Source organism: Panthera leo, chromosome F3 (assembly GCF_018350215.1).
Source record: "Panthera leo isolate Ple1 chromosome F3, P.leo_Ple1_pat1.1, whole genome shotgun sequence".
In the NCBI taxonomy this organism is placed as follows: domain Eukaryota; kingdom Metazoa; phylum Chordata; class Mammalia; order Carnivora; family Felidae; genus Panthera; species Panthera leo.
This window is the reverse complement of record NC_056696.1, coordinates 44,107,332-44,229,700: the sequence shown is the minus strand read 5'-3', so window position 1 is coordinate 44,229,700 and position 122,369 is coordinate 44,107,332. Positions and strand designations below refer to the sequence as shown.

Genomic DNA, 122,369 nt, shown 5'->3' with positions numbered 1-122,369 from the left:
GCAGTCCTAAAAATATCTTTCATCACTTCCTCGGCTCTCCTCTTGGCCCATCTCCAAGCCCTTCCTCACATTTCCTCCTTGGACCTGAACCTGAGCATTCCTGGCTGGCTCTGCCGGGGAAGAGAGCTCTCCTGTGGAGAAGCTTGAGGTGGGGGTGGTGTGGGGGTGGGGACTGAGACGTGAGAGCAATTTTCCACTTCAAGGGCCTCCAGCCAGGAGACTGCCTTCCTGCCTGGGTTTCTGAAACTCTGCTCATTCAACCGGTCTTATCTTACCGCCACCAACCCAGACTCCTTCCTGGCATCCTGGGAGATTAGTCCCTCCCCGGCAGGGTACAGTGCGATGATCTCATGCCATAGCTTTTGGCTCCTGACCTTCATCATTTCTCAGAACTGCTTTAGGGAGGCCGTTAGAATGCAGATTCCCAGGCCCCATCCTCAAAAATCCCGGCTGGGGTAAAGCTCAACCAGCTTGTTCTTAACAAGAACACCAGGTGCTGATGGTCCAGAACCCTGTCCACGGGCCACCTCTGCAGGAGACCAGAGGGTGGAACGAGAGGTGGACGGCTCCTGCAAGGAAACAGAGACCTGATGTTGTTGCCCACGGCAGGCAGGAGGCAGATGGAGGGATGGGGCAGGATACCAGCCAGGACCTTGGAACTAGCCACCATGGGAAAATGAAACCCTCTCCCACCATTCCCCCAACTCAGGGCCCAGAGAAGCAAGAAGTCAGAGAGGGAGAGGCGGATAAGCCCGAGAGAAGAGAGAGATGACACGGCCTGGCCGGGCAGCTTCTGTAGTGACAAAGGTTTCACTGGGTGCCAGGGCACCCAACAGGCAGAGACCGGATGCCTGGTTGACAGGGACATCTGATGGCTGGATAAGGGGGCAAGGGCGGGCAATGGTCCGCTTCTACACTGGGTGAGTGGCCCCTCAGTGACCTGAGTAAGGTTGTGCAGCTGCCCCCCTAGTCTCTGCCTCTGTCTTTTAGGACTCATTCCAACAGCCCAGCTCAAGGCTTTTGAGCTTCCCCAGCCTAAACGCGAGCAAAGAACACTCCCCCGTTGCCCCTTCATCCCATCTCTTCACGGGACCCTTCCACAGTCCTGCAGTCCAACCCCTAGATTCAACCAGGCTCCGGGCGAACTTGCTGTGCCCTCCCCAGCCGCACATCAGGGAGCTCTAGGGGGTCCCAGGCAGCATGGGGTTCAGGAAGCCTGGCCCGGGAATTCTGGCTGTGCCAGTAACAAGCAGTGTGAGCTGGGGCAGGCTCCTGGCATTTCTGATCTCTGGTTTCTTCGTCTGTAAAGGGAGCCCAGAGTGTCTGTAAGGATCAAACCATGAGATACACTGTGAGGAGGAACCTAGTGTGAAACACTCGCTCCGAATGTTCTCCATGCTCCTGCCATGGTCATGTCTGGGGGAGAAAAATGAAAGGAGACGCCTATTCAGTTTCTCTGGTGCTCAAGGAGGTGAATTCCAAATAAAGATGTCCTCGCCATTACTCCTTCTGCGTGGTGGCTGGCACTCTCTGGAAAGGGAGAGCTTGACCAATCAAATAAATGCATGCTCTGTTGACTAGACAGCTGGCCTGGCCTCGTCACTGGCCTTCAGACAGCCTCCCTCCGTCAACCCCAATCCTAAGCAACTCCGAAGTCTGCAGACTCCAGCCCAGGCCAAGTTCTGCCATCAGTGCCCAAACCAGGTCACCTGTCAGCCCTCTCTCTCCGCATAGGCCCCCGCCCCCCCCCCAAGAGCAGACTCTAGGCCTTCCTGTTTAAGCCCAACCTCAAATGATCAAGTTCCAAAGAATTGAAATGCCGTGAAAGATACACCACTCAAACCATCCTGAAGCTCATCCTGCTCTGTGGCCTTAGAAGCTCCTAACGGTTGTACAACATCAAGTGAGGTCACGGTGGCCCAGCACGGAAACTCAGGGTCAGGGGGCGTTCTGGTTGATGGCCTGCTAGGGACAGTGTTCATTGCTCATATTCAGCAGCTTTGGTGAAGAAGAGACCCTCCCTGGCAGTGCTGGCCACTGGGAAAGACCTTTCTGCTCACAGCCCAGTGATAGTACAAGGAACTGGGGTGTTTTGCAATACTTTCTACTTTCCAGAGCACGCTGAATGTTAGAGCTGGAAGGAGCCTCGGGGACCGTTTCGTCCCACATCCCCTTCACATCTCCACTTTACAGATGAGGAAACAGGAAGTGACCTACCCAAAAGCACCTTGGGAGGGAGGGGCAGAGCTAGAATCCAGACTTACTGGCACCCTGCTCTTACTCTGAACCCCACTGGGAGGGGGACAGGACAAGGGGCTAGGAAATGTACGCAGTGCTCAGCAATCATCTTTCGTTTAATCTTCTCTAACCTGTGAGGTAGGTGTTCTTAGTAGCATTTTAGGTGTAATCTTGTGGGAGGGGGCTCAGAGGGGTTAGGGCGCTGGCCTAAAGTTTCACAGCTGGTGTATCTGGAGCTCTGTCCCTGGGAAGCCAATTAGTACAAACTCTATTAGAGACTTGAGTTCTTCCAGTTTATCTGGGCTTAAGGGAAAAGGGCCCCTTGCCTTCCAGGCAGGAATACAATAGTGGGCATCGTGGTGGGAGGTGGGAGGAAAACTCGCTTCCTAAATTCTTACCCTCACAACCTCCTGAGGGGACTGTTCCCAAGGTTATACAACTACTGGAAGTTAGTGGCAGTTCTTGAGACCAGGCCAACATGAAGATCTTCTGTTCTTAGGCAGTTGGCTTTCTCTGTAGCCCTCCACCTTCATGTAAAAGTCCCATGATGGGGACAGCTGCCGCGACCCAGAACTTAGTCATTTACTCACGCATTCATTCAACAAACTCCTACCGAGTGCCAGTCATGTGCCAGGCAGTGTGTTAGACGCTGAGAATGCCAAAGTGAATAGGACAGCCCAGCAGAGCCAGACGGGCTGGGTCCACCCTGGCCCTTGAAAGATGGGCCACCAGCCTATATTCGAATTGACCACTAGCCTATATTCGAATTGGAGAGACAAACACGTCAACAAGGAATTTGTTGTTCATCATGCTAGGTGCCATGATAAGGCTGTGCAGAGGCTCAAGGAGCCCAGAGAGGGGCACCTGGTTGTGCTGGTGGATGACAGAAGGAAAAAGCAGGCTGAGTTCAGAAGAATGTATAAATATAAGCCCAGCAAAGAGAAGAAAGGGCATTCCAAGAAGCAAGAGTAGATAGCATGAGCAAAGGTGTGGTGACACAAGTAGCCGGGCATGAATAAACTGTACCTGCTTAGAGAAAGATCTGGAAGGGTGTATGCTTAGCTGCTAAGGCTGGTTATCTCAAGAAAATTAGATTGTGGAGGCTTTTGCTTTCTTATTTGCACATTACTATTTTGTTTGAAATTTTCGCGATCAGCAAGAATTACTTTCATAAGCAGAAAAAAATAATACACAAGGAGATAATGTTGCGTGTGTGATGGAACTTTAAGAAGCATGGTGTTTGAGGAGCATGAAATCGGAGGGGGAAACACAGGGAGCTGTCGAAAGTCCCCAGGGCCTGGAGAAGCGGTGGGTCTGACTGTAGGCCCCAGGCAGTGGCTGGAGTGCTCTTCAACTTGGTGAGTCCTTTCCTGGGATGCCGTAGGGCAGCCCAGGGGGAATGTCCATCAACTTGAGCTGATGTATTCGCACCGATCCTGGGGTGCTGCTGCCCATCCCCCCCACCCCCAGCTAAAACTCCCACTTTCCGTTAGGCTGGGACCAGGCTGAGGTGAGCCGAGGGGTGGTTTCACTGGTAAGCATCAACGGGTCCCAGGCTCCTAACTGGGGTTTCTCTCTGCCCCTGTCTGTTTTACCGCCTCACTCTCCCAGCCTGAACTTGAGTTAACCTGGAGAAGGACAAAATGCCTGAAGCTCTTTGAAGGTCATTTACAAAAAAAAAATATTTTTGATCTTATTGACCTTTCAAAGGAGTTTTCTACAGAGATCACTTTTCTTTTAAACACCCTCAGTATTAGTAAGAGCTTCCTCTATTTGTCCTTTGCCAGAGAAGGAGGAAGTTATATATAACTTGCAAACTATAATTCAGGTGAATCAATCAAACACACACATATTTACAGTTTCTTCATTCAGTGGAGACTGTAGGAAATGGTTGCAATTTGAGGGACACCAACAATGTCCCCAGTCCAGAAAAACTTCTTCACTGCTGTTTGAAATTTTATTTAAGGGTTAGGCACTTCTCACCCTCTCCCTATAGAGGGTTTTTTTTTTTTTTTTTTTTTTTTTTCCTTCTTCTTCTTCTTTTCCCCTATGACAAATGCCCTGGAAAAGAAAGGTTGGGAGTTAGATCCCAATAACTTAACTCAAGTTTGTTGGTGCATATTTCCCTCTGTGGGGATCGCAGTCCAAGATGGTATTATCCACTGCTTACAGGGCTCAGAAAGGGGATGGAGCACCTGGGGACAGGGGGATGAGGGGAGGAGTCCAGCCCACTTAGCACTCCCTCCAACAACCAACTCCTGATGAAAGGACCAACTTGGATTTCCCTTCAGGTCCAGCAGGAGGGACTGAGAGCGATTTTCTAGGCCTCTTAGACTCCATGTACCATTTCCCATATCCTACCAATGCCTAAAATGCCTTTGCCAAAGTTTGTGCCTCTCTATCTAGGGGATTGGCAGGGCGGGGGGGCTCAGGGGAAATCAGAGAACCCCAAGCCAAGGGAAATCTTGGTACAATCCTAGAGCCTGCTTTTACTCAGAGATCTGGCAAGGTTTGGGCGGTGGGGTACTTTCATACTGTGAATGAACCTGAATGTAGAGCATAGTGGGATAGGTCACTCACATGCACTTTTGAGGAAATACACAATTCTTCGATGACTCTTCTGAAGCTGCTCCCATCTGGTCTGCTCTCTTCCCTAATTGCTGTTATTTGGGGTTTTCTGGCAGCTACCTTTAGGGCTTTCAAAAAACATACCATTCCGTCCCTCCTCCCTGTTCCTGCCAGCACAACATTATTGTATATCATCAAAGTTTTGAGCCTTCAGTGCTATATCTATGGGTTGAGTCTAATAATGACTAAAAATCTATGATGCCTTTTTCGAGAAACGTCGTGCCCACTGAGCACTGCCGAGTGAGGCCTTCGGGCCCCCGTGGGGACGCGGTCAGGGCTCCCTGTCCTTAGGGAGCCCCATGGGAGTCAGAGAGGCACAGGGCTGGGCAGCCTATCAGGGCCCCGTTGGGAGATAAAAGCGAGAACAAGTCAATACCCAGTGGAGGCCGCAGCTCTGCGAAGGCGGTCCAGTTACAGTGTAACTGGCTATCAGTTATCTAATGTAAATGGCTGGTTATCAGATCCTCTGGTTTGGGGTAGGGAGGTGGGGGAGGGTGTGAAGAGGGCAGAACCCTAAGTGCACAGAGTGGGAAGAAGCTATGAAATGGGGGCCGGGGGTGCCCGGAAGGGCAGTTTGCAGCAGAGAGGAGGCCCGGGGAGCTGAGAAACCTCGAGCACCTCACAGGTCTCGGTGGGCTCAGCCCTGTTTACCTTCAGCTGGTCAAGGACAAACAGAATGGGCGTGCTGAGGTGTTGATCATGCCCTTGTAAACACAGCTTCCCTGCATTTAATGAAGATTAGATTTGGGGATGTGGTTTTGGGTGGTTTAAGTAAAAAAGGTCTGAGGGGCACCCGGGTGGCTCAGTCAGTGAGACGTCTGACTCTTGATTTTGGCTCAGGTCATGATCTCACAGTTTGTGAGTTTGAGCCCCACATCCAACTCTGCGATGACAGGGCAGAGCCTGCTTGGGATTCTCTCTGTCTCCCCCTCTCTCTGTCCCTCCCCTGCTCCCTTGCTCTCTCTTAAAATAAATACATAAACTTTAAAAAAAGTAAAAGTCTGACTTTATAGAACATAGACTCTTTCCCAAAGAAGGTGGAGCCATTATGCTGAGGGAAAGAAAGCTTCCCAAGAGTACTTATTGTATGATTTCAATTATACAAATGAAGTTATAGAATGGGCAAAATGAATCTGTGGTAGAAAAACAGCAGGACAGTTGTTGGGTGGGGGTGGGGAGGGAATAATGGGGAGGGGGCACGAGGGAACTTTCTGGAGCCGTCACCAAGTCCCGTATCTTGATAGGTGTAGGCATTTGTCAGCACTCATACATGGTACACTTGAGATTCATGCATCATCACGTGTAAAACTCAAAAGACGTAACTGCAAAGGATATTGAATTCTTGTTAATGCTATGATGCTGAAGTATTGGCCAAATGGGTACTAATGTCTGCACCTTACTTTAAAATACATCCAAAACTACGAAGGGCGGATGGATGGATAGAGGGATGGAGAGCTGGACAGACGAGGGATAAAGCACAAGTGGCAAAATGTTCATGGTAGAATCTAGATGGTGGGTCTACGGTGCTCGCTGTAGAAATCTTTCACCTGTTCTGTAGGTTTACAATTTTCACGATCGAACATGGATATAAAGAGAACCCAATCATCGCGGCATCATCCTAGTTCCTCAGGACCCTCTCAGCCCTCTCCAAGCCCAGGGTCTTGCTTCATTCAACTTGGTGGCTTCTGACTGAGCAGAGAGGCAAGGCACCCCTCTTAGCACTTGTCACGCGGCTCCCCCCCCCCCCCGACTCTGTCACCTGAGTTCACTTCCCCGGGCAGACCCAGTGACCTGCTGACCACTCCGGATGTCGTGGGCCCGCAGGGCACAGGGAAATGCTGCATCTCACAGACTCCTCACCACTTCCCTGTTCTAAGGACCAAGGAATCTGCTTCCTTGGTAACTGTTTGGCCGGCAGGCAAGCAGCCCCTCTCTGCTGTATTCCAAGCCCAGAATCTCTCTCTCTCTCCCATTCCCAGGCACAGAAATCAGTAAGGGGTATAGCTCCTCTGCACCTCTTACTTCGCTCTTTTATTGCTTTTCTTTCCACCCGGGCTTGAAGATGTTCCCCAGTAGGGACTTATTTATCCAGCTGCCTCTAGGCGAGTCCAGTTTAAGGGTCTCCCCACCCCCACCTTCATCCCCACAACCAGAGAGCTAAGCCTTTCTTTCACGCTTGTGACGACTACCATACTTCTTTCAGAAGGTTCCACGCTGTTCAGTCTCTGATTTAAGATTCTCACCGCAAAAAGTTCTCCTTTGTGTCTAACTTAAATCTTGCATGCTGCTTTTCTGTAGAAGCCAGCGAATCCTGGGGCCTGGGTCTGTGGCTCTCGGCATGTGGGTGTTCTCATGTCGGGTGTGCAGGGTGTGTTTGTATAATTGGTGGGGCAGCAAAAACAGGGGCACTGGGGTTAAACCAACCTTTCTTCCCCACTGGCCCTTTATCCTGAGCTCCACCCAAGCACCTGGTATGGCTGACCCACTCGAGGTGAAAGAGCGAGTCCCCATCCCCCCCTGCTCCATCACCAGTCTCGCTGGGCTGAGGACTTCCCAGGGGCAGCCTGGCGAGGTCTGCCCCAGCTGGTTAAGCGGCCCACCCAAGTTTACACAATGCCCTCTTTTCAACGTTGCGCTCAGTGGCCAACGCTTCCTGAGCATAAGTCAAAACACGTCGTTTTTCAGCCTGGCAGGGTACAGAAGTGAGGACACAGGCTAGAAGGCAGGAACCTGGAGGTCTGGTGCAAGCCTGGGCATTTCCCAGCTGTGAGTAACGCATCCTCAGTTTCCACATACGTAAGACGGGGATGAGTAGCCTGTCCACATCACAGGACACGGCCAGCAATTAGATAACGCATGTGCACGCTCCCTATAAACCGTAAGTATTCAGGGGCGCCTGAGTGGCTCAGTCGGTTAGGCATCCGACTTTGACTCAGGTCATGATCTCACGGTTTGTGGGTTCGAGCCCCGCGTCGGGCTCTGGGCTGACAGCTCGGAGCCTGGAGCCCGCTTCGGATTCTGTGTCTCCCTCTGTCTGCCCCTCCGCTGCTTGCACTCTGTCTCTCGCATTGTCTCAAAAATAAACAAACATTAAAAAAAAAAAATTTAACCATAAGTATTCTGCAAATGCAAGGAGTCATTAAAGCATTATTTTTTCTCAACCTCCGTTAGTGGCACAACTACATATGTCACCTGCCTGCCATTCCCAGGGAGACTATCAAGGACAGCCTACAAGTTAGCAACCCACAGGGTGCTTTCCTGACCCTAAAGACTCCTAACTCTTCCCCCTGTCTTCTCAAGCAGGAGGGCTGAGCCCTCACCCCAGGAGGGCTCACCTTCACTGGGGACCTCCATCATGAAGATTCTGCTGTTAGAGATGTGGAGGGCTGGGCGTCCCAGCTGACCCCAAACTGGGATCCAGAGTCTGGGTGTGTCTGATGAGCCCATGAATCAGAGGCCCTCCAGACCTCTCTTCGCAGGAGAGAAAGAATCTCTGTGGTCAAGTCTTTGGGACAGAGAAGGAGAAGCCAGGAGATGGGCCTCCATTGGCCCTTTGCAAGCCGAGCCCTGGGAATCGGTCCAGCCCTTACAGTGCTGGGTGCGGGTCTACAAGCAGAAGCTGGAGGGGACTGCGTCCTCATCACACTCAGACCCGTGTGTGTGGTGAAAGCTAAACTCCAATACAGTGGAGAGAACCCTACTACCGCGGATTCCAGAACAGAGGAGTTTTTCTCCAACAGCCCTAAACAGTCTCAAGGTGAACAGTCCAGCCTGATGGAGCCCTCAGCCTCGTGAGGTCATTGGTGGGCTCAGGTCCTTTCCACGTGTTGCTCTCCCATTTGCCAGGCCACTGTCATCATGCACAGTGGAGGCTGGGTCGCCAGCATGGCATGGGAGGTGTGCCCAACACTTTGAGGCCAGACCCAGAAGCGGGCCCCCCCCCCCCTCATTCTCCACTCCACTGCTGAGGGCTTGTCATGTGGCCACACCTCACCGCAAGGAGAGCTGGGAAATGGAGTCCAGCTTGCCTCCATGTGTCCTGCTGTAATACTGTCCCCAATGGTAGACAGCTATAGTACCCCAGACCATAGCACCACCAGGGCTGGGCCAACGCAACGTGACACAGACTGGAGAAAAGCCACCACCCGCACTTCTGTGTGACACGTGACGAGGATGTCAGTTACATTGTGCACTGAGACCGTGGGCCCTGAAGGGGTGGAGCTCTAGGACACAGCCCGGAATTCTCAAGGAGGGCCCCTCTCTCCGTGACTGGTGGACAATAGGCAGCAAGAATGCATTTGGAACAGAAAACCCCAGAGACACCCAGAGCCTCCCAAGGCTGACCATGGGAACCTGTAGCCGAGGAAGGGACTCAGGCTCTGAGTCAGAGGCAGGGGACACAAGCCAGAAAATTGTGGGAAGATCACAATACCATGAACTCACCACCTGATAGGGTGTGGCTGTACCTAAAGCCCACTCTAGAACCCTTGGGCCCTCCCAGAGCATGGCTGAAACCACAAGAAAGAAATGATTCTTCTAACTGCCCTGGGACAGGACCCGGGATGAGGGCATTCAGTCAATGGTAAGCACTTGTGTTAGTATGCCAAGCACATTTTCGTCCGAAAAGGACACAATAGAAGCAGAACACCCAAATCCTATGCTGCAGGAAGGTAGATTTTTGTAAACCATTAGAGCCAAATCCCAAACAGCCCGTGGTCAGGCGTCTAGCTTCGGTTATCACCGGAGAGTAGTATAGGAGCATAGATGCAATCAGAGCAAACAGGGCAGGCTTCATGGAGGAGGTGTGGCTTGAGGTGAAGGACTGGGACAACTGAGAAGGGAAGGGAGAACATGTCAAGCCGAACGGGGAGGCGGCACGAAAGAAAGGACAGTGTTGGGGGGGTGGGTACTCGGGAGCTTCCCTGTGTGTTTCATGCGTTACCTTGTCTTATCTGCCCAGTGTCGCTCTGACGTGGGTGCTGTCATGATCCACATTTTGCAGAGGAGGAAACTGAGAGCTCAGAAAAGTTCAGGAACCTGCCCGTAGGCACACAGCTTGTTCCCGGGGAGCGTGAGCCGATCCCATGTTGCTCTGGTTGACGGGTCTGCTCTCAGCCTCCTTGCCAGGGCCAGCAGCGGCGTCAGAACCTCCCAGGCAAACTTGCCGTGGCCCTTGGCAAACAGCCCTAACGGTCACACCACAGGCTGATGAGCCCCTGCTGCTTCTGAGCTCCCCGCTCAGTGGAGAAGCCTGGGTTCTGCCCACAAGCCTGGCGCCCTGCCTGCCCCCTGAAGATGTCTTCAGTGGGAATCACAGCCAACAAATGTACCAGCAGGACGAGACAAGCTAAATGCTCAAGAGGCTCCCAGGGAACAATGCCGCTCTGTGAGTAGCCGGGGCTGGAGCGCGTCCCTGGAGCACTGACAGGAACTAGCCCCAGCCGACCGAGGCGTCCCCAGGACTCCTCAGGACCTACTCACGCTGGAGCCTGCTCTCTGCACTCTGGGGGTTAGGAAATGCCCTCCTGGAACCTTTGGACCCCAGAGCCACTCAGCCAGCTTCTGTCATACCCACCCCTGCCTGCTGAGACCCAGAAAAGCGGCCCAAGCTGAAATCCCAGAGCGCCATCCCCTAATTCCCTCATACTGGGACCACGTTCTTAGGAAATTCTGTGCACAGCGGGCTCAGGCCAGTCAGGCTGAGCAGCCTAAGGGACCCTGAGTATGTCCCCGGCTGCAGCGCAGGCTCGGTCCCAGTCCCAGTCCCCACCCCGCGTGGACAAGCCCCTTCTCCAGGGCTGAGAACCTAATCCCTGACCATGCTCTCACCCCTGCCTTAGCCCTTTATGAATAGCGTGGGGCAGGGGGTTTGCTGGAAGGAGGGAGAGGGAAGAATCATGGTGCTAAGCGCCCTGACCTTGGAAGGTTAAAAAACAAAACGAAACGAAATGGAAAAACAAACTGCAATAGGACGCTTATTTGGGAGAGGGGCGCTGACAGAGTCCTAGACTTGTCCCCCAAATAGCCCCTGGGAAAGAACTCAGGGTAGACACGACCTCCCTTGAACGGAGGGTAGCCGCACCTGTAAGGCTCTGTTCTTGCAAAGGCTCGTGCGAGTCTAGTGCGAGTCTGACACTAAAGAGTCCAGTTTATTCCTCAGGCAGGAGGGCTCAGGACCTGCGGGGTCAGTGGGCTCACCCCAACCCACCGGCTGGCCAGCTGCATCAGGAGCCGGTGAAGGACCACAGGCAGAGGGTCATCGGGGAGGATGCGGGCGAGGGAGGGTGTATACGTGCCCTGAGTCCCACTCCCTCTCGGAAGAGCATCCCTGCTGTTGTTCAGCACCCACACCACAGATGTTCACACTCCCAGTCACGCCCTCTCTCCTGGGCACGTCCCAGAGGCAAAAGGGGACAGTGGGGGCCGGGGCTCCAAAGCCCAGGTGCAGGTGATACGGTGATGGTCTTGCTTTACCACAGCAGCTCGGGAGAAGAGCCTTTCCCGAATCCCTTCTGCCAACTGGCTGCATCCCGGGAGGCTGTGAGGTCAAGACCTGTGGGAAGAGCTCACCACTCCTGGTCCCCTGGGCCAAGGGAGCAGGGGCACTCGTTGTGCAGGGGGAAGAAGGGTGTCCGCCGGGGTGAGGCTGAAGCAGTCGGGCATCGGAGAGCCGATGGAGAGAAACAGTCGTGGGGGAGGGGGGGCGTGTGTGTGTGCCCGAGGGAAAGGACCTTACCTTATGAAAGCACTTCAGTTTTGCCGTGTGTCCCCTTTCACAGATGAACAAACCGAGCCTCGGAGAGGTTAACGCTTTGCCCAAGGTCGCACGACTAGCAGACCCAGAGTCAGGGTTTCACCATGAAGACTCTGTTCTTCCCGGTATATCTTGATGCCTCCCGAGGGCAGGCGATACGGTCCCTGACAAAGAGCTGTCAGGGAGACGACACCTCGGGGACCTAGGACACCCCCACTCCTGCCAGCAGTGGGACTCAGAGAGCACAGCCATGGCCCTGGGAGAAGAGAGGCCTGTGTGATGGGGATGGTGGGTGAGGAAGAGTTGGAAACACTGGACCGGGTATTGGGGGGCAGGTACTTTCCATTCTTTCTCTTTCCTGGAGGACGAGAACTGGGAGAGGGGACATGGGAAGGCTCACTTCCTTATGACTCTCCCAAGGTCACAAAAACGACACCTTCTGACCCAATTCTCTTGCAGCCCAGGCTAGGCCCTGGAACCCACGCTTCCCAATTCCGTGTCTCTCCAGCTACCACACTGTTCCCCGAATTGTGGGTCTCGACCCTCCATACCTCACCCTTAGAGGCAGCCCCTGTACTCAGGTTAATGTATGCCTGGCTTAAGGCCCCAGAGCAGATTTACGGCCAGGAGGCCATCAGTCAACATTAATAGACTGGAACTCACCCCCTCCCCACCTTCAGCCTCATTCTCAGCATGTCCAGGGCGGTGTGAACTGCCTTGAACACCCTCACCCAGCCTGCCAATTTCTGGTTCTGAGCAGAATCTTTTCCTCTGTCTGGAAGCCGCAGGACTGGCCCACCCAGGAACCGCATCCCCTGGGCTCTCAAGCCCCAACACGCAGGCCTGCTTTCCCCAAAACCCCTCCCTTAATTTCTGCTTCTCCCAAACCCCTCCCTTAACGAAGTCAACTGGAACTCAGTGAACAGGACAGTGCCCCTCACGTGCCCACCTTGAAAGAGCATCATGTCTCTGGGTAACAACTGAGTGACACCCAGTTGAATGGGGACCGGGAGGGGGTCCCCAAGTAATCTCCTCTTCCCTTTGTGGAGGGAAAGCTTGGTTTGTGCTGGAGTCCTGGGGCGAGCACCGACCTCAGCCCTGCCACTGTATCCCTGCGTGACCTTGGGCAGGTCCCTCCCATCTCTAGGGCCTCGAGCTTCTCATCTGTGACACAGGGAGGTGACTCAGATGAACCCTAAGGCTCCTTCCTCTTCTCCCTGTTCAATAGGTCTGTGACACTCCCTTTCCTCTGACCTCAGATGCCTGGGGGTCTTGGCCAGCTCCAATCTGACTCTCTCCTGAGAGCCTTTACCCTCCACACTTCAGACCCTGTTCCTCGGTTCCTTCCAACTCCAGCCGTCATTGTGTGTACTCTGAGAAGCTCTCGACCTGCTCCTTTCAGAGTCTTGACCTCCAGGGACTGGCTCTAAGAGGTCTTGTGTCCCCAGAAGCTGGGACCGTACTGGGCACATGGCGGGAGCCCAGGTCCCCTGAACTGGAAGGCCAGACACAGGTTGCCTTCCCCCTACTCACCCTGCTTCCCATACGCTGACTGGTCTAAGATGCTCACAGTTGGGGCACTGAACCCCTGGCTTCCCTGGGGGAAAAGGTGAGAATTGACCTTGGTATCCCCGCAGCCCCGATCACTCCCATGCCCTCGTGAAACTGGCAGCCGCAGGGCCAAGTCAGACCTTGCCACCTCAGGGCAAGGTGGTGAGACTTTTCTGTCCCCAGCCTTGAGGTGTTTGCTTAAGTCACTGCCCAAAACATGATCCTGCCCACACCTTTGGCCCAGGCCCCGCACAGAGCACACGTGCAAGCAGCCAGCAGGTGTAGATAAGGTGACAGGCCCAAGGATGGACAGAGGTGGCAGAATTAGCCTCCTTCTTGGGGGGTTAGCCTCAGTTCGCTCATCTGAAAACTAGCTGTGCCCTAACGGAACCAGCTCAAAGGTCACGTGTGTCAGCAGGATAATCTGTGAATACTTCAGCCTTGTCGGCATAACTCAGTAAATCCCCAAAACTTATTCGGTGTAAGTGTGTGTGTGTGTGTGTGTGTGTGTGTGTGTGTGTTGTGTGTGTTCATACTTCCTCGTGAAAGTGGCCACCCTGGGGTTTAGAGCTCAGGCCTCTGGGCACAAGCCATAGCAGGCCCTCTGTGCTCCCACACCTCCCACACCAGGGGAAGTCTTCTCTGACCTCCTTTCTTCCCCATCAAGGGCTGAGACGGGTGCCTCCGCTCTGTTCTCCCGTAGCACTCCTTGTTCTAGAGGACAGTGTTCTCTTCATCCCCTGTCTTCCCCACCAGAGCGAGAGCTTTTCAGGGAAGAGATTGTGTCTTATTTATCTCAGTATCCCCAGAACAGGATCCAGGCACTCGATAAGGGGTGTTAAGTGAATGAATGAATGAATGAATGAATGAACACAGCTTTCAGTCCTGGAGGTGGGGTAAAGTAGCTTTGCTAGCAAAGGACAATCTATGCTGCTCCACTGAGAGGTACGGTGATGCTCACCTGTCTTCACTGTGAAAACAGTGATTGAACAAACCTCAAGACTGAGCTGCTTTGGAAGCAAAACAGTAGTGTTTTTTGCTTTTCTCTCTTTGTTTCCAAGTCTGTCTTTTTTTCTCCGTATTTCTTCTTTCTAATGTTCATTGATTTTTGAGAGAGAGAGACAGAGGGCAGGCTGGGAAGGGACAGAGAGAGAGGGAGACACAGAGTTCGAAGCAGGCTCCACGCTCCGAGCTGTCAGCACAGAGCCTGACTCGGGGCTCGAACTCACGGACCGCGAGATCATGACCTGAGCTGAAGTCGGAAGCTTAACCGGCTGAGCCACCCAGGCGCCCCCATTTTCTCTGTGCTCCTACTGCTATCATCTGTCTGTCCCTCCATGTCTTTGTGTTCTTCCCGCCAGCCCTAACTCTGTCTCGTGGTTTAACTCTACCCAAGATCCCCCTGACATGCCCTTTTGAGCCGTCAGAGCTTCTACCTTGCCTGTCCTCTGCTCATCCAACCTCTGGTCTGGCTTCCTCCTTCTCGGGTCTCCCACCCATGACCAGGGCCCAGATTCTGAGGCCTCCATCCATCTCCCTTGGTGACTTCACAGAAACCTCTGGGCTCATCTAATCCCTCCTCCCCTAATTATACAAGATCTACCGATCTCGAATTTTGCCAAAATGGCAGGAGAAGGGTTGGAGAGGAGAGCTAACAAGGTCTCAGGCCCAGAATCTGTTCTGGAGGCCCCAGCCATCTTCATCGAGGTTACTTTTGGAGATATACCTAACAGGGAGACTGAAAGTGTCTAAAAGGATCTCGTATAGGGCCTCATTCCTAGCTTTTCAGGTTCAAACGTGAAAGTGATATAGTGGACAAAACATAAGATTGGAAACTATAATATCCAGGTTTGATTCCGTCTCTTCCGTCCAGATCTTTCTGACCTAGTGGCGAGTTATTTCACTTGAGTCAACCTCAGCTTCTGCATCTGAAAAATGAGAGCAACATGCCTACATTACATGATTGTTATGAGAATTAAACCAGATCACCTGTGTCGAAGCCACATGTTACTACGGAAAGTCAATCACACTCAAGGGAGACTGACTCACATTAACAAAACTCACACTAGACCAATTGGCAGAGCCGAATGTCCATAGGTCATTTAAGAGACAAATGTACCTGCAGGCAGCCCCAGATGCTCCAGTCAGTTGGGCAATCCATTCTCTGTTCTGAAGGAACCAAATTCCGACCAGAAGTTTCCTCGTCAGGCATTGTACCCCAGGAAGGGGACTTAGTTGTTTGATCTTGATGGCCACTGTCACCCTGGCTATAGGGAGAACCAGATGACTCATCTGCTTTCTAGGAATTGCCTGCCCAAAATTCAGAATAGGTCAATGCCACTGGGCAATGCTGGAGAGGCCTAGACAAATCCCTGCCCTCTGGCTCTGCTTTGTTTAAAGACAGGCCTTCACTTATTCCATAAATCTATCCTAAGCTCCTTCTAAGTGCAGGAGCTAGGCGAGGTGGTAGGGATACCAAAGCAAACAAAACTGGCACTGCCCCACCCTTCTTATGGAGGACCAAGCCTTTGGAGAAACACTGACAATGGAAGGCATAACTACCATCAGTCGTGATCAGTGTATGGTTACCATGGCGAAGCGAAGGGAGTCATGGGAACCTAGCAGCTAAGCCAATGCAGGAGCCTGGAGAAGTGCTCCCAGAGGAAGTGGCCACGCACACATCCTTCCTTCAGCAGGTGGCAGGGCATGCCCCTTACCCGGTGGCAGGGTGGCTTGCCATTCTAGCCCTCTTTCATCATGTTCAGGCCCCTGGCTACACCCTGACAACTCTCAGTGACCTCTGGCATTTCTCTCGCCCCCACAGGCAATGCATCTGTAAACTCTCCCCTGGGTTGGGCTTACAGACAATTCCTTCTTTCATTCATTCAACACATATTTATTGAGCCCCTACTAGGTGCCGAAACCAGCTCATTTTGCCTTCCCGCTGGGACTTTCACCCTGGCTTCCAGGGAGGCCTTGCCGAAGCACCCCGTACTGGTTTCAGCCCACCTCCGAGCATCCGTTTTCTTCTGGAGAGATGGGAGGACGATTCAGAACCAGAGCAACATTGCTCCAGATGTCCCAAAGAAGGAGCTCTTGGCATCAGGTGGGGACTCTCTCTCCCGGGAGATATGTGGAGAAAGATCCCCCGACCCTCCTACCCACCCTCTTTGAGGTTCTCCCGCAGCACTCGGTGGACATGGGATGGGCAGGCGGCTCTAATCCAGAAGGCAGGTAGCAGCCTGAGCAGAGCCGTGACCAGGCAGACATTAATTCCTGGAAGTGACAGAGGCCTATGATTTAGAGACTTGCCAGCCTTCCTGTCACCTTACATATAGTTGCCATAAGTCCTGTTTCTTGAGCTCCTTTGCCTGATCCCAAACCCCGATGTTCCCCCTGCACCCACCTGGGAAGTTAGGAGGGCGAGGAATATTTCCCCTGTGGCACTGGTGGGTAGACCAAGGCGCGGAGCTTACGAGTGGCTTAAGGGCCGGGACAGAGCTGGGAACCGGGTCTCCACTGCAGCCCCAAACCTCCCAAGGGCGCTCAGGGCTTCCTCAGGGCTCATCCCCTTACTCAGGGGCGCTCAGAGGTCTACCGTCCCTCCAACGCACGCCCAGCTCTCCAACCTTCAAAGCAAGCAGCCCCGGGACCCCACCCCTCGGGTGGCCTCAATGGGTTCCATTGTCCAAGAGGCTCTTTGGCTTGACCCCAGCCCTACAAGCAGCAGGACAGCAGGCTCGGAGAGGGGTCTGCCTTGTCCCCTCCTCGGGCTCTGCTGGCTGCCTTGGGGGAGCCTGTGGGCCAGGGGCCCCGCTGAATGTGACCTATTGTCTTCGGGGTGGATTTAGGAAGTGCCAAGCTCCCATCAAGCAGCTCTGCTCCTCAGGTAAAACAAAAAAAGGGCTGTTCATTTGGGAACTTTTTCCCCTTATCTCCTTTTCCTATCTCCTCAGGCTTAGCTATGGTGTAGTGTTCAAAACCACTTCCCCTCGGAGCCAATCAGAAGCCGGGGCTCACCCCGTGGCCCTGAGGTAAAGTTATTTATAAACGCCTCCCTGGATTATTTGAGCAGAGCCCTTTCGCACACCTCGGAACACCTTTCGGCTCCCTGCTCCCCAGACACACCTGCAGCCCTGCCCAGCCGGCCCTGCTCACTCACCGGTAAGCCCCACCCAGCCCACCCCACGGGGCTGGGGGTCATCCCTTGAAGAGGGTGGGCACCGGGGGGCACCCAGAGGAGGAGCGACAGGAGACAGCCGGCCACGGGGGTGGGCTGTCTGCCAACCTGAGCACGAGTGGGAAAGACGCTGCGGCCCCTGAGTCTGAGAGCCGCCCCCAGCCCTTCACATCTGAGGAGCCCGCGGGGTCCTCACTCCCGTGTAAGGACCTCGGCTGCAGGGCAGGAGGCTGCGGGGAGCTTGCAGGATGGAATCTAGTGGAGGAGGCCTGCCAGACCCCAAAACAGAGTGAGGTGAAAGAAAGGGCTGGCTGTTTTGCAAGGGCTGCTTTCCTCTGCAAAGGAAAGAACAAACATCTTGGGCCTTCCTTGGGGGACCAGCCTTTGAAGCTGCTGGCTGCACGTCTCCCCTCTTTTCAAGTCTTGCAAGCAAAAAGCACATAATGCTGGGCTCCCCAGCCTGCTGTGTGGCTGTCTCCTTCTCCTTCTGCCCCTTAGATGCTCTCTTGCACTCCTGTATCTCTCCACCAGCTCGGGGCTCCCACATGGGCTGCATGGAGTCCCATTTATCCCCATTAATCCTGAGGGGCTGGAAGAGGCAGAAGGAAGGGAGACTGAGAGTTAGGAGAGACCGAGCGAGGGAGCAGTCCATCAGACCGGGGAAACAGGACCCAGGGGACGTGGCTCCCAGGTGAAAGCTTCCACACAAGAGGGTTTTGGTCAGGACGGTGGTTTGGACCAGCTCCCCCAGCTCCCAGCTTCCTAACCCCCCATCCTGAAGCTCTGAGGGGTCCCAAGTCACCCTCAGAAAATGCCCCCATTCCTCAAAATCAGACCGTGAGGTCTCCAGCCAATCTTTTCTCTTTCTAGCATGAACCCCCCCACTTATACTTGGCCCTGTTGAATCTGAGCCACCAGAAGGAAGACCCGAGTTAAGAGTGTGCCCCTAGGAGTGGCATGGTGCCCCAAGTAGGGCAGATGAAGAGAGGGCCATGCCCCTGGATGGCTTCACTCACAGAGACAACCCTCTCCCAGAGCCCCCACGGTCCTTCCCACTCCCTCTTCAAGCCCAGAGACCCACAGTCCCCCCACTTCCTTTTCACACCCAGAGCCCCATGTCCCCCCACACCCTCCCCGCGCCCAGAGCCCCACGGTCCTAGTGTTCAGAACCTGGCAACCCCCCACCCCCACCTTGGGCAGCATGGAGACTAACACACATGTCCCCTCCACCACCTTGGCCTTCCCAGCACTTCCCACACTCCAGCGACTGTTCTAAATACCCATTTGTAAAAAACCCTGGGGGCAGAGATGGACTCTTCTTTTACCTTTTAATGTCCAGAGTCTTCCTAGAGATTGACAAGTAGTGGGTGTTGAGTGAGTGTGTGTTGATCTGAACTGAATAACCACAGCCGGCTCCCTGAAGGAAGGAGATACCAGTTCGGTGCTGACCAAGCTCTGGAGTCCTTGAACCAGACCGAAGGGCCCTCACTGGTCTCCTTGTCCACTCGCCCGCTTCCAAGTAAGACTAAGCCTATTTTAAGTGTCTGTTTCAGGGATCCCGTGACCTTGGTCTGGGCTCACTGCGGGAAAGTGCTTTGCAAAGTCTGACCTCAATCCCTTTTGCTGGAGCCTATTCCCTCAGCCCAACTGCTGTCCCCAGTAGGGAAAGCAGAGAAGGAGGAGAGAGTGGGTGCACTGAGGGGGTTTGGGGGGTGATGGCCATGAATCTCTCCCCTGCAAAGGTACCAGTCCCTAGAACTGCCAGAGAGCGGGAACACAACTCAGGGATATCGCATCCTTCTCTCCATGTGACTGATGAGGAAACCAGACCAGGGGGAAAACGGAGTGAGAAATTTGCCCAAGAAACACGCGGGCAGTAGGAATAAAAGGAATATTGATAAAGCGCCAGGGAGACCTACAACCTCTACCCTCCCTCCACCTGCCAGGGACGCAGTTCCCAGCTGAGAGGGCAGCTCTCCTCTCCCGTCCCCACCTCCCATCCCCAGCCACAGCCACCAGCCGCTCAGAGATGGCTCTTGCCCTGTGGCTCCCACTTTGGATGAGGCGGGAAGGAACCAGCAGCTAGAGCAAAGAGGAAACCTCAAAGTGACCTTTCCTTTCCCCAGAACACAGCGACCGCCCCGGTAGGGACAAGTGATAAGAATGCCAGGGCGAGTCGACCGTGCTGGGGCTGCTCCCGTGCCTGGCACATGTGCCCATCAAAGAACCCCCCCACACACACCTTACACACAAACACACACACACACACACACACACACACACACACACACACACAGCAGGGCTGAGGAGGAAGTCAGCCTAGGCCACAATGACAGGATCACCTCCAGACCTAACCAAAACCCCACAGATGGCTCTTACCTGCTCCCGAGAGCGTCCGCCCTCGTCTAAAAAGATTCTCTGCTTCTCTTCTAACCAGTCCTGGGAAATTTCGGAGGGACAAGGGCATGAAGAGGGAGGGCGGACTGGATGAACGTATGCAGGCGGATAGGAAAAGAAAGGCCAAGAAAGGCAGAGTGACCTGACTGTGGTTGCAGAGCAAGGAAGAGAATCCTCCGGAGTAACCAAAGTAATGGTAATAATAACACGGTCAGAATCCGTGGCACGCTCACCGTGGCCAGGCACCGCTCCGAGCCTCTCTATGCATTAACTTGGGTGCCACGCTGGAGCCCATCTCTGTCCAAAGTATTCTGCTGATGGAGACAGACCTATGCAGAGATACGCCTGGGAAGAGATACCTGTGGGCTTTCTGTTGTACAAACTCACTGGGGCGGGAGGGGGGCATTAGGGTTCTATGAGGGGCCCTGAAGGAGCCTGGGAGGAAGTCTGCTCAGCCCATAACCCCTCCCCGCCCACACACAGAGTCTAGCTCCCCTTTGTCCTGCCCCCTCCCCGGCTCCTTAGCTCTGCAAGAACCCTGGATCCCCCTTGCCCCAAATGTGACCCCATTTCCCTGCCAAGCCTTGGAAACTGTCCACACACCCACATCTCCTACGCTGGGCATGCTCTTCCCTTCTGGCCCTCTACTTCCCTCAAGCCCCACTCCTGCCCTCCCCAACCCCCCCCCCCAACCAGGTCTCTCCAGTAAATCAGGACCTGCCCCTCCTTCCCTCCACAAAGCGGGAGGCGACAGGGGCACCCTTTTGTTCCTCAATATTGTCACATGGCACCTGCTGTTTATCCCTGCTCCCGTGGGGGATGGGAGGCGGAGAGGGGCTGACACTGTTTGATGAGAGGCAGGGCTGGTTGACACACACCTATGGCAATGGGGCACTCGACTTTTTTCAGCGATGCTGACATCACTCGGTAGGGCTGTGTTTGTTTAACTAGGGATCAAGTCTTCACGTCCTCTACACCTCTCTCCCTTTCTTGCTCCCTCTTTCATCTTCCCACCCCTGACCGGGCATTGCAGGAGCCCTGTCTGGGGGTCCCCGAGAGCCCCTTAACTCTCTGAGAACCCCAGAGCTGTCTAAAAGAGGCGGGGCCTCCCGCCACCTGGCCTCTCCCATCCCCCTTTCCTCCTCAGCCTACAGCACTGGCCAGGGATGAAGTAACCCCCCTCCTAAGCCCCACCCCACCTCAACCCTATTCTTGGAATTAGGAAGTGTGCCCAGGGCACCTCCTCACCAGCCGCTGGGGCAGCTCCTGTGGCTACAGATTTGCCACTCTGTCTGTCATTGTCCTGAGGCAGCCAAGGCCAGAAGGGAGGTCAGAACCACTGCAGAGACCTCAAGGGGAGAAGCAGCGCTCAGAAGTCTCGTCTCGCTCATCGGCTGGGGTAGAAGGTCGCCAGGGTGGTGCGAAAGGGGCACTCTGGACGCCACTCAGGGGACAGCCCCCAGGAGCAGGAGGACTGGGGCCCAAGAGGAGCACTTAAGTGCTCCCATACCACGTCTCTCTAAGACTCAGCTTCCATATCCACAAGACGAGAGGATTAGACCAGCCTGGCGCTCAAGTTCCCTTCTAGACAAAACTTCCTGAGTCGAGCCGGCTGCTGGGTTCACCTTCTTTTGTGTGGCACAAACTCAAGATTGGGAAAGCTCCCAGGGCCTTCTCCTCTTCGACACCCTATTTCTAGAATGAAATGGGCAGAGCATATGGGAAAGGACAGATTTGGCATTCCAGTAAAGCAAGGGAGCTTTTTTTCCTTCGTTAGCCTGGATAGGTGGGAATTCCCCCAGCATCTGGTCCCCATCCGTAGGAGGCCTGACACTGGGGCAGAAACAATCCTGAGTCACCCCCTCCCAGAAGGATTTCCACCAGTGTCGCCCCCTTGCCTCCCTCCCTTCCCTGGAAACGACAGCCAGAAGTGGCCAAAGCCAACATTGGTGCGCGGGCTGGAGAGGCCCAAATAAAGGAGATCTGAGGAGAAAAAGAGATCCCAGGCCAGGGTGGTCAGGAAAGGCTTCATAGAAGAGGTGAAGGAGGTAGGCGAGGGCAAGGCAAAGAGGAGAGGGAGGGGAGGGGAGGAGGAGGGCCCTAAGCAGGTCTTAAGGATGGGCAGGTCTAGGGAGGCAGAATGAGTCAGGGCATCACAGGTAAGGAGGATAGTGTGGACAGAGCCCAGGGGTAAACCTGAGCCCGGCCTGTCTGGCGTGCCGGATGGTGCCAGGAGACCCAGCCAACAGCTCTACCGAGTCCCCCAAAACAGGGCCAGGTGGCAGAAGAACAAACACACCCAAAAAAGGAGTTTGGGCTTGATCCTCCTGGAAATGAGGAGGCTGAGGGTTTCTGATTAGCGGGTATAGGCTGGAGACGGGAAAAATCAGTCAGAAGGCTAATGTAATAGTCCAGGTGTGAGATAAGAACTGAGGGGGTGGGGGACAGGAGGGACACTGGAAGAAAAGAGCAATGGGGCTTGATGAACAGCTGAATGTGGAGGCTGGCAAGGGGTAAAGAAAGGGCATATGTGGGGGTGGCCGGGGTGACAGGGAGGAAGATCCCCACTGGGAAAATGAGGAAGTGAGGGGGTGCTGGGTTAGCAGGGTTCTGTGGGATCAGACGTTGACCTCGTCCCCACAGACACGCTACTAGAACTGAGAGCCTTTGAAAAAGCAGACTGGGAAAGGGCTTCGAGGGCCACCCGCCACCTGCCAGGGGCACGAAGCGAGATCTCCCATCACCCTCTCTTCCCAGGGGCTCCCTCTTCTGGGTTCGGTTCTCCTTGAACATCTCGGCTATTCCTTCGTGGGCAGTCTGTTCGGTGGCCAGGGACAGACTCCTTCCTCCGAACCGCAAGTCTTTCTCTAAAGCCAAGTTGGACCTCTGGGTTCCTCTAGACAATCATGCTCCCTACTCATTGCTCCCAAAGGGCCTACCAGGGAAGCCACCTCGAAAGCCAGACCCTTGCAACCCTCGGAAACGGGGTGGGGGGGGGGGGGCGGCAGGGAGGAGAAGGAGAAGCAGAGGCACCTGCCTCACTGGAGGGTGAAGGACTGAAGGCCTCTGAATAGTGTCTCCTAAGAGGAAGGCAGCAGCCTCCTCCCTTAATAATCATCACCATTACCGCTTACCAGGTGCCTGGGAAGGCCGCCCCTTCATGCACACAGTCTCATTCCACATCCTCATGGCAACCACCCAGAACCGTTACTTTCCCCATTTATCGATGAAGAAACTGAGTCTTTGAACCCAGGCCATTCTGGCTCTAAAGCATGTGCTGTTTTCCTTATGCCACTCGGCCTCTCACTTCTCTCACTGAGATGTCTCACATGCCATCGCTTTTATTCATTTCTGCCCATGTCTCCTCCAAAACACCGTGTAGTGATTCATTCCACAAGCATTTGTTGAGTGTGTACTGGGCACAGGCACCATGAGGGGATTCCTTCCCCAACTCCCTCCCCGCCCGATATCACCCCAGTGATTTGGCGGGGGGTCCAGCCCTCTCTCGTAGGTTCTGACGGACCGCGGGGTCCTGCGACCAAATGAATTGAATTCCCCAGCCCAACCTGCATCACCTTGGGTACCATCTCATTGATAGTAACGACTCCCATTTGCCTCATTTCGGGTACATTTCACATACCCCTTTCTTGCCCATATCTCACCTCACGGTCATACCCACCCTGTGAGATGGATGTGTTTCTTCCATTTTACTGGCCAGGAATCTGAGGCTCAGAGAGGTGAGGTCTGCTCCACCCCACCATTGAAGCCTGGACTAAAACCCAGGTTTCTGGACCCTTCGTGAATGTACTTTCCATCTTTCTGCCACGTTCTCTTCCGCAAAAGGCATCAACCAACCCGCTCGCCTCCGATAACCCCTAGGCAGCCAGGCTCTCCCGCGGGAAGCCGAGGGACATCCCTAGCCCCCTGTGTGGTTTCTCACTTTCAACTCCAGCTCAGATCTTTTGCCAAACTGGCCACAGCCACCCCACACTGCCCACCTCCTTCCTCCAAACGTGCCCCACCTCTTTCTTCTTTCTTCTTCCTCAGAGGTTCTCCTAGGGAGTTCTCCCAGCTCCCAAGGGCAGGGTACAGGAAGAGGGACCGGTGCTTGTAGGAGGGAGGGGGAACGGCTCCCACGGGGAGCTCCTCTGGGCCTCAGGGGCCCTGGCACTCAGCTCTGCCCTGCGCAGCTCCTGGAACATCAGCCAGGTTGCGCAAAAAGCAAGGAGGAGAGAAACACCAGAACACAGGGTGGGGGAAAGGTCAGGCACAGGAAGCCGTGGGAGAGCCAGCCGGTACAGACCATCCTGATTTCCCCAGACGCACCATTATCCCCCTGGGAAAACCTGTTGGTAAAGTCCTAGTTGTCTCTTTCCAGAAGGGCCCTCCTGGGGTCACCTCAGTCATCCCCCTGCCTCCGGGCAGGCTGTTTTCTCTATTTCTTCCACGCTGACTGGCTGAACAGCATGAGCCTTTCTGCCAGGAAAACTGAGGTCCGGCGAGGGAGAGGGGCTTGTGGGGGCACCAGCAGCGGGGGTTGGGGCGGGGGATGGGACCAATGTGCTGACATCCAGTTGCGACTCCTGCCCTTGCACTCCCGCCTCCTTTTTGCCCGGTGCTCGGCGGGGGTGACGGTGATGTCACAGGTGTGGCGTGCCAGCCACGTGCCGGGCGCCAAGCAAAACAGCCAGGGCAAGTGTGTGCATCATCAGTACCTGGGAAGGAAGGCCACCAGAAGAAGTGAGTCTGGTGGAAAGACCTGAAAGAGGGAAGGGAGGCACCTTGCTGGATGGGGGCGGGGAAGAGACCAGAATAAAACCCTGCTGTGGCCAGAACTAGAGAGAGAAAGCCAGAGCTGGCACTGGAGAGAGATGCCCCCTCATCTTCCCCTCCTCTGCCTCTCCCAAAGCTTGTAAATGCCCCAGACATGAGCCAGCCCAGGCCCCGCTACGTGGTAGACAGAGCCGCGTACTCTCTCACCCTCTTTGATGATGAGTTTGAGAAGAAGGACCGGACATACCCACTGGGAGAGAAACTTCGCAATGCCTTCAGGTAACGTGGCCCAGAGCCCAGACACCTCTTTCTTCTGCTCCCCACCAAAATCCTTTCTGCACCAGAGCATGGCTCCTGTACCAGCATCCCTAAGACAGGGCTTGGGGAGGTCTCGGGGAGGGGAGGTTCGGAACCCTGACTTTAAGATCCTACAACCCCTCCTGTACTGACACCCACCCTGTGGAGGATGGGGAGTAGCCGCAAGGACCATCCACAGTCTCAGAAGAGTTGTAGGGCATCTCCAACCCGTGCATGAAGTCTTGCCATCTTCTCAGTCCACTCAAGTCTCTCTTCGTTTCTTAAGGGAGCTCTAGATGGGCCTGCTACCACATGGGGCAGAGGGAGCATCAGAGCCTTGCTGAAAGTCCTCTTCCCTCCTGATCACGAAAAATCTGAAGCCACCACCACTCCATGCCCTTTGTCCTCTTTCCCTCCTAGATGTTCCTTCCTTTTCCTGATCCAGAAAATGCCCAAAGGCACCCCCTAAATTCCCGGGCCCTCCTAAAGGATACCTACCAGGATGTGGTCCTGCCAGACCCCCGGGCTCTCTTCACTCTCAGATCTGTGAGACTGCGCTAGTGGGGAGTAAAACCTCACCTCCGAGGAGGGGGCTTCAGGAGGTGATCTATGCCCATACTCCAGGAACCTGCGGCTATGAGCTTCACCTTCCCCCTCCCTACACTTCTGGCAGACCTTGCTCAGTCCTGGCTGTGGGCTAACTTGCTCTTCCTCACTCCCCTGGGGGAAACAGCTGATTCAGGTACCTGGATTGAGGTCACTGGCAATGCTGAAGTGGAGGTGCAGGTGGAACAGGTTCGGACCAGGGGAATCACCCACTTGAGTCTTCACCAAAAGCCCTGGTCCAACCCTACTTCTCCCGGGAGGCTCCATTCCCGCTGGGTCACAGCCAAAGCCTTGGGTGTTCAGTGTCCAGACACCCTACCGACAGCTGGGCTCCCGGGACAGCTGGGCTCTGTCGACCTTAGTTGCCAGACAGTTTCAGTCTGGTTTGTTGCTGTGCTGGAGGGACGAGGGTATCTGCTGTTGTCCTAAAAGACTATAGATTAAAACTACAAAGTGATGTAGGGAACTAACAATTTCCACGAGGCTGGCATTGAGCCTTAAGCAGTGCCTGACACAGAAGGTGCTCCAATAAATATTTGTTTAATGAATGAATGAATGAATGAATGGCTAGAAAGCTAATCCCTCTGTCCACTTCCCTCTTGGCCTCTGAAGCCTCTGTATAGGCATCTGTTTCCAGCTATGCTATCAGGCCTCAGATTGCCTTGCCCAGCGTACGACAGGCCTGCAAATAAGGCTGGACGGATACCGCCCTCAAGGGGGTTGTTTGTCTTCCCCTACTCAGCTCTCTATATGTGAGTCCAGTTTTCCTTGCCACAAACAAGCCTGAGAGAGTTCCTGCAGCGCTGGTGCTCCCTTATGACAAAGCTGTAGAGATGCTCGGAGCTATTGACCAAGGATGGAAGAGGCACACCCACCCGCCCCAGAGGAGACCGGGGACTCAGATGTCGAGGGTGATGCCCTTCCACAGAGTATTGGTTGGGACAGAAAATCTGTCCAGACTCCACAGGGTACAAAGCATTGTCTGCGTTGCTTTTAGTCTTGGGTGACATCCAGGGAACCAAGTGTTGGGGAAATTATTGTTGAATAATAGCAAAGAGCAGGGATTGGTGCCGGGCGGGAAAGGAGGCCTAATCAGAGCAGGCTAGTGAGTCACCAAATGTGCCTTGAGTATTTGAGTTCCCTCGACTGGGAGAAGAAAAGCAAATGCCTCCCACTCCCTTCCAGTCATCAATCCATGAGCTGTCACCCCTGAGTTTTTTAGGCCCTTGTTCCTACCGCTCCTGAGTTTCTATGAAAAGACCTCAAGGTGTTCAACAAACAGGGAAGGAATCAACTTTCCCCACCCTGCGTTGGCCAACAAACAGCTCCCCCATTCCTTCCGCCCCCAGAGAATTAACAGTGGGAGGAACTCCAGCACTGGAGTCATGACACATGAAGGACGATCGGTCAGCAGAGGCACACCCTGCAGGGACAATGGAGCCTTCTTTGGGGGAAGTGTTAAGAAAGATGGCAACAGCCCCCACTCAGGCCGAGTTTCAACACCAGCCAGTCCTTTCACTAATTCACTCATTCATTCATTCAGCAAATATTTACTAAGCAGCCCAATGCAACGTGCAAGGTACAAAAGATGAACCAGAGAGATAGACTTTTGGTCATGGTGGGGTTTATTCTCCAGTGAGAACGACAGATGAAAAGCAAGCAGTTATAACCCAGTGTGCGCACGAAGCCGTAGGAGCCCGCACGAGGGTGCCGGGCCTGCGTTTGGTCAGACTGGAGAAAGGTCATCTGAGATGGGGGGCTGGACTCGTCAGCTCGGAAGGCTAAGTGACCGCAAAATCCATGCCTTTACGCCGAGTCTTCTGGATGTCCCAAATGAGCAGCTGTTTCCAGACACCCAGCTAGAACCGAGAGTGTGTGAATGGCTCTCCAAAGAAAGCCCCTGCCTTTTTTTTTTCTCAGTGTCCCCGGCCTACTGCATGGTGTGGGGGCTGAATGAGTGAATGAATTCTGAACGAGTGAATGAATGAATGAATGACGGATGACCAGGAACAGAATATGTAATATCCCTCCCCAACTCAAGAGTATCCAAACCGTGCAGTGCCGACTGGAAGCCTGCCCTCTTCCCCTCCAGATGTTCCACGGCCAAGATCAAAGCCGCGGTGTTTGGGCTGCTCCCCGTGCTCTCCTGGCTCCCCAAGTACAAGATCAAAGACTACATCGTCCCCGACCTGCTGGGCGGACTCAGCGGTGGATCCATCCAGGTCCCGCAAGGTGAGGGGGTCTGTCCCCCAGGTTGGCTTGGCCTGCTACTCTCCCCCTTCCTCTCCCCGTCCCCTGTGACCCCCATACCCCAACTGTGCCCCCGAGCCTTCAATCTCCTGTTCTCTGCAGGCATGGCATTTGCTCTGCTGGCCAACCTTCCTGCAGTCAACGGCCTCTACTCCTCCTTCTTCCCCCTCCTCACCTACTTCTTCCTGGGGGGTATACACCAGATGGTGCCAGGTAAGGCCTCTCCCCTCTCAGCAGGCCAGGTGACCTGGACCACAAGGACAGGGGATGTGGCGAAGGGGTTTTGGGTGTTTTCGATCTGCATTCTCCTAGAGCTGGTGCTGGTCCCTTCAGGACCGCCACTGTGAGCGTCAGTCCCAGGTCCGCTGTGACCTTGAAGAAACCACTTAGCTTCCATGAGCTTGGTTAGCACTACCTGTTCTGTCTCCCTCCCTGGCATGTGGGGAAGACTTGGTGGAACAAGGTATACCATGTGCATAAAGTGCCAAGGAGATGGGAGGGATTACTCTCAGGCTGGTCCCTGCAGGGATATTTGGAGCTCTCTGGTGCTAAGTGACATCGAGAAAAAGGGCCTGGTCACAAGGTCTGTTTCTGGGTCAGGTACCGCTTGTATTTCCAAGCTCATTTCCTCACGTGTCCAATGAAACAATTTTAACAGTTGAGGTGAAAGCATCTTGAAAAGCGTAGATCGTGGTGACATGTGAGTGTTGGTTTTCTTGCTGGAGAGGAGCCTTGGAGATGCGGGGGTCCATCTCCTCGGGGGTCGGGAAGCACTCCCTCCTGGGCCCCTTTCTGTTGTCCCCGGGTGTGGTGCAAACCTCTGACTCCTGCCGGCTGGGTGGGCACCACAGGTACCTTTGCCGTTATCAGCATCCTGGTGGGTAACATCTGTCTGCAGCTGGCCCCAGAGTCGAAATTCTGGGTCTTCAACAACGCCACCAACAAGAGCTACGTGGACACGGCAGCCATGGAGGCTGAGAGGCTGCACGTGTCAGCAACCCTGGCCTGCCTGACTGCCATCATCCAGGTGAGGGGACGGCCGTGGCCTTGTCAAGGGCGTGGCCTCAGGGGGGCATCTTTCCGTCCTTCCCCTGCCTCAAAGCCCCAGTTTGACATTAAAGCTGGCTCAGGGCCCTTCCTCCTCCCTCTCCCCCATCCCCAGGGCCACAAAAGACCTTGAGGAATCGGTGTATCTCCTCACCTGCCTCCAGCAGGTCTATGAGACCAGTCTCTGCTCCCAGTAAAACTGTCCCGAGTTAGACTGTCTGGAAGGCTCACGGGCTCTCTCTCCTCTCCAGCACAGCCCTCCTGTTTCTCTAACATCCCTTATCCCTCCTCCAGCCTCTTCTGCCCCAAGCCACAGCATCCCTCGCACAACATAAATTGCACAAATTGCAAAGGAATCTGCTAGGTTTTACGAGGGGAAACCCTGCGTGATGGAACACAAAAGCAGGAAGCAACCTCCGAAGACACCTTTCATTCATCCATCCATTCATTCTTTCTGTTAACGTTTTTGGTTGTGTCGCTGTGCCAGAAACTGGCCTAGGCCTTGAGGGGAAAGCTAAGTAAAGAAGAGGCCCAGTTCTCCAGGAGCGCACAACCCAGCAGAGGAAGTAACCACGTCAACAGATAAACTTGTAGGCAGGGAGATGAGCAGCATAATAGAGCTATGTTCCCATAGCGGTGGGAGCACCAAAGAGAGAGTCAGGGAAGCTCTCGCCTCAGAGAGGAGATGACATTTGACCTGAATATTAAAGGATGACTAGAGCTTGGCCAGTAACCAAATGAACGAGGCACGGGAGGACAGTCTGGGCAGAAGGATGCACCCCAGAGCATTGAGGCTTGAGTGTGAACTGACCAGGGAATGACAAGGCAAGACTGGACAGCAGGAGGCCTTTGGGGGATGGGCCCGAGAAGGGGCCAGAAAGGTAGGCAGAGGCTAGACAATGAAGTCTGAAGTCTGTCCCCCCCGCACTGGCCTTGGGTCTGACTGGCAGTTTATAAAGATCAGTCAGGCCACGGAAAAGAGAGGTGGGGAGGTGGATTACAGTCAAAGTTAGGAGACTATGCAGAAGCCCGGGCAAGGCCGCCGAACGCCTAGGCCAGAGAGGCGGCCGTGGGGAGGGCCACCGAGGTGGGGTGGACTTAAGGAACGTTTTGCCGGGAGCATTAAAAGGCTTGGTGAGAGCCCTGACATGGGGGTGAGGGAGGATGACTCCTAAGACCTGGGTTAGGCAACCGGGTGGAGACGAAGCAGGGGTTGAGGACCAGGGTTATTTTTCAGATGAGAAAACTAAAGCCAGAGAGATGATGTGACAAAGAGGCCTGTGCCCCAAACCAGACTAGAGGTCTGCTGGCACCGTAAAGGGCCGGACAAGGTCACAAAGGGCTCACTTGCCCAGGGAGGCCGCACGGAACTGCAGCCTGGGTTTGGGTCAGGCACGCGGGGGAGCTGCGGACCGTTCTTGGTCTTCCCCACCCCCACCCCCACCTCTCTCCCCGCAGATGGGCCTGGGCTTCGTGCAGTTCGGCTTTGTGGCCATCTACCTCTCCGAGTCCTTCGTCCGGGGCTTCATGACGGCAGCCGGTCTGCAGATCCTGATCTCGGTGCTCAAGTACATCTTTGGACTGACCATCCCGTCCTACACGGGCCCGGGGGCCATTGTCTTTGTGAGTCTAGGCACGCATCCCTGCAAATGGGGAGGGGCTCAGGCAGACACAGAAGCAGGGTTTACTGTTTTAAGAGGTCGTGAGCTCCTCCTTACAAGACGTCCTCAAGCAAGGGTCTGGCTAGCCCACTGTTCAGAGAGGATTCCCAGGGGGTTCCCACTTTGGGAGGGAGGGTCAAACACATGACCCTGCGGGCTCACTGAGGTTCTCTATGGAGAATTCCTGCGGAAAAGGAGATGTTTACTCTCCATCAGTTCCCTGACACAGTGCCTCAACCCCTCCCTGCCTGGGAGGTCCGTCCTTGTGTCTAAGCTCCATCCTTCCTCCTTGAGTTTGAATTCTTTCTAGAGAAAGAGAATCACCATTCCCCTCCTGGCATGAGATCCCAGCATGCCTTTTGGGAGAGGGAGGTGGAAGAGGGGATGCTATTCATGACCGAGGTCTGGATTCTGCTTCGGTGTGCCCCCATTCACATTGATGACATCCTTCTGCCGGGTTAGACCTCCAAGGGTGGGGATAGTAGGGGAAGAGGAAGTGGGAGCCCATGAGCATGATGCTCTCTCCCCCAGACCTTCATTGACATTTGCAAAAACCTCCCCCACACCAACATCGCCTCGCTCATCTTCGCCCTCATCAGTGGCGTCTTCCTGGTGCTGGTGAAGGAGCTCAATGCTCGCTACATGCACAAGATCCGTTTCCCCATCCCTACAGAGATGATTGTGGTAAGGACCCTGCACAGGGCTGGGGGGGCGGGGGGCCAGGCTAGAGAGGCCATGAGAAAAGGAATCCAGCCCCAGCCAAAGCCACGGGAACCCTTCCCCACCCTCCCCGCCTCCTCCGCCGGTGGCCAGCAGAACAGGAAGTTGGGTGAATCCATTCCATCCCCCCATCTATGGCTCCCGCTTTTCCTGCTCCTTGGGTTGCTCCCCTTTGAGGAGGCAGGGGAGTGGGAGTTGGAGTCCCCAGAGAAAAGGGAGGCTTGAGAGAGACCCCTGTTCTGCCAGTCCCCATTCTCCATTTTGGGCTTTGCAGGTGGTGGTGGCAACAGCTATCTCCGGGGGCTGTAAGATGCCCAAAAAGTATCACATGCAGATCGTGGGACAGATCCAACAAGGGTGAGTCCGGGTGGCCAGGAAGCCTGCTCCCCCCTACCAGCACCTGCCTGTGGAGGCCTGGGCTCTGAGGCCAGGATGAGACAATCTCTCATGAAGGAGCCTTGTCGACTCTGTGACACCCACCAAATGTGAATTATTTCTATTACTTATTACGGAAGACAGCCGTACAGCCAGCCAATGCCAGCCGTGTTACAAACAGTGAGTCTTAGCTGCCACACACACCCCCAAAAGTCTCACTCAGTGGACACTGCCAGAACAAAGACTCTCTGATCAGCCCTTTTCCGGCTCCTTGCCTCGCTCTGCCGTGTTGGTTCTTTTCATGGGGAAGAGAAGCTATTAGGATCAACAGTGAGCGTCCACTCCGTGCCTGGCACCACGCTGGGCCCGGTGGTGGGAAAGGGTGGGGCTTGTGCTGTAGGGTTGGAGGAGGAGGGTGGGAAGAGGGCAGGGGAGGGCGCCGGCTGTGGGTCTGTGGACTAGTGAGCACAGAGCCCAGAAACTGGGCGTGAGCAAACGAGGCCCCACCACTTACTGGCTCTGTGACCTTGGACAAGCCAAGTTGCTGCTTTGTCAATGGGAGTTATGGCTGCCACCATCACAGTGTTGTACTGAGGGCTCAGACGACAAGGTCATGTAGACCTTGGCACACACTGGGGCCCCGCTGGTCCCCGTGGGTTGAGGAAGGACTCGCCATGCCTCCCCTCATACCCTTGGGCCCTGCCTCCTTTCTGGCTCCTCGGCAGGTTCCCCACTCCCGTGTCACCTGTGGTTTCACAGTGGAAGGACATGATGGGCACGGCCTTCTCGCTGGCCATCGTGGGCTACGTCATCAACCTGGCCGTGGGCCGGACCCTGGCCAGCAAGCACGGCTATGACGTGGATTCTAACCAGGTAGGTCCATGCGGGCAGGGCCAAGCAGGAGGCGCTGGGTCCCACAGAGGCCTGGCCAGAGATACGGTGGGGCTCCTCGACCTGACGGGAGCGAGGTGCCGACCAGTGAGGAGGAGGGGCTCTGACCGCAGGAGGCCAGCTTCCGCTGGGCTAGGAGCTAGGATCCTGCTTTCTAGCAGCAGGATCATTCTCAAGTCCTAGGCCCAGGATCCAGCTTGTACGGACGACTAGGTTTGGACAACACCTGCTGCTCACCCCCCGCTGCCCGTGTTTCCAATCCTCCCCCTGTCCCCCATAGGAGATGATCGCCTTAGGCTGCAGCAACTTCTTTGGCTCCTTCTTTAAAATCCATGTCATTTGCTGTGCCCTCTCTGTCACTCTGGCGGTGGATGGAGCTGGAGGAAAATCCCAGGTGAGCACTGTACCAGGGGAGTGGGGAAAGAGGGGAGAGGGTAGCAAAACAGTTGCCCCAGAGAAGCCAAGGCACATGCAAAGCCAGGCCAGCTGCTTCCCCAACCTTCCTCTCCCCTCACCGGTCTCCACTCCACCAAAGAGAGCTGTTGGAAATCAATCAAGAGCGAGAATTCCACACTTACACCCTGTTCCCAACTCTTTCTCCGAATAGGTGGCAAGCCTGTGTGTGTCCCTGGTAGTGATGATCACCATGCTGGTCCTGGGGTCCTATCTATACCCTCTCCCCAAGGTAAGAGCGCAGCAGGAGAGCAGAGGTCAGCCGGAGACTCCAGTAAGAACAATCCCCAAGAGCTGCATAACCCTTTACAGTCTATAAAGTGCCGACACTGTCGCACTTTGTCCTCGTCACAACCTGTAGACACCGTGGTTTTACTCTCTTCGTTTTACAAGTGAGGGAAACTGAGGCTGAGAAAGTCTCAGTGATCTGTGGTGACGCAGCTCACGAGCGCAGGGCTGGTGGTAATCTCCAGCCTTCTGACCTCAGGATCGATTCCCCAGTTAGTGTTTACAAGTGCTTATGAGTGCCTGACTAGGAAGGCCCTGGGCATGGATGGTTTGGAGATGAGGGAGGAAGGGAGGGGCCCCATGGCCTAGCACCTACACTGCACTCTCCAGCCCCGAGACTGAGTGCAGAGATCCGGGGGGCTCTGCAGGCAGAGATGTTCTGGAACTGCAGCTCTGTCCTGCCAGGCTCCAGGGTCAGGTGTCTGTAGTCAGGGCAGGAAGGAGAGGCCACCACAGGTGAGAAAGAACAATGTTCTGTTTCCCCAGTCTGTGCTAGGAGCACTGATAGCTGTCAACCTCAAGAACTCCCTCAAGCAACTCGCTGACCCCTATTACCTGTGGAAGAAGAACAAGCTGGACTGTGTAGGTATTGGGTGGCCGCTGGGTACCCCTTCGTGCCCTGCCCCTTCCTCCAGCCCCACAGCCGCGTCAGCTCTTCTGTCGGTGACCCCTCCGTTCTGCTCCCTAATTAGCCTAGCCAGCTGTTAAGAGCCCAAGTGTTGGAGTGACACATCCTATGTTCACATCCTAACGCACCTGTTCACTGCCTCTGGGTGGGCCCTAGACTAGCAAGTCCCTAGAAGTCCCTTAACTTCTCTGAGTCTTGATTTTCTCATCTGGGAAATGGGTGTCTTATACTCTACCCCACCCCCCCGCCCCAGGGTTGTTCATGAGAAAGAAAGGAGATAATACAAGTAAGGGGCATGTTATCTAAATCGTATTCTGGGTTCACTAAAAAAAAAAAAATTAGCTATGATTATTTTTACGACTCGTAGTTCCAAAAAAAGCAAAAAGAAGTAGCTTTAAAAACCACCACCAACAACAAAAAACTAGAACAGAAAGCCAGCAGACCAGGATCTTGAGCAAGTTACCAGACCTCTCTGGAGTTCTATTTCCTCATCTCTAATGGGGGTGACAGTCATGACTTCATCATACACTGGTTCTCAGGATTACATGAGATCACATGGGTAAGTACCATGTAACTGTAAAACACTCAGCAAACATGACCTGTTGTTATGATTAGTCACCGGCCCCGTGCACCTAGCATCAGACAATAGTAATAAGGTTACCATATATTGACGACACTGACAAAAACCCTATTTAAGCTCCACCATAAGAGGATTTACTGACCTCCTTGCAAGATGATGAAACAAAGGGGTGTCTGGCTGGCTCAGTCAGAAGAGCGTGCCGACTCTGAATCTCAGGGTCATGGGTTCAAGCCCCATGCTGGGTGTCGATATTACTTAAATAAATAAAACTTTTCTAAAAAGATGATGAAACCAAGGCTCAGAGAGGTTAAGTAACTTGCCAAAGGCCACAGAGGTAGTAAGGGGTAGAGTCAGGATTGGAACCCAAATCTTAGACTGCAAACCTCTGGGTGGCTCTGTCTCCTGGGGAAGGAGGCTTACCCGCACGGGACACAAAGAAAATCCTTAAAGCCAGAGAAATGAGTGGCCCATCTGAGTCCCCGAGTGAGTGACGAGGATAGGGGAGTATACGATGTTCCAGTTCCCACCCCAAGGATCTGCTCTTACCACATCCCAGCAATCCCCCCACCCCCCGACCAAATATAGGCTCTGGTATTTACATTGTGCCTTGGGCTCGCACCTTATCTTCCCAGTTCTCTGGGGGAGTGTGAGCAGATTGGTTTTCTTTAGAGGAATTGGGAGGACTGTAAAGGACCATCAAGGGGTCAACTATCAAAACTGCATTCAATCCTGCCCCCCACCCACGCAGCCAGACCCCAGACCGTCAGGCCAGGAAGATCACTGAGCGTGTGTTGGAAACACACAGCCTCCCGTTGGGTGGAGAGAGGGAGCTCATGTTTGTTGAGTGACCACTAGGTGCCCATCGCTGGGCTGGGACCTTTAGCTGCCTTAGCTTTTCAATCCCTTCACGAAACAGGTAATATTATTGCCCTCTTGTGGATCAGGCAACTTGGCTCACATAACTGGAAGCGAGAGAATGAAACTTTGAAACCAGGCGTGTGTTCCCCTCATGCTCTCAGTGTGCGCCATGCCGCCTCCCTGCGTGGGCTGGGGTTGTCTATCAAAAACCAAGCACGATCGCTAGGCACACTCAATCCAGGCAAAACGTGCAGGTGTAACCAGAGCACCAAGACATAAGACGGCGCAAAGGTGCCATGACAAGGGGAGGGCCGGTCTGAGGTTGTGGAAACAGGGAACGGCCTTGGCTGTTCCAGGAGGACTCCCCAAAGAGGCAGCCTTCTCCCCAGGCCTGCTCTGACATCTCTCTCCTCACAGTGTGTCTGGATGGTGAGCTTCCTCTCCTCGTTCTTTCTGAGTCTTCCCTACGGTGTGGCCGTGGGTGTCGCCTTCTCCGCCCTGGTTGTGGTCTTCCAGACTCAGTTGTAAGTAACAGCCCCCACACGACACAGCAGTGGGGCCCCAGGCCCGGGCTGGGCTGTCTGACTGCCATATCCTGAAAGCCCCAGAAGGAAGCCCCCATGGGCTTGGAGGGCTGGGGGCCATACGAAGTAGGAGAAGAACAGGAAGGTAAGACCCCGAGCCCGTCCAAAGGCAATGCCGGTCCCCAGACCAGATGGGACCCTCCCCAGGGGAACACCAGGCCAGAGGACAGATGCCGTGTCCTTCCCATAGAAAGGCTAGGGAGTATAGGCCAAGGGCACCAGAGGAAGAGGCCAGGGCAGGAAGAAGATGCTCCATGTTAGAGAAGCCCTGTCTTCTCTTCTTGAGAACTCAGAACCAGGAAGCGGTGACTTCAGGGCCACCTAAGCTTGTCACTTGTGTACCACACCTTTTCTCCGTGCTGAGCCCCACGCTGGGAGCTATGTCAAGGGCTGGCCTGTCATCCCTCTAGTTACAGCCCAGCCATAGGCCAACAGGCATGTGTCTCTGGTGCGGAAAGACCAACACAACAGACACTAGGGATGAGGAAGGGCCCCCACCCCACCCTGCTTTTGCTTCAGCTCCCACCCCAGCGTCCTTCCAGGCCGATTTGCTGTTAGCACGCTCTTATGTGTTTTTGTTTTTTGCGTGTTCTTAAGTTTTTCTTCTCCTTTCTCATCTAGTCGAAATGGCTATGCTTTGGCCCAGGTCATGGACACTGACATTTATGTGAATCCCAAAACCTACAATAGGGTGAGTAATCCAAACTTATGACCTCCCTCTTTTGCCGTACCCCCCACCCCAAACAAAAGAAGGTTAAGGGGTGCCTGGGTGGCTCAATCAGTTAAGCATCTGACTGTCAATTTTGGCTCAGGTCATGATCTCCCACTCATGAGATCAAGTTCCACGTTGGGCTCTGTCCTGAGCGTAGAGCCTACTTAGGATTGTCTCTCTCCCTCTCTCTCTCTCTCTCTCTCTCTCTCTCTGCCCCTCCCCTGCTCATGCATGTGCACATGCTCTCTCTCTCTCTCTCTCTCTCTCTCTCTCAAAATAAATATTTTTTTTAAAAAAAGGTTAAAAAAAAAAAAGCCAATAACAGCATTTCTGCCACCTGAGCTCAGTCTCCCTGTTTACAGGTCCAGGAAATTGAGGGGGTTAAGATTGTCACTTACTGCTCCCCTCTCTACTTTGCCAATTCAGAGATCTTCAGGCAAAAGGTCATTGCCAAGGTAAGGTTCAGAACTCTGGCGACCAGAAGGGTTGAACAGTGAGTAACCAGAAGATGGGAGAAAGGGGACTGGGGGGGCAGGCCACTCCAAAGAGGGTGGACGTCCAAACTGCTGTTGGCTCTCTCCCTACAGACAGGTGTGGACCCCCAGAAAGTACTGCTGGCCAAGCAAAAATACCTCCGGAAGCAGGAGAAGGGGAGAACGATGCCCACACAGCAGAGGAAGTCTCTGTTTATGAAAACCAAGGTGAACTGAAGCTAGGAACAGCCTGCCCACTCTGATCTTGCCCCTTGGTGCCCCACCTCCCAGCACCCTTTGAGGCAAAGACATAACGTCTCTGTAGCCATTGCCTGGTGGCCACAGAATCTTCTTCTCCTTGGGTGGGGGGATGCCAGCTCCTGGGGGTAACTACTGAACTCCCACGGCCCCTCCCCATTTTCTGGCTAAGATATGATATGGCCCATAGACTTCTGAACAACCCCAAATGGGGGGCAGCAGTGAATTTCATGGGGTGTCCAGACCTTTTGACGTGGGTATGGAAGTTGTGGGGAGAAGCAGGCAGGCACAGACGAATATCAAAAGGAGCACAATTGTTTCCAGAAGCACTTTCTCCCAGAGCAGAGTGGGCCGAGGCTTCCGTGCCTCTCTTGGACGGGTTCTCCAGTTTCGTCTGGTCCGTGGGAGTCTAAGCGTGCAGGCCCTGCCTAAGGACAGGGCACTGGGAGATGCCTCCCCTGTGGGGTTCCGGGGGCTTATACTCACCACCACCTAATTCAGCCATTCACCTCCACACGCACGCTCCTTGCCCCTGCCTCAACTACAGCCAAGTCTGATTCAGTTTGCTGATCCCTGCCCCACCCCCACCCCCATCCCCGCCCCCCAGACTGTCTCCCTACAGGAGCTCCAGCAGGACTTTGAGAACACCACCCCAACTGACCCCAACAACAACCAGACTTCTGCTAATGGTGCCAGCGTGTCCTACATCACCTTCAGCCCCGACAGCTCCCCAGCTGCCCCTTGTGAGCCATCGGCCTCCGCCGAGACCCCCAGTGAGCCCAGTGACATGCTGGCCAGCGTCCCACCCTTTGTCACCTTCCACACCATCATCCTTGACATGAGCGGGGTCAGCTTTGTGGACTTGATGGGCATCAAAGCCCTGGGCAAGGTGAGGGCCCAGGCAGAGGGAGTGCCGGCCCGCCCTCCACCCCAACACCCTCACCCCTGCTCTCCCACACTCCCTTTCCTCGGGGCCCTCATTTGGACAAGCTGAAAGACGAAGTTCACCAAGGAGGCAAATGGCTCGTGAGGACCGCTTTTCCCCCAGACACGACCAGGACAGGCTGTTCTCCGCAAAGCAGGCCCAGATAGCCCAAGACGACAAGTGGCTGGAAAGGGATACTAGAGGGATATCTGCTGTCCCACCCTGCCTAGGCACCCCTCTCTAGCAGAGGTCATCTCAGGTTCCCTCTCAGGCCACCAGGAACCCACCCCTAGGTCTTTTGAGTAGAGTCCAGATTGGCCCCGGTTCGTGGTCTGCTGCTCCTTCCCACGCTCACCCAGACGCTCCAGCATCAGCCAATTCCAGTCCACTGAGAAGAGAAGGAGAAATAGTATCAGTGCCCCACATTCTCATGCCAAATTGGCAGTTCATGGGACACCCTGAATAAAGATATCCGTCCATCTGATAACCTTTCAGCAGCACCTCCGATGGCAGGGAGTCAGCAAACCTCAGAGTTGGCTCAGACAGAGGCAGTCCCGGGAAACCGAGGGGTCCAGAGAGTTCAGAGGCTGAGTACCATCCAGAGAGCATCGGCCAGGTGCCCAGAAGGCCGCACCCCCCAGCCGTGGGCTCAGCCTGCTTCCCTAGCCTGGGCCTGGAGCCCGGCGGGCCTCCGTCCTCCCCTGCAGATTCTGCCTGAAGCCGCAAAGTCGGGAAAGAGGCGGAATCTGGGCATCTAAGCTGCTGAGAGAGAAGACCTGACCCCATAAGAAGAGGCCGCGGTGGCTTTAAGTGCCCGCCTCGTTGGCAAAGCCCCATTTCTGTCCTGCTTTCCAGAAAAGCCGACAGCCAACACTCCAGGGAGAAGCGGCGTGCCTTGCTGCTATTTTTATCTTTGGCTGCCAGGGCTCTTGGGGTTGCTTATTTGTTTGGCTTCCCCTCTGAAGTGCGTTTTGTGAATCACTTTTGAGACCCACTCAGAACATTCCTTTCCTTTTATCTCCCGGTCCCAATACCCTTCCCCCGCCACTTCTAGCTGAGCTCCACCTACGGGAAGATCGGTGTGAAGGTCTTCTTGGTGAACATCCACGGTAAGAGGAGGAGGACATTTGGGGGACCAAAAGGAGGGGGGTGGGAACAGGTCGGTGGAATGCTGAATGGGGGACTGAAAATGAGAGCGCCCAAACATTCTCCCAAAGCATAAAGCATGCACGTGCCGTAGCCATCTGGGGAACACACAGACACACACAGTTTTACATACACACCATCTCCAAAAGGTGCATATACACGGCCCCAACAACATGTCCACAGGGCAGTGGGTTTTCACATCATTAGCGCATTGGCAGAGTGCAGGGATGTGGACACACGGCAAGCACACACAGACACACAGCACAAGGTGAAGGGATCCGTGCACCTTTCCTCCTGCAGAAAGTCAGAACCCTTCTGGAGGCCTCCCCAACTTCAGAATTGGCCTGAGCAGGTCCCGAGCCCTGTTGAACCTGCTCAGAGAGAGAATCTGCAATGGCAGTTAGAGTCAGTGGGCAATCCCCACCACCCTCACTGGACACTCCTCAGGAAGTCATCTCTAGGATTTGGCAAAAGTGAGGGCTCTGCCACACACTGGAGGTTCCAAGATAGGTCCGGAGAAACAAGAGGAAGAATGAACCATCCAGGCAGAGAAGTGGCAGCAGCCTCCTCCACGACACTTTAGCCTCTCCCTCTCAATTGCCACAAAGTACCGACTCCCTGATTCAAACTGCTTCCTTCTGCCTGCCCTGGGTTGAAGGTTCAGCATCCTCAAGCTCATGTTGCCCTCTGCTGTCCAGCACTGATATTGCAAGACCCATGCCTTGGCCTGGCCTTTGGATGACGCAAAGAACACAACCCACAGTCCTCTCTCTCCTTCCCTCCCCCTGCGCCTCACCATCCTTCCTTCATCCCCAGCTCCAAACCACAAGGCTGTTATCTTTCTGAAGGCCTTTTCCTCCTTCCAGCCCAGGTGTACAACGATATCAGCCATGGAGGTGTCTTTGAAGATGGGTGTCTAGAGCGCAACCACGTCTTTCCCAGTATACATGATGCTGTCCTCTTCGCCCAGGCAAATGCCAGAGAAGTGGCCCCAGGACGTGACTTCCAAGGGGTAAGGTCCCTTGGGAATCCTAGGCCCCAGGGCACTGAAATGGCAGGACTAGGGGCGTTAGAAAGAACACAGGAGAAGGTTTGAGTTCCAACACCGAGTCTGTCATCTAACTTTTCTGAAACTGCCATTTCAGAGTTCCTTTTCTGTAGAACAAGCACCCTAAATTAACATTAGCTACCTCACAGCGCTTTTCTTTTGCTTCTGTTTTAGCATTAACTGATAATTAGGCCTTTTCTGTCACTTGAAAGCACTTTATATACTGTAAACCCTTTTATTAATATTAATTTCCAAACACTCTAGGCATATTAGGTTATGCCCAGTCTGCTGGCACTGTTCACCCGCCCTCCTCCTTCGGTCTTTCTAGAAGAGGCTTTGGGCAAGGGAAGGGAGTAAGCCTGCCCGTTTTAATTTAGCAGAGCTTAGAGATTTCAGACTGGTGATGGATAAAGAGACTGGATCCAAGTTTTGTCTCAGTTTCTTGACATTTAATTTACTAGCTCACTAAGTGGTATGCAAATGAGCCACAAATAACACTGTTTAGGACTCCTGAAAGCTGTGGAAGCAGAAAAGCTCCACCCCGTGGGGGGGGGGGGGGGGCCTGCCTTGGCGTCTCCAGCCGCCCCCACCCCCGCTCCCAGAGCCTCTTTCGGTTCAGCCCCTGCCCTTGGCCTCCCAAGACTCTGTGCCCCAGCCTTCTTTATATATGAAACCTCCTCCCACCTTCAGGGGGTCATAAGAAAGGTTTTACTGGTCCTCGAGCGACCATTTGCCCTCTGCTCTAAGAGACCGATGAAGGTGAAGCCATCTGTTCTAAGTGCTGTAAGACTGCCCGCCCAGGAAAACACTGGGCCCTGGTGTCCGCCCTCCATGCTTAGGGAGAACAACTGTGTGGGAACAGGCTTTCTGGTTTCACAAGCCTTGTCCACAGAGCAAAAAGAGAGAGATTCTGGAAGAATCCTCGCCATTTGTTATTGCACAAATAACGTCCAGTTATTACGGTTATACATTTAAAACAACTTTTAGATACAGAAAATATTTATATTTGCATATCACAAAATATATTCATATATATAAATTACACACACACATACACACACACACACACACACACACACACCCCTTTTCTTTTTAAATTTTTAAATTTTTTTTTTTTCAACGTTTTTTATTTATTTTTGGGACAGAGAGAGACAGAGCATGAACGGGGGAGGGGCAGAGAGAGAGGGAGACACAGAATCGGAAACAGGCTCCACGCTCCGAGCCATCAGCCCAGAGCCTGACGCGGGGCTCGAACTCACGGGCCGCGAGATCGTGACCTGGCTGAAGTCGGACGCTTAACCGACTGCGCCACCCAGGCGCCCCACACACACCCCTTTTCAACAGCAAGGTGATATAGAAAGCCCACAAAGTGAGTTTAATTATCCTACTTTTACAGATGAGGAAACATTTCCAGAGAAGGGAAACGGATTCCCCAATGTCAGGCGGCTAGCCAATCTTCCTCGTAAGCTAGGCCAACCTCCCCTGCCTCTAAGATGCCCACAGGGAGGGCAGACCCTGACACATGCCTCTGCTGAAAGGGGGAAGGCCACCCCGTGCTACATTTTGTGAGGCAGATGGGGGAGGGGAAGGAAGAAGCAACAGGGCGACTCATGTGGCAGAAAACACGGCGCCTACCCGGAGGCTGCCATTTGCACCGCACCGTGTCACTCGGTCATGGGGCTCATTCTCCTCTCGTTTCCCCCCCTTCCAGGCTTCCGTGGACCCTGAGCTGTCCTTATGTGATTCAGAAGAGGACAGCCCCAGCTACTGGGACTTAGAGCAGGTGAGCTGAGGGGCAGGGGCAACCGGGAGGCCGGGACTGGGAAGGAGACCCTCACGAACCCAAGGCATTCACTGGGCTCTCTCATCTCCAAGCCAGAGCAGCCCCCTTGAAGGCAACATTTCTCTCACCTCTCTTATCACAGCAGATCCTAATGCTTCCCACTCCCTGAAAGGCATCACTGGGGGAGGGAGAGGCACTGGAGGAAAATCTCGAGAACGAACATCCATAACACACACGATCTTGGACAGGCCACATAACACACGGGGTCCCGGTTTTCTATCATTGCAAAGTAGGGGAAATATAGGTGGTACCCGCCCCCTCGACCTCACAGGATTGGCGGGGGATTCGTGTGTCCTTCATTAATCAGCAGATATGTAATGACCGCCGGCCTGACACAGTTCCAGGGTGGGCAGACAGCAGTGAACCAAACAAAGACCTTAGGAAACCTTAGGAAACGTAGATTGGGGTGGGGCCAGATGAATTCGAGGGGTACAAGTATTACTGCCCTTAAGCACTGAGGGCTGTGCAAATGTGAACTGTTACTGCCGCCCCAGGGCCCTGTCATCCTGACAAAGTAGCCCAACGCCCTGAATTAAAAGAAACCCAGATGTCTAGTTGAGAGAAGTCTGGCTTTGGGCCTACTAGAAATCACATCTCACTTTGTACCTCTTCACATCCCTTTGGGGCTTGAGTTCCACGTCCCCTGGACATGTCTCTGGGAGCACTGATGGCATGGGGGAGACATTAGGAAATAGAGACAGACTGATCTCTGTGCCCCTGTGGAATCTCCAGCACATTCCAAAAGCCTGGGATAGGCCCCCAAATAGCTTATCAGAGCAAAAAAGGACTTCAGAACAGTCTCATCTCCACCGTCATTTCACTTAACAATGAAAGCGAAGCCAAAAAGGACTGTGACACGTGGAGGTCACAGAGCACGCCAGAGGTGATTCAAAGTAGATTCCAAGTGGGGCGCCTGGGCGGCTCAGTCGGTTCAGCATCCAAATTCGGCTCAGGTCATGATCTCACGGTCCGTGAGTTCGCGCCCCGCATCGGGCTCCGTGCTGATGGCTCAGAGCCTGGAGCCTGCTTCCGATTCTGTGTCTCCTTCTCTCTCTACCCCTCCCCCATTCACGCTTTGTATGTCTCTGAAAAATGAATAAACCTTAAAAAAAAAGAAAAAAAAAGTAGATTCCAAGCATCTTCTCTTGTCACCTCTGTACCAGTTCACCTCTTGGGCTTCCCCCGCCCCTCCCCTGTTCACACACACACTCACACTCACACACACTTACTCATGAAGCTCTCTCTGGCCAGGGGCTCACAGGGTCACCTCGTGGTTGCAGCCATTGTGAACTCAACAGGTCTAATGCTCTCCCTTCCCCTCCCCTGTCCTTCCGTGCTCCCGCAGGAAATGTTCGGGAGTATGTTTCATGCAGAGACCCTGACTGCCCTGTGAGGGCCCAGCCAGCCCCCACACTGCCTCCAGAGTGTGTGGCATCTGGGACTCCAAAAAGGAAGAGCCTGGGGTCACAAAGAGTGACCGGTAGAGGGGAATACGTCCACCAGGACCTGAGCTCCTCCCTCCCCTCCCCCTCCTCCTCCTCTCTCCCTCCCCTGCCCCCCTCCTGGCATCTCTGGAGTCAGCCAATCTCAACAGGAAGGAGAGCCACCTCTTCACCCTCCTGCTGACTCTCAGGGCCCTGGCCGGAAGGAGAAAGTCTCCTGCTCACCTTACCGCACCCACACATGCCCTGCCCAAGGCAACTGACGGGGAACCCCCCACCCCGACTGCCGACTTCTAAGAGTGAGCCAAGAACAGAAGGGAAAGTACGACCCTGCTGACCTAGGGTGCAAAAGCCCTCGGGTCTGCACAGCTTGGTGTCAGATGGCATCGAGCTGTCACGCGACACGGAGCTGAACTTGCTTAGGACTCTGAGGCTTGTCCCCTCCAGCTGCCCCAGCTCTGTCCCTGGAGGTTCTGCACTCCTGGGACCACGTGCTCCCTACAGCCCGGAATCTCCATCTTCATCACTGCATCCCCTTCCTCCTCATCTCAAGGCTGCTGGGAGCTCCACTGCTATTCAGCACTTCAGACTCGAGGCTGGGGGTTGGCCCCCTCAGGGCCACCAGAGCTACCTCTCCAGGGGCACCCCACCAATGTAGCTGCCCCAGCCTCTGAAACATGATCACTTCCCGTGCCTTCAGGGCCGGTTCCCTTCCACTTGAGGCTGGGTAGGAATCTAAAAAGGACAGGGTGGGTAGCTACCAGAATCCTCTGGCAACCTAGTAACAGATGCCAGTTGTTCTGTATAAGTACTTTTTGGAAGCCTTCTTTGTACGGAGACTGGAGGGGGAGGGGTGCTAGTGCCAACCCAGGGCCAACTGGTGGGACCTGAGCCCCGACGGTCCCCCTGACTTCAGAAATGCCTCCCCCTGCTTAGGAAGTTTGCCTTGTGCTTTTTTCACTTGGCAAAGAGCCAAAGATTTTAACTCTCCCTTATCAGCTTGGGGCCTGAAGCCTGAAGCCAGGCAAGGGAGGAAGCTCCCCAAAGGCCAGCCACATCACCCCACTGGGTGCAGAATGTGGCAAAGGGCTGATCCAGATTGGGTCTTCCTCCACGGGGTTCCTTAATAAACTCAGGACCTGAGGTCATCCTCTTCTAGGGCAGATGAGAAGAGGTGTACATTTTCCATGTATGTGAGGAGGTCATAGAGGAACCTGACTGTTGACTTGAAAATAAATAGATTGCACGTGCAAGTGTCTGGGGAAATTTCCATGGAAGTGCACAGAAAACCTTTCGGCCTTCTCCCCACTTCTTCTCTCAAGCTCCTTCAACTCAATGACCCTGCCCAACAGGTTGGGCTGGCCCAGCCTGAAAAAAGCTTCCCAATTCCTAACTTCAGCCTGACCTGTGTGGTGTGTCTGTGTGTTGAGTGAGCCGGTCAGCTAGCGAGTCTTTTTAGAGTTAAAGGAGAAGGTGCTGGCAAAGAGCCAACAGATTCTTGGCCTTCAAGCACTGCTTCTCTGTGATTTCATTATGCCATCTGGCTGCCAATGGAACTCAAAATTTGGAAGGCAGAAGACAATGTTATCTGGGATTCACCGTGCCCAGCACCCGAAGTGCCAAATTCCAGGAGGACAAGAATTTTAGCCAATGACAACTCACCCTCCCTTACTCCACCTCCTTCAAAGTCCAACTGGGGCCCAGGAGGTGGGGGAAGGTCACAGAGCCTCCAGACACCCCAAGTAGAGGGGTCCTTTGAACCAAGTGTCTAGACGGTGGAGGTAAAATTGGAAACACATGGGGGGAGAGGGAGACATTGAAGAAAACTTCACCGTTGGAATACTTTGAAAAGAACACAAGCATTTTCAAACAGACCACTCTCTGGACATGAGTGAGGCAGAAAAGGAGGGCAAGGTGATGAAATAATCCAGAATTTCAATACTTTTGAATGTTCTTAGTGATACTGACTTGTGATGATGGGGTTCCCAGGGAAGACCGGGGACTCGAGATGTTTGTGTAATTTATTTAATTTAAACAGCATTCTCCTTTTGTTCATTTTGGTAATAAAGTGGTTTTGAAATGTGAATAAATGCATGTGTTTGGATGGCTTTACAGCAAGGCAAAGCAAATCACCTCCAGAGAAAGCGGACCTTGCTTTGAACTGTCCTAGAGGGAAACAAGGAGCTAAGACAAATCCACCAACACGATGGAAGATTTCAGTACATTTCTCTCACTGTTGATAAATCATATGGATTAAAAAAAAAAAAGCGTGGTATGAGAGAGTTAAACAGCAAAGTAAACAATCTTGATTTAATGGACATGTATTGAATGGTGCACACAATTAAAATGTATATTTCTTAAGTACACATGAAGTACTGACAAAAGTTGATCATAGTCTAGGCTTTAAAGCATTTTTCAGCAATTTCAAAGAATAAGTATCCTTCCACAGTCTCTAACCACAATGCATTGAAGTTAAAAATCAATTACAAAAGATAACTTGCACCAAAAAATACACATTTAGAATTTTAAAAAATACTTCTAAATAACTCAGAGTCAAAAAAGAGATAATATGGAAAATTAAAAACACTCAGACTTAAACAATAATGAAATGCTACATACCAAAACTATGCCAGGAGCATCTGGCTGGCTGGGTCGGTAGAGCATGCAACTCTTGATCTCCGAGTTGTGGGTTCAAGCCCCACGTTGGGCGTGGAGATTACTTAAAAATAATAAATCTTTAAAAAAAAAAACAAAACCTGCCGGGAATAGTGCTTTGAAGAAAATGTATAGTCTTTAATGTTTCCACTAGAAAACAAAAAAGATGGGGCACCTGGCTGGCTCCGTCGGTGGAGCGTGTGATTCTTGATCACTGGACTGTCGGTTGGAGCCACACTTTGGGTGCAGCGATTACTTAAAAATAAAACCTTAAAAATAAGGTTTTATTACTAGAAAAGAAAAGAAAAGAAAAAAGATGAAAATTAATGAACCAGATGTTCAACCATGGTAGTTAGAAAAAGAAAACCGATTCAAAGAAAGCAAAGGGGAAAAGATAGTAACAATGGTATAGCTAACATTTCTTGAGTGGTTACTATAAGCTATGCACTCCTCCAAGTACATACTAATTCTCCAAGCACATACTCATTCATGGACGAGGAAACTGAGAGTCAGAAAGGTTAAGTAAGTTTCCCACTCAACACAACTCCATGAACATGTAGGAGCTTAAGATTTCAACCCAAGCAATCGGTCTCCAGAGCTTAAATTCTTAACTACTACAACGTTGAAACCTTAGGGAAATGAATAAATCACTAATAAAATATGATGTACCAAAGTGGACTCAAAAAAACAAACAAACAAAAAAAGATTGGAGGAGGGTCACTCCTTTAATAGTTTAAATTTAGTAGAAATACACATCTCTCTCTCTCAGTACAAATAACCCCAAAGGTAGACAGGCAAGAGCTTGTCTAGTGGTTCCACGAGGCTCCCCAGGGATTAAGGCTACTTCCAGCTCAGCTCTCTGCCCTCCCTTGGTATAGAACTCACCATCATGGCCCAACATGGTTGCTAGAACCAGGGTCATCACATCTGAGCAGGGAGGGAGGGATTTATAAAGAGCATGTCCATAAAAACAATTCCTTGAATCACATGCAACACTTCTGCTTCTCTTCCATTCTCCAGACGCAGTCACATGGGGAAATCCAGCTGCAAGGGCCTGGGAAATGTGGTCTTTCAGCTGGATATCAATACACTGAGCTAAAACTCAGGATTCTTGTTAGAAAAAAAGGAGAATGGATGTTGGGGGCAGTTAGAAATCTCTACTATATTCTCTAATTAGATATCTCAGGCTACTATACCCTTGATATCAAACCCACAAAAGGACATTATAAAAAAGAAAAACTATAGCCCAATCCAATTCATAAACAGAATTGCAAGAATCCAGTAGGGATTTATCTGAGTAGGATTTATCCCAGGACATCCCAGGAATGTCAGAGTGGTTTACATTTTTAAAATTTATTAATGTGATTCACTATATTAACAGACTAAGGGAGAAACATGTTCTACCTGATATGGAGACATATTTTAAAGCGATAGTAATTAAGATAGTCATATTAGCATAGAAATAAACAAGCAACCAATACAAAAAAAAAAAATAGGAAGCCCAATTACAGGACCATTCATGTCTGAAAACATAGTAAATGACAGAGTCAGCACTACATATCTTTGAGGAAAGGATAGGCTATTTAATGATTGGTGCTGGGGAAATTGGTTATCTAGTTGGAAAAATAAAGTAAAATTAGACCCTGATGTTATACTATTTACAAAAAGTCAATTCCAGACAGATTAAGAACTTTACGCTAAACTGTAAAAGTTTAAACCTTTAAAAAGATAACATATTAAGACATGTTTATGACTTTGAAATACAGACTTATTATATAAGAGAACAAAAAGTACTACTGATTTAAAACACTAACAAATTCTGGGAATGCAAGCTGGTGCAGTCACTCTGGAAAACAGTGTGGAGGTTCCTCAAAAAGCTAAAAATAGAACTGCTCTACGACTCAGCAATTGCACTACTAGGTATTTATCCAAGCGATACAGGTGGGCTGTTTCGAAGGGACCCATGCATCCCCGTGTTTATAGCAGCACTATCGACAATAGCCAAAGTATGGAAAGAGCCCAAATGTCCATTGACAGATGAATGGATAAAGAAGATGTGGTATATATATACAATGGAATATTTTTTTCTATATACAATGGAATATTACTTGGAAATCAAAAAGAATGAAACCTTGCAGTTTGCAACTATGTGGATGGACCTAGAGGGTATTATGCTAAGTGAAATTAGTCAGAGAAAGACAAATATCATATGACTTCACTCATATGAGGTCTTTAAGAGACAAAACAGATGAACATAAGGGAAGGGAAACAAAAATCATATAAAAACGGGGGGGGGGGGGGGGGGGGGGAGGGGAGCGCCTGGGTGGCTCAGTCAGTTAAGCGTCCGACTTCAGCTCAGGTCACGATCTCACGTTCTGTGAGTTCGAGCCCCGCGTCGGGCTCTGGGCTGATGGCTCAGAGCCTGGAGCCTGCTTCCGGTTCTGTGTCTCCCTCTCTCTCTGCCCCTCCCCCGTTCATGCTCTGTCTCTCTCTGTCTCAAAATAAATAAACGTTTAAAAAAAATTAAATAAAAAAAATAATAATAAAAACAGGGAGGGGGACAAAACAGAAGAGACTCATAAATATGGAGAACAAAATGAGGGTCACTGGAGGGGTTGTGGGAGGGGGGATGGGCTAAACAGGTAAGGAACATTAAGGAATCTACTCCTGAAATCATTGTTTCACTATATGCTAACTAATTTGGATGTAAATTTGAAAAAATAAAAAATAAAAAATATTCTGCCAATGTTCACACTTATAAAAATTCATTTCAACTCAGGGTGTCTGGGTGGTTCAGTTGATTTAAGTATATGTCTCTTGATTTTGGCTCAGGTCATGATCTCCCAGTTTGTAGGATCAAGTCCCATGTTGGACTCCTTGCTGAGCACGGAGCCTGCTTGGGATTCTCTCTGTTTTTCCATCTGTCCCTCTCTCACATGCACTCTCTTGCTCTCAAAAAACTAAATGAATAAAATAACTCATTTCAACTCTACTTTTAATGTTCTAGATCTTAGGCTGGGTGGTGAATACAGAAATGTTCATTATATTATTTTTTTTTTAATTTTTTTAAATGCTTATTTATTTTTTAGAGAATGAGAGACAGAGCAGGAGCAGGGGAGGGGCAGAGAGAGAGGGAGACACAGAATCAGAAGCAGACTCCAGGCTCTGAGCTGTCAGCACAGAGCCCCATGCAGGGCTCGAACCCACGAACAATGAGATCATGACCTGAGCCGAAGTGGGGCTCTCAACTGACTGAGCGACCCAGGCGCCCTACATTATATTACTCTTTACACCTTTCTGTATGTGTGACATGTTTCATAATACTGGTTTGTTTTTTTAAAGTTTATTTATTTATTTTGAGAGAGACAGATTGCCAGCTGAGCCAGGAGGGGCAGAGAGAGAGGGAGGGAGGGAGAATCCCAAGAAGGTCCTCAGGTGTGAGCTCAGAGCCAGACATGGGGCTGGAACTCACTCAATTGTGAGATCATGACCTGAGCCAAATCAAGAGTCCAGCACTTAACCACTGAGCCACGCAGGCACTCCCATAATACTGTTTTTAGATTGTTACTGAAAAGTAAATACATGATTGTAGTTTTTCTGGGGAGGGCCATGTTTTGTTTTGTTTTGTTTAAATAGGATTACTGAAAGGGGCAAAGTACTCCCTCTCTGAGCTTTGGGAAACACCAGGAGTGTGAATTTGCAGCTTTGGTCATGAGTAACTATGCAGCCCTACTATTGATTTTTTTCCTAGAAAATTCTAAAATATGTGACTGGTGGCAGATCAAATTGTATCAAGGGATCTGAAAGGAATGGTTTCTTCTGGTTCCAATAAATCTAATTTTATTCTCTGTGTCTTTAAGTTTTTTTTTTTTTTTTCCAAAATGATCCTGTATCCTGAATAGCTATGAAATCTCATTTTATTAAATACACCAAAATTATTAATACATAATCTTTCTCAAAATCCTTCAGTCTTAATGTATTTGCCTAGAGTTGCAAAAATGCACTAACATTAATATCAAAAACACTTTCAGTGAATTGCTAAATAGGAGCAAGCCCTCTGAACTGATCATCCAAAGCAATGTCTATAGATGGAGTAATACTGTTTCAATCTCAGAGTAAAGAAAGCCAGGGGCCCCGCAGAGCTCCAACACAGAATCTGGGGGGATGGTAATCAAGTCCTGAATTTCAGAAGTGAGAAGCAGATTAAGGTCTGGTACGCTTTGTTCATTTTATTTTACCTTTTCGCCCTTCAGTTTGACTTCTCATAGAGTGACCAGGGATTTCTGAGTATCTCAAAGCAGATCAAGCGCAGATAAGCCCTGACGTTTAACCGGAGCCCTCACCTCTACCCTACTTTTGCCTGTCCCAGGCGAAGAAACCACAACTCCCAAAAGACCCTGCGGCTCTGGGCGGAGCCTTCCCGTGAATTGGTGTTCCGTAGCCCCAGGCAAGCGGCGATTGGTCAGATCTGGGAATAGGGTGGGGCTAAGGCAGCTGTGGTAATTGGAGCGGTGACTGGAAGACCTACGCGGACTAGTCGTTCAGGTCCAAACTCCAGCTGCAGCCTGGAGAGAGGCATGGCTCCGCTGCGTGTTTGCGTGCTGGCCCTGGCGGCTGTGCTGCTGCTGGGTATCTCCACAATGTCCAGATCGAAGGGCCTGGGGGGCCAGAAGCATCAGAGGGCGTCGCAAATCCCTTCTGAGTTCAGCCAAGGCGAGCGCGTTGCGATGAAGGAAGCGCTGAAAGGTGAGCCTGGGCCTCTTCGCCCACCTATGCTCAGATACAGGTCCCTCTCTCCTTGGGCCAAGGAGAAGAAGTGGGCTTACTCCCCACTTCTACGGCACTGGGTCCGCCATTGGAACTGGAGTTCCGCCACACGCCCCAAGCCAACCCTAGCCCGCGTCCCAGCACCTCGTCCCCAGACTTGCCGATGACACTCTTGCCCCAGACCTGGCTTCTGCGGACTCTGGTGTTCCCTGCCTAGCCTGGAACCTTTCTTAGCTCCACCCTCGTCCCTGTGGCCTTGACCTTCACCCTGGCCAATACTCTCTGTCTCAGTATTGAAATAGATTTTATTTGTACTTTTAACCTTCGAAAGTTTTCACTTCTGTTAAGTCTCTGCAATATCTTAAGATAAGACTAAAGTATCTTAATCTTATCTACAGAGGAGGGAAATTGAAGCTTAGGTCAATTAAATGAACTTCCCCAGGGACCCCACAGCAAGGAGTGAGCACTGGATGATAACACCTATGGCTTGTAGGATCCTCCCGGCTCCAGATGACTCCAAAAAGGGGTGTGGGGTGTTCCAAACTTCCTCTCCTGATTAAAAGACGTCTTTCCCCTACACCTCAAACCAAGGTTAAAAACTCATTTGCTTTCTCAGTCTGCATTTTCTGGGAGAAAAAAAAGGAAAGTGTCTGTTGAGTGCTAGATCCTATGGGATAATGACATCCTTCCTCACCACTGGGCTTAGCTCCAGTCTTTTCCCTTTCAATAAGTAGTGGATCAAAAGAAACTGCCTACATAAACATGTGCAGGCAGATTCAGGGACCAAAAGCTAACCCCTGTGGTTGAATGTATATTGTGCATGTGCTTGAGCGATTGGCCAGGAGTCAGAATAGAGCTTTCCCAAAGCACAGCACGAATAGTTAGTTCTCTGAAAGCCAGTGGACAGCTGCTCACCAGTCTCTTTACCCAGAAGAAAGCAAAAATCTTTCTTATTTAAAGAACCCAAAGTAGAGACCTTATAGCCACATGGCTATATGGCCTACGTATACTTATATGGCATACACACACACACACACACACACACACACACACACACACACACACGCACACACACACACAACTATATAGCCACATGCTTCCTGCTCCAACTCTGAGCACTTGAGTTCAGATTTTGAGTTTGCCTCATACAGGTTCATCTTTTTGAAACTTGACTTCTCCATCTATGTGTTGGGCTGTGATGTAGAGTTGATCCTTAGAAAAACTGATTCCAGAGGTGTGAGAAATAAGCCCACTGACCCAAAGGAGGGACACAGAGGCTTAGAGGGGAGTGAGGTGAGGCTTTAGTCAATATTCTTGCAAGAGCGGGTGTCTGATGGACAGACACACCGGGGCAGTTATGCAGGCAATTTTATCTCCTACTGCGCAACTCCCTCCACTGATTCCTCATTGGCTGAGTACTACAGAGGTTATAGCCTTACCCGGAAGTCACCTATGCCCACATAAGACAAAAAGTCTGATTGGAACAAATGTACATTCCTCGAGGTGACACAGACTTCAGTTCTTTGGTGCATGCTCATTGCCAAGCCGTGAAATGGAGGGGGGCGGGGGAAGAAGAACCAGGAAGTGAAGTGTCTAAGGGTTTGGGACTCGGTGAGGGGGGGCGGTTCATACATATTTCTAATAGGTTGTAAACCTATTGTTAATTCACAGCACAGTTTTTATTTCATATTCTGAAATATTTCATATTTCATATTTCAAATATTTCATATTTCATATTCTGAAAATGAGTCATCTCACTTCTCACAATCCCTCTTCTAAGTGGATTCCATTTTTATTTATAGGTTATTTTGGGCACAAGGCACACACGTTTGTTTCTTTTTTTTTTTTTTCTTCTTCTTTTTTTTAAAATTTGCATCCAAATTAGTTAGCATATAATGAAACAATGATTTCAGGAGTAGATTCCTTAGTGCCCCTTACCCATTTAGACCATCCCCCCTCCCACAACCCCTCCAGTAACCCTCTGTTTGTTCTCCATATTTATGAGTCTCTCCTGTTTTGTCCCCCTCCCTGTTTTTATATGATTTTTGTTTCCCTTTCCTTATGTTCATCTGTTTTGTCCCTTAAAGTCCTCATATGAGTGAAGTCATAATGATTTTTGTCTTTCTCTGACTAATTTCACTTAGCATAATACCCTCCAGGTCCATCCACGTAGTTGCAAATGGCAAGATTTCATTCTTTCTGATTGCCGAGTAATACTCCACTGCATATATATACCACATCTTCTTTATCCATTCATCTATCGATGGGCATTTGGGCTCTTTCCATACGTTAGCTATTGTCATAGTGCTGCTATAAACATGGGGGTGCATGGGTCCCTTCGAAACAGGACACCTGTATCCCTTGGATAAATACCTAGTACTGCAATTACTGGGTCGTAAGGTAGTTCTATTTTTAGTTTTTTTGAGGAAACTCCATACTGTTTTCCAGAGTGACTGCACCAGCTTGCATTCCCACAGATGTTTGTTTCTTAAGAGGAATCTTAAGATTACTCCCAGGATTGTTCCAAAATGTGTTTGTTTGTTTGTTTGTTTGTTTGTTTGTTTTCCACCCAGGGACCTCAAGTCCTAATCTTTTCCCTCTCTGCCTACTGAATCCTATCTTTTCTATCATATTCCGCTCCCCCCCCCCTTCGAAAATGTGACTCCTAACTGCCATTAGGGATTGGGACGACAACCAATCTTAACTGCTTCCTGCTGAAAGGGGGGGATGACAGGGGTATGGCAGTGAGGGCAGGTTCAGAAGTCCATCCAGAGGTCCAAAATAATGGAAAAGTATTTGGAATGTCTGGGCTAGCAAAATTTTCTTATTTTTCTGATACATGCAACAGCTTCTACAAATGACATACAAAAAGATTATTAGACTAACAAGCATTAATATTCCAAATGCAATGTCTCCTAGGGAGGAGGTCACACTATGGGAAGATGCATTGTAGCCATCCACAAAGTCCCTGACCTGTCTGGTCTTTTTGTTTTTTTTAATTTAAGTATAGCTTTTCTTCCCTCTTCCATATTTATTTGGATCTTGTGATGTTGTTACTTAGAATAGTTAAGCATTTGAACTAGTTTTTGGTTCTCAACCCTCAAATCTTCCTTTGGCCATCCAATTTCCAAGGAACAACTCCCTGAGGTGTATTTAATTTTACCTCAAGGAAAAATTGATCTTCTATATCCAGATTACTGTACGTTTAGACAACTGTTTATCTGTCCTGGAGCTAGTAACACTATAGTCCCTAATTCAGTCATGATTGTCTCTTTCTAGCAAGGGAGTGGAGCTCTCTGGCATTATCAAAAAAAACGTGAAAAAAAAAGTCTCCCCATATGCACCCCGGTGGCTGAGAGAAACATTTCATCAGAAGTTTTCTGGAGACACTGTAATATGCCGTGTTTGGACGGCTGTGGCCGGGAGTGGAAAGGAGGGACACAAAAGGTGATTCCAGTGTCAAGAAGGAAATCAACCGGTTTTCCTTCTGCTTCCACAGTTACCCAAGGCTCTGGATTTCCAACAGTTGGTTCAAAGGGAGCCACCGTGAAGAACCCCAGGTCCATCAGTCTCTTTCAGGGACACTGGTTATCTGAGCCCTTGCAGACTGAGGCCCCCAAGGGCATTCAGATTTTCCAGTGAATGTCTCCACACAAGGGGCATGGCTTATGGGGTTTCGACTTCTGTTGTCCCCTCTGACATTCTTGTTTCCAGTGCCGTGATCGGCCACATAAATGGCACTTGGTGCCAGAACCTCGGGATGTCTAATCTGACCTAGTGCATAAGGCCACGACTATGGCCTTAGATTTTTTTTAAGCCTCCTTTCTTGTTCCTTATTCTCCTCTCTATCTCAGTTGTAATATGCCCAATTGGAAGCTCGTAAGAGCTTCTCCAGGGTCCCTTCCGGGCCAACAGCCAATTTTTGCAGCTTCCTTCAAATACCTGGGGCCGATTGAGTGACAAATTTGTCCTTTAGAATCGTCTCAGCTTCGGGGGCTATCAGGGAGATAGCCGTATATTTAACTTTAACCTTTCCAGGAAGGCCACCAGGCTGTCATCCTGTGTCTGTAAAATGGTGGCTAACTTAGCATAATTTAAGGGTTTAACCTTAGATTTCCTTACCCACAAAGCTTGGAAGTGGCAGCAATACCCTTCTCCGATGGGACTATCATAGTCCCAGTTAGGGTCTTGGGGCAGAACTGCCTGAACCCCAGTAGGGAACTGGGAGTCCCTATAGGACCTCCAGTCCCATGAGAATTAAGGAGTTGCTCATCCCCATATCTCTCGGCTGCTGCCAAAACATCACGCTTTTCTGTCTCGTGAAGAGTCTAAATCAATAAAAGCATTGTATCTTTCCGAGTCAACTCAAAAACATACCTAATATTCTGAAAAGCCTCTATATACTTATCTGGATCATCAGAAAATTTACCTATTCTTTTACCTGTCTTAAGTCATGCAATGAAAAGGTTTCTTGTAAATCTTATCTTGGTGGTGCCTTCCCGTGTTTCTCCTTCCAGCACTCTAGCTTCTCGTAGTGGCAACGCACCTGCTACCTTACGGGGAGGGCCTGGGTAAGGTGGGCAGTAGGGAGCAGAAGTGCACGTTTTTAAGTCTGGATCGAGGTCCCGAGGAGAAGAAGGTTGGGGTAGAAGACTTCCCTTCCTCCTTTTCTAGGTCTGCTTTGGGTACGGGCAAGGGGACGTTAGTTCCCTCCCTCCATCATTGTGAACCCTCGGAAAGAGTTGCCCATAAGGCCAGGATCGACCTTACACATATCTCGATTTTCTCTTAAGGTCCCCAGAACACTGAACATAGGAGATTTCTCCCCGTTCCCCCTCACGTTTGCAAAACAGGTCAGACTGTAGCATAGCATTACAATTGGTATTTCCCTATGGCCGGCAGATTTCCTCCTCCAATTTGTATTGGGGCCAAGCCTTGGTGCAAAAGAAAATGAATCACTTTTTCTTTAGGGTTTGTGGATCAAAATCATCCCAGTTTTTCCGAATACATCCCAAAGGAACATTGGCCTTGGTTGGGGATTTGCCCATCTATAGGAAAAAGAAGGAAAAGGCATCCCTTATCTCAATTTCCTATAGCTAGCCGGGAGAAACCTCATCTTGACTCTGACTGCTGGCCAGCAGAAGCCTCATCCGTAGGCCCCATGTTTTGGCTGGCTATCCAACTGGAAGTCGAAAGTCCTGTCAGTCTTGCAAGGTGCTGGGAGTACTTGCTCTTACCCAGCCTTGACCCTACCACCGAGAGTTGACCCGTCTTCCCCGGTTTCTCCTACCCCTCCAGTTTCCTCCCTGTGGGACTTTGGGGGCATTGACTATGACCAAGCAAGATTCCCTTGGTTGTCGAGGGATGCATTAATTTTATTTTGGCCCAACAGAAATTTACATATCAATCATAATAAAGCTGTTCCTCTTTACAATATATTTTAAAAGGCTGGCAAAAACCTTTTCCTAAGGATAAAATCAGGCATTGAGGGGGGCTCAAAGGCCCAAAGCCAAGGTCTATTCCCTTGCCTTTTTTTTTTCCAGCAACGCCCACACAAATATGTTCCAGCCATGTGGGTGTCCATTTAAAGTCACTAGATTGGTACAAGTCGGCACACACTGGGCTAAGTGTAGCCAAATGACTCCCATGTATCCCGGTAAAAGCCCTTCATGTGTCATCCCTCACATGACACAGGCACCCATTCCTCCGCCCTGCAGAAACAACACACATGCGGAGCATTTGGAAGCCGCCAGTGAGGACACTGCTTCCATCTGCCCAGCCTTTGGATCAAAACAGGGGCAGTTTCAACCAAGGCTTGAGCAAAATAAGTCAAAAGAGAGAGCTGCCCTGCCCTTTTGGTGCAAATCATAGTTCTTTCCATCTTTTTGGGCAGACAAAGGAGAAAAAAAAAAAAAAACTTTACCCTTTTTTTTTTTTCCTAAAAGCATTTTAACCTTTGTCCATCCTGACCACACATAAGATTCCTTTCCAAAGATTTCCTTTCACAAACCTTCTACAACTTTCCTTTGCATTTAGATTTTGTCCCAAGCCATTCCTCTCCAAACGACCAGTCTCACTTAGGACAAAATTATTTTCTTTTACCTCCAACAAAAATGTATTTCCATTTTTTTTGGTAATTTTTTTTACATAGCTACTTTTACGTACAAAGTTGCTTTCCTTATTTCCATCAGTCTTAACTGCATCTAGCAGAATTTTAACTTTTAGAAACCTTAGTCACCAGTGAAAAATAAGTAGTTACCATTTGTGAACTGTGACTTATGGCAAATTTATGAATCTGTCAAGCACAAAGCATGTTTACCAACAGACCCAAATAGCCTCAGTTTCTCTACAATAAGAACTTAAAAGCACAAACCTATGTTTAGCAATCAGTGTTTTAGCATTTTATCTCATTAGGTATCCAATGGATTTAATCCCTTGTATTGTGCAAGCAAAACTTTAAAGTTTCAGGCTATCAAAGACTTTGAAAACTATCTTAACAATTACCCATGAAAACTTGAGATAGAATAAGCCATCTTTTTAAGTCATCTTATTGCTAACAAACTGCAACAGAGACAACAGGAACTCATTAACCTTAAGTAAACCTGGTTAATAAAACAAAAACATCAAGGCTGCCATGAGTTCCTTGAGGAAGGTCACTCTCTGAATATTTCAGGTGTCAGGGAGCTGCAGGGAGATTTATTTCAGCTACATTTCTCTTGCCTTTGTTTTCTTACTCATTTTCCACCCCGAGGGGGTCCTCTGTTTCTCCCTTTCCTTTCAATCATCTTCTCCACAGTAGTTACCATAATCTTTACTTTCTGGTTTTGTCTCTCCTCATCCCTCTTTACGAATCTTTTGTACCTCCCTGAGCAATTCTGTCCACCTCGCATTCCATCCATCCATCTTCTATAACTTTCTGGAAATATCAGGCCAACTTCTAGTGACAAAATTAACCTTCAGGAGACCTTGCCCCATTGGGTCCTCTGGATCTAGGCCTGAATATTTCCTCATTGGATCCCTAAGCCTCTGTAAGAAATCAGTTGGGGCTTCCTCCTCTTACTGTATCCCAAAAGCCTTACCAGCATTCTGCCATCTTGGAGCTGATTCCCTGATTCCTTTGATTATTAGCTCTCTTAAATCCTACATCCTAACCCTGTCCCAAGGTCATTACTGTCCTAATCAGGGTCTACATTGGGAAACTTTTGTTCAGCTGGCTGAACACCCTGGCCAGGAGAATAAGTTTCATATTTAATGCTAGTAACTCTAAACACGTGTCTATCTTAGTTAAACAACAAACTTGCAAATTAGTTTTTAAACATTGACTATGTTCTACCTGCATCCGCTTAAAAGTCAATCACTTGTTCCCCATTATCAGTTTTTACCTGGGACACCAGTGGGAGAAATCTGAAGTGGGCCACCCAAGTGGGTGCTCTTTGCTCCTTGACATGGAGGGTGGGAGGAGCCAATGGTGTGGGAGGCACCAAGGAGGGTTCGGAATCAGTTATGCAGGACGCACCCTTAGGTGGTGCCAGAACAGGAGGAGAGGGAGGGGAAGGCAGAAGAGGTGAGGTGCTAGCAGAAGGCAGAGAAAGAAGATTCCCAGTTCTAAACCTTGTCAGCTCAGAGGGAGGAGCAGACGTCCTGGGGTTTTTTGTTTGTTTGGTTTTTGTTTATTTGTTTTTCCAACTGAAGTGGAAATACGGAGTCTATGTCAGACCGGAGAAGACAGGGAATTTCCCCAAAACAAAAGGAAGGAGTTTCGGCAGCTGCTTGGGAGTACTGCTTAAAGACTCCCTCCTAGTGTAGACTAACCACAGACAACTGGCTCTAATTATCATAGTCATTAACCCAGGAAATGAATGAGAGAGACACCCCCACATACAGGTCCTCCAGCAACCTCGGTTTTTTTGGAGGCCTGTTTAGACAACCATCCAGTATATCAAGAGGGAGTTTACTAGCCAAACACATTGGGGCAAACACGTTCTGCAAAAGGCCCTCAGTTCTGGATCCTTATGTAGGGCCAGAAAGCCTGGACACGGGGTACCTCAGTCCATTTGCCCTGTTTCTTACAGAAGAGGTCTGTATTAAAATTAGTGTCCCGTTAATCTACTTCATCTCCTAAGGAGTGTTGACCGACCCCAGTATTACAAAAGATCAGTTTTGTGTTTTTTGTTTTGTTTTGTTTTGTTTTTTAGATCTTGCAATCTGAATTGATTCCAGTGGGTTAAAAGGCATCCCAAGGGAGAGTCCTTGGTGACTGAAGAACATCCCGTGTTTCCTCAGTTTCAGAGAGTATAATCCCTTTCCTCCAGTGTACTAGAACTTGTCATTCACATAAAGGGCCCTATAGATCAGTCTTCCTCTGAGCCAAAAAACAGATTGCCCTTTAATTGGGTCTTTAGTCCAAACGAAACAGCAGAATTTGATCATTTTATGTTTGTCCTTATTCCTTGTACAAGGAGTGTCCTCCCAGTACCATAACGTTCACCCCAGCAGACTAGCTGGGGGAATCCGAAGAGACCCGCCTCTTTCTGGGTGTCTCTTCCCTTACCCCTAAGCCTGGAGTTTTTGTTCCTCATCCTCCACCAGGCTAGTTCCTGCCCCTGAGTTTCCCTGGGATGCTCAATCCCCCTTAATGGAGGTTTCTTGCACTTTCCAGAACCGACTGCATCTGTCGCCAGCCGTTTCCATTGCGGGAGAATGGAACCATGGGTAGAGACTCCTCATTCCCTTCGTATCTGGGATATGTCTCAGTCACACGCACTCAGTCTCTGAGGATTTCCCAACCCCCAAAGCAGTACTTATTGATGGGGTTTCGGGGTGATGGTGGGTGGCCTGGATCCAATGACCAAGGAAGAATTCTTGAAGACGTCTTTGGTGCACAAAAGTAATTTTATTAAAGCACAGGGATAGGACCCATGGGCAGGAAGAGCTGCACTGGGGTTGTGACAGGTAACTGATTATATACTCTCAGGTTGGGAGGGGATTAGAGACAGTGTAATAAGTCTTTAAGGAATTTTGGAAGCAAGGTTTCCAGGACCTTGAGGGGCTAGCTGCTGTTAGAAAAATCACCATTTATTACCACTTAGTAAAACCTCAGTCATGAGACCCTTCAGGTGTCTATCAGGGGACCATAAGCTTGGAGTATGATTCCCAGCATATATCTTGGGGGGGAGTTGAGATAAAGGAAGTTTCCAAAGGAATTTTTATGTATTAGACTTACAGGACCCTGGGAGGTCAGGATAATGTTGGGCCAAGATTGTCTTTTGCTTCTAACAGAGTGTCATCATCAAGGCAGCTGAGCTCCTAGAAGGACGTCACTGCCTGTTTCAAGGACTTGTCAATGGACTGTAGGCAGTAAGGGAATTTAATTTTTCACTTGCCTTTGTTTCCCACGTCACCATGGCAAGCACTTATACCCCCTTACAGCTTGATGAGGGTGAAATTAGGGCTCCAGGAATCGGAGTCTATAGGTTTCTGGAGATTAGGCTATGGATCAGATAGCCTTTTTCTTGCAGTTTACTAAGTTATCTGTAAACTGAAGGAGACTCCTGTCTTGCATGACTGTGATCTCTATTAATCATTTGCTTCCTTTCCTTTCCCCTGTTCTTGGGCCACCAGGAGTGTCCAAGAGTATCACACATACTCCACGGGACGGTGGGGGCAGGCCGTGCTGTTAGCCTGTACTTTGCCCTCAGCTTGCCCCATGCTCCCTCATCACTTATATTCCAATTTTCCTACCTTGGTCCATGCACGGAGTCACCAGGTCACTACAATGTCTTTTACCCTTTTCCCAGCATCACTTCTTCTGCCTCCAAAGGTAAAAAATCTCGGGCTCCATGGATCCTGCCAGGGGTCAGGGCCCTCCCACAGAAAGGCCACCCAAACCGGGGTGGGGCACGTCTCCCCTGTCACAGGAGGACCTGGCCCCCGTGGGTCCAGGTGAATCCCAGACAGCCCCCAAATATGAGAAATGGGCCTACTCACTCAGTCAAAGGAGGGACACAGAGACTCAGAGCAGAATGAAGTGAGACTTTAATCAACGTTCGTGTAAGAGTGGGTGTCTGATGGGCCCGCACACTTGGGGCAGTTACAGCAGGCAATTTATCTCCTAGCGTGCAACTCCCTTCCCTGATTCCTCATTGGCTGAGTGCTACAGAAGTGATAGTCTTACCCGGAAGTCGCCCATGCCCACGTAAGGCGAAAAGGAGTCTGATTGGAACAGATGTACATTCCTCGAGGTGACGCAGAGACTTCAGTTCTTTTGGCACATGCTCATTGCAAAGCCCGTGAAATGGAGAAGGGAAGCAGAACCAGGAAGTGAAGTGTCTAAGGGTTTGGGACTCCATTGTTGGGGGGGGCGGGTCATTCAAGTTTCCAATAGGTTGTAAACCTATTGTTAACTGGACAGCACAGCTTTTATTTGGTACTTCTGAAAACGAATCACTTCACTTCTCACAAGAGATGAGTTTGTCTTTCATAGGCCTTCCCTTGACAAATACACTGCCTAGGTGCTTTTGCTCTTCCCACCGTGTGTTGGGATATCTAATAAAGCATTCTCATAATTTATTGTGTTTCCCCTCCCATTGGTGTTTACGTATAATAATGGAACTCTACAGTGTAAAGCCTTCATGGCTCAAAAGGATAAGCCTAATGACAATTAGGTAAATATTTGGATAACATGGATGAGACTACTCAGGACTAAGGAGTTTGTTTGGGAACTTCTAAATCTACCACTTCCCAGGCATCATGTGCCCAAAAAAGCTGGCCTTGGCTGAGCGATCAGTTAGACTCCAGATGAGCCAGTCCATGAGGAACAAGCTTCCTCATTCATGTAGGAAACCAGGATAGCGGGCTCCTCTGGTTCATCAAAGGGATGATGGTTTCAGAGGCAGAGTGAGACTTAGAAGCAATTTATAGCAGCTTCCTACTTAAGGTTAGGGTCCAAAATCTACTCCAGTCCATCTCCCCTACCCCTATCTTGAACTTTATTTTCTTTTAAGAATTTGGGGCGCCTAGGTGGCTCAGTCGGTTAAGCGGCCGACTTCGGCTCAGGTCATGATCTCGCGGTCCGTGAGTTCGAGCCCCACGTCGGGCTCCGTGCTGACAGCTCAGAGCCTGGAGCCTGTTTCGGATTCTGTGCCTCCCTCTCTCTGACCCTCCCCCGTTCATGCTCTGTCTCTCTCTGTCTCAAAAAATAAATGTTAAAAAAAAAAATTAAGAAGAATTGTATTAGCCTAACCAAACACAAACCACCTGGGTTGAAATCCCAGTTCTGCTGCTTGTCTCAGGACAGTCCTGAGCAGCTCACCTAATGCCTCTAAGCTTATTTTCTCACTTTAGAATTAGGGAAAATAGCAGTGCCCCCCTTATAGGATTCTTCTGCCCTCCATAATAAGTTTGTGAATGCAAAAGAACTTTCTATGCACAGAGGGATATGGGAAAACGAATGGTTGTTATCATCTGTAACCTTCCATCTCTTGACTCCCTGACCCTGACAGGTGCCATCCACATTCCAACAGTGTCTTTCGGCCCCAAGGAGATAAACACAACAGCCCTGGCCGAGTTTGGAGAATACATTCGTTCAGGTCAGCCACAAGCTGTGGAAGCCGGGCGGGGGGCGCGCGGGGAGGGGGCAGTAGCCCTGGAGACATGATTCTTTTACAAGGTGATAAAGAGCTTCTTTTGTTACTGACCAGAGGACAGCCAAATTCTGTGGGCCTATTTTGAGTTTATACACCATGGGGAGGAATAGAAGGTCTCCAGGAGTCAGAACAGTGGCAGAGTACAGACCGTAGATTTATTTGGCCTTTGAAGGGGTCCCTGGGTGGCTCAGTCGGTTAAGCGTCTGACTCTTGATTTAGGCTCAGGTCATGATCTCACAGTTCATGAGTTCAAGCCCGTGTTGGGCTCTGTGCTGGCAGCGTGGGGCCTGCTTGGGATTCCTTCTTTCTCTCCTTTTGCCTCTGCCCCTCGCTTGCTAGTGCTCTCTCTATTTCTCAAAATAAATAAATATTTTTTAAAAAACCTTATTAGGGCACCTGGGTGGCTCAGTCGGTTGAGAGTCCAACTTCAGCTCAGGTCATGATCTCACGGTTCATGAGTTTGAGCCCCGTGTGGGGCTCTGTGCTGACAGCTCAGAGCCTGGAGCCTGTTTCAGATTCTGTGTCTCCCTCTCTCTGACCCTCCCCTGTTCACGCTCTGTCTCTCCCCGTCTCAAAAATAAATAAAACGTTAAAAAAAAAAAATTAAAAAAACAACAAAAAAAAAAGGCACAGCATAAGAATAAGTAGGACCAGGAATTCCTTCTTCTATGCAAGTTTCCAGAACTATACCCCATGTGCCTCCCACCCCTACCTCCATATACACCTATGTACACACCCCACCCACCCAGGCCCTTTCTTGGATTCTTTACTGCCCCATTTCTGAACTTTGAGTCAGTCAGCAACTTTGTGAGCTGAAGAAAGGATGGGTCAAGAAGAAGAAGAAGGAGACTTGGAACTCCCCACATCCTGTGTGAAAAGCTCATGGAGAGTAGCGAGACCCTCTTCCTAAATCAAATAAAAAACCAGCTTCTCCAAAGTTGTTGGGGGTGGAAGAGGCTGGCTGTACCCAGTAGTCCCTTCTCTACCACTACCTGTGACCTGAGTAATTGACCTTGAGAACATCCACACCCTCAGGCAGAAGTATGGCTTTACGCCAGGCAGAACAATCTCTCCATATTTGCCGTGTACAGTAGGAATGTTATTTTTAAAAAAAGGTCTTTCTTCTTTTTTTTTTTTTTTGATATAAGGGTCGTGTTTGGTCCCAGGTAATTTGGATATCAGAGACTACTATATTTAAAATTTAACTGGGGCGCCTGGGTGGCTTAGTCGGTTAGGCATCCGTCCGACTTTGGATCAGGTCACGGTCTCATAGTTCATGAGTTCAAGCCCCACGTCGGGCTCTATGCTGACAGCTCAGAGCCTGGCACCTGCTTCGGATTCTGTGTCTCCCTCTCTCTCTGTCCTTTCCTTGCTTGCTCTCTGTCTCTCTCTCAAAAATAAATATTAAAAAAAAATAAATAAATAAATAAATTAATTAATTAATTAATTAAATAAAATAAAATTACACACCCCTAGCATCTGTATAACCCTGTAGCGTATACTTGACATAACATGTTAGAGATCAGACCAAGTCAGATCTTGATCTTTTAGCTGTCATAATGATGGAATCTTGATGTGCACATTATTACATAGTAGTGGCACATTAAAAGATGAGGAAGAGGAATTTTAGAGATTGTCTCGGCAAATCAGAAATCAGACTGACTTTGTTCCAGAAGGCTTCCTAAAGGACGCTTATGTTTTTTTAAAAAGGGAGGGGCACTTGGGTGGCTCAGTTGGTTAAATGTCCGAGTTCGGCTCAGGTCACGATCTCACAGTTCATGGGTTCAAGCCCCATGTCGGGCTCTGTGCTGACAGCTCAGAGCCTGGAGCCTACTTTGGATTCTCTGTCTCCCTCTCTCTCTGCTCCTCCCCTGCTCTCACTCTGTCACTGTGTCTCTCAAAAATAAGTAAACGTTTTAAAAAAGAATCTTTTTTAAAGGGACAGGGGTGCGCATTTTGTATCAAATGGTAGAAAAACCAAAGGCAATTGTTATATCTGGCTTTCTCTCTCGCTGCTTTTCATCCCTTTCCCTCTAGTCTTTCCTACAGTTTTCAAAACCAGCTTTGTCCAGCATGAAGTCATAGGAGAGTACAGTCACCTGTTCACCGTCCAAGGCTCAGATCCCAGCCTGCAGCCCTACATGCTTCTGGCTCACAGTGATGTGGTGCCTGCCCCTGACGAAGGATGGGAGGTGCCCCCCTTCTCTGGGTTGGAGCATGATGGCTTTATCCATGGCCGAGGCACACTGGACAACAAGAACTCTGTAATGGTGAAATACTTTGTTCCCTTCGCCTTGGGGCCCTAAGGATTCGCCCAGGATGGTGAAGCTCTCACCTGACCCCCGGGAGGCAGGAGGTTATGGTAGAAAAAACCTTAGCTCCAGGAGACTTGGGTTCTAGCCATCACTTCTCTCGGTCTTGATTTCTCAACTGGGAAATAAGGGCTAGAGTAGGTGATCTCCAGGGATCCTTGTAGCTCTGACAGCGACACATTTATCCTTTTCTCCAGGTGGTAAATGTTTTACGCAGAGCCACGCTTCCTCACATCGCATCCCCCAGGACCACTTGAGCTTGTTCTCTTTAAAGACAGTCTGTCTGATCGCACCAGTCCTGATGCAGGCAGCTGGCTGTCGCCAATGCCCTGATACTCCTTCTTCCATTGTGCTTCTATCCCCCAGGCAATCCTGCAGGCCCTGGAGCTCCTGCTGCTCAGAAACTACATCCCCCGAAGATCTTTCTTCATTGCTCTGGGCCACGATGAGGAGGTAGAGCCTCCTTACCCCATAAACTATCTCTAGGACCCCTGTTTGGAGTGGGAGGGGAGGGTGTTTAACTCTAGTCCAGCTTGCTTCCCAGCTGCAGGGCCTCCAGAATATGGTGTGGTGGACTGCCACCTTCTCTAGGTATCTGTGTGCCAAAACTGTCTAAATCCCTTGACCAAGATGCAGATTCCCAGGCCCTGTGACACAGATTTGAATTTGTTGTTACAAGACTTTATATTTTTTAGAGCAGTTTTAGGTTCACAGCAAAAATGAGAAGGTTGACAGATTTCCCTTATACCGCCTACCCACACACATGCACAGCCCCCGCCATAATCAACGTTCCCACCAGAGTGGTATTTGTGACAGTTGATGAACCTACATTGACAACTCGTAATTACCCAAAGGCCTAGTTTACACTGAGGTTCACTCTTGGTGTACATTCTGTTGGTTTGGACAATTGTATAATGACACGTATCCACCATTTATAGTCTCTTACAGAGTAGTTTCACTGCCCTAAAAATCCTCTGTGCTCCACCTCTCCATCCCTCTCTCCCTCCCCCAACCCATGGAAACCACTGATCTTTTTAGTGTCTCCATAGTTTTGCCTTTTCCAGAATGTCGTATAGTTGGACTCATACAGTATGTAGCCTTTTAAGGTTGCCTCCTTTCATTTAGTGATACTCCTAGATCTGAATTTCTAACAGACTCCCCGGTAATATCTGAGGCGGGCAGGTGTTCCATCAGTGACACCTGAGAAACACTGGTGTGCTAGAAAGAGAACCAACAGGGAGCAAGGAATCAATGTTTTATTTCCAGTGATGTCAGTTACTTTGACCTTGGGCCAGTCACCTCGTTCTGTGGGTCCCAGTCTCCTCGTTTGTGAAATGAGGGCAATTTGGCCCTTTCAGCTGTGACATTCCAAGATTCTGTGAAGCAGGGTTGTGTAAGGCCCTTGCCCTCCCTCTCCCCCACCCCAAGAAGGAGACTGGGAAGGGAGGTTCTGGAGTCCCTAGCAATGCTGAATGGGTCTTCATTAGCTGTTGGAGGTCTGGCTGAGGAGCACTGTGGGTGTGGGTTCGATGTCTACAGATCTCAGGCCACGATGGGGCTCAGAAGATTTCAGCCCTGCTACAGGCAAGGGGTGTCCAGCTGGCCTTCATTGTGGACGAGGGTAACTTCATCTTGGATGGTTTCATTCCCAACCTCAAGAAGCCCTTTGCCATGTGAGTAAAGTACCCCATCCCCCCTGCCCCCACCTTGGAAGGTGTCCTCATCCCATTTCAGATGACTCCAGCCTGGTGTCTGTGGGCCATACTAAGACAACTCTTTCTTTTACCCCTCTTGCCCTGATCTTCAACCAGTTCTGGGCTCCCCCTTCGCTTTCTCCTCTATTGTAGATTGTTTACAGCAGCATGAAGCCAACCTCCTAGCCCTCTAAACCACTGGTCCCATGGGATAATTCAAGGGGGGAGGAAGTCGGGAGGGCCCTCTCTGATCCTCTCCTACAGCATTGCAGTCACAGAGAAGGGTGCAATTAATCTCATGCTGCAAGTAAACACGACTCCAGGCCACTCTTCAGCTCCTCCAAAGGAGACGAGCATTGGGATCCTCGCAGCCGCCGTCAGCCGGTAAGCAACACCTGCCTCTGCCCCCTTGCCAGACTCCGGTTGGAAGACTTGGCGCTCTCCCACTTTGAGTTTGAAGGGGCTGAGCTGCCTGGCCTGAAGCTGGGCTGAGAAGCCACGACGGGGGCCACAGAGAGGACAGAGCCACCAGTACCCAGGCGGGGGCTAGAGATCAGAGGAGGGTTTATCCATATTGCAAGCGAGAGCTGGCCAATAAAAGCTAGGTCAGGACACGAGGGCTGCAGGCCTCAGGTGAGCATTTCAGGGTCTCACCTCTGGCTGGGTTTTCTTAGCAAAGTGGGAAGATCTGTATTAAGTCAGTGAAATATGTAACCGATTATCTAGCAGTGTTTAAGGCTTTGTGCCCAGTGATGGGCATACAATGGTGGAAAAAACAGACAGTCCCTTTCCAGAAGGAACTCACAGTTCGCAGCAGAGACTGATAATTGTGCTACAGTGTGGTAGGTGACATGACAGTGGGGGTGCCTCCCTGGACTCGGTAGACAGGGGCAGCTTCTTCCGATGGACTAGAGGTGGTTCCATCTGTGCTTGGAGATCTCCAAACGGGTGGGTCGGTGGAGGTGATAGGAAGGTGAACGAGAGACATCCTCACCAGGCCTGTTGAAAAATCCTGTCTCCCTCCTTCTCTTCAGACCCCTGACCTTTGACTGGGGGTGGGGAAGTCTTGAGAACCCCATTCTCTTCTAGACTGGAGCAGACACCAATGCCGAACATGTTTGGAAGCGGACTACTGAAAATGACATTGCAGGAACTGGCACATGAGGTGGGAGAAGGAGTCTCACACGCTCCTGGTCAGCTGTGGAAGGGGAAGAAAGGGTGGCAGAGGAGTAGCTTCTAGAGTAAGAGAAGGGCCCACTGCTGACCAGGGCTCTGCACATGCTCACCTGTTTTCAGCCAGAGGCTGAGCCAAGGCTTAAAGATCTGGCTTGGTCCCAGGGCTTTAGTGCTTCTCTGAGACCCTGAGACCTGACACAACCGGGCACCCTTTGGGAACTGGTTCCCACCCATCCTGGAGGCTACCACTGAGGGCCCTCAAGGCAGATATAAAGCAGGGAGAGACCCAGGCCTCAGGTACAGTGACCCTGGTAGGCTGACACCTCTGAGATCCCGCTGACCTGGTTCTTTCCCTTGCAGTTTCCCTTCCCTACCAATATAATCTTGAGCAACCTGTGGCTATTTGGGCCCCTTGTAAGCAGGTAAAGTTTTCTCTTTCCTTCTCGCTCATCCTCCCCTCCCACCAGACCTACCCAGTCCCCACTCCTTGGCTTAACTGGGCTTGACTAATCATCCCTTAGCCACCAGATGCTACATCTAGTTCATATACAGGATGTCCCTCTTAGTCTTAAAGATCTCCAAGATTCAGGAAACTGGGTGCTCTTCAACCTGTTTTTTCTTCACATTAGATGGTTTTCCTATTGTCTGATCTTTGTCCTTTTGCTTTAGGTTAATAGAGAGGAATTACATAACCAATGCACTGGTCAGGACCACCACGGCGCTCACCATGTTCAATGCAGGAGTCAAGGTAACATCTCCTGGATCCTCCCCTATACCTTTTCTTCACTGCCCACCCAGCCCTCTACCCTTTGGCTTTATCTCCTGTCTCCTTCTTCCTTCTCGGATTACAGTTTGAATAGTAGGAAGGCCCAATGCTGAATTGTACAATGATATCAGTTGGGTAAGCCACAAGAGCAGGTGTTCTAGCTGCGGTCCATAAACCCTCTGAAATTGCCAGGTTTTATATATGTGTATTTCGAGGGGTGTCCGTGGCCCCTCTCAGGTTCCTTGGGTCCGTACCCCTTCAAAAGCAACCATTACACTAGTATGAAGGAGGGTGGTTTGGGAGTTAATTTTTGTGAACTATACTCATTCAACGTGATATATATTTACCTAGCATGTTGGTCATGTAGACTAAATATTCTAACATGTATACCATCAAGGCTCTTTTGATTGTTCTTCATCATACTTTGGAAGATTTATCCACCTAACAAATTTAATGAATGACTAATGTCTTTTCCCCTAGTGTTACCCTGTGTTGAAAGAGAGAAACTCACCTGCCATTTATAAAATCTATGATAACATTCATGATATATACCACACATAATATGTATACATTGTCATTTCCCAAAATACACTAAATAATGGGTAACCTTAGCAAACATAAATTCTATAAAGTTTACTCTCACAGTAATAAGTTTTGAGTGATTGTTTTTTTCCAAGAACTACTTTTTGGCAAACTGGTCTACTTCCATTTAGATTAGCCACTAAGGGGCATCTCTGTTTAAAGGAAGAAGCCATGGAGTGCCTGGGTGGCTCAGTCAGTCGAGTGTCCAACTCTCGATCTCAGCTCAGGTCTTGATCTCAGGGTTGTGAGTTCAAGGTCCACATTGGGCTCTGTGCTGGGTATGAAGCCTGTGAAAGAAGGAAAGGGAGGGAGGGAGAGACAGAAGGAAGGAGGGACGAAGGAAGTCACAGCCACACTGGTTAGCCTGGGCCTAGGCCTTTCCGAGAACTTGAGAGAAGTGACACCCTTCCAGTTACTACCAGTACCACCAGCACAACGTTAAGGAGTGCCATTCACCTTGCACACAGTGTGGCCTTGCGGAGCTCTGGTAATCTGGGGCCCAGGCTGAGCCTGGCACCCCAGTGAATTCCTGGCATGACTGACTGAAGTGTCCAGTGCGTCGGCCAGACCTGAGCTGTCTTCAGCTGCCTTAAAGTGTTCACCGGAATAACAGTACTGTGTCCTTGCATTTGAATCCCACTTTATCTGTCCAGAATCCTTTCATATTTGTTACTCTATTTGATCCTTTTCACAGCTCTCCTAGTACTATTGTTCCAATCGCCATTTGGGAAACAGAGGCACCAACAGGTTATAATTATTCAAAATCACACAGGTGCTTTATAACAGCCCAGTTCTTCTGTCCCTAGTCTGGTGCTGTTTTGCACCAAACCACTGCAAAGAAAGATTCAGAGTCGAGGCATCTGTTCTCTCATGGCCCCTGAGGAAAAAATCCACTCTCTTCTCCAATTAGGCCTGTGTTCTTCCTGGTCAGGCAGAGAACGGAGTCAAATTTTGCAATTAGACATGGGAAACCACCCTCATCGTCCCCTTCGGGGAGCAAACACACCATGACTGGCCTGCAGAGGCTCTGGGTGCCCTGTCCGGAGTAAGCTGTAACCGCTGCGGGAATGTCCTGGGCGCCCTGGGAAAGACAGCGTATGCACGAGACTGCCAGTGTGGCGCTGCACGGGGCCAAAAGAGACATGTCCGGGTGGTCACAGAGAAAACAGTCTTGCTCTGAGCAGCATTCCAGGCCCAAGACCCCCCCTCCAGGCCCAAGACGCATGGAAATCTGACCTAACACAGAAACACATCTCTAGCTCTGAACATTACCACTTGTCAAGGGCCCAGAAGAGACAAGGGGCTGGCCAAACCGTAAGCCCTGGACCTTTCAATCAAGTCAGCTTCCTTTTTCTCTACTGGGGGTGGTTGGCCCTTCCTGGGCGGGGAGCACGGGTGTCTCAGCCCAGGGTTTGTGGTTCCCTCTCCAGGTGAATGTCATCCCCCCGGTGGCCCAGGCCATAATCAACTTCCGGGTTGACCCTGCACAGACAGTCCAGGAGGTACGTAACCTGTGTTTCCAACAACTGGCTCAGTGTCAGGGAGGTGTGGTCCTCTGGATTTGGGTTTAGCTGCAATCCCAGGGCCGGCCCACCTGCTTTTGTTGACTTGTTCAATAACATCGCAATTTTCGAAGGCTTCTGGGTAGCTGGCTAGGAATAGGAGACCTCTGGTACAGGGAGCCTGGGGGCGGGAGATGACTCCTGATAAATGGTGACAACTGCGTGTGGCACTGTCCTAAGGGTACACGTGCTCATTGAATGCCCACCGCCCACTATGAGGTAGGAATTGTATCATCCTTCTTTAACAGGGAAACTGAGGCACAGATCAAAAAGACAGGTAAGTGGGCACCTAGGCGGCTTAGTGAGTGAAGCATCTGACTTCGGCTCAGGTCGTGATCTCACGGTTTGTGAGTTTGACTCCACGTCGGGTGAGCTCCAGCCCCGCTTGGGGTGAGCATGAGCCCCATTTCTCTTTCTTCCTCTCTCTCTCTCTCTCTCTCTCTCTCTCTCTGCCCCTCACTCACTTGCACCCTCTCTCTCTCTCAAAAACAAAACAAGACAAACAAACAACAGCAGGTGAGTGACTTGCCCAGGATTGCACATCTAGCAGGCTAGTTCCAGAACCGCCACACCGGATGACGATTAAAACAATTAGGGGTGAACAGCCGAAGGACCAGTGCAAGGAAGGGAACTATCACTACCTCTGAGGGTCAAGAGAGGCTTTTCTGATGGAGAAACTTGAGCTGCAATGGAAAGGACAAACAGCACCTTGTAGAAGCCAGGCGTTCAGAGTCAGGCTAAAATAACATAAGGCTAAAGAGGAGGACCGACCGGGCAAAAGGGGCAGGTGGTGAAAACGGAGTTGTAGCGTGGGGGTCAGGGCCTTGCGTACCTTGCTGAGGATTTGGGGCTCTGATTGGCAGACAGAGGGAACCGTTAGAGGTCTTCTAACAGGGCCGTGATGTCCCCAGCTATGCTTTTAGGAAGCTGGTGCTGGTGGCAATGCAGAGGAAGTGTCAGAATAGGAAGAGGTGTTTGGGAAGCTGTTACAGCCTCTCAGGCAGTGGACTGGGCCCGGGTGATGGGGTGGAGAAGGGCACCTGCCAGGGACGTGGGAGATGGGGTCAGCAGAATGCGGTGCGTCCCAGGCACGGGGAGACAGAAAGGCAGGATGGCTCCAAGGTTTGTGACCTGGGTGGCTGGCCAGGTGCCGATGCCTTTAACCAAGATCAAGAGTGTAGGAAGCAGGGCAAGTTCACAGAGAAACGTAATGGTCGAGAAGTTTGAGAAGCTTATAAATTATAAATAGGCAATTATAAATACCTCGGGTTTGGAGAGCGAATGAACAAGAGATACAGGCTGGAGTGTTATTAACATAAATGAAACCTCTGGAGTCAATCAAATCCCACAGGAAGGATGTGTAAAATTAGAAGTAAAGAGGATTGAGGGCAGAGCCTCGCAATGGCCTGCAACAAACACCAAATTAAAGACTATTAAAATCCGTGCGTAATTGCGAGCTGTGCCCTGACGCAGAGGGCCCAGGTGCTAGTGGGGAACCAAACGGAGAACCAGACCTGGCATGGGGGTGGGCAAGCCTTCCCCGGGGAAGCGGCATTTGAGCTGAAAGATAAAGGGTGAGTAGACATTATTCGGAATGTTTGTCATCTTCAGGAGAGGCTAGCTTATTTAAAAGGCAGGTTAAGCTAAAAAAAAAAAAAAAGAGTTCAAAAGGTAAATCTAATCCTTCAAAAAATGACCTCAAGAGGCAACCCAACAACTCTCAAATGAATGATATGTTCCCGAATTCAGCAGGGGCAGGGGCAGGTGGTGTTCCCTGAGTCTCTGGTGCGGATCCTCGAGGCGCAGCCCCCCTTAGACTTCGTGGTCCTTTCTCCCTAAGTTCTTCACCCTGAGGGTTTTGTTTGTCCTCACGCAGGGTGCGAGGCACACCCCTCAGTGCGGGGGGGTGGGGGCAATGGACTGATGGCCTGCCCAGAGTCACCCAGCATTCGGGGGAAGCTGGGACCGGTGTGAGCCCTTGGCTCTGCTGCTTTTCATCAAGTGCCAACCTTTGTCCTCTCCCTGGAGGATCACGGGGCCAGGAAATCACTGAATTCCCCCTATTGAACTTCTTTCAACCAGTTTTTTTCCAGCCTCGTTCCAACTCCATGCCCTTTCCAAGGGCTGTTTTCCACCAGCTGGGGTTTTCGTCTCCCCAGATTCTGGCACTCTTCCCTCCTCTCTGTTCCCGTGCCATAGTGCCCTTCCCCAATCTATCTCATGAAATCCCTGGAATCCCTGCACCCAGCCTGCCCACCTGCCCCAGTGAGGAATGAATGGAAAGTCTCCCATCATCCTGAAAGCACACAGCACCCTTTTGTTCTGGTCCTTTCTCTCCCTCATGCCCTGGTGCCACGCATCGGGTTCTGTCCTCAGACACCATGCTGGTCCGAGGGCCAAGGGTGCAGGGCCTAGGACTGGATCTGGCAGGAGCACAAACAGTTCCCAGAACCCTCTTCCTCCACCTGTAACTGGGTTCTCCCATGTTGAGGCTGTAAATAGGTCCCTGGCATCTGTCTATGAGGAACGGTCTTCAGAAATGTGCCAGGCTACCCTGTAGAAGGTTTGTGCTGAATGGGCCTCAAGGAGAAAAATAAGGCTACTGGGAGATGTTTCAGGAAGCCCCCACTTAAAGGAGAGTTTGGGAATATGGTACCTGGGATGATAATGAGTTTCTCAGAGGGTGGATGTCTACCTATATAGAGTGTGGTAGAAAAGATTCTTTGCTTTCTTCATTTCTTCACCAAGTGTTTATTGAGTGGCTGCTATGGTCTAAACACCTGGGGAAATGGTGAGCAAGACGGCCAAGATTCCCATTCTGGTGGCACTACGCTCTAGTGGGGAAGGGACAGCAATAAGCAAGTAATCAAATACCTTAAGAGGTTAAGTACCATAAAGAAAATCATGTGGTGATGGGTCCCAAAGCGATTGTGAAGTGGGGATAGAACAGAGAGTCAGTCCTCCAAGGCGAGATTTACCCTGAGACCTGAGATAGAGCAAAAACCTGGGAATGGCAACCAGGCAGCAGGGGCACAGAAGACATTCAGGGGCGCCTGGGTGGCTCAGTGGGTAAAGCAGCCAATTCTTGATTTCGGTTCAAGTCATGATCTCACAGTTCCTGGAATTGAGCCCTGTGTCAGGCTCTGCATGGGGCTCCATAGCCTGCTGGGGATTCTCTCCCTCTCTCTCTCTCTCTCTCTCTCTTTCTCTCTCTTCCCCTCCCCTACTATGCGCTCACATGCACACATGCTCTCTCTCTCAAAGTAAATACACACACACAAAAAAGAGGGGCGCCTGGGTGACTCAGTCATTAGGCAACCAACTTTGGCTCAGGTCATGATCTCACAGCTGGTGAGTTCAAGCTCCCCATCCGGCTCTCTGCTGTCAGTGCAGAGCCCTCTTCAGGTCCCCCATCCACCTCTCTCTCTGCCCCTCCCTCCCTCCAGCTCTCTCTCTCTCCCTCTGTCTCTCAAAAATAAATAAACATGAAAAAAAAGAAGACATTCATAACCAAGTTGCTCAAAGGCAGAATGGATTGTAACTCGTGATGGTGCACTTTCTGCCATGGAAGAATTCAAGCACAGGCTGGATGGTAATCTCGTGGGTGTCAATGAGAGGCCTCGCCTTACAGCAAGATGGAGGCTGGACTTGCTAAGTCTAACTCTAGAGCCCTTACCAAGGTGTTGATATCCCTTGTCCTTGCCTTCAACAAACTTATCATTTCCTTGAGGGGAAAACATATCTACACGTAAAACAGAGGGAACACGTGATGGCGTGGGAATGTGCGGTAAGGGCTGTAGGAGCTCAGAGAAATGAGAGACCAATGTGCCTTAAAGTAACCTTTGAGGTCCCTCTTACCACCGGCGGGTCCCTCCTCTTAGTCCCATCCTTGTGCCCCTGATTACTGCCCAGGCTGGCCCCTCTATCCTAAACAAATAGCAGCTAGCATATATTGAGTGCTTACTGTGTGCCAGGAACGGGCCCAAGCACATCACGTAGGTTAATTCCAGTGGTGGTCACAACCACCTTACCAGGTAGGTGTTCCTGTTATCCTGACGTTAACAGGTGAGCGTGCAGATGGCACAGAGGTTAAGCAGTTAGCCCCAGGTGACACGACTATAAGTGGCTGTCCGTGGCACGAAGTGTGGTGTCACTGCTCAATTTTTGTGCATGCCCCTCTCCAGGCTCAGACTGTCCCTGCTTCTTCTCCATCAGTTTCATATCCTCTCCGCAAATTCTGGATTCTTAAAATCCATACCACCAAGGAATCCATCCTCCTGGGCCGCCTGGCTGGCTCAGTCAGAAGACCGTGCAACCATTGATCTCAGGGTCGTAGGTTAGAGCCCCACATCGGGTATAGAGATTACTTAAAAAAATAAACAAACTTTAAAGAAAGAAAGAACACCATCCTCTTTCTGGCCCTCCTTCCGATCGCCTCGACCTCTATGTGCTTTGGAGACAGTAAATCATCACCCTTGTGAAGTCAGAGACCAGATTCAGATACCCAGCCCAGTGATACTCACTGTATAACCCTGAACAAGTTACTTCATGAGACAACTCCCAACTATTTTTTTTTTTTTTGGCTCATATCTTTTAAATTTCTGGTATCCAGCATTCATCACATGCTTTTATGCTCCTGACCAGAAACACAGAAACACAGAAATGAGGTAGACATAGCCCCTCCTCTTATGTCAGGACCTGGCCTAGCACTAGAACTTGGTCTCTTGTGGCCTCTCACTGAGGGGCGCTCCCATGTGTGCCCTCTTCCATTTCTGGGGACAGGAATCTTCAAGTAATTTGGGACAGGGGGCAGCAGGCACAGTCCTAACCCACCTTACAGGGGATGACTGGGAGCCTCCCAGTTGGTTGAGGATATATCAAAACTAGGCATTAATTCTTATATTAGAGAATTTCAGACAGAAGCGTAGAGCGAAAATGAGCTCAGATAAATGAGTTGTCCCTCCTCCTTCCAACTAATCCAACAGCAGGGAATTGGGGTTGGCTCAATGGTGGTTTCTAAGCCAGAAATAGCAACCTTCATTTCCTTTCCAGACTCAGCTCCTAGCATACTTCTAGGGGACACTGACCTAAAAAGGAGTACCCTTGAGATAATGTCCCCCGTGCAGGTGATCCTCAGCTATGGGACACCCCCCTTTCTAGGACAGAAGCAGTTCTAAAGCAATTGCTGATCAAATGAGTTGAGGCTAGTGCTGGGGCTTTCCCTGTGTGGTGGGGTGGGCTTGGGGACCACCCTAAACCAGCCTCCTGGTCCATTCCCACAAGGCTCAGGTCACATGGAGCTGGGGTCTGGTCTACGTCCTGCCTGAGACCAGGACCTGTGCTGGATTCAGCTCTCGTTGTTTCAGACTGAATTCTCTAGGAGCTTCCTCAGGTTCCTTCCTGAGGAAAGGAAGCAAAGAGAGAGCTTGAATACCAGTCCCCCAACTCCTGACTTTTTGTCTGTGTTGAGCTCATCTTCCTGGCTCCAGTGCAGTTAGTTACAAACAGGAAGCAGGGATGCCCAAAGAGGAGAAAGAAAAGTGTGTGACCTTTTCCTCAACTGTCTGTGGCTCCCAGGTTGAATGAGGTCATCACATCTATCACCCTTGCCTCAAGATGGTTGAGTTCCCCTTTCTGCTGTCTCTTCTACATTCCACCCGGCCCATGACTCACGGCCCAAGAGGAAGGACACACAATTTCCTGATTTCCAATTCTCTGCCTGCCTCATGGCTGTAAGGCAAGCCTCCTGAACATTTAACCTAAATCTACCATGCTGTAGATTCCTTTCCAAGAAGACCCAATTCTTCTATCTCCTACTGCCAATCAGCTGAAATTGAGGTCCCGGTGCTAAAATGAGCTCCTCTGTAAGCTCCAAAGTCCTGCCTTGCTGGAGACAAAGCAGGACTATTTCGATTCATATGGTACTTGCACGGCAGATAGTAAGAACTCAAACCCCCATTTGTTTGCTCCCTCAAGGTCCTAGAACTCGTCAAGAACATTGTGGCTGACAACAGGGTCCAGTTCCACGTGTTGAGTGCCATTGACCCCCTACCTGTCAGCCCCTCTGACCATCAGGCCTTGGGCTACCAGCTGCTCCGCCAGACCATACGGTCTGTCTTCCCGGAAGTCAACATTGTTGCCCCAGGTAATGACTTCATCATCTGTGACCACAGGGAGGCAGGGGCTGGAACTGTTTCCTATCTAATGTCTACTGCCCCACCTCCACCCCAGCTGTTCAGCCTGGAAACATCTGGCTGCTTCCCCTCGTGATGGGACTGGAACTGTATTTTCCTCTTGGAGTGGAAGTCAGAAAGCAAACAGGAAAAGAGCAGAAACAATAAATTAGATCAGTCATGCCCGGGTCCTGGCTTCACCTAGGCCAGCCACTCTGGCATGGAGGAGAGGATCAGCCCAGACCCCACCCCTACCCCCACCCCCACCTTAATCCTTGAGGAGCCACAGAAGAGGCCAAGTTTCCCCCAGGCTGGTTCTGATCTATGCAAGGATAATAGCTCAGCAACAGAGCTCAGAATCTGCAGCCCAGAAATGCCTCCCCACCTCTACCATTTGCATTAACCCCCTTCACCTCTCCCAGCCCAGACAGCAGTGCCTCTATGCCCTTTCCCTGGTCTTCCAGCATACCTTCCATACCTATACTGGGCAGATGGTGGCTCTCCAATTTAACACTGGAAGAGGGTCACCTAGGCCACTTATTACAGTGAAGGGTTAGGGCTCCCAAAGATTCAGCCTAACCAAATCTGGAGAGGACACTGGAGTCTGCCTTTTTAATATCCCTCAGGAGATTCTGAGACCAGATGATGGCTGACCACAGTTTGAGGATCTCTGGTCTGCGATGTGAGGATGGCCCATAATGCTAAGACCTGTGTCCAGTTTTGTCTTTTAAATCTAGGTTTATCACGGATTCCCTCATTTTCTAAGCACATACTTAGGACCTGCCTCTGTGCTAGGCATGGGCCCATAAAGAGCGTCCAGTGAAACTCTGCCTCCACAAGATCAGCTGTGAAAAGGGCAGCCTTGTTTTTTAATCAACCAAAATCTAGCTATAAGCCCCACTCCTCAGGAAATCCAACCTGAGGTATTACTGAGACCTCCAGGCTCCCCACCACCACCCTCATTTTGAATCAGGCCCCGAGGTCTTACATAGCAACCTGACATGGGAGTCCCTTGGCAGGTGGTCATAGGTCCTTGGGGCTCCCTCTGAGACATCCATTACCTAGCTAGAAGGTCACTTCAGGTTGGAGATTCCCTCTGAATTCCGGAGAGTAGGATCTTTGACTCTAGACCTAAGACCCCATCTCCCTGAACATGCCAGGCAACCATCCCCTCTGAGGTCTGCCCCCTACTCGAACTCCTGCCACAGAGCAGGGCTGGGTCTCCACCATCCAGGGACCCTGGCCCTCACAGTCCCCGATTCTTCTCTCTTGGCTCTCAAAGCTCCCTACGCTACCCTCTCCCCTCTGGGGTAACCGCCATAATCCTAACAGGGTTAGGCTTTTACGGGGAAAAAAGATAAGCAGGCATCAACTGATAGAAATCCCTAAAGCAAGGAGTTTGAAGGGCCTAGTTACCCATTTGAAACCGGAAGTGGAAAATGAAACAAAACACAAACTAACATCTCAGATCATCCCACCGCTCTTCACTGGGTGCTTCAGGGGGTCTTTTCTCAGAGAATGCTCCCCCCGGGGACAAGGCCCAGCCCTCACTGGAGAGGGGGTGAGCTGCTCCTACCTTCAGGAGAGCAAGACACTGGAGAATAAACATCCTGGGACTTTCCTAACCTGAGGTTTGACTCTTGGAAAACAGAAAATAACAGGAAATTATGTTCTACTTTAAGGGGACTGCATTTTATAACAGTAAAACTCCCCGGGGGTGTGGGGGGGGGGGGCGTGTTTATTTCTGACCTAGGGTGGTGTAAAGAGAGCTGAGGCAGTAAAGAGCTGATATCTAGATTTCCGAAATAGCCCAGGGAAGGGTATAAAATGAAGGTACTGGCTTCCCTGATCATCGTGGAGCGAGGACACTTGGCTCTGGATCATTCGGGGATAGCTCACTAACGCCCTTGGGAGGAGACCCCATGCTTCTGGCCGAACGGTGTTTTAGAAGGTGTTGAGAACGGGTAACCCGAAGGTTAAAAATTCAGAGCGACAGGCTCCCAGGAGGGCCCAGGTGAAGTTCTTATTGGCCCAGAGGCCCTAATTTTCCAGCCAGTCCACCTCCCACCAGTATCTTGGCTTGATTATCCACATCAAGCCTCACCGTCCTTCATTTTCTCTGTCCAGGTGTTTGTATCGGCAACACAGACAGCAGACACTATACAAACCTCACCACCAGCATCTACCGGTTCAACCCCCTCTACCTGAATCCTCAGAGCTTCCAGAGGTGAGTGAGTGGAATAGGTCTGGAGAGCAAGGGGCAAAGAGGAGGTACATCTGACCTGTCCCCACCCCCTTTCTCCTGCCAGCCCACAGAACAGGAGAAAGCTGGGGTTTGCACAAGCTAAAATGAAGAATTCTAGAACCCAACTGGCCAAACTTCCTCATGGCCAGAGCCTTGCCACTCCCCAGAGTGCGTGGAAATTGCCCACTGGTTTTCTGGGATGGAGATAATCAGATGATTGGAAAGTCTCTGGTGGAAGTAGGACCCTTGGGTCTTAATCCCTCCACCTCTTCCCTTTGGGAGCATGCTTACCCTCTGGACGTCATTTTCTCCCCAGAAGGGGAGACTCCAGACTTCTCAGTTACCATTCAGTGAAACAGACCCGCTTGTGGTCAAAGGTGGACACATGCTTTGAATTCTCAGAAGAAAACACTCTATAGGGGAGCCTGAGTGGCTCCATCGGTTAAGCCTCTGACTCTTGGTTTCAGCCCAGGTCACGATCTCAGGTTCGTGAGATCGAGACCCGCATCGGGCTGTGCGCTGACAATCTAGAGACTGCTTGGGATTCTCTTTCTTCCTCTCTCTGCCCCTCCCCTCTCCCCCTTTCTCTCAAAGTAAGTAAATAAAACATTAAAAAAAAGAAGAAAACACTATAGGGATCTAAGACATGATCTTCAATTTTAACTATTGTATGTGAATTACTACTTTGTGGGTTCTTCAGCAAAATTTTAGTCCTTGGGCGTGGGGGGTTGACTTCCATCTACCTTTCTGTTCCTTACCATATCCAGACCTGATTTCCCCACTCTAAGTCAGTTGCCAGTAGAATGAAAATACTGTATTTGAATACGAGCTCAAGAACAGCTTTCATGGTTTTTGTTTGTTTTTTAACTGGAGCCGCAGGCTGCTGCGCTTTATTTCCTTTCATCTTTGAGGTTACATGTGTGGTGTGGTTGTGTGTTGGGTGGTGTGGAGGCTGGTTGTGGGCACAGGATCAGATGGAAATTTCCTAGGTGAAGTAGAGGTGCCCTGGGCAGTCTCCCTCTGTCTCCTTTTGTGCCCCTAGCAATGTGGGGGCCAGGGGACTCTAGCCTGAGAGAAAGAGAATTAAAAAGATAATTTCCCCTCAGGGGACAAATTATCAAATCGATTCCAGGGCAGGAAATGATTCTGAACTCCCCAGGATTTTAGTATTTTCTTCCCCCCACCATTCTTTGCCACGGTCATGGATCCAGGAAAGATGACCTACGTGTCACATGAAACCTCACGTCTTACAAACAGCCTCTCCCACGTGCCCACTTCCTACCCCTGGAGGGTCAAAGGCCAGTGGCTTCAGGGCATGTGAGGTGGGGGTACTCTGCACTAAGGCTTGTGCTAAAGCGGTTGGCTTTCTCCAACCTTCCCCTAAATCTCTCCCACAGCATCCACGGCATCAATGAGAAAATCTCAGTCCGCGCCTACGAGACCCAGGTGAAATTCATCTTTGAGTTTATCCAGAATGCTGACACAGACCAGGAGCCAGTTCCTCACCTGCACGAACTGTGAGGTCAAGGAGCCAGCTGGATTAGGGGTGCCCGACCTCGGCCGAGGCTAACTCAAGGGCAAAGCTAATGCTGATGAAACTTTGGGTCAAAACCACACTATGATACATCACCCTCCTGCCTTGATCACTCCGGATTCACCAAAGAACAGGCCAAGGAGTAGGGAAGGGCCAGCAGAAATCCGGCTTCTCCCTTCCTCTGAACATCTGCATCCCTAGGCTGACCAGTGCTTACTGCCTTCTTGTCCCCGTCTTAGAGGTTACCCGGCTTGTTTGTCTTGCGCTGGTTATTTAACCACCCCTTATTAAGGCCAGACTTAACAAATGCAGATTTGGGAAAATCTCAAGCAGGTTTTACCTTCTAGAAATGTTTAATTTAGGGCATGCTTGCCAGGCTGCCTTCTCCGTTGCTTATCTATTTCTTTTTGCTGTTAACTTCCTTTCTCTCCCCGCACCTCCCTTGGATTTTTTAGCTGGCTTTTCATCTCTCCTCTCCTGCCCCTGCATCCCTTCGCCTGCCCTCCAATTTATCCTACATCTGGAGCAGAACTTAGTCAAACTGTGATACCACTGTAATCACTACAACAACTAGTCAAATAACGTGAGCTATGCGGCATGAAGCGGTCGCCGAGGGGTGGCACTGAGGCAGGGGAGCTTTGGAGGAACCCCCAGCCTCCCGGTTCTGGAGGCTGGAGCCTGGAGAAAAAAGCCTCTGTCCTTGGGCTCTTCCCAAGGGCTCCCTGGGCTTTGCTCCCTCCCTTGCCCTGTTCCCACCACCTGCTTCTGCCTCACCCCAGGAGGCACTAATCTGTGGAAACATTTCCCTGGCACTTCCTATGGGCTGAGCTCCCAAGAGAAGGGCACTCGTGATCCCGCCTCTCAGTGGAGCCCAGGACCAGCAGGCCTCCGGCCCTGGCATCTGGTCCTGGTTCTGACCTGTCAAAGGGAAGGTGAAGGGCATGGGGTGGGGGGGGGAGCCAGGAGGAGCCTGACTTGAGGGTCTCTGCCCCAGGCGGCGGGCAGAGAAGGAGCAAGCTGCACTCCCTTAGGGAACAGCAGGGCTCCTGTCTTCTCTCTGCGGAGTCCGACCCTGAGCGTATTTGAATCTGCTTAGTAGCTGCCAGGTAGGGGGCATTGGAAGGCAGCATTTCTTGGCTCCAAGCCGGGAGCTGAGTTTTGTGGGTCACTAGGGAGTTGGGGTCAGAGAGCGAGACGCAGAGGGAGCAGGGACTTGAGAGACTCCATTTTTCCTCACCAGACAAAGACCTTTCCCGCCTTCCTGGGGTTTGACAGCCGTGGGCTCTTTTTCCCTCCTCAAACTCCCCGGGCCCCCGGTTCCTCACCTCCCTCCCATGGCTGTGAGCTCTCCCTTGAAGTTTAGGCTTAATGGAAAGTGTTAGAAACACAGTGTGAGGATTATTTGAGCTTTTTTGCTACTCCCCCTAAGATTCACATTCCTTCCCTCACCCTCCCTTTTTGTTGCCAATTCAGTACTTACTCAGCCTTTGTTGGAGGGTGAGCTGAAGAACAGAAATAATCCTTCACATTCGTACAGAGCTGTACAAAGTGCTCTCGTCCACCTGATTTCGTCAGAGCCCCATGAAGAAAATATTACTGCCCCTTCTTACAGAGCAGGAATTGGTTCTCAGACTGGTTACACAGCCAGCTAGGGGCAGATTCAAACCCGTGTCACCTGGCCCCTGATGCACCATTTTTCCATGATCCTAAATTAATGATGGAATCTACTTCCCATCCGTTATCTGACTCAATCCCGACAACAGCTCCAAGGGGCTATTGCCCCTGTTTTAGAGATGAGGCAACTGAGACTCAGAGGTTAAGCACTTTGCCCAAGGTCATGCAGGTGTTGGGAGCAGAGTCTCTCTGAGTCCAAAGCCTGTGCTAGTAGTACTTTCTCTCCCCGCACCTCCCTTGGATTTTTTAGCTGGCTTTTCCTCTCTCCTCTCCTGCCCCTGCATCCCTTCGCCTGCCCTCCAATTTATCCTACATCTGGAGCAGAACTTAGTCAAACTGTGATACCACTGTAATCACTACAACAACTAGTCAAATAACGTGAGCTTTGTCAAATCACTAGTCAAATCACACAGTTCTTAAGGGGCAGCCGTGGAATTCAAATGCCAGTCTAAAATCCCCAAGTCCAGTGCCTTTTCAATCGCACCACATTGCCCGTCCCAAGAACCTGTGGTGTGTGGCTCATTCATTCCGATCCAGGGAGATCTCAAGGACAAAGGCTGTTTTACCATCGGCTTTGATTCGTAGCTCAAGCTCTCTGTGTTCCCCTGGCCGACCTCACTCTATTCACACCTCTTCCCTCTGTCTGCCAACACTCCTTACCACCCCCACCCCAGCTTCTGAGTTGGGCTCCTCTCCCTTCTTTGAGTTTAGGGACAGCTAGGTCTCTAATAACCCATGGGATAATTGGAAGGAGAATGAGCAGGGGACCTGGTCCCCATTGGATCGCACCACTCTCTTCTAGTGTCAGAAAGGATAGTCTTTTCCAGCGTCTGGAGTGGGAAGGAAGACCCTTGAGAGGGAACTGCTCCAAATCCTGGTTCTGAGAACGCAGACCTTCCAGCCCTATGGCCCCCAAAGGCTTCTGGAAAGAATGAAAATGCTGGCCAGACCAGGACAATGTGAGCTCTAAGACTCTGGGCAGGAAAGAGCAATGAATCTGAAACTTTCCCCCACCCCTCCCCACATCCATCTACCACTCCCGAAATCCTCCTGGAAGGAACCTCGGCGATAATCACAGGAATACCCTACATCCCCATCCAAGACTTCACTCAAGCTTCTTACTCATACCTCAGGTTGGAAAGAAGGCAAAATCTTCCCAAGCAAAGAGGATGGGATGGGAGTCCCTTGATGTTGCCCCAGGTTGCTAAAAAATGTGGCCATTCTGGATCCAATATTCTCTCCTTCTGGAGGAGATAGTAGAAAAAGAAAGTTCCTACTGGAGAACTGAATGCTTCATTAGTCTGTTTGGGTTTTTTTGAAAATTTAAATCTACATAATTTTATAAAAATGAAACTACCTGCAATGTCAGGGTTCAGTGTCCATGCAGCTGCCAATAAAGAGGATAAGCATCATGCTTCATATATGTGACGTCCAGACCTACAAATATAAAAATGTAAGAATAATAGAAAGCGTTTAATACCCAAAAATATTCCTCAGCCACCATGTGCAATGCTGTAAATACTACACTAATTCGTGACGACCCCCAGAACCAGAAACTGGAACTCAAAGAGGAGCGAGAAAATGGACAGTCAGCCCTGCTGAGAAATAGCATGTTGTACAGGGATCCATCGCAGTCGTGCTATCTGAGAGGAAGGATTTGACAAGCCGATTTTCCTTTCTCTTAGCTAAGCACTTTGACAACTCAGTTCCTCCCTGCACGCCAAAGCCATGTCTGTCTCTAAAGTTCACAGTGACAAAACCTATACATCTTCAGGGTGTTCTTTTTTTTTTTTTTCCTGAAGACATCGGGCAAGCTCTGTAGAGAAGTGTCGCTCTGGGGCCTGAACTGAACTGTGTTAGTCTCAGGACCATGCGTGGAGGGTGACAAGTTGCCCTGTGCCAGCACTGAGTGCTGAAACCCGAGTGACCGAAACACTGGGTTTCTGGGGTTTTTCGCAGCTTTCATTATTTCGTTGTGTCCTCAAAAAGTCAAACATAGAGTTACCATAGGACCCAGCAATTCCACTCCTATTTATATACCCGAAAGAACTGAAAACAAGTACTCAAAAGTTTCAGTACTCGTAGCTTCGCCCTTCATAATAGTCAAAAGATAGAAACCACCCAAATGTCCATGAACAGATGAATGGATAAACAAAATCTGTTATATCCATGCTATGAACGATTATTCAACCATAAAAAGGGATGAAATACTGATACATGCTGTAACATGGATAAACCTTGAAAACGTTTGGCCTCACCGAACGAAAGAGGTCAGACACAAAAGGGTCACATATCGCATGGACCCATTTATATGCAATGTCCAGAATAGGGAAATCCACAGAGACAGAAAGCAGACTAGTAGAGCGGGGGAGAGGGAAGTAACTTCATGGGTTAAAAGGTTTCCTCCGGGGGTGGGGGGAAGAAAGTGCCCTGGAACTAAATAAAGTTGCTGGTTGCACAGCATTGTGAGGGTACTAAATGCCAATGGATTGTGTGCTTAATTTTTGCATGTAAATTTTACATCAACAAAAAATGTTTGAGGTATTTAGGAGGTGGAGTCCATGCATGGCCCTTGGTGGTTGATGGGTAGGGGGGAGGCAAGGTAGAGCAAGGGGTCCAGACGACTCCCAGGCGGCTGACATGAGCCAATGGGAGGGCGGCTTCATTTACCCAACCGGGGAAGACTGCAAAAGGAGCAGATATCCAGGAGATGACAAGCTCCATTTGGGATGTAACAAGCTGGACGTGCCAAGAGATCCAAGCCTGGAACTCAGAAGAAAATAAACCTGAACAGTAAGAAAATAAACAACCTGAATAAAAATTGGGCCAAAGACCTTAACAGACACCTCGCCAAAGAAGATACGTGGATGGAAAATAAGCATATGAAAAGATGCTCCCTATATGTCATCAAGGAAATGCAAATTAAAAGAAGAAGATACCAGGGCACCTGGGTGGCTCTGTCGGGTTGGTGGGTTGAGCCTCTGACTTCCCCTCAGTTCATGATCTCACTGTTCTTGAGTTCGAGCCCCGTATTAGGCTCTGTACTGACAGCTCACAGCTCAGAGCCTGGAGCCTGCTTCGGATTCTGTCTCCATCTTTCTGCCCCTCCCCTGCTCACAGTCTCTTTCTCTCTCTCTCTCTCTCTCTCTCTCTCTCTCTCTCTCTCTCTCAAATATAAATAGCATTAAAATTTTTTTAAACATTAAAAGAACGAGAAACCAGTACATACCTATTAGGACGGTCAAAACCCAGAACACTGACAACACAGGTGCTGAAGAGGATGTGGGCCAACAGCCACTCTCTTCCATCGTTGGTGGGAAAACAGAACTACAGCAACTCTGGAAAACAGTCTGGCAGTTTCTCACAAAACTCTTACCATATGATCCACCAAGTGCACTCCTTGGTATTTACCCGAAAACGTTTATCTACACAAAAACCTGTTTCGTAATTGGCGAAACTTGGAAGCAAAGAAGGTGTCCTTTAGCAGGACAAACTGTGGCCTAGCCACACGATGGAATATCATTCAGCACTAAAAAGAAATGAGCTATCAAGCCATAAAAAGACCCGGAGGAAGCTTAAATGCGTATCACTCCGTGAAAGAAGCCAATCTGAAAAGTCTACGTACTCTATGATTCTAACTACATGACATTCTGGAAAAGGCAAAACTAGAGAGACAATAGAAAGATCACTGGTAGTGGGGAGGGGTGTTATGGGCAGGCAGAACTCAGAGGATCGGTAGGGCAGTGAAAATACGCTACATGATATTCTAATGATAAATATATCATTAGGTGCTCAGTTGGTTGAGTGTCAGACTTTGGCTCCGGTCATGATCTCACGGTTCATGAGTTCGAACCCCACGTTGAGCACCGAGTCAGGCTTGCTGTCAGTGCAGAGCCTGCTTCAGATCCTCTGTCCCCTCCTCTCTCGGCCCCCCTCCAAAATAAACATTAAAAAAAACATACCATTAAACATTTGTCTAAACCCATAGAATGTGCAACACCAGGAGTGAACCTTAAGGTAAACTATGGGTGATGACAACGTGTCAATATCGGTTCATCCTTGGTAAAAAATGCACCACCCTGGTGGGGCACCTGGGTGGCTCAGTTAAGCGACCGATTTCAGCTCAGGTCATGATTTCACGGTTTGTGAGTTCGAGCCCCATGTCGGGCTCTGCGCTGACAGCTCAGAGCCTGGAGCCCATTTCGGATTCTGTGTCTCCCTCTCTCTCTGCCCCTCCCCCACTCATGCTCAGTCTCTCTCTTTCCTTCAAAAATAAATAAACATTAAAAACAACGAAAATTTTTAAAAAAAAATGTACCACTCTGGTCAATGGTATTGATGAAGGGGGAAGCTATGTATGTATGAGGGCAGGGGATGTATGGGAAGGCTCTGTACCTTTCTTTCATGTTACTGTAAAGCTAAAGCTACTCCTAAAAAAAAACTGTCTTTTTAAAAAATTAGAATATGTCCACAAACAAATTTTAAATGTACTATAAGGCATTAAAAATTAGTATAAATTTTAAAATATAAAGTATCTATGCTTGAGGACCTTGTAATCCACTTAGCAAAACAAAACCAGCCCGTCAAACAAAAAGTCCCTGTAAAGTCCCAAGCTTCGTACCTGATATCATCAGAGAGCACTGTCATCTTTCTCTCCCACTCCCCACCCAGCCATGTATTAAAAAACGTGCTGTTCTCCAAAACTGCCACGTTCTCCCTGGCCTGCCTGCCATTTCACTGTTTCCTCCGACTAGAATGCTATTCTCTGTTCCCAATTCTTTTGGGCATTTACTTGGGAGTGGAATTGCTGGGGATATGGTAATTATATGTTTAACTTTTTGAAGAAACAGCGAACTATTTCTACAGTGGTTACACCATTTTACATTCTCACCAGCAAATGTACGAGGGTTTGGATTTCTCCACACTCTTGCCAACGTAGGCTTATTTTCTGGGCTTTGCTTTTTTTTTTTTTTTTTTTTTTTAATGGCCAACCTGTGAGTATGAAGTGATATTGCATTGTGATTTTGATCTGCATTTCCCTAATGATTAACCTAAATAACTTTAAAAACATCTTTTTTTATGTTTATTTACTTTTGAGAGAGAGACAGACAGACAGACTGTGAGCAGGGGAGGGGCAGAGAGAGAGGGAGGCACAGAATCCAAAGCAGGCTCCAGGCTCTGAGCTGTCAGCACAGAGCCCCATGCGGGGCCCGAACTCACACACCACGAGATCATGACCTGAGCCGAAGTCCGACGCTCAATCGACTGAGCCACCCAGGCGCCCCAAACCTAAATAACTTTTAAATATACCTAGGTTTCTCCAATCCACAGACTTGTTTTTGACCTATTATATTCCAACAGTCTACTTCATAGGGTAATTATTAGGATTAAATGAGTTAATAGATAAATCCACACAGGAAGAGTCAACTGAAGCATCTCCATGTCTTTGAAGACTTCTAGAGCCTTCCCAGACAAAGTTCAATGTTTCCTCCTATAACAAAGGTATATTTTTGTTAAACCTCCCCCAGGAGTTCTAATATGCAGCCATGGTTAGAAACTACCAGGCTGGGGCACCGTTCCCCAAACTGGTCAGATCACAGGAGTCATCTAGGGCACCAATTAACAGGGCGGATTTCCTGGCCTGGCACCAGATTTTGGAAACAGAATTTCCAGGAGAGAGGCCTGGAAATCTATATTTTAAAAGACATGCCCACAGGTGATTCCTTTGACGGGGCCAGTTTAGGAACCCCTGGGCCGTTGGCTAATCAAAGAGCAGTAAACACGGAGGGCGGGGTGAAACAATAATCTGGTTTGCAAATTGTGATCTTGCTCTGGAAAGATAAAGATTACTCGTATCTGGCTGATGACCCACCACAGGGATGCTGCCCTGAGACTAGCTCCCCATCCGCATCCACGGAGCTGAAGACTGCCCGTCTTTACCCCTTTGCAGGTAGGCGTGCCCTTCACGGTCTGGGAAGGCTAGACTTCAGCGTGCACCCCAGGGAGAGCCTGAGCGGCCCTTGCATATGCCTGGTCCTTGATGGGGCCTCTCCCTCTTTGGTGAAGACATAATATCCCTACTATGCGCAGGAATGTCCCGAATGCTCTTATTATCGCTAATGCTCACAGCATCTCTGAAAGAGTAGTGTCTCCGTTTTATAGACATGGCTCAGAGACATCAAGGAGCTGACCCAAGGTCACACACCTAATGTGTGGCTGAGTGTGGATTCAAACCCATGTGAGCACAGAAACTGGGGCACGTGCCTCTCTGCGGCACTTCCTCTCAAAGATGACCGCTCTGTCCCCAGTGGATGCTTCGCCAGGCTATTTTGCTTGCTGCTGGGGCTTCCCAGTAACACCCAGTAATTTCAGAACTGCAGCTTGCAAATAGTCGGAAACTTCCTACCCAGAGGAATCCAGAGAGGGTATCCAGGGGACTTTGGGAAAGGGGAGCTGAGTTACAGACAAGCGAAGGAGATGGTGAGAGCAACTGGCCCTGAGCACAGATGGCCACACTTCCCTATCCCGCCCCCATAACTACATCCTCCTGGAACTGAATGAAGCCGGAAGGGGATATCACCTCAGCTCTGGGCAGCAGGAAAGAAGTTGACCTCTGGAAGGGAGATAGGAGGGGAGGGGTTATAGCAAGGGAAAAATGGGAGGGGGCACCCCTTGCCCAGCAGAGACAAAAGACAGAAAAGTTTCCAGCCGTGTCAGGCTAGTCTTGTGACTTTACCACACTGGTTAGAGGAGCCAAGATTTACAGGGCTCTGGAATTTTATGATGTTTCAGGATGAGTACCCAGGTGGCCCATGGAGAAGCCATTGGTAGACTTCAGCTGTCCCCGATGGAAGGCCATGGGACCTGGAGACCTCAGGACCGAGGCTAAATGAACCCCGTGTTAGGAAACATGCCAAGCAAGACTGAAGAAGCCTGCCCCACAGAGACGCTTCCTCACAGGCTCCTCCACAATGAGGACCACCCCTCCCCAAGTCCTTCGCCTCTGCCAAAAAAGCCCACGTTCTAAGTGAAAATGCTGTGGTTGTAATACAAATGCCATTTCATGACACGTCATCTAGCTCCTCTCCAACCAGTCTTCTACCCCAAACCCATCCTATATGGAAAATTCTGAAGTCACCACCAGCCTCGTTGTCTTCTAGGGAACCTGGGAAAGGAGTGCTGTGAGTTTGTCACGGTGTTGCAAGGGAGAAATCCCTCCCCTGTGGAGACCCCTGACCTGACCAGGTATCTGCTGTGTCCGAAGGAAGAGAAGGAGAAGGACGGTAACAGAGAAGTGCCATAGGCCTGGGGAAAGACTTCCTGGAGAGGGACTGCCAGTGACTGGATCATTTTCCATCTGCAGGATGGACATTACAGGCCACAAGAAAGTCACACCTAGACCTGAAAAAAAGAGTTCCCCTCGGGGAGGTGGGAATGAGACCCTGCAACCAAAGAGTCAAGGCACCTCCTTCAGAGAGGGAATAGTGTTTCTAAGTATAGAAGAGCTCTTTAGACTAACGAGCTTTCAGAGTGAGCATGTCTCGCGGGAGGAGAAGACCCACGTGGGCTTTGGAAGTCCTTGTCACATAAAAGTCGGCTGTGATGCTCGCTGTCTCCTTGAGGGTGTCTGAGCATCCACCCCCAATGGAGTCTCTCCTGAAGCATCTGTCTGGCTTGCTACCTGCTGCTAGTTCCTGTCTTTTCATCTGTGACCTCCGCTCCCTACTTCCGTGCTTCTCTCTTCACAGATTGTAGCTATTTCTGTTCTTTCAGTAGGGAAGGGCTGGGTGTCTTCCCCTTCCCAAGGTCACAGCTGGCTGGGCTGGAAGGAAATCTGCCCCCGCCAGCCCCTCTTGATGTTTGACCTTAGGGATCAGCCCAACACAGGGCAAACTACCTGGATGAGTCTTACCTATCCCATCCGTTATTCATTCAACATACTTGCTGAGTCCTACTAAGTGCCAAGAGCTGAGACTACACTAGTGATCAAAGTGGACACAGAGCCCCCAGTCTTGTCCGAGTGGCCCTGGGGCTTCCGAAGACCCCAAAACCGAAGTCCTCTATTCATATGCTCATAGAAATACTTGGCAATCCCTATAACCTACAAAGGACTCATCTTTGAAATATTTAAGAACTCCTACAAAGCAGGAAGACAGAAAGTCAAATACAAAAGGGACCCCCAAAATGGACAAAATGCTCGAACAGATATCCAAATGACAAATAAAGGTATGAAGAGGCACTTAACCTCATTGGCTGTCAGGGAAATGTAAATTTAAACCACAATGAGATACTACTACATACTCACCCGAATGGGTAATTTTTTTTTTAATATTTATTTATTTTCAGAAAGAGAGAGAGCAGGGGAGGGGCAGAGAGAGAGGGACAGAGAGAATCCCACGCAGGCTCTGCGCTGACAATGCAGGGCTCAAGCTCACGAATAGTGAGACTACGACCTGAGCCAAAATCAAGAGTCGGGTGCTCAACCAACTGAGCCGCCCCCTGAATGGCTAAAATTTTTCAATCTTTTTGGATTGACCATGCAGAGTGTTGATGAAAATGGGAAGTAACCGGAACTCTAAGACACTGCTGGCAGGAGTGTAATTAACAGGAACACTTCAAAAAATTATTTAGGAGCCTTTACTAACACTAAACATATGATTACTCTAGGACCCAGTAATTCTGTTCCTAGGTACATACCCAACAGAAATATGAACTTAAGTGTATCAAAGGACACAAACAAAACTGTTACAGCAGCATTACTCATAATAACCCCATACTGGGAACAGCTCAAATGTCCATCAACAGCATAAAAGCTAAATTATACTATATTCATTTAATGGCATACAGTAAAGCAACGAACATGAGTGAGGACTGCTACCACAATGTGATATTCATGAATTTCGCGAACATAATATTGAGTGAGAGAAACCAGACGCCAAATGATACCTACTGAATGGTTTCATTTATATAAAGTTCCAAAGCAGGCAAAACTATTCTGTGGTGTTAGAGGTTGCCTTTGGTAAGGAGGGTGGGGTAGTGACTGGGAGAGAAAATGAGGGCTTCTGGGATGCCAGTAATGATTTCGTTCTGGATTTAGGTGGCGGTTATGTGGGTATGTTCATTGTGTCATAATTTGTTGACCTGTAAACTCTGGTTTTGTGCATTTTCACACATGGCTGGTATGCTTTGATTTAAAAAAAAAAAAAAACCCACAGGAGAGAACTGTTTTCAGGTGGGTAAGAAATACAAGGTGGGAAGGGAATAGGGGAGAGAGCAAGATTTTACATACAGGTGGCTGAGCTGTAGGAAGGGTTAAAGCAGCAGGAAAGACTGTTGAATGGAGCAGGACGGGAATTGTCTCCAGCCCCTGACTGAAATGTCTCCAGATACATCAGCCTTAATTTTCTGCCTAATCCTACACCCCCTCTTCAAAAACGGCTCCTTTTTGGTGGGGCCCACTGTTTCCTAGTCTAGCAGCTACTTCTCCCTCCAGGAAGAGAGACCCAGTGTTTGAGGCCAAAATTGGGGTTCTAAGACACTGACATTTCCTCTAGAGGCTGCAGGCCCTTGATGCAAATGTTTTAGCAGCTAAACTGAAATAATCCTAAATACTAGCATGGGAAGGCGGGTGGGGGCGCCAGGTTGCACATGTCTGTCGTCCTTGTCCAAAGGAATTAGATGCTCAGGTTGCTGTGGGTGTTCATGTGTATCCGAAAGAGGAAAGGGCAGCCAACAGCTTCAAAGCCAGCACTGCGTTCTCCTCTCCCCAGGCACATCCCTACTCCAAAACCCATCCAGGGGTCTGGAGTCATGCTAGAACGCCCCCCGAGCCACTTTCCCAGTGGAAAAGGGCAGGAAGGAACCACTGGTCACAGGTTCCACTGACAAGAGGGGAAAACCTGGGGGTGGCAGTTCCTTTCTGGGGGAGGTCACATCGCCTGCACAAAAACATCCCAAAGAGAGCTGGTACTGAGTTTGCGTTGGAGAGGTGGAGATACCCCAGGGAGGAAGTGGCAAAAGGCGAGATGGGAACACCCCTCTTTGATCCCACAAGGTGCGTCAGGGAAAGTTGGATTTCGTTTCGCCCAGGATGCAGAGATCTCTCCCCTATGTTGCCACCAGGAACGGTGGGTCAGAGGAAGCTCCCCTCCGCCCCTCCCTCAGGTGGGGCCTGTGGGACCCCAGCCGCGAGTCTGACCTGTTTTCGCTCCCGCCCGCCCATCCCCACCCCTTCCAAAACTGGGACGTTATTAAGGCCGGTTCCGTCAGGGCCGAGCCATTTGCTTAGAGGAACGCGGGATCTGGAGGCAGCGCGAGGGGCCGAGCCAGCAGCAGAGGGGCTGTGTCCAAGAACGAGGTGGGGATGGTTCTCTCCCGGTGCCGAGCACGGGAAGGAGCGCGGGGATGGTTGCTTGAGCCCGCGGGGTCAGAGCTGGCTGGCTCCACACCGACGCTACGAAGGCCACGGGCTGGAGGAAACACTCAAGATGCGCGAGGAAACGCGCACAGGCGCACAAGCCTTTAAAGGGCGAGGCGGCGGCGGCGGCGGGGGGTGGGGGGGGCTCGCGGCAGGGCGGGGCCGGCTCGGGGGAGGCGGCCCCGAGCGGCGAGCGCCGGGCAACGGAAACCTCGGGTCGCCGGCCGCCGGGCGAGGGGACCCGCGAGCTCTCGGCACACGCCGCCGGCCCGCAGTCGCCGTCACTCCTCTCACTGCGTTTCCCCGGCGCCCCGCCTCCCCGGCACAAAGCGAAGGAAAGGGGCCGGGCCGAGGCTGAGCCCGCCCCCTCCCCTGCCTCCGATTGGCTGCCGCAGTTGTCCATCCTGAACCTATTTTTGATGGAGGGGGGGGTGCCACCCAGTCTGCCCCAGATCACGTTTGCCACTAGCAGCCAACCAGTCGGGCCCAAGTCCGCGGGCAAGAAGCGATTGGGGGCGAGTGAGTTCAGCCCCACGGTCCCCCGTCCGGGTCCCCCCCGCCCGGGCCCGAGGCGGTATATCCTGCCCTCCCCGGCCACCTACCCCTCGGGGAAGCGGAGCGGCGGCCTCGCTTTAACGCAGAGGCGAAATGTAGCGAGCCGGGTGTCGCGGCTGGACGCTCGCCTTGGCCGGGGGTGCGGGGGGGCGGGGGGCGCGCACGCCTGGGGCCGAGGAGGACTGCCGAGGAGGAGTGATGAGAAGAGGGGGAACCCTGCACCCCCCGAGACCACGGGTCCCTGCTGCCACTCGCCAGGCGCCCCCCTTCCTCCCAAGCGAGAGGCAGGTCAGTCCTGTTGGGTCTGGGGCGGTGGGTGGCGGAGGGCGGGAGCCCTGGCGAGCAGCGCATTTGCTGAGTCTGAATGCGGGAGAGGCGGGGTAGGCCACCCAGTTACTTCTCCCCCGCCCAGGGTTTGGAGATACTAAAACGGGTCTTTTTTTGTCCCCTCCTCAGGGCATCCTGGTTTACTTTTGCTTCCTTCATCCCAGGGCCTTAGGCCCGTCTGAAGTCTCTTTACTGGAAGGAGTGTGGTGAGGGACTGGCTTCTCTTCCTGAGAGCCCCCTTTCAGTTTAGGTGGCCTGCCAGGAAGACAGGAGGAGGAGGGAGGGTCAGGTTCTAGCAGGCGCTGCTGGGATAGGAGCAGTGGACTCTCCTGCTCGGAGGTCTCGTTCTGGATTTCTAGTGAGGGTCAAGGACCACAGGACTGTGTTTAAAGAGGTCTGAAAGGGAATCTGGATGTGTGACTTGAGTCCATAGAAAGAGAAAACAATTCCCATGGGTCAGTTACCGGAGTTTGAATCACCCTTTCCCAAACTGGAGTTGACTAATTGTGTTTGGAATACTTAAGTACTTGTTCATCCTACCTAGGGAAATTCTCTTTAAATTTATTTTTTGCCTGTAAGAACTATTTTGGTGAAATGGGCTAGGGTGGGATCAGGGCCTGGGGTGGGGGGGGGTCGTAAACAGGAAAAGTGGGACCGTTACACCTAGACACATGCATTTGGGAACAAGTGCATTTTGGCTTCTGCTGCTCCTTTATATTTTGCTCTGCTTTTTTTTTTTTTTTTTTTTTTTTTTTTTTTTTTTTTTTTTTAGTTTTGCTGCTTTTGTCTTTTTGTTTTTTAAGAATTCCACTATATCCAACTCTTAGTAACCCTGGGGAACAGGACAGACCTAGGGAACTGAAATGTGTGCATAATAACCAATAGTTTTGCGCTCTCCCCCTTCAAACTGAGATAACTCTCTTGTCCTATCTGACAAACCCACAAGGCCAGGAACAGGAGGAGAGAAGTAGAGACAGAAGCCTGGATCCCAGTCAGCGTCTGAGCTTTTTGTAACACTGCTGACTCTCAAGGGCAGGAGTGGGTAGGCCTCTGGCTCTTGGCCTTGGTCTGGCAGCCTTGCCCCATTGCCCAGGGAGTCCTCCTAGGTTTGGTTGTTTTGTTTTGTTTTTTTTTTTCTCCCTCAGGGGCTATGGCTGTTTGGGGGTCTGGAGACTTTCATTTAGTGACCAGATTCTCCCTGTTTATTTGCCTTGCACGGCTGTCTCGTGACTGTAAACAATCACTTTTGCAGTGCAGTGCCTCTGCTGTGTGGCCGGGAGCTTGTGACTAAATTTGTGACTGACCCCACTGGGAGACCACACTTAAATAATCCCGGGTTCTTAATAAGCATTCAAGAAGGGATCTCCCCCAGGACATCCCTGTCCACCCCTGGTTGCCAAGAAGACAATGCCAAGGTCTCCTGAACCACATCTTCCCACTCCCAGGCTGGCCACATCTCGCTGCTGTTGACCACTGCGGTGACCCCTGGGGGACGGTGGGCTGCCAGTTGGGACGATGGCAGGGTCAGTGCCTGCTGGCCCTCCAGATGCCACAGTGCGGGAACGGGTAGTTTTAGTGAAAACTCAGTGCCTGCCTTTGTGGGAAAACTGTCCCAGTATGAGCTCTCCTTTGCCATATCATAACATTCTCTTTTTCTTGTCTCCTTCCTTCCCACATCAGGTGTTCCGCACAGATTCTCGTGACTTTAAGGACCAGGGATTCAACGCGGGACAAGGTCTTCCCAGGAAGGAAGGAAATCTCTGGAGGAGAGGGGAAGGGCGGCAGACACTGCCCTGGGACCACAGAGCCCTAGGAGCTGTGGGAAGCTGAGGGAGCCGCAGCCGCGGCTGCCTTCTCAAGGATTTGAACTCAAGCTACTTTTCATGACAGAAGGGCCACCTAAGAGGCCGCCCCAGACTTGGCTGGGCTCTTCTACTCTGGATGCCCCCTGCCCCGAGGAACCTGCCGCTCAGAACCAAAGAAGATAAGGGGCCAGATAAGTTGCCCCCGAGCACAGCGCTGGCCGGCCGGAGTCAGGCACCTGCACCCCTAGCGGCTGGCCGCGGAGCCTGGTGAGGAGTTCCTTGTTTCCTTCCAGCTCGCCGCTTCAGTGCTTGATGGGGCTGCCTGTCGGTGGAGCAGTTTTTGCAGCGCCCGGTAGGAGCAGAGAGCCGCGGGAAGAGGTCCCGCGGCACCCAAGCCTGGGTTCACCCCAAGACTAAGTTCTTTCCCAACTTAGAAAGGGAGAGAGAAAGCAAACAAAAAGAGCGAGAGAGAAGTTCTCCCTTCCCCTCCTCCCTTCCCGTCATGTCCTCTAAGCCAGAGCCGAAGGACGCCCACCAGCTGAACGGGACTGGCCCTACTCCCTCACCTTGCTCTTCCGATGGCCCCGGGCGAGAGCCCTTGGCTGGGACCTCAGAGTTCCTGGGGCCTGATGGGGCTGGGGTGGAGGTGGTGGTGATTGAGTCCCGGGCCAACGCCAAGGGGGTTCGGGAGGAGGACGCCCTTCTGGAGAACGGGAGCCAGAGCAATGAAAGCGACGACGTCAGCACGGACCGTGGCCCCGCACCACCCTCCCCTCTCAAGGAGACCTCCTTTTCCATCGGGCTGCAAGTGCTGTTTCCCTTCCTCCTGGCAGGCTTTGGGACTGTGGCTGCTGGCATGGTGCTGGACATCGTGCAGGTAGGACCTGGGTAGGGCAGCTCTTGACCATGAACCCAGGGCCACCTTTTCCTCCTGGGAAACTGACTCTTGGAGTTTTCTCTCCACCTCCCTGTCAGAAGCAGCTGCTGCTTCCTAGAATACTGTTTCCCTCTGGATCACATCCTCAGTTTCTTCTTGGTCTAGTTACTTTCTACAGAAGCCTCGAGGAAGCTCAGTAGCCCTGAGGAGGTGTTCAGGGCAGCATTGCTTAACAGAAGCAGAATTTGTTCCAGAGCTCAGGCTTGGATGAGGGGAGAGGGAACAAGGTTGTTGCCTGCCATGCCTCCTGGGCGTTCCTCCTGAGCCCAGCTCAGTAGGAGACACTTAGATGGGACTCCTCTTTGTGCTGTCTTTTTCCTTCACTTGGGGTTTCAAGGATACCCACAGTAGAAAGCTCAGTTTCAAGTCTCCCCTCCTTCCCCCTGCTGGGCAGGAATTTGTTCAGCTGCCAAGAGGGTCTCAAATTAAGTGGGAAGGTTCTTAAAGGCATTTTGTGTTGCTTATCTGCCTGTAACCTTGGTACGATCTCCTTGGAGAACAGGGGTAAGCACATGCGATCTGATGCATGATTTGGGGGGGGAAGGTGAGGGGGCTGGGGGTAAGACCTAGAAGTGCCAATTCTGTGATGTAAATGGGGACAAAAGGTAACCAGGCCTGGGCAGAACCATCTCTCCTCTTTGTTTCTTACCTGCCGTTCATGAATCTGCCCTGAGCAAAAAAGGCTTCTCGTGAGGCTACTGGGTAGAGGTGAGAATAGCAACTGGCAGGCCCTGGAAGCTGAGAGCCAGGGGTATCCTGTGTAGCAGGTTAGGACTCACCCAGAACCTTCAGGTCCAAGAGAGAATTCAAGTCTTGTCTCCAGGTAAAAGTTTTTGAAGTGTAGTAAGGCACACAGAGTTCCCCTGCCCCAAGGTGCTGGGTTTATCAAAAGTTAATCATTAGCAGGTATCAAATTCCTGCTGAGTGCTGAGCTCTGTCCTAGGTACTTAGAGAAATACAAAGACCAGGGAAAATCTGGCCTTTGCCCTTGGGATCTACACGTTCCCCCCACCCCACCACCACCACCACCACCAGTTTGTCCCTAACCATGAAATCCCCCATGTCCATGAGGACGTGGAGCTCAACATCCCCTCCCTGGGCCAGGCCAGCCCTACACACAATGCATGTGGTGATGCAGAGAGTCCTGCTGGTGGACGGGTGTCACTTTGCCAGTGTCCCAGGGAACTGAGGGTGGTGGTTTCTAAGTGGCTCTGTCGACAGCGTCCCCCTGGACCACTTTGACTTGAGCCCTTACGAGAAGAACCCTGCACTTCCTGTTGCTGATGAGGACGGTGTTAAAGTCATGCCAGAGTGCCTCGGCCTGGCCTGTCATCTGGACAGGACCTTCCCTCTGCCCTGACTTGTCGTCCTCAGGGTTGTTCCTCATGGAGGTTGGGAAGCCAGTCTGGAGCTGGGAAGGCAGGCTTCGGATTCCTCCCCCAGTGGCTGCTTCTCCTCCTGGGGCAGGGAGTGGGGGCAGGAGCCGGAGGAGAAATGAGCCTGGGGTAGCAGTGCCCACACCTCTTCCGTCCCTTTCCTGTGGCCTTGGTTCTCATTCTTAAGAGTTTTGGGGTTCTGGTTTGGTGCTTACAAAGGGGTATACAACCAGGGTCCAGCTGTTTTATTTTCTGCATAATAATGACAGCAATGGTAATGGCCTGTAGGCCTGTAGGCCTGTGAGGTAGGCACCATGATCGTCTCCATTTTGTAGATAGGGAACCTATGGCTGAGAGGGATTAGGGAACTTGTCCCTGGTCATCCTGACTCAGAGCCTCCCGGGCCGTTAAGCCCTGCAGCCTTCACCATGCCCGTGATTTGCCAGTTGGTTAAAGACTCAGGGAGGAATGTGCTCTCCACGTCTTCCCTCAAAGGACAGAGTGGATCAGAATCCTGAACAACTGGAGTTATAAAGTGAACAAGAACAAAGGTTCTTAGCGGTCCCCCACCCCCACCCCAGTCCCACACACTTAGAACTCTAGAGATGGAAAAGGCTTCTCACATCTTGCCCCACCCCCACCCCACACCCATGAGCCTGAGACAGCGGTAGGGACTTTTGGAGCCTGCCCGGCGTACCCACAGAGGGCCAGCAATTGCCCTCAGTGTGGCACTTAGGCTCTCACCCCAGAGCTAGGATCCATTTGGTATAGATGACAATGGCTGGTTTGTCCTTGTCCCCCTCCCCCAGCCTTCCTGTCACAGCTGGGTTGGAGCAGGCCTTGCAGATGGCTACAGTGATATCAGGGCAGGAGGAGGGTGCAGAAAGACCAGGACACGGGACCACAGGGAGTTTCTTATTCCACATCCAGGAGAGCAGGGGGCAGGGGGAGAGGGGTGACTGACAATCTCAGATTCAGGAAAAGCAGGACGATTTCTAGGGATTCACACTTGTATTCCCCCTTCACGAGCTAAGATGGCCTTCAGTGGGACAGAATTTGGGAGTGCCTAAAAGACTGGGGCCATCTGGAGGGGTTGGCTATAGAGCGTCCCCAGCATCTCAGAGCAAATGAACCAAAGTCCGGTGCTGATGGCTCCTTGGTCCAGGGCCCCCCATCTTTCCACACGACTGCAGAAGACTTAGTCTCTTCCTAGGAGGCTCCTTTCTGTTGCCTCTTATCTGCCCTCCCGTCCAATGTGCACAGCCAGCCTCTGCAGTGAGATAAGAGACTGGTATACTGTCCAAAAGTCAAAAAAAGAAAAATGGACTGCCATCTGCTCCAGCGTCCAGACCGAGGCTGAAAGTTCCTGTGACATTTAGGAAGGAAAGCAGGGTTGGGCCCATTGTGGGAGTGGAGGCGGTTGGTTGAATGTGGTTGGATAGGGATCTGCCGAAGGTGCTCTGTGCCCCGCCCCCCAGTCTGCTCCTAGGCCTTTGCAGGGCATCTCACTCCCCTCTTCCGTCAGCCTTTTGAGGGATGGGGGTGGCAGGAGGTGCTGTGTACCAACCTTCCCTGGAATTCCCAGCTGTGTTAAGACAGGTGAGACCCCTAGGTCCTTATTTTAGCTCCCTCCTCACGTACTGAGAATCCCAAGGAAAGGCGACAACCCCCTCCCCCAAACACCTCCTCCTCCAGCTGCTCATGTGGAAGAGTCCACAGAGATGAAGGCGGATGGCGAATGTGGGCTTGGGGAAGTGGAGGGGAAGAAGCGTTCCTGCCAGCCTGGCCAGCTCCCAGGGCCGCCGGCGCTCCCGGGCAGGATGCTCAGATCCCATCTCCGTTGACCACTCTCTTTCTCGCCCTTTGTACAGCCCCGGATACCCAGGCTGGCCTGGGGCTCACCTGCTGGGGCACCTGGGATGCCTGCAGAGGGGGAAAGCCTCAGGCAGGTGACTCTGACTTAGTCCTCAACTCCAGCCCAGCTTCCGGGGTCCTCCCACAGCCTGGTCAGAGCTTATCTCTAGGGATTTTAGTCTTCTTTTTTTTTTTTTTTTAATGTTTATTTATCTTTGAGAGAGAGAGAGAGACAGAGCATGAGCAGGGGAGGGGCAGAAAGAGAGAGGGAGACTCAGAGTCTGAAACAGGTTCCAGGCTCTGAGCTATCAGCACAGAGCCCGACACGGGGCTTGAACTCACGAATCGCGAGATCATGACGTGAGCCAAAGTCGGACGCTTAACTGACTGAGCCACCCAGGCACCCCAGGATTTTGGTCTTCTTAATGTCTTGAGTCCACCTGTTCCCGGCTGTGACTCTCCGCCCTGCCGCTACCCTCCTGAAGGGGGAGAGAGCACAGGGCAGAATGCTCGAAAGCGGACGGAAGTCAGTATATGAAGCCAGAGGAGGTAAGGGACGGGAGAGGCAAGTTGGAAGGAGGGGGAAGAGGTCCCGGCAGGACCACTGAGGTATGAAATTTAGGGTGATCGCTTTGGATCAGGATTATTTTGGAGTGTGGGGGGAGCAGTCTCATTTCTCACCCCCGGGTATCAGGAACCAATGAGCCCCCAGCCCCAGCCAAGGACAGAGAAAGGGAAGAGGAGCTACATTCTGAAAAGCAGTGAGATCTGAAGATGCCCTCCCCTACCGAGTGGGGCCGTGCTTCCTGGACCGTGCCCTTTTCTGTCCCCAGCAGAGCAGGAAGGCGTGGGTGAAGGCTTGGCTGACAGGTTTGATTGACTTCAGGGGCAGGCACTCCTCACCAGGATGAACAGGATGGGCCTGAATTAGGCCAACGGAAGGAAGAGAGACACTCACTGTCTGCCCCTGCCACATTCTAGCCGCTCAACCTGAGGGCCGCCCTGCCTCCCAGGCTGGTTCCACATCACCCGCCTCTCTTCCCAGAGACACAGAGTGTGTGTGCATGTGTGTGTGTCTCAGAGGCTCCCTCCTGCCCCCGCCTGAGCTGCCTCTTTGAGCAGGCTCGGTGGGTGAAGCAACTATGTGTGTGGGAATTGGCTCCTCTGACCCAAGTGCCAGTTCAGGGCTTTGCTGGGCCGAGGGTCAGGCGGTGCGAGATTCCAGGCCGAATTGTGTGTGGGCTGGGAAAACTTTGGCACAGGGGCTGTTACGGTGACTGCGTGTTCCCCTTGCCTCTCCGTCTCTCATCTTGCCACTACTGAAACCCCCGTACCTTCTAGGTCCTTCTAACGCGTGTGCTGGGAGGTGGAGGGCTTTGGGAGTGCTTATCATGCCAGCCAGAGGGGCTTAGCTCGGCTTCCTACATTTTTTTTCTTAAATAATCACAAAGACAAACAATACGCCTCACAAACAGCGGAGCCGACATTACACGCAGACACTTAAAGTATTTCTTTCCAGGTCCTTTCACTCGGCCCGCACGTGCACGTTACCCGCGCCCACCAGGAGAGCCAGGCTCTGGGAGGGGCGGATGGTTTGCAGTGAGGAGGGGATACGAGGCTGTGCTCTGAGAGAAGCTTCGGAAGTCCCCAGTCAGCCACCCTCGTAGGGGGAGGGGAAGTCCTCCCCTCCCTGGAGCTGTTTGTCCAGTGTAGGGAGAGAGGATGAGGTGAAGCAGAGCAGGCCGGGTCCGCAGGGAGCTGGAACCCCAGTGGTGTGCCCTGGCCGTGTCCCGGAGTAACGGTCCCCAAGTTCCTCCGGGGTGGCCGGGGCTCGCTGGGGACCCCGGGAGTGAAACGGGGTTCACGGTCCTCCAGAGTCTGCAAGGGGCTGGCTCTCTCCTCCTGTGGGGACCTCAAAGCTCAGCCAGTGGCGCTGGGGGAGAGGGGGCAGGCAGGGGTGGGGGCTGCTCTCCCATCCTTAGTCTTGGGGAGGGGCTCCCCTAAAGAGAGTCCTAGGCCCTCCAGCTGTGAGGGGCCAGACCAGGAGCTCGGGTGAGCATACACCCCAGCGACATGCGCACACACCCGCGAAAAGAACTCTGACGAGAAGAGAGAAATCCTTACCTTCTAGGCCCTCCCGGTAGGTATCCAGGCTGCTCAAGTCTCTGGCCCTGGCCCCAGCCCCCTCCGATAATCCCTGCTCATCTTTTATGATTATTATTGTTATTATTATTTATTATTGTGGTAAGAAACACACAACAAATTTCATCATCTCAACCATTTTTAAATGGATAATGTAGTAGTGTTAAGTATATTCACATGGTTGTGAAACAGATCTCTAGAACTTTTTCAGCTCGAGAAACTGAACGTCTATAACATTAAACACTAAATCCCCTTCCAGCCCCTGACAACCAAGCATTGTCTTGTTATTTCTATGAATTTGACTACTTTGGGTGCCTTATAGAAGTGGAATTGTAGAGTATTTGTCTTTTTGTGACTCTGGCTTATTTCACTTTTGTATAATGTCCTTACGGTTCATCCATGTTATATAGCATGTGTCAGAATGCTCTTCCTTTTTTTTTTTTAATTTATTCATTTAGTTAGTTTTTAAAGGCTGCTCATTTATTCTGAGAGAGAGAGAGAGAGAGAACAAGTGGAGGAGGGGCAGAGAGAGAATCCCAAGCAGGCTCCGTGCTGTCAGTGCAGAGCCCAATGGGGGGCTCGAACTCACAAACCATGAGATCATGCCATGCGCTAAAATCAACAGCTGGATGCGTAACCGACTCAGCCACCCAGGAGCCCCAGAATGTCCTCTTTTTAAGGGTGAACACTGGTCCCCTGTCTGCATATACCACCTTGTGTGCATCTGTCCATCAGTGGACACCAGGGCCGCTTGTACCTCTTGGCCGTTGTGAATAATGGTGCTGTGAACATGGGTGAGCAAATATCTCTTCAAGACTCTGCTTTCACTTCTTTCGGATATACACCCAGCAGGGAGATTGCGGGATTATAGGGTAGTTTTATTATTCTCTACATTTTTTTAAGTTTTTTTGTTTGTTTGTTTTTTTGGGGTTTTTTTGTTTTGTTTTGTTTTGTTTTTGAGAGAGAGAGAGCACAAGTGGGAGAAGGACAGAGAGAGAGACACAGAATCCGAGGCAGGCTGCAGGGTCTGAGCTGTCAGCACGGAGCCGGACACGGGGCTCGAACTCACGAACCGTGAGATCACGACCTGAGCCGAAGTCGGACGCGTAACCGACCGAGCCCCCCGGGTGCCCCTAGGGTGGCTCTATTTTTAATTTGGGGGGGACCCTCCATACTATTTTCCACAGTGGTTAGGGGATTTTACACCCCAACCAACAGCGCACGAGGGCTCCAGTCTCTCCACTTCCTTGCCAACCAACACTTGTTTTTTTCTGGCGATTTTGCATAGTAGCCAATCTAATGGGTGTAGGTGATACATCTCCCTGGGGGTTCGATTTACAGCTGTCCTCGTTCTTAACTGTGGAGTGTCAATGCTGGAATTGCCTTTAGAGACCATCTGAGTTGGCCCCTGAATTGTACAGTTTACAGTCAGGAGCTTGAGGCCCTTGTAATGTGTCTGAGGCCCCCGTACAGGTTGTCCTGGTCCGTGTGGGAGGCCGCTAGCGGGGAGAGCATAAGGCCCACCCCTGTGGTCTCTGTAGGAGACCCAAGGCTCTCAGTCCAGTGCCTTCGCACACACAGCACTCTGCTTCCTGCCCACAGCTCCCTCATCAACCTGCATACGCTCGCCTGGCCGCCCACCCCCTCCTCCCTCTCCAAAGGTGGTGACCCATTCCTAAACAAATAAAGGAACAAATACTGGAGCCCACGCGGCAGCCAGCACCAGGGAGGGAGACGCAATCCCAGCCTTTTTTGCACATCTTCAGTCTCACTTGCAATTAAAGTAGCTTTCAAATAGCCAATCCTGGCTCTTTCTCTTTCCCCTCTTAGCACGAACAAGTATTGCGCCCCCTGGACCTCTCTTTCCTCATTCACAAAACGGGGACAAAAATAGCCCCCACCGAAATGGATTGTTGATAGGAAGAGACGAGAAAACATATGTAGAGCACTTAGCCTGGCACACCGTCGGCACTTAACAGCTGTTAGCTGAAGAAACTGGGTGGAGAGCCAGGCCTGATAGTCCCCGGACTAGAACCTCTGTCTCCTGACTCCTAGTCCAGTGCTCTTCCTACAGGGCCACACCTGCCTTGCCTAGCTGAGAGACTGGGGAAGGGATGTGAGGTGCGGGAATGCAGAGGAGGCATAAAAAGCCTCCTGCAAACCAGCACGCAGAGATTTGGGGGCCCCGGTCTTGATTCAGAGCCTCGTAAGGAGACTTGCTGTGGCTGAGGCCCAAAGCCCTTGGACACAGAAACCAAACAAACTCTAATCTCCTCAGCCCCAGCCCTGTGGAGCCTGGCTCTCGACAGCTGAGACAACACCACCCAAGGCTGCAGCCGCAGAGAAACTGGGCTGAAGGCGAAGAGGTTGGGGACTGCTATTTGAGGGGGGCCTGGGAAGGAGTTCTGGGGTGTAAACCAGCCTGGGGTGACAGCTGTGTGGGTCCTCACCTCCTCTCCCCCCGGCTCCAGAGAGCAGGCAGAGGAAGTGGAGCCAGGCCGGAGTTCCTGACTGGAAGCGACCTTCCACGTCTCCCCATTTCTGGGTGCCAGGAAGCGGGGGCCGTGTTGTTTGCAGCACCATGCTCTTGGTTGGGTTCCAGGGTTCTTGGAGAAAAGGCGCTTGGTGTGCTCATGCCCTGCTGATTCCATTTCCTCCTCGAGCCCCTGATCCCAGACTATCTGCTCGACCTGATGCCAACCGTTTGGGGCACTGAGATTCCTGGGTTCTGTTTTCACCTTGTAGCACTGGGAAGTCTTCCAGAAGGTGACAGAGGTCTTCATCCTGGTGCCTGCACTGCTGGGGCTTAAGGGGAACCTGGAAATGACCCTGGCATCGAGGCTGTCCACTGCAGTGAGTGTCCTGGCTGGGAGGCATGGGACACACAGAGGACTCCGGGCGGCACAGAGCCAGACTGAGAGATCACTACAGGCCTCTCTCGAGTGCCCAGGCCTGGAGTGCGGGGCTGGGGCGGGAAGGGGTAGGGAGATCCCAGCCTGGGCGTCCTGCTTCTGGGCAGGGGCTCCCCGCCCAGAGTGGTTCCCAGGCTTGGTTTCTGGATGTCCCAGCTGTCCCTGGACTCTTGCCCCACCCCCTGCTTTGCAACCCGCCTCGTGACTGTTTGTGCAGCTTTGACAGGCAAGCGTCATGCTGGTCCCTCGACCTGCACAGATGGGGGCCTCCTCTGATCTCCAGCCCTACTCCACAGCTGGGCAGGAGCAGAGCCAGGCCTTCCCAGCCCCCCTCGCATCCCATTCCCTTTCCCCCATTGCCGCTTACTCTTCATCAAGTGAATAGACAGGGAGGGGGCTGCTTATCACTCCCCCTCCCCACAGCCCCAGAGATCAGCCATGACGGTTCAGAGAAGGAACCAGATTCAGGGCCACAGGGTGGGAGGTGGGAAGCAAAAAAACTCAGGAGGCTGGGCAGCCAGCTGGCAGGGATGTCCCGCACGGCTCCAAGTCCAGAGAGGGCAGCAGAGAGAGTGGCAGCCGGTCAAGCCCACCCCATCTTGCCTTACTTCTGGCCTACTCCCACGCCACCTCACTTCTTCCCAGACCCTCTTGCAGCCCCAGTCCTGTACCGGCAGCTGACCTTTCCTGCCCGAGGATGGCAAGCGGGCCTCAGAGCCAGGGATTGGGTCATTCTGACCCACACGGGAATGGGCCGCCCAGATGGGCAGCCGGTGGGATGGACTCTGCCTCTGCTCAGCGGCTGTCCTGAGAGGAGGCGAGAAGGAGAAGAGGGGGCTGCCTTGGGAGCCCCCTTCCGGCCCCCCGCCCCCAGCTGCAGCAGCTCAGGCTCTTTAGCTCCTTCCCTCTCCCGGCCCCCTTGATGCTGCTTCACTTTCCCTGGGGGTTACGCCCTGGTCCCAGAGTCTTAGGCCACATGCACTGCCTCCTAATCCAGGCAGGTTCCTAACAGACGGAGCTGCAGGCCTTTTCCAGCCTGGAGCTCCAGCCCCTCGCCCTCCCTCTCCCAGGCCAACATTGGGCACATGGACACACCCAAGGAGCTCTGGCGGATGATCACGGGGAACATGGCCCTCATCCAGGTAAGAAAGCAGAGACCAGAGAGGGTGGGCTAAGCTTCCCCCTTAGTCAGGAATCTGAACGACTGAGGTCAGCCCCAGCCTGCTTGGGAGTGACACTCCAGCATCCTGCCGAGCTGGCGTCTCCTGAAGCAGCTCTAGGAGGTAACCAAGTTTCTCAGGAAAACGGCCAAGATGGGGAGGGTCCCAGCAGGCCCCATGTCAGTTCTCGACCCGCAGGGGTCCACTGGGTGTGAGTTCCCACAGATCAGACTCAGGAGTGCTGGGGTGCCATCGACCACGTGAAGCTACACAGCTTCCAGACTGGGAGTCTTACCCCTGGAGTCCCAGGCCTTGTCTGTGGACTGAAGGCTCAGGCTCTGCTGAGCCTCACCCCAATCCCCAGAGGGACAGTCATCCAGCCAGTAACACGTCCCGGGCGCCTGCAGGGTGCACTGCCCAGTACTAGTGTCTGGTGTGAAACTAAATAAATAAAGACTTCATTCCAGCCCGGGAGGACTGCACAGTCCAGCCCAGCCTGCCTCCTGGGGCTGCCGAGAGCCAAGAAGAGGTCTGGCTAAGTGCTCAGTGACCGGTGCTAGGAATCTCTCGGTGCCCCCACCCCCTCCCCCCCACTCTCTGAGTTACCACTCCCTCCTCAGGTGCAGGCCACGGTGGTGGGCTTCCTGGCATCCATCGCAGCCGTTGTCTTTGGCTGGATCCCTGACGGCCACTTCAGCATCCCGCACGCCTTCCTACTGTGTGCCAGCAGCGTGGCCACGGCCTTCATCGCCTCCCTGGTACTGGGTAAGGAAGGAGGAGAAGGGCAGGGTGTCAGCCTGGCACCTCCAATCTCTCCTTTTGTTTGCTGATACCCCTTTATTTCTTCTCGCCCCGCCCGGCCCAATCCCCTTCCTCCCCAGGTATGATCATGATTGGAGTCATCATTGGCTCCCGAAAGATTGGAATCAACCCAGACAATGTGGCCACGCCCATTGCCGCCAGCCTGGGTGACCTCATCACCTTGGCACTGCTCTCAGGCATCAGCTGGGGACTCTACCTGGAGCTGGGTGAGGCTGAGGCCACTGAGGGTGTGACCAGGGTAGGGGGGTTTGGGAGAGATGGCAGTGGGTTTACCGGCGTGTAAGGATTTCCTCTAAGTTCTTAACTATCTGGTTGGAACACAGTTTTGTAATAACTCCCGAGCACGGAGACAGAGGCTAAGTACTCTCCAATGCATGCAGGCAGCAGGGGCACGGGGAAAAGGGTCTGAGAAATCTATTCTCGCCTGATCCGGTGGATTCCTACTTGCCTTGGAGGCGTAAAGGTGGAAGGGGTGAGGGAAAGGAACTGAAGTCCGGAATCTGCTTGCAGAGTGAAGAAGGGGAGGGGAATTAGTGATTTCTGGGGATCAAAGCAAAGGAAGCTGGAATCTGGTCTCTGCCCCTAACGAGCCCCATGCCTGGGGAGCTCTCAGCTTGGTGTTCCTCATCGACAGAATGGAAAAGGCTGGCCCCACCTCTGTCCTGGCCTTACAGGGAGGATCAATGAGGTCATGTGTTTACAGGCACTTAGGGTGACGTTCCCGTGGATCTGCCGGCACACTGGCAGGCCGAGCCGGGGGAGGCCTGAGCAGGGAGCTGCGGTGCTCACCTCCCTCTGATCTCTGCCTCTCTCAGATGACTGGCAATACATCTACCCCCTGGTGTGTGCCTTCTTCGTGGCCCTGCTGCCTGTCTGGGTGGTGCTCGCCCGACGGAGCCCAGCCACAAGGGAGGTGTTGTACTCAGGCTGGGAGCCCGTCATCATTGCCATGGCCATCAGCAGGTAGGCTCAGGCCCTCGTATGCACCCTCACCCTCCTCCCACCCTGCCAGAGAGTCCTTGGGGAGCCCTGGGAAAAGGGGAGCGGTCTGGTGCTGACCCTAGAAATGCCTTCAAGAGTGTATCGGCTCCATGGCCTTCTGTTGCATGTGACAGAAGCCATCTGAAATGGGTTGCACTGAGAAGCAGAACGCACTGGCTCAGGGAACTAAAAAGGCCCGGCTGGGCTCAGGCGCATCAGCGATAGCATCAGGGCTCCGCTACTGTCCGCCTCTCGGCTCCGCTTCTCCCTGTGATGGCCTGCAGCTCCAGGTTCATACTTTCCTTACTCTTACTAACTCCCGTGGGAGGAAGCCTCTCGACAGTTCCACAAAGTCCCACTACAGAATTTCACCGGCTGTCAGCCAGTCACACGGCTCTGCCTGAGCCCATCACTCTGGCTGCGGGAAAGCGATGCCGTGATTGGCCGGGCCCGGGGGCCTGGCCGTCGTTGGAGCAGTGTCACCCGAACCACAGTGACTGAGTTTGAGAGAGGCGATTCCCGAGGAAGAGCCCCGCGCTGTTTCCACAAGGGGAAACGAACACCGAGCAGGCACAACCAGGCGGCCCTCCCGGGCAGGTCGCCCTTGGCTCCTGCAGCCAACCTGCGGGGCGGGTACAGGAGGCGGCTGCCTGACCCGGTGCCACCAGTTAGCTCTGGGGCCGCTCTGCCAGCTCTGAATATCATAAGCAGCAACTGGTTCTGGCAAAGGGGGCAACGCCTGGGAGACCGGGGAGCCTGGGAGCACCTCCTCTTCCTCCCCGAGGCCAGATGGGCCTGTGCCTGACATCCCCGGAACCGAAGCACAACCCTTCGGTGATCTTTGTGTCACTTTGTCTTCGTCTGTGTAGTGTGGGAGGTCTCATCTTGGACAAGACTGTCTCGGACCCCAACTTTGCAGGGATGGCCGTCTTCACGCCTGTGATTAATGGTGAGGTCTTGGCATCAGCGCCGGGGGAACGGAGGGGGGCAGGAGAGGAGGGTGTGGGGGGCTCTGCGTCGGGATTCTGGCGGGCAAGAGTATCCCGCTCAGAGAGTTCAAGACTTTAATGAAGGGGCTGCTCACAGAGCAGGGAGCAGGGGAAGGACACACAGATTAGCAACCACAGGAAGCCCTAGTCCTCAAGGGTCAAGGGGAGGAAACAGTGTTATAGGAGCCCAGAGGGACCACACCTCTGCCCCCAGCAGGGGTAAGCCTCTACCTAAAAGCAGATTGGGATAAGGAAAGACATACCTGACCCCTCTCTCCTTCCCCCCCACCCCCTCGTCTCTGACTGGGGTACTGGTGCCTCCTGTTGAACTAACCCGATTAGAAGCAGCCAGCAGGGGAGCCTGGGTGATGTAGTCTGTAGAAGTCAGCCTCTCGGAGCTCCAAGCAAGGCTGAGAAGAGCAGGGAGTAGGTCAGTGGTGGGAGGGGCAGCAATAAACCAGCACGGTTCCTAGGAGAGGTACCAGATTCCAGAGTCCAGAGCTCAAACCTGAGACCTGAAATCAGTTCCTGGAACCAGCACAGGGGCAGGGGCTGCCTGGGTCTGCTCAGAGCTGAGGAGAGGGGCTGAGGCAAGGCAAGGCCTTGTCGCCTCGGCCGTGTGGGTGGGACAGCAGGGGCTCAGGTTCCCTGAGTCTACAGATCGGCCTGCACCCCTTCCCGCACTCTCGGCCACCCGAGGGGCACATGGGACTGCCACGTCTCCATAGCGGGGAGGACGGAAGGAGCCTGGAAGACTCCCTGGAAATGGGGGCATCTTGGTCTTCCTCCTCAGTGTATCCCTTTTCCCCGGGGGACTGGTGAGTGTGTCCTGCCCTCCCCACTCCTCACTCCCCTTCTGTCTCTCTGCAGGTGTCGGGGGCAATCTGGTGGCCGTGCAGGCCAGCCGCATCTCCACTTTTCTGCACATGAACGGGATGCCAGGGGAGAACTCGGAGCAAGCCCCCCGCCGCTGCCCCAGTCCCTGCACCACCTTCTTCAGTCCTGGTAATGGCAGAGTCCCAGCCTCCCAGTCCCTTCCGGCTCTGGAGGGGGCGGCACTCAGTGAGCTTCCCTTGAGAACCAGCTGGGGCCTACATACGCAGCTTCTCCTTCTCTCTGGAGAGCAGATCCCAGGCAGGAAGACGGTCCTTTCCTGGGACGCCACGGGGGCTGGGGACCACGGCGTGGAGAGCAGAGACAGCCCCGCTGTCCTGGAGCGTAGTGTGGTGTCCCCTGACTGAAAGGCCTTCCGGGGCCAGGGCTCCTCCTCCTCACCTCCTCACCCCCTCTCTCCCCTGGTCCCAGATGTGAATTCTCGCTCGGCCCGGGTCCTCTTCCTCCTTGTGGTTCCAGGACACCTGGTGTTCCTCTACACCATCAGCTGTATGCAGGGCGGGCACACCACTCTTACGCTCATCTTCATCATCTTCTACATGACAGCTGCCCTGCTCCAGGTACGGACGGCAGGGGCGTGGGAGGGCCTGCCACACACTCTGCCACCACTTCTTCTGGGACCGGGTGGCCAGGAAACACTGGGCTCAGGGGCTCAGAGAACAGGCCGCAGTTCCAGCAGAGTCACGAACGTGCTGTGTGACTTTGGCCCAGTTGCTTTACGTCTCTGAGCCTCAGTGATCCATTTGTAAATTGAGAGGAATGGACCCGAGGTGGTGGCTGTAGGGTGCCGAGCAGGTGGGCCTGGGCGCCACCCCCACCGGCCTGGCCACGGAGCTCCACTTGGCTGTTTTGCGTGCTGGCCTTCCTCAGGAGATGTCATTCGAACGGAGGGTTTCAGGGCTTGGAAAAAAAAATGTCAGCACCACCACACTAGGATCCTGCCCAGCCTTGCCATCCTGGACCACAATACACTCTCTCCCTGCTAGTAATATTCCATTTTTTTGCAACCTCTTATTTCGAAATAATTATATATTCACGGGAAGTTGCAAAAAACACGTTCCAAGAGATCCCGTGTACTGTTCACCCAGTTTCCCTCGGCGGTAACATCTCACGTAACTCAGCACAGTAACGAGACCAGGCAGTGAGGGTCGGAACGGTCCACGGACTGCATCAGTTTTATATACACTCATGTGCACGCGTGTGTTTAGTTCCATGCCGTTCTGTCTCCGTGCCGTAGATTTGTGTATTGTCGCCACAGAACCGTTCCTCCGTCACAGGCCCTGCCTTACGCTATCCCTTTGGAGCCACGCTCACCCTAGTATTACAGTTTCAATTTCTATAGACCTGACTTCCAACCGGTAATAACAGCCCCATAGTTCAAAACATTTTAATTAGCACTAATCGTGCCTCGGATAAACTTCATTGGCTACGATACTGCCACTGTGCCAAGCTTAAACATTTTAAAGGTTCATAATGAGTGCTCTTCCTTTCTGCCCTCTCTCTGCCACCCAGTCCCTTCCTTCTGGCCACCCGTGTCATCCGTTTCTTGTAGATCCTTCAACCTTTTCTGTATTTATACAAACATAATTTTTCTTCTTTTCCTCCCCCCCCCTTTTTTTGTACACACATGTAGCACACCGTCCACACCCTGTTTTTTCACCTGACAGTTTATCCTAGAGGTCAGTGCACGTCGACACATAAAGAGAAGAGCACCCTGATTCTTTGATGGCTGCGGTCTTCTATCGTATAGATAGATGGACATGATTTCATTTAACCAGTCCGCCATTGGGAACCTCTTATCCCTCCAGCCCCTCACCCCACACCTTGAAAAGGCTGTGTGTTGGGACGTCTTACCAAGGGCTGGGCTGGGAATCAACCATCCATTCTTGCCCCACGGCAGTTACCTAGGCAGCACGTTCCCTTGCAAGTTGGGTTAAGTGCCCTTGCTGGGAAAGCGGGGGTGGGTACGCCAAGGGTCTGTGGCTGGAGGTTAGCCCTCGGCCTCCATCAGGAAGGATACACCTTGGCTCTGTTCCCCATTTGGGGCCAGCTGGAGGCACCCTCACCTCTGCTCTCTTCTCTAGGCCTGTGGAGGGCCAGAGCTGGGCACTTAGTCCGCTGTAAAGGTTCTTCCTGCGTACTTTGCCCCCTCCTCTCAGCCGTGTGTCCTAGAGCTGGCTCAGGAGGCTGGAATGAGGGGTCAGCTGCTGCCGTGCCCTTCCTGAAGCTTGTCCTGAAGTCCTCCTGGCCACACTCTTTATTTGGGACTCTTGCAACTGCTGGGAAGGGTGCGAAGTTAGGGGGCGGGAAGGGGGGGCCGGCCCTCACCCAGGGCCAGGGGCAGGCCACGTACAAGGCTGCTGTGTGCAAGGCAAGGGGGAACGTGCAGGGTGCTGAACTGTAACCTCTGACTGCCTTCGAGAGAACAACCAAGTTTGCCTAAAATTAGGTATCGGTTCTGGCTTCAGGATCCCCCAAGGGCCTCTGGTTCCTGCAACTGAGCCCCTCAGGGCAGAATTTACATACCAGTTTTTGCAAAATATGGTTAAGAGCAAAACCTCCCAAATGACTGTGTTGGAGATTTACGGGTAGAAACCTCTTCATTCGCACGCAGATGCGGGCATTTAGGGAGCCCAAATGATGCTGAGGATATAGAAGACACGGTCCTGCGTCACTCTCCTCTAGTGTTCTACATCAAGCGCTTTGCCAACTTAAAAGTGTACGTGAATCTTGTTAAAATGCAGATTCCGATTTAGAAGATCAAGAGGGGGACCTGAGATTCTGCCTCTGTAACCAGCTCCCAGCTGTTGTTGACGCTACTGGTCCTGGGGCCCCCTAGCAAAGTTCTAATCTAGATCATTCTTGATCTGTAGAAGTGGGAGGGAAGTAAGGGCCCAGATAAATCAAAGCAGCAGATGATCCAAAATGTGTTTTGAATTGATATGTGCTCTGGTTTACATCCAGCTGACAGACTCGTAATTCTGTTTTGCTAGGGCTAATGTTAAGCTAGACCTGCTTTCCAGGAGCCCACGGCAGCAGAACCGAAAGGGGCAGGAGGAAGCTAGCTTGGGATAATCGACTGTTATTTAGACAACGGTACAACTGTGCTGGCAGCAGCCTCAAATGCTGTCCTTATTCTGCTCTGCTCTGCTCTGCTCCGTGGAGAAGCCCCTGTATGGAAAGCCAGCTCCAGTCCCCAGCCCCTTGCCAGGCTCCCGGAGAGGCCGACAGGGCAGGCGCTGGAGGGACCCGAGAATAGGATGACCCAGAATTAGAGGCAAGAGCGCTGAATTTCTGCAATAAGTAGGATTTAGATTACGAAGTCTCTCGTTTGGGACTGGAAACAATGCAGGGGTGGAAAGATGAGCTGTCCCACTGTGGATAGCCGAGCCTTGTGAGGCAATGGGTGTGTTCCATCGCGTGGCCTCTGGCTCCCCCTGGAGAGAGGGGATGGCTATAGGCCGGGCCCTTCTGTCTCCCCAGGTGCTGATTCTCCTGTACATCGCGGACTGGATGGTGCACTGGATGTGGGGCCGGGGCCTGGACCCAGACAACTTCTCCATCCCGTACTTGACAGCTCTGGGGGACCTGCTTGGCACTGGGCTCCTAGCACTCAGCTTCCATGTCCTCTGGCTCATTGGGGACCGAGACACAGATGTTGGGGACTAGCCTGGTCACTCAACCTTTTCCCCCACCCCTCCTGCACTTTCTGTTTGAGTTTTTTCTTTTGTTCCCCTTCCCCCAGCCCCACTCCACACTCCCACCTCTTTCTAGGGACTTCACTTTGATACTGAATTCTCATTATTTTCAATGGGAATTTTTATACATTGAGCCAAGTTTGTATAGCAAGAATTCAGACAGGACAGATGGACTGAGATGAGCAGTACAAGTAGATTTTTGAGACAATCACCAAGTGCAATTTCCTGGTGGGTGCCTCCAGGCGATGTGGATTGGGGCAGGGGTTTCTGTCTGGGATCTGGGGGCATCTGGTTTAGCTTTAGCAAACTCGGTCATGGCCCTAATGAGAAACCCTTTGTAAGTGGGTTCTGGTTTTTTGGGTTTCTTTTCCTTCTTTTTTTTTCATTTTGATTGAACAGAGAGATAAATATCATTCCCCCCTCCCCACCCCCGTTCCTCCAAAACACACACATATTTTTTTCTATAAACGGACCAACTTCAAAGCACTAGGAAGGAGATAGCTGCTCCTGGCCCTGTGTAATCCTAACCCTATTCTCTCTCGGTCCCAAAAAGAGTGAGGCAGACTGACTATTCAAATTGTACACACGCCCCTTACCCAGCTGTCTGATAAACACCACCAACCCCTCCCTTTGATCTTTTTCCAATTGATTGTCACATCCGGGAAGAAATGAGTAGGGTCCTGGTCTTCCTGTTGACCCGTGTCCACCAACAGGTTTACCAAGATCTACATCCTCCCTGGGCCCAGAGGACCGATTGTTTATCTCTGTTTAATCTTTGTGTCTAATTGTCTCTCAACACCACCTTTTCCAGAGCTTTCCAGGTTGGGTTCCAAGATTAGGGACAGGGAATGAGTATGTGGAGGGTGGCTGGGAGGTGGAGGGCGGCCGGGGTGGCTCACTGTCGCTGTTTCTCCCGAGGGCATTTCACATCGTCACCTTCGACTCTGTCCCTTCCTGAAATCACTCATGCCGTCCTGCTGTGGAGGGTCTTCTCTCTTGGCTTCTGCCCTCATTCATCATCCATCCATTCATTCATTCATTCACTCATTCAACAAATACACAGCCTCCCCAAGAGGAGCTCATGTGCAGGCCTGGTCTGAAGCATTCACTGAGCTATACTGATGGAGGGCCGAGCACGTGTTAGGAACCATGCCGGCGGTCAGGGAAACGGCTCTAAGCTCCCCTGCTTCCCCGACACAAAGGCCGTGTGCCCCTTCCAGGGTGACAGAGAAAGCTTCCTCGCTGGAAGTGTTTCCATCTGTGTCATCAGGCCAGGCGCTGCCTCTAGATCCCGCCTCCGTGCAGTGCTGACCCCAGCTAGAGCCCCCAGCCCCACTGCTCAGCCAGCAGGTCACTTCCCTAAACCAGCCTTCCTCACCTTTTCTTCCCCCTGCCAGCCACCCAAAAGACGATTCCGACCTGGTAGGCTGGGCGTCACCAGCTGCTGCTCCTCTGCTCTGCCTAGTGCAAGACCTGGGGAACACGGGAGCCTCCCCATCCGCCCCCGCCCATTACTCTGACCAGATCGGAAATCTGTCCACACTCACGTGTGTGCATAGCCGAGCGTTTGGATGCAGGCTTCTTCTAGCCTCTCTCTCCCCCGCCCCCATAAACCCTCCTCTCTCTAGCCGGAAGGGCCCGCCTCCAGCAGCAGGCTAGGCACTGACCCTGTGTCTTCCCAGCACCAGGTCTCATCCCAGGAACTCAGCCTGTACCTCCAGAGACTATCTTTTCTGTCCCTCGATTTCCGCCCAGGCCACTTTCTGGAGTCTTAGAACTGGAAGGAACCGTGGGGGGGTTATCTAGCTGGGGCCGGGTCTGGCAGAGTTCGTTAACACCAGCCTTGTTTCTGCTCTTCCCTCAGGCCCTCTTTTATCCTGCCCTCCACCTCCAGACACATTTGCACACAGACTCTTCTTGTACAGGCACCAAAACCAAGTCCTCTGCCCCCGAGGCTGTGCCCCTGTGTTCCCCGGTCACCCCTGCCCCCAGTCACTCACCCCTTCCTCGTCCCTGGAGTTCAGCCAGGCCGCCCTGGAGACTCGGGAGCATCCTCCTTTGCTGAAAAAGCAGGAAGGTAGGCGTGCCCCAAGCCCTCAGTGTGTGAGCAGAGGGAGGACTGTGGGATGAAAGGGAAAGAAAATGAAGCGGACTTTCCCGGAAGACTCGTTTCTTTTCCCCTGATTGCACAAACTGCATGTCATTTTGGCCTGGCTGAGAGGAGCAACATTGGTTTACTCTTGTATCCTTAAAGAGTTACAGAACTGTGTCTTAAGAGGATTATTTATAGTTACTATAACTGAATTGACAAATGTCAACGTAACTGATAAATTATATTTGGTAAAATAAAGAGGACGTTTATTTAGGTGGTTGGCGGTTCCTGTGTGTCTCACCCTGAAGCAGCTCCAGCTGTTTAGCCTCCCCTCAGTAGTCCCACCCCCTCCTCGCCCAGCAGTGGCAAGAGGCCAGAGTATGACAAGAAATGAAACATCTCTTACATACAGAGCTGTGTGCTAAAACGCACACATCAGTCATTTATTGCAAAACGATCAGCAGTGCTCTGGGACTTATTCCAGAAGTCCGTGCAGTGTCCTCGCCTTCCACGCACTGAGTCGGCCTCGGGTGGGGTATCGTGCTAAGGGGCACAAGCGTCTATGGGTTAAGATTCCTTCCCTGCAGAGCTGACCGTCTGGTTGCGTCAAATTAATAACAGCTAGGATTTGTTGAGGACTTACTACGTGCCTTCACTATGCTCCGCCCTGTAAGCCCTTAGAAATTTACAATGGCCTTCGAAGTGTTTGGAGCCAGACAGGCCTTGGTTCAGATCCTCGATCTTCTGCTTGCACTTGTGTGACGTTAGCAAATCATTTATCCTCTCTGAGCCTCAGTTTTCTCATCTGTACTAATACCTATTTCCTACAATTGCTAGGAGATTTCGGCGAGGTAATACATATAAAGCACCAAGCCCTGTGCCTAGCACACTAAACCCCCAAAATACTAGTCATTGTTTAAAGGGCGGGGGGGGGGGGGGGGGGGGTCGGCCAATGACAAAGCAATGTCAATACAGTGACCATAGGGGTAAATGGAGGGTGGCTACGGGAGCAGGCAGATGGGGAAGACACTTAACCCAGTCTTGAGAGTCAGGGAAGTCTTGGAGGAAGTCAGGGGGAATAGGAGTTAGCAGAAAGTGGGAAGGGAAAGAGCCATCTCGCAGAGGGAGCAATATGCTAAGCAGGGAAGTGAGCCTGAAGCTTTGGAGAACTACAGAGAGTTCCATGTGACCGGAGTTTGGAGGGCAGAGCGTGACACAGCCTTAGCAGACGCACACAGACACACACGTTTGTGACAAAGCAACGTTTCTGAGATGGCAGATATGGAAGAGCAGAGCCCCAGTGCGGCTCCCCCTAGGTCTGTCTGACTCCAAAGCCTCCGCTGGGAACCGCTGTCCACCCGGGACACTTGCCCCACAGGACGTGGGACAATCTTACAGAGCATATACTAAATGCCGAGCATTACTCACCCCAGTAATCAGCCTTGTTTGTTTGTTTGTTTCAGCTTTATGGAGGTAAAATTGACAAATAAACTTGTAAAATATTTATAGAACATGATGATTTGATATATGTATATGTTGTGAAAGGATCCCCCCCATTGAGTTAATTAATACATTCATCACTTCACGTATTTACTTTTTTTTTTTTTTTTTTTTTTTTGGTGAGAACATTTTAAAAAATCAGCGTTTTATAACAGGCCCAGGCTCTCGGACTAACTCTTCAAAGAAGCAATACGTTAGTAAGGTGGTTAAGGGTTAACAATAAGAGGATAATTGCTTATTAATTATTATTTGTACAATGTTTTAATATACAGTATATTATACTATACAGTATACCTTTAAATAATGGCCTCATTTGCAACTCCAGTATTATCTCTAATAACTCTGCAAAATTGATATTATCACCATATTATGAGAGAGAAGTAGAGTCTCAGAGAAGTTAAGTATCTTGCCCAAGGTCATGTATTCACACCCAGGTTTCTCTCAGCCCAGTGCCTTCCCACCTTGCCTCGGGGCCAGACGAAACAGCTAGCCAAGGTGCCCTATATAGAGAAAACAAAAGCATTGCCGAAGTGATCAGAAATATGGAGCCTGTTATCTCAATTTTGCCCATGAGACACCTCACATTACTGCACCATGTTAATTGTCTACTGAAATAGATCATATCTTCCAGTGGACATTTAAAAACATGCCTCCCAGGCGCCAGTCTATCCCTGATGATATTTTTGCAACATAATTACAGGCAACAACACCAACCCTGAGAGCTGCCAGCTGCCAGTCTCCTGGAATCCTCTCTCCTTCAGCTAAAATCCAGAAACTGAATATTGTACAATAGAGCGCTGTTTACTGTACTCTACTGTATCTTATTACATTATCTAGACATAAAATCTTTCAGTGTGGCTCCCAAGAAAATGACTGGCTTGGAAATTTAAAACAAACAAGCAAACAAACAAAAAAAGCTAGAGAGAAAACAGAAATTGCAGAAAAGCGAGAACGGTTTGGCCAGCCAGCAAAGATTTTTTAAACATAATTTGAAAGACTTTATGGGAATATTCATGTTTAGTTAAGTGTGGGTGACTAAGACTGCCTAGCTATTGGTGATTTTTTTTAAGTTAAAATAATCCCAAACAAGTTTAAATGTTATGTCATATTCAGTGCGTGGCAAAAGTTCCCTATTTTGAACATTATAGAAATTATTTTCTCTTAGCTCCTATCAAAGAAATGAACAAGTAGAGAACATTGCTTTAAGGGAGCTCCAGATTGTGGTCAGCCTGGGACAACCCCATGTTTTTCTGTCCTTGACTCTCCCACAGACTGTCACATGTGTGAGTTTCAAGTACATTACCTAAGTTGTTGAGGACCTCACAAATAATTCAGAAATGGAGCGTTTGATTTTTTAGGAGTTAGAAATTGGTGGACACTAAAGCTTCAAGAGAATAAATGGTCTGTCAAATATGAAATATTTACTAAGATCTCTGGATTGCCAGGCCAAGATCCAAACCGTCCTTCTGTACAAGTTCAGGAAGCTTGGGGTGGAGGAATGTCGCCAATGCCTGAGGTACTCTTGGGGCAACCACTCCCAAGCTGGGGGTGCAGTTCAGATCCTTCTCCCTGGTAACTCCCATGCTGTGGAGAACAGAACAACGCATCGTGGGCCCAACCCATGCTTCTACATTCCGTGTGTCTTGCTTTGCTGAGAATCTGGGTTATCTCCTTCCTGTATCGGGGCCAAAGATGGCAGTGAGAATCCGCTGGGATGCCCCAGGGCATCCCTGGAATTCTCCTGCTCTAACCCTGCACGATGCTAGCCTGCTTTCTCCAATCAAGGCAGAATCTTATTCTTTGACCTCAATAAGTAAGAATCCAGATGTCCACTTTCAGAATGAGGAAACCTAGAAAACACGCGAAGGATGCTGTAGGCTTCTTCTGGGACGTCTCCCCAGTCTCCTCATGTAGCTTAATTGTCAAAATGATAACAGTTAAGCACAAGCTTTAGAGGTAGACAGAAATCTGAATCCTACCTCTTTCAGCTGCTGGGCATAACTAGCTGCTTCCGATCCCCCAGTTGTCCCATTGGTAGAACAGGACAATAATGCTTTCTTTGTGGGGCTGCTGGGCACACAGAAGATCCAATAAATAGAAGCTTTTATTATTATTTTATAATGTCGACTGAATTGGTGGTATAGCAAAATGAGAAGAGAAATACTGAGAATACAGAGTTTGGGATGAGAGGAAGTAGCTAGTAAACCAAGAAGCTGACAGACCCAGACCCTAGACATTACTCCTTGGTGACAGGGTACAGCGCAAGTTGGACCAAGCTGTGCAGGGAAGAGGACTGGCTGGCTTCACAGACAGGTCTCCTTTGGATGAACACACCATGACCCTGAGCCCGGCTTCATCCTCAGAGGCTCAGAAACCCAATCCCACCCGGAAATCACGTCAGGGAGGCTGACTTGGACCCACCAACTCACGGAGCCCTGTGCATCAGACCAAAGACCAAACCCGGGAAGGCCGATGATTGGAAGGGACCCAGAGAGTTCCGAATCCTAACAGAGAAGTTAGTTTTGTAACTTGAAGATATAATGGCACCAGGTCTCGTCAGTCAGCCGCATGAGTCTCCGCAATAGGGACATCTGACTGGCGGCCAGACACTCCCTTAAGACTCTGGTCTCCACCAAAGCCCAAAGAGGTGTGGCCGCTATTCTCTCAGTGTCTCCTCTCTCTGCCTCTCAGGTTGACCAACTTCCCTTCACATCAATGCCTTCCTTCTTTAGATATACGTCTACCTTCAGTCAATCTCCTGCCCGGGGACTTCTCATTAACGTTCATTTTATTTTATTTTAACCAGGCTCCACACCCAGCCTGGAGCCCAGTGCGGGGCTTGAACTCATGACCCTGAGCTCATGACCTGAGCTGAAATCAAGAGTCAGACGCTTAACCGACTGAGCCACCCAGGCACTCCATCATCAATGTTCATTTTAGAGTTTAATTCTGAGAGGGCTAGGGAGACCGTGGTATTTCCAAGTCTTGGTGGAGGGGCAGGGGCAGTCGGTAACTAAGGATGGCTTATAGGCACAGTAATCTCTGCCTCCGTCACCTCTGGCAGAGTTAGAAGGACAGAGAAAATTAGAACAGAAACATCTGCATTGGAAGGAAACACCTTCATTTTACAGATGTGACTTCCTCAGAGCCACATAGACAGTTGGGACCACACGCTCAGTTCTTTAAACCAAAATTTCCCCTCTAGCTTCTGCCCTTTTTCTATCTTCTTTCCTTGGTCCTTATTTGGGGTGGAAGGGAGGGTATCCTTCCGAGGAGGGGAATGTGGCAACAAAACCGTAAAAACTAGAGTTTGATGTTTTCCCTACATATTCCCAGGCGCAAAGTTAACCCCAGACTCGGGGCACAAGCCCACGGAGGAGCGAGCGGCATGTGGCTCTGTGAGCCTGCCAGCCTCTCTCTAGAGGGTTTCCTAGGGCACCTTGCTGTGCAGCCTTCCAGCTGAATGCTCAGCTAGGTCACGGGCATCTCACCAAGCTGCTTCCTGTGCCCAAAGCAATCACCAAAAAGTTACGATCATTTAAACGAGCATGGAGTTTGGGGCTGAGGGACAGCTCACCCTGCCCTGGGTCCGTCCCTCTCCTCCCTCCGTGCTGCTGGGCCACTTGCCATGTCACTTCTGTCTCCGTTTCATGTCACAATGCATTTTTCCTGTCTGTCCTGGCACAGTGGTGGAGGCTCGGGAGACCACACAAACCCTTTTTCTCTTCTATTTGAAGTCAAGCTCCCGAGTCCTTCGGTGATTGCCTGGTGCTGGGTCACTTCTTTAATAAGTACTTACTGAATTCATACGGAAGGCATCACCAGCAGGCACCTGAAATCAGTGCCGTAAGATAATGTATGCCACATCCTCCATGTAGGGCTCTTGCCAAGAAACGTTTTTTCCAGAATCTAACCTTGAAAAAACAGACAGTCCAGATTGTGGGACTGTCTACGAGAGAATGGCCTGGACTCTTTAAAAAGAAAGTAAAAAAAAATAAAAAATAAAAAAATAAAATAAACAGCAAGCCAATGTTATGAAAAGCAAAAAACAGGCAGGGGATTGTTACAGACTGATGCTGTCTCATAGAACTGTCTGCGACAGTGGAAATAATCACGTCTGGGCCGTTCACGACTCACATATGGCAACTGAGCACCTTGAAATGGGGCCCGTATGATTGATGAGCTGATTTTTAAATGTATTTAATTTTAATTAATTTAGATGTAAATAACCACACATGGCTACTGGCTCCTGTATTGGACACAGCACAGCTCTACATTAAAAAGACATACGGGGGGGCGCCTGGGTGGCTCAGTCGGTTGAGCGGCCGACTTCAGCTCAGGTCATGATCTCGCGGTCTGTGAGTTCGAGCCCCGCGTCAGGCTCTGTGCTGACAGCTCAGAGCCTGGAGCCTGTTTCGGATTCTGTGTCTCCCTCTCTCTGACCCTCCCCCGTTCATGTTCTGTCTCTCTCTGTCTCAAAAATAAATAAAAAACGTTAAAAAAAAAAGACAAAAAACCCACAAAAAAAAGACATACGGGGCGCCCGGCAGGCTCAGTCAGTAGAGTGTGTGACTCGTGATCTCAGGATTGTGAATTCAAGCCCCACACTGGGTGTAGCGATTACTTAAAAATAAAATCTTTAGGGTGTCTGGGGGGCTCAGTCCATTAAGCGTCCGACTCTTGATTTCAGCTCAGGTCACGATCTCACGGTTCATGAGATCAAGCCCAGAGTTGGGCTCTGTGCTGACAGCATGGATCCTGCTTGGGATTCTCTCTCTCTTTCTCTCTCTCTCTCAAAATAAATAAACTTTAAAAAAAATTTTTTCTTAGATAAACTCTTTAGGGGAAAAAAATGACGAAAGAAATAAAACAACCAAATGCAACGCATGAACTTTGTATTCTAGATCAGAGGCAGGAAGAAAATGAGAAAAAAAATATTTCAAGGCTATAGACAGGTATAAATATACACTGTGTACGATATTCATGAACCAAGGTGAATTTTCTTGGGTGTGATAATGGTATTTTGGTTTTGTAAGTAAACTTCATCATCAGGAGCTGTGTGCTGAACTATTTAGGGATGAAATGTGCATTACTTTCAAATGGTTCAGTATACACACAAAGAGACAAAGCAGATGTGGCAAACTGCTAGAAATTGAAATCCAACTGAAGGACATACTGGTATGCATTGTACTCTTCTTTGAGCTTTTCTATGGGTTTGAACATTTTCAAAATAAAAAGTGAGAAGTAAAAAGGAGAAAGGCAGACAGTTATAGGAAGTGTGATAGTAACAAAGCAAGGCTGGCCACTTTCCCTAGCTTCCAACAGACTTGTGTTCCAAACACGTATATGCAAATCAGTCATTAGGCCCCCTGAATGTGCTTTCCCTCCTTCTCTGCCTCTCTGGGAATCTGCAACTTACTGTCAAAGAATTCCCCGGGGGCACCTGGGTGGCTCAGTTGGTTAAGCATCCAACTCTTGATTTCAACTCAGGTCATGATCTCATGGGTTTGTGGGATC

At 51.2% G+C, this 122,369-nt stretch overlaps 3 protein-coding genes, 1 long non-coding RNA gene and 1 other non-coding gene across 7 annotated transcripts; 3 read left to right on the top strand and 2 right to left on the bottom strand.

The window, feature by feature from the left end:
• Positions 1–24,527: 24,527 nt before the first annotated feature.
• On the top strand, positions 24,528–43,701 carry SLC26A9 (solute carrier family 26 member 9). The gene is made up of 20 exons (XM_042925469.1): positions 24,528–24,800; positions 27,517–27,656; positions 27,777–27,887; positions 28,526–28,701; positions 30,180–30,344; positions 30,914–31,066; positions 31,377–31,459; positions 32,203–32,350; positions 32,649–32,762; positions 32,976–33,053; positions 33,596–33,691; positions 35,593–35,699; positions 36,381–36,450; positions 36,834–36,926; positions 37,059–37,172; positions 37,810–38,091; positions 39,182–39,236; positions 40,140–40,285; positions 42,033–42,104; positions 43,510–43,701. The coding sequence occupies exons 1-20, from the start codon at positions 24,676–24,678 to the stop codon at positions 43,555–43,557; spliced, it is 2,376 nt and encodes a 791-aa protein (XP_042781403.1). The 5' UTR covers positions 24,528–24,675; the 3' UTR covers positions 43,558–43,701.
• LOC122211923 lies at positions 38,227–50,585 on the bottom strand. Its single transcript, XR_006198902.1, has 2 exons — positions 50,500–50,585; positions 38,227–38,515 (listed from the first exon to the last, which is right to left on the bottom strand). It is a non-coding gene; the product is annotated as an uncharacterized LOC122211923 (long non-coding RNA).
• Positions 50,586–50,740: 155 nt separating this feature from the next.
• On the top strand, positions 50,741–81,046 carry PM20D1 (peptidase M20 domain containing 1). Its single transcript, XM_042925468.1, has 13 exons — positions 50,741–51,007; positions 62,530–62,616; positions 64,711–64,943; positions 65,352–65,438; positions 66,525–66,658; positions 66,944–67,063; positions 67,769–67,844; positions 68,216–68,277; positions 68,525–68,603; positions 70,634–70,705; positions 76,742–76,910; positions 79,066–79,165; positions 80,581–81,046. Exons 1-13 carry the CDS (start codon positions 50,839–50,841, stop codon positions 80,702–80,704), a joined length of 1,512 nt encoding a protein of 503 aa, XP_042781402.1. The 5' UTR covers positions 50,741–50,838; the 3' UTR covers positions 80,705–81,046.
• Positions 81,047–93,171: 12,125 nt separating this feature from the next.
• Positions 93,172–115,625, top strand: SLC41A1 (solute carrier family 41 member 1). Of its 3 annotated transcripts, none has more exons than XM_042925149.1 (11): positions 93,172–93,651; positions 95,371–96,372; positions 104,550–104,657; positions 105,787–105,858; positions 106,497–106,641; positions 106,758–106,904; positions 107,514–107,661; positions 108,549–108,628; positions 109,539–109,673; positions 109,974–110,122; positions 113,046–115,625. In XM_042925149.1, exons 2-11 carry the CDS (start codon positions 95,998–96,000, stop codon positions 113,229–113,231), a joined length of 1,545 nt encoding a protein of 514 aa, XP_042781083.1. In that variant the 5' UTR covers positions 93,172–93,651; positions 95,371–95,997; the 3' UTR covers positions 113,232–115,625. The 3 variants fall into 3 exon arrangements, with proteins under 3 accessions (XP_042781083.1, XP_042781085.1, XP_042781084.1); XM_042925151.1 differs by lacking the exon at positions 93,172–93,651 and adding an exon at positions 94,714–94,732; XM_042925150.1 differs by lacking the exon at positions 93,172–93,651 and adding an exon at positions 94,775–94,796.
• Positions 110,877–111,014, bottom strand: LOC122212536. Its single transcript, XR_006199205.1, has one exon. It is a non-coding gene; the product is annotated as a U4 spliceosomal RNA (small nuclear RNA).
• Positions 115,626–122,369: the final 6,744 nt, after the last annotated feature.

Excerpts from the sequence above, each read along its gene's own strand:
- PM20D1 (XM_042925468.1), top strand. The coding sequence starts at position 50,839 with ATGGCTCCGCTGCGTGTTTGCGTGCTGGCCCTGGCGGCTGTGCTGCTG. Across the intron at positions 64,944-65,351 it reads ACAACAAGAACTCTGTAATG|GCAATCCTGCAGGCCCTGGA; the intron begins GTGAAATACTTT and ends TCTATCCCCCAG. Across the intron at positions 79,166-80,580 it reads AATCCTCAGAGCTTCCAGAG|CATCCACGGCATCAATGAGA; the intron begins GTGAGTGAGTGG and ends TCTCTCCCACAG.
- SLC41A1 (XM_042925149.1), top strand. The coding sequence starts at position 95,998 with ATGTCCTCTAAGCCAGAGCCGAAGGACGCCCACCAGCTGAACGGGACT. Across the intron at positions 109,674-109,973 it reads CACCACCTTCTTCAGTCCTG|ATGTGAATTCTCGCTCGGCC; the intron begins GTAATGGCAGAG and ends CCCTGGTCCCAG. Across the intron at positions 110,123-113,045 it reads TGACAGCTGCCCTGCTCCAG|GTGCTGATTCTCCTGTACAT; the intron begins GTACGGACGGCA and ends CTGTCTCCCCAG.
- SLC26A9 (XM_042925469.1), top strand. The coding sequence starts at position 24,676 with ATGAGCCAGCCCAGGCCCCGCTACGTGGTAGACAGAGCCGCGTACTCT. Across the intron at positions 27,888-28,525 it reads TATACACCAGATGGTGCCAG|GTACCTTTGCCGTTATCAGC; the intron begins GTAAGGCCTCTC and ends TGGGCACCACAG. Across the intron at positions 28,702-30,179 it reads GCCTGACTGCCATCATCCAG|ATGGGCCTGGGCTTCGTGCA; the intron begins GTGAGGGGACGG and ends CTCTCCCCGCAG.